This window comes from Bufo gargarizans, chromosome 2 (assembly GCF_014858855.1).
Source record: "Bufo gargarizans isolate SCDJY-AF-19 chromosome 2, ASM1485885v1, whole genome shotgun sequence".
NCBI lineage: Eukaryota > Metazoa > Chordata > Amphibia > Anura > Bufonidae > Bufo > Bufo gargarizans.
The window spans coordinates 292,458,432-292,602,610 of NC_058081.1; the positions used below are offsets into that span (position 1 = coordinate 292,458,432).

A 144,179-nucleotide genomic window follows, 5' to 3' on the forward strand; every position below is an offset into this window, starting at 1 on the left:
CATTTGCTGGCAAGCAGTAGATGCGATTTTTTTTAACCCTTGAAAGGTATATCAGACGCTGTTTTGTTAACAGCGTCTGATGTACCTGCTACCTGGTCCTCTGGTGGTCCCTTTTGCTTGGATCGACCACCAGAGGACACAGGCAGCTCTGTAATAAGTAGCACCAAGCACCACACTACACTACACTACAACCCCCCCGTCACTTATTAACGCCTTATTAACCCCTTATCACCCCCCTGTCATTGATCACCCCCCTGTAAGGCTCCATTCAGACGTCCGTATGTGTTTTGCGGATCCGTGGATCCACGCGCGGATCTGCAAACTATATAGAAAATGCTTTTTCTTGTCCGCAATTGCGCACACTTGCGTTCAGTCTGCCCCACCGCAGTTACAGTATTTATTTTTTATGGTCACTGCAAAAACATTGTAAAATCGCTGCGGCGCTTTTGAGGGGCATGGCAAGTTCATAGAAGATTTTTTTTTGGGCACAAGTTAGTGGAATTTTTTTTTTTCCTTACACTAACTTGTGACAAAAAATAAAATCTCACATGAACTCACCATACCCCTCACAGAATCCAAATGCGTAAAATTTTTTAGACATATATATTCCAGACTTCTTCTCACGCTTTAGGGCCCCTAAAATGCCAGGGCAGTATAAATACCCCATAAGTGACCTCATTTTGGAAAGAAGACACCCCAAGGTATTCCGTGAGGGGCATGGTGAGTTCCTAGAATATTATTTTTTGGGCACAAGTTAGCGGAAAATGTTTTTTTTTTTTTTTCTCTTACAAAATCATTTTCCGCCAACTTGTGGCAAAAAAAAAATATATTCCAGGAACTCGCCATGCCCCTCACAGAATACCTTGGGGGGTCTGCTTTCCAAAATTGGGTTTCATGTGGGGTATTTATACTGCCCTGGTATTTTAGGGGCCCTAAAGCGTGAGAAGAAGTTTGGAATCCAAATGCCTAAAAATGCCCTCCTAAAAGGTACTCATTGGAATTTGGGCCCCTTGCGCACCTAGGCTGCAAAAAAGTGTCACACATGGTATCTCCGTACTCAGGAGAAGTAGGGCAATGTGTTTTGGGGTATATTTTTACATATACCCATACTGTGTGTGAGAAATATATTTGTAAATGACAACTTTTTAATTTTTTTTATACAAAGTTGTCAATTTATAGAGATATTTCTCTCACCCAGCAAGGGTATATGTAAAAATACACCCCGAAACCCATTGCCCTACTTCTCCTGAATATGGCGATACCACATGTGTGACACTTTTTTGCAGACTAGGTGCGTAAAGGGGCCGAAAGTCCAACGAATACCTTTAGGCTTTACAGGGTTGCTCACAATTTAGCCCCGCCCAAAATGCCAGAACAGTAAACACACCCCACAAATGACCCCATTTCGGAAAGTAGACACCCCAAGATATTCGCTGAGGGGCATATTGAGTCCATGAAAGATTGAACTTTTTGTCACAAGTTAGCAGAAAGGGAGACTTTGTGAGAAAAAAACAAAAAAAGAATCAATTTCCGCTAACTTGTGCAAAAAAAAAAAAAATTCTATGAACTCGCCATGCCCCTCACGGAATACCTTCGGGTGTCTTCTTTCCAAAATGGGGTCACATGTGGGGTATTTATACTGCCCTGACATTTTAGGTGCCCTAAAGCGTGAGAATCCAAATGCCTAAAAATGCCCTCCTAAAAGATACTCATTGGAATTTGGGCCCCTTTGCGCACCTAGGCTGCAAAAAAGTGTCACGCATGTGGTATCGCCGTACTCAGGAGAAGTAGGGAAATTTGTTTTTGGGTGTATTTTTACATGTACCCATGCTGGGTGAGAGAAATATCTCTGTAAAATGACAACTTTGTATAAAAAAATGGGAAAAGTTGTCTTTTACAGAGATATTTATTTCACCCAGCATGGGTATATGTAAAAATACACCCCAAAACACATTACCCTGCTTCTTCTGAGTATGGCGATACCACATGTGTGACACTTTTTTTGCAGTCTAAGTGCGCAAAGGGGCCCAAATTCTAAAGAACACCTTTAGGATTTCACAGGGCATTTTTTACGCATTTGGATTCCAAACTACTTCTAACGCTTTAGGTCACCTAAAATGCCCGGGCAGTATAAATACCCCACAAGTGACTCCATTTTGGAAAGAAGACACCCCAAGGTATTCCGTGAGGGGTATGGTGAGTTCATGTAAAATTTTATTTTTTGTCACAAGTTAGTGGAATATGAGACTTTGTAAGAAAAAATAAATAAATAAATCATTTTCCGCTAACTTGTGACAAAAAATAAAAACTTCCATGAACTCACTATGCCCATCAGCGAATACCTTAGGGTGTCTACTTTCCGAAATGGGGTCATTTGTGGGGTGTTTCTACTGTCTGGGCATTGTAGAACCTCAGGAAACATGACAGGTGCTCAGAAAGTCAAAGTGCGTAAATTCACATTTTTGCACCATAGTTTTTAAACGCTATAACTTTTACCCAAACCAATAAATATACACTTATTGCATTTTTTTTATCAAAGACATGTAGAACAATAAATTTAGAGAAAAATGTATATAGAAATGTAGTTTTAATTGAAAAATTTTACAACAGAAAGTGAAAAATTTCATTTTTTTGCAAACATTTCGTTCAATTTTGATTAATATCAAAAAAAATTAAAATGTCAGCAGCAATGACATACCACCAAATGAAAGCTCTATTAGTGAGAAGAAAAGGAGGTAAAATTAATTTGGGTGGTAAGTTGTATGACCGAGCAATAAACCGTGAAAGTAGTGTAGTGCAGAATTGTAAAAAGTGGTCTGGTCATTAAGGGGGTTTAAGCTAGGGGAGCTGAGGTGGTTAAGTAAAGTATTTTATTTTTGTTCTTTTGGAGTCTTGTTTAAAAATACATTTTTAATCTAAATAGGTAAAACATTTGGTACTGATTAACATCAATAAATCTTAATGGCCGTCAACGCTCTATTTTACTATTACAAAGTTCCAAATTTCCTGCAGAGATCTTGATTTAAGATAACATATTGGCCATTAGCTCTCATCACTAGAGGTAAACGGGGGGCTGACTGCGTGCTGAACCCAATAATAAGGGCTCATGTGTGTGTGCCCTGTACCCATGCGGTGCAATGCATGGGCACTGTCCGTGTGGACATCGTTTGCGGGTGTGGACCTATTGACTTGAATGGGTCTGAGATCCACAAGAGATGGCCCACACCACAAAAAATTAGGACATGTTCAAGTCAGTGGGTCCACATCCGTGATATAGAAACATAGAAACATAGAATGTGTCGGCAGATAAGAACCATTTGGCCCATCTAGTCTGCCCAATATATCTGAATCCTATGAATAGTCCCTGGCCCTATCTTATATGAAGGATAGCCTTATGCCTATCCCATGCATGCTTAAACTCCTTCACTGTATTTGCCGCTACCACTTCTGCAGGAAGGCTATTCCATGCATCCACTACTCTCTCAGTAAAGTAATACTTCCTTATATTACTTTTAAACCTTTGCCCCTCTAATTTAAAACTGTGTCCTCTTGTGGTAGTTTTTCTTCTTTTAAATATGCTCTCCTCCTTTACCGAGTTGATTCCCTTTATGTATTTAAAAGTTTCTATCATATCCCCTCGGTCTCTTCTTTCTTCTGTATATTGCAGACCCACTGTTTGCCGTCCACAATATGGGCACGGGACACACACGCTCGTGTGTATGAGCCCTAAGACAGTATTCAGTAAACTCATAAACTGCCCCTGGCAACAATCAATCAATTAAATATATGAGGGTGCTGGGGATTTGGAGCTCTATATCAGAAGAATGGTGAACAAACAGTAGACATTTAAAGGGCTATTACATCAAAGTACATTTATGGCATATCCACAGAATAACAGAGATATCAAGCAGCGAGTGGCAGCAAAAATGGGAGAGGTCTTTTTGAGGGAGTGACATATAAATGTGAATGGCTAAACATATTCAGGCCCCCATGTAAATACCAGACCCCAGACAAGACCCCCAAATATATGTAGACCCTGAAAGGAACCCTAAGGTAATGTCAGCCTCCATACCGGACCTCTTTTTTAGTGTCCATTCACACGTCCGTGGTGTGTTGCGGATCCGCAACACACCCGGCCGGCACCCGCTATAGAAATGCCTATTCTTGTCCGCAGCTGCGGACAAGAATAGGACATGTTCTATCTTTTGCGGAGCTACGGACCGGAAGTCGGGGCCGAAACCCGGAAGTTCGGGGCCGCGCTCCGCAAATGCGGAAGCGGAGAGCACATAGTGTGCTCTTCGCTTCACGTCCGGGCCCTTAGAGAATGAATGGGTCCGCACCCATTCCGCAAAATTGCGGAACGGGTGAGGACCCTTTTGCCGACGTGTGAATGGACCCTTAATATCAGACACCAGACCAGAACCCCTTAATTTATTCAGACCCAAAACCAAACCCCTATATTAAAATTAGACACCAGACCAGAACTACTTAATATATTCAGAACCCAGGCCAGACCTCAGAAATATATTCAGACTAGGGTTGCACCGGGTATCGAAATATCGATACCCAATAGATACTTTTGTACCGGTATCAATTTGATTCCGGTATTTGCCTTTTACCGATACTAGGCTGCGCTACTGCGCAGCCTAGTATCACAGAACATGGAGCGCGCTGCTCTCAGCGTGCGCCATGTTCCCTCAGCAGCACAGGGGAGAACGAACCATTCCCTCCCTCCCCCTGTGCTGCTTCCAATGAGGAGAGATGGGGCGGAGGAGGGGAGGGACTGTGACCACTGCCCACCAATGATAATTAATGTTTAATACAGATACAGGAGGCGGGTGCCGGTGGCAGAAACACATAGCCGGCACCCGGCCTCTATGACAGGGAGCTGCGATCAGCGGCAGTTAACCCCTATGTAATTCTGTGGCCGGCACCCGCCTCCTGTATCTGTATTAAACGTTAATTATCATTGGTGGCGCAGTGCACCCCCAAGTATTAAAAACATTGGTGCCGCAGTGCTCTCCCCCCCCTCAATTCCCTCAGTATTAAAATCATTGGTGGCAGTGGCCACAGGGTCCCCTCCGCCCTCTTCATTGGTTGTACAGTGGCAGTTGTGATCGGTGCCCCAGCAGTGTAATCCTGGGGCTCCGATCAGTTACCATGGCAGCCAGGACTCTACTGAAGCCCTGGCTGCCATGGTAATCTCCCTGCTGCTGCGTGTACTATGCACAGAGCAGCAGGGAGAGTGTGAGGTCCTATTCACCCTGATAGAGATCTATTAGGGTGAATAGGACAAGGGATTAAAAGATCCCAGGTTTATAGCCCCTAAGTGTCACCGCCAGATCTCTGAGAAGTTCTGATAGACGTTCTTCAGTACCTCCTGCATGATGTTCTTTTGTTTTGCTTTCGCTTTGACATCTCTCCTCCCTCTCCCAGCTGTCATCTATTAGCAGTGATTGCCTCCCTATATTTCTCCTCCCATACTGCCTCACTATGCGGTTTATACTACTTCCTGGATTGTGTTCTCTGCTTGAAGTTGCTACAGCTGGTTCTTCAGATAAGTCTATTTCTGTATTTATTGTTTTCCTGTTGGCTTGATTCTAGGTGACCCTGACTCCCTCCGTATTAAGTGCAGGGAGCCGGTGGTCGTGTCCCCTCACTATTATAGGGTTTGCAGGTGTCACTCAGTCTAGGTACGTGGACATGCAACTTTCTATCATTGAGATCTTTTCATGGGCTAAGAAGACAGGGAGAGCTTCAGGGCTTTAATAGGGCTCACCCTTTTGTTCCTTAGTTTTGGATCAAGCCAGTCGGATCCTTATTTGTAACTTCTTGTTTTCTGCTAAACCATCCGTGACACTAAGGGGAGAAATTATTAAATAAAAAGTTTTAAAAGAAAGTTATACAAAAATATCAAAATATTAAGTATAAATCACCCCCTTTCCCAATTTTACATATAAAAATATATTAACAATAAATAAATAAACATATTACATATCGCCATGTCTGAAAAGTCCCAAACTATTAAAATATTTTAAAAAATCTACTATGTGGTGAACGCCGTAACAGAAAAATAAATAAAAACTGCGCGATTCGCCATTTTTTTTAGTCACCTTGCCCCCCCCAAAAATAAGAAAGGACTGTTCGATTATGGGCTGGTTTTATTTATTTTGTTGCGTGGTATTGAATGGTATCGCAATACTTTTTTTATGGTATTGAAATAGAATCAAAATGTTGGTATCGTGACAACCCTAATTCAGAGCACACTATATATTCAGATCATACTATATACAGTACCCTGTGAGCTAACTGTGAGTAACATCCAGAGACCAGGAGAAGCCAAATTTATCCTCAGCTAGTCAGTCCCCAACACAGCAGAAGATAGACAGAGCAGAAGATAGACAGAGCAGAAGATATAGATTCCTGCAACATATTACAGAGCCATAAGCAGACGACTAATCCTGCAAGAGAGCTCCAGGCACATGATAGAAGCAGAAGAGATATTGATCCCTGCAATATATTGCCAATACCTGCTGGGACCCAAGACTATTGCTGTATCTCGTATGGATTAATGCTGCATCCAGTAAAGACAAGTTGAATTATATTTCAAGTCTGGATCTCATTCATTACTACCAGGTTCCTCAATTACTCCTATTAGCAACCCTCATTTTATTGCAAGTGAGCCAGGATCCAGGAGTCCAGCCGTACCAAGGTAGGAGACACCGTTGACACTATACCTACTATACCTACTACTACACAGAGACATTACCCCACTCTGGCATTCCTAACCTGGTACATGAGTTACAACATCTTAAAGGGCCCTGTGTTAGTACCCTGCGCACGCTGCAATTGGCGTCACAAACAAAAACTATAGACTTATATACCCATATCCGGACCCACTGCATTATTTCGGCGTCTGCCTAACCGTACCACAGTCCGGCTCATTGCATTAGCATGTCAGCATTAAAAGGGTTTTCCTTTTTTTCCAAGATTTAAACACTGATAACCTATTATCTGATCGATGGGGGTCCAACACCCGGGACCCCTGCTAATCAGCTGTTTGGGAAGGCACCGGCGCTCCTGTGAGCTCTGTGGCCTTCTCCATGCTTACCAATCCCAGCACCGTACATTGTATAGCGACTGTGCTTGGCATTGTGCTCAGCTCCATTCACTTTTATGTGGTCGAACTGCGCCAAAGCCATGTGTCCAAGGAATGTGCTATCACTGGCCTAGGAAAAGCTGTGAGAGGGCAGTGGCACTACTGCGCATGCCACTGCCTTCTCAAACAGCTGATCAGTATTTAAGACTCAGAACACCCCTTGAACTGTCTTGTAGGTTGCACTCCCAACTCTGCGAGGGTGCAGTACAGGGAGGCTGGTCGTGACTGCAATTAGGGTGAAGGTCCCCACCTATCAAACACTTTTGATGCACAGATATACTATAAATAAATGTTTTAATTGAAAGAGGTTCTCCACTTTTTAAAAATATTTACTTAAAGCCCGTAAGCTATTTGCTGTGCCACATACATCTGTAAGCCTCATATACTTTACCCCTGCTGCTCAGTAGAATGGTTTCCCATCTATAGGCTACGTAAACGCTGCCACATCCATAGGGTACGGCCACACGGTCAAGTTTCCTGGTGCGGTTTTGGAAGCCAAAACCAGGAGCAAATTCAAAAAAGAGAAGTTGTATCACCCTCTTCCAAAACTGCACCAGGAAACCGGACCATGTGGCCGCACCGATAGGGTGCAAGATACCGGGGATCACGTGATCACTTACTCGGCTGGATCCTCTTCTGTGCACGCACTGAGCAGTCAATGAATGTATTTAGTGCATGCACAGATACATGCGCACATGTGCTGAGCTCATGCGGCGCCTCTGAAGAGTAGGGTGTGTCAAGGGACAGTCGAGCATTGCGGATCCATTTAAGTCAATGAGTCCACATCCGTGATATGGAGTGCACATGGTCGGTGCCATTATATTGCGGACCTGCTGTGGTCCGCAATACAGGCATGGGGCATACATGCTTGTGTATGAGCACTTATACTAAGCAGTAGGGGTAACATATCATGAGACTTACAGAGGTTAGTATGGGGTCTTTTACTAAATATTTTCTGAAAGTGGACAACCCCTTTAAAATACCCTATTGGTATCCAATGTAATGAATGTGTTTGGGTATGACATAAATAGCAATGGAGTCTGATATCAAATTTTCCATCCAAGTGTATTAACGTAGCACCAATGTGGGTGAGATTTACCCAAATCTCATTCTCACACTGCTGACAAAAATGTACAAAATCCACAGGACCTCAATGTATCTTCAGGTTTTTGAGCCAAAGCCAGTAGTGGACTCAAAAGGAGTAGAAAACATTAAGGAAGGATTTACGTCATCCTTTGCATCGGTAACGACATGTGTGAATCCCGTCTTATTGTCAGGGCTCATTCAGACGACCGTATCAATGGGTCCGCATCCGTTTTGCGGTAGGGTGTGGACCCATTCATTTCAATAGGGCTGCAAATGATGCAGACAGCACACCGCTTGTTGTCCGCATCCGTACTTCTGTTCAGCCACCCCGCAAAAAAGATAGAACAAGAATATGCATTTTCTACCATAGTGCCATACATGTGCGGTCCGCAAAAAGTGTTTTAAAGTTTCCTTCACAATTGCAGATTTTTTTTTTATGAGAAAAAAAACATGATATTCATGTTTTATATTTTTGCTTTTTTTTTTTTTAACAAACTTTATTGGTAGCTTTTGTTTCCTTTAGGGCTCATGAACACGAATGTATTTTTTATCCGTTTCTTTTGCAAACCGTATGCGTAATCATTCTTTTCAGTGGGTCCGCAAAAAAAAACCAGAAGGTTCTCCGTGTGTATTCTGTTTCTGTATGTCGGATCCACCAAAAAATTTAACATGTCCTATTATTGTCCGCATTACGGACAAGGATAGTACTGTTCTATTAGGGGCCGGCTGTTCCGTTACGCTAAATACGGAATGCACACGGAAGTCATCCGTATTTTTTGTGGATCCGTTTTTTGCGGACCGCAAAATAAATATGAACCTGTGCATGAGGCCTTACAATGGTTTCGCACATAGGGGGAGATTTATCAAAACTGGTGTAAGGAAAAACTGGCTCAGTTGCCCATAGCAACCAATTCGATTCAGCCTTCCAAAGGAGTGCTGAAAAATAAAAGGTGGAATCTGATTGGTTGCTATGGGCAACTGAACCAGTTTCCTTTACACTATTTGATAAATCTTTCCCCTTTTTAGCTGCATTTTGATGCATTTTTAAAGCTAAAATGATGTCGCTATTACCTGTAAGTCAATATGCATGCCATTTTTGGGGTCCATGTGTTTTTTTGTTTATTTTTTCAAAACCCGGAATGCTCTGGATTTTTTCAGAAGTTTTCCCATAGACATTTCTGTACAAAAAATTGTTACCGGCTTTCGCAAATAAAAAAAGTGCGACAAAATGCAGGGAAAATGCAATAAAGAATGCATCATTTTGCAAAAAACTTAATGCGACACCACCCTAAGGCTACATTCACATGAACGTATTTTGTTTCTGTGCCCATTCCGGTTTTTTTGCAGATCGGATGAGGAACCATTCATTACAATGAGCCCTCAAATAAAGCGTACAGAACACTGCGTGCTGTCCGCATCCGTATGTCTGTTTCGTAGCCCCGCAAAAAATATAGAGCATGTCCTATTCTTGTCCGTTCTGCGGACAAGGATAGACATTGTTACAATGGATCCGCAAAAAAAAAAAACGTCCGTCCGTATTTTTTGCGGATCCTCACTTTGCGGACAGCAAAATACATATGGTCATTTGAATGTAGCCTAAGATGGCTGGTGGATTTGGATGCATGTTGAGTCAGTTTTGTTTGGAATTGCGTTCAGTGTTTCAATTTTTTTTGTCAGTTTTGCATCCGTTTTTCATGCATGTGAAGAAAAACTGAAGAATAACACATGGCATCTAGCAACCTGAAAAAACACCTTGTATCCAGTTGCCATCAATGTGCTATGATTTTTTTTTCCCTGACCCAATGACTTGAATGGACCTGTCCTGCATAAAAAATGGTTGGACATGCTGCGATTTTTCCTGAACGGAAAAGTGGTCATTGAAAAACTATACCCGTTGAAATGAATAGGTCAGGATTCAGTGCAGGTAATGTTCGTTAGCAAAATGCGACACATCCGGACGGAAAACTCTTTCAGGTCAAATAAGCCTAAGGTCTCATGCACACGATCGCATTTTGCATCCGTGTCCCATCCATATTTTTTGCGGATAGCATGTGGACCCATTCATTTCTATGGGTCTGTAAAAAATAAAAATGGACAGCACATGGATGTTATCCGTACGACCATATTGCAAATTAGAAAACGTGTTCTATTATTGTCCATATTGCTTACAATAGTCATTTAGACTAATGGGTATGAAAAAGTATCTGTATTTTGTATTTATAACCGCAATACAGACACGGTCGTGTGCATGAGGTCTTACACAGGTAGCGGCCGTGTGCGGTCCACATTTTGCGGAACGCACACGGCCAGCCCTGTGATAGAAATGCGGAGAAGAATAGGACATGCTCTATCTTTTTTGCGGGGTCCTGGAATGGAAGTACACACGGTGAATACATGGGTCCGCATCCGTTCCCCAAAATTGTGGGACGGATGCAGACCCAGAAATACGGCCGTCTGAAGGAAACCTTATTAGGCCTCATGCACACGACAGTATTTTTTTGCAGTCTGCAAAAAGGGGTTCCGTTGTTCCGTGTCCATTTTTGTTTCCGTGCGTCTTCCTTTATTTTTGGAGGATCTCCAGATATGAAGGAAAGTTAAAAAAAATCTAAGTCAAGTTTGCCATGCAAGTGATAGGAAAAAAACGGACGCGGACGACAATCTTGTGTGCCTCTGTGTTTTTTCACTGACCCATTGACTTGAATGGGTCCGCGAACTGTTGTCCGTGAAAAAAAATAGGACAGGTCATATTTTTTTCACGGACGCGGATTACAAACGGTGCATTAGCCGAGTTTTCCACGGACCCATTGAAAGTCAATAGGTCCGCAGAAAATCACGGAAAACGGAACAATGGACACGGTACACAAAATTCACAACCAATGTAGCAATAATGAAGCATCTCAGATCCCCTCCCCCTATGTGACCAGGGTATATGATCTTCTATGGGTTAGGACCATCAGGAGATGCTTTATGTGTCAGGCAATTCCTCTAGTTCCAAAATGTTGCCTAATGTGAGACTATAAATCCTGGGCTACCTCACTAGGGGACCTCACCTCTTGCAGGAACATGCAGTATGGCTACCTAGAGCCCTGCAATAAACATGTACGGACCATGGAGCACGGTGACATGATGCCCCCAGACTGGCACCCCGGGGGCACATTCCACGTGAAGCGCAGCACCCGGGTCAGTTGCTGTCACCTGACGTCAGATGTGATGAGATGGATTCCTCCTCCTCTGGCAGAGCCGGTGCAGCACTAGCCCAGTCCACGCCTGTGCAGATAGCGGATCGTTACAGGTACGGCATTGGCAGCCGGATGGCGAGGGGATGCGTCCTCCTCCAGGTGAGGGAGTGAGGCAGAGATGACCGATGCCAGATCAGGCAGATCTCTGCTGCATTGGATCGCTCCCCTGGTAACAGGGCCAGGGATGGAGCACCCGTGTGTGAACGGCAGCAGTGACTGCTCCTCTGGCTCCCAGTCCCCGCTGGGCGCTGCGGAGGGCATCTCCCAGTACCTCGGACTGGTGCTCATGCTGCTGTTAGACGTGGTGGCCGTGACCGGGAACGTGGCTGTGGCGGCGGTCATCCTGAAGACGCCTCGGCTCCGCAAATTCCTCTTCGTGGTGCACCTGTGTATGATAGACACCCTGGCTGCCATCACGGTGATGCCGCTGGGCATAGTGGCCAGCTGGGGACGGGTGGCTTTCGGCGAGTCCCTCTGTCAAGCCTACATCTCCCTGGAGGTGTGCCTGAGCAGCGCGTCCATCCTCACCGTGTCTGCCATCAACATAGAGCGCTACTACTACATCGTCCACCCCATGAGATACGAAGTGAAGATGACCTTGGGTTTGGCCATCTCAGTGCTGGTGTTCATCTGGTTCCAGGCATCTCTAACCTCCACCGTGCCATTCCTGACCCACCATGCAGCCAGTGCGGAGTCCACCAATGCCAGCCTGGTGAATGCCACTGGCTGCTCGCTGCAGAGGAATGCAGGAGGGCACAAGAAAGTGTTTGTGACGTTCTTTGTCTTGGTCTATTTTGTGTTGCCTCTTGTGATCATACTGACAGTATATTGCAATGTATTTAAAGTGGCCAGAATAGCTGCCATGCAGCATGGACCTCTACCCTCCTGGGCAGCAAGTCCTCGCCAGAGGTCCAACTCTACTGGCAGCCAAACCAACATTGTGCCAGGAAACAGGTCCCACCGGGGATCACCGGACAGGACATTAGGAGGCGCAAAAGCCGCCTTCACTCTCATGATCATAGGTGGACAGTTTGTCATGTGCTGGTTCCCCTATTTTGTGTATCATGTTCACAATGCTCTTGGAAGTAGCTCCTATAAAGGTTCAAGCAGCAAATGGGAGAACATAGTGAAATGGCTGGCCTACACCTCGTTTACTGTCAACCCATTCTTTTATGGCTGTCTGAACAGGCAAATCAGAACAGAGCTGGCCAGGATCCCGAAATGTTTCTTAAAACAGTCCTTGGATGAGCAGCTAGGCCTGTCCAGTCATGAGGGATCTGTAGAGGAGAACTTTCTACAGTTTCTCCAAAGAACTAGCTGTGTGGTGGAGAGGAGAAACAGTTTTCCTACTTCCTCTACTTCTAGGCTGCTTGTTAATCAAAGTACTTTGAGTTTTAGAATCCCAGGGCAAATTTTAGAAGAAACCCCAGAGTTACTGGAACATGACTCCAGTGAAGGGTTTAAGAGTATGCAGATGTGTCCTAGACCAGGTAACAGTATAGGGACAACTAAATGAACGTTCTTTCTGAGGACAATCCAGAGTTAGGCCACTTTCACCCAGTCAGTGATTTCCATCAGTGATTGTGAGCCAAAACCAGGAGCAGAGGCCACACAGAAGTTGAACAGACGTTCACCTGTTCTGTGGTTTTGACTTGATCTCTGATGGAAATCACTGATCAAACACTGAATGTGAAAGCGGCTTTAGGCTTTTACATGGATACAGGCCTCGCATCTTGTAAAATATTGAATGATCTTGTCTTCTTTTGTTACCTGTGTAGGAGAAATAGTTTTACTGAGATGATTCCGGATTTGGGTCTTAAATGTTTACTGTAAAGGCACAAGCACTTTTCATGTGAAGTAGGGACAGTTGGCAGCATTTGCCACTTTACTGTAAGTCCTAGACGCAGCCATAGGAATATCTGCATTGGGGTTTTATCTTATAGACATACGTTTTATGACAAATTCTGTATCATTTCCTAATCCTGACATTCAGTATAACGACATCTTGTATGTTGCCAGGGTTTAATTTACCAAACGTATGTACAATTTGTTTGTATCGTGCATTTGGGCAGTGACGCTCCTTTGCAGACTCTGAATAGACACTAAGCACAAAACAGCAATAAAAGTTGCAACAAAATGTGATTCAGTGGAATGTGGTAAATGTCCTATCATTGCTTTTTACCAATGTCGTAGAGGGTTGTACTGTATGGCAAGCAGAGGGTTCACAAATTTAGCATTGCTGACTAGTGTTGGGAAGGGTTAATGTGCATATAGAAGATGGTGTCCTGTGGAGACACCTGTTAGATAATGTGGAAATAGGTCTACGGTGCACCTTCTATCACTAAGAGCATGTGAAGACAGGGTACTGAATGGAATAGTACTGGGAAGCCTTGCTTATAGAACTGCTATTTTAATCACCATTTATTTTTTTTACAGTTTCTTATTATTAAATTCATTGAAGCTTGAAGAGTTTCTCCACCTTAGGCCCCATGCACACGGCCGTTGTTCACAGCCGTGTGCGGGCCGTGGAACCGCGGCCTGGATCCCTCCTGAGAGCAGGAGCGCACGGCGTCACTGGTTGCTATGACGCCGTGCGCTCCCTGCTGCCGGCACAGTACAGTAATACACTGGTACGATCTATACCAGTGTATTACTGTACTGTGCCGGCAGCAGGGAGCGCACGGCGTCATAGCAACCAGTGACGCCGTGCGCTCCTGCTCTCAGGAGGGATCCAGGCCGCGGTTCCACGGCCCGCACACGGCTGTGAACAACGGCCGTGTGCATGGGGCCTTAGGCTAAATGAACACGAACGTTTGTCTCCGTGTCCGTTCCGTTTTTTTTGCGGATAGGATGCAGACCCATTCATTTTAATGGGTCCACAAAAAACGTGGATAGCACACCGTGTGCTGTCAGCATCAGTATGTCCGTTCCGTTGCCCCGCAAAAAAAATAGTGCATGTCCTATTTTTTTCTAGTTTACGGACAAGGATAGGCATTATTACAATGGATCCGCAAAAAAAAACGGATGCCATACGGAACGTCATTAGTTTTTTTTGCGGACCACAAAACACATACAGTTGTGTGCATGTAGCCTTATATATATATATATATATAAAAAATCTGATTAGTAGTAGCGCAGTTTGAATGTTCATGTACTGCCTTCCCCTAATCTTCTGTCAGTGCAAGTCACAAGCTGAATTAATTGAGGCAGACTGGTTGCTAGGGATAAGCTACCTAACAACCAGCCTTTTATATAGGCCTGTCAGACAACATGCTAGTAACCAGTCTTTAGGTTTAGAGCTCAAGGTCGAATTGGCAGAGAAGTTTGTCAGTCCTCTTATTTATCTCTTACTGCCATATTAATTGGATTTTTATATGAATACATTCATGTGAAAAACTGTAAAAAGCTTATTGTCTTGTTTGGAAAACTTTATCTATTGTACTACCATGTATCTACTGCATAGTTTTATGTTGAAGGCAATGGGGGATCATTTATTATGACCCCCTATGCCAGAAACTGCAAAATGTAGGCGAGGACGCAACGGAGACAGGGCAACTGGATGCTACTATTCTGCTTGTCAGAGGTGTGATCTCACACAGTCTTCGACGATTCGACTGTGTACAGACCCCCTCCCCCCAAACTGTTAATACAGTTGTCAATTTATTCATACATTTCTAGGAGTGACAGAAGAACAGCTCAGTGCAAGAACATATTCCCTCAAATAGCCATTTCACGTAGAAGTGTTTACTAAAATAGTCATATCAGGAGTGATGATGGGTCCTCTTCAAGCTTGTTTGCATAGGGGTTGTCTCACCTCAGCCGTTAGGATACGCTACCAATGTCAGATGGGGGTCCCACCTCTTGGACCCTCTCCATTCATCTCTATGGGACTGCCAGAAATAGCTCAGCCATTGCTCAGCTATTTTTAGAAACTCCCATAGCGGTGAATGAAGGGTGGCCACACTTGCATCGTGCACTGCCCTTCACTTTGGGAAGCCCATTCTGGACATATGAGCAGGTCCCAGAGGTGAGACTGGCACCTATGTGACATTGGTGCCATATTCTAGTGATATGCCACCAATATTGGAGAGGAGCCAAGCCCTTTAATGTTATGGTAATATATTTATTTGCATAACTTATATTTAATAATGTTTAAAATACGGAATGCAAGAATAGTAGAAAATTATGCAATGTTTAAAATAAGGAATACAAGAATAGTAGAAAAAAAAACTTGCATTTTATTCATAGGCAATGTCTGAGATCTAGCTATGGTAAAGAAGTTGAGGTTTGCAGACCATGCAGAGGACTGATTAGTCATCAATAGTTTGATAGAACGTTGACACCACACACAAAAAGTTGTTATGCAGAAGTGTTGAATTTTATTCACGCTACATTCAGATGGAGCCAGTATCCAGGTAGCGTCCAGGTTAGTATGTTAAAATGAAAAGAATTGACAGAAACCAGATGTTTTGGTTCTCAAGGACCTTCCTCAATGGCAAATCTGTAAGAAATTAAGATATAGTGGTGCCATCCTGGAGTGCTCCAGGATAGCATCAGGGTTTCTGTCGTCATAAGCATCACTAAGCTTTTAACAAACTGTGCTTCAGTAGTACAGTGTATGTACTTGAAAAATAATATTTCTGGCTATTAAATGACTTGTATTTGGCATTTTTTAGTGCATAGTGTCTAGTTTGGAGTTCTCTCAGACATAGTGGGTGGAGACGAGCTGCCATCCATTGCATACAGAAATAAGAGGATAATTTGCTTACTAACCTTCTCTTATTCACTTAGAAGTATGTTGATGGCTCATGGTTTGACATTACAGAGAAGTACTGACCTGTATGGTTGTAAATAAAGCACTTAGGCAGTATATATTTCAGCTCATGTAGCTCCTGCTCGTCTGTGACACATTACACAGATGTGTAATATGATCCTCCTGTGGAGCTGGTCCATCTTGGACAGGATTAAGGTACATATGAGCGAACTTCTTAAAATTCACCCGGTGTAGGGGGTACTCATTACAGAAAGAACCTAGTATGTGTGCAAAGTATCATAGGCCAGGCAATGCTTCTCTGGGTATCTGGGAAATATATTCAAATTAGCATTCCTTCGAATAAAGGAAAATAATTCTAAGCCTGTCTTATGCCAGCAGATACAAAAAAGATATGAAAAGTAATTCTTTCTGATGCCTTCTGAATAAGACATACTAGTTTGCATTTATTTTTCTCAGAAACCAAGAGGAGCATTGCCTAGCTTACAATAGTCATAACATATTTTAACTGGTCTCCATAACAGAAATAGTACCCACCGAGAGTTTCCCCCAAGGCCTCTCAGCTAGAAATTCTGTCTTCTTTGCTCTGATCCAGGGCTTTTGTCTGGAAAGAGTTACTTGCAGATGTGAGGCTGGCTTAGCTATTCTCCTAGTTATGCTGGGAAGCCTGTTTAAAATGCTGAGCAATGCCTGAATGGATATGTTGTATCTGCAGGTGTGAAATACTCCGCTTTTTAATACTTTTGGAAATAAAGCTGAATTGCACATTCTTCACATGCAGACTTCTCTCTTGATTCACTCAAAACAAATCACAAAAAAATACATTCCAAATGGAATTGATTTGCTCGTCTTTATTTTATGTTTATACTAGGGCTGCACGATATATCGAAAAAATAATCGAATCGCGATAATCGCCAAATGCGATATGGCCGACCCAAAAATGCGGCGATTATATATGAAGGGGCCCCGCGCACATAACTGGCTTTTTGTGTAAAGTATTTTACTACTGTGTGAAACAAGCTCTCTCCGACTCCTATTGATAAAATGGCCAGCCTCTGTACTCACTATTACGATGAATGCACTGCAGCGAGCGGGCCGGCCGGTGCGTGACTGACGTCACTTAGTAACGCTCCTGCTTCCTGAAGTGGGAGGAGCGTTACTAAGTGACGTCAGTCATGCGCGCCGGCCGGCCAGCTCGCTGCAGTGCATTCATGGTACTGTGACAGTGAGTACAGACTACAGAGGCTGGCCATTTTATCAATAGGAGAGAGCTTGTTTCACACAGTAGTAAAATACTTTACACACAAAGCCAGTTATGTGCGCAGTTTAGGACACATGAGGGGACACATAGGGCCATGAGGGGGACCAGCATAAGATGCTATATGTGTGTCTTATGCTGGCCCCCCTCATGGCCCTGTGTCTCATAGCACACATCCCCTATAACAGTGCCATCCACAAGTCCCCCATAAGTGTCCTCCACAGATCCCCCACATAACAGCGCCATCCACAGATCCCCCACATAACAGCGCCATCCACAGATCCCCCACATAACAGTGCGTCATCCACAGATCCCCCACATAACAGTGCGTCATCCACAGATCCCCCACATAACAGTGCGTCATCCACAGATCCCCCATAACTATGTCATACCCAGCCGCGTCAGCGGCTCATATGGGAAAATCCAAGCAAATTAGACCTCTAGCACAATTGCCTTAAAATATTGCATATCGTTATCGCAATTTTTAGGGCCCTAATCACAATCGCACAAAATTCCCATATCGTGCAGCCCTAGTTTATACATATCTCCTTGTGCTTCACAGATTAATTTTCCCCTATTTTTTATCTTTGGTGGTAGCCTCGAACTGTTAAATCAGTGCTTTTTCATAATTAGATTTTTTCCTTGTGGTAACCTCAAACTTTTCAGTGCTTTTTTATAATAAGATTTTTAATCTATTGCCATGCTTTTGCTTCATATATCAATTTTCTCCTATTTTTATGGAAGTTTTTTGTGTTAGTCTCAAACTGTAAAATTTGTGCTTTTTATCTATTGCTGTACTTGTGTCCCCACATTATGCTTTTCTGGAAAAAAGATTTGCAAGCCAGTCTCCTTTCCAAAAAAGAAAGAAAAACTGAATTTGCTTGGCTGCCAGAGATGCCTTGTTTGGGGTACTATTTCATAAACAGCGGCAGTATTTTAGGCCAGTCAAAGCTCCTCTGGGTTTCAGGAAAATATATGAAAATTGGCACATCTTACATCTGCTGTCATCAGATAGGCTTAGCTATCTTAAACTTTTTGAAGGAACACTAATTTGAATAGCTTTCCCAGAAACCCAGAGGAGCGTTGTATGGCACAATACTCCGCACACATACTAGGCACTCTGGGGGTATTCCTTCTCGTTACAGACAACAAATCTATATTACCCAGAAACCCAGAGTAGCATACTAGGCTTGCTCTGTCCCCTCTTAAATAAATGTGGGTAATCGGTAGAATCAATTCCTTAGCTTAAAGGGGTTCTACACTTTGTTTAAACTGATGATCTATCCTCTGGATAGATCAGCATCTGATTGGCAGGTGTCAGACACCCGGACCCCCGCCGATCAGCTGTTTAAGAAGGCAGTGGCGTTCCACCGCGGCCTTCTCACTGTTTACCGCAGGCCCAGTGACGTCACAACTAGTATCACTGGCCTGGCCGCAGCTAAGCTCCGTTCCCTTGACTGGAGCTTAGCCCTGCCCAGGCCAGTTGATACAAGTCGTGACGTCACTTGGCCAGCGGTAAACAGTGAGAAGGCCGCAGTGCTGCTGGAGCGCCGCTGCCTTCTTAAACAGCTAATTGGCAGGGGTCCCGGACCCCTGTCAATCAGATGCTGATGATCTATCCAGTTTAAACAAAGTGCAGAACCCCTTTAAGGCATTTTTCAAAGCAACTAGAAAGGGGGTTAGAGGTAAACCGCTGAGAAAATGAGAACTAGACATTTCTCCCTGATAAGGCATATTACAAAGTGGTCGCTTGTACTGTTGATTTATGCAAAGTTGTGTGAAAACTTAGTGACCATTCAAATGTTTGAAATGATTAAAAACAGAGAAAACAATGTCCCCAATTAAAAAATGTCATTATGTCAACCAAATCTAAAGATAACAAATATACATAACTGATATCATCACATCCATGATGACCTAGATTATTATTACTGTTATTTACCTAGCTGGGGAGACTGCCGTAACTGATGGTAAAAAAGTTGTATGTACTCTAAAATATGTATAAAGAGATTCCAGTGCCCACAGTCAGTAGAATAAAATTAAGACTTTTAGGACACCTTAAAACTAGAAACCGCAAAACGCATTGTGCCTACGCGTTTCGTATCAGGCAAAGATCCTTACTTATAGCAGGATATTGCCATGAGAAAGGATCTGATCAGAAGCGCATAGGAGGTGCTTGTTCTGCGATTTCTGGTTTTAGTTAGTCTGTGGACACTGGAATCCCTTTGACAAAACTGGCTCTCAGAATATAGACAATATATAAATTTGATATTGCTGTAATCGTACTGACCTGCAGGAAAAAGCCATGTTGATCAACACCATAAAAACTAAGCCCAAAAAACTAAAACCCAAACATTGCCTATTTCCTCTTCTCCCCCAGAAATAAAAAAAAGATACAAATTTTCCAATACATTACATGTACTCCAAAGTGGTGCCATTAAAAATACAGCTTATGCCACAATAAAGAACCCTCATATACACCGATGGAAAAATAAAAATGACCCTCAGAAGGCAGAGATGAAAAATTGGTATGTATCAGTAAGGTTACTTTCACACTAGCGGCAGGACGGATCCGACAGGCATGTCCACCCTGCCGGATCCGTCCTGCCGCTCCGTCCCAGCACGGCGAAAGGCCGCCGGACTCAAAGGTACTGCATGTCCGACTTTTTAGTCCGGCGCCCCCGTCCCCATTATAGTCAATGGGGACAGAGCGGCGGCATGGCGAAATAGCGGCAGGACCATTCCGACAGGGTGAACAGCCTGTGGGATCCGTCCTGCCGCTAGTGTGAAAGTAGCATAAAAGTAGCATTTATTGATGCCCCTCGGTAAGAAAGCTTTCTTGAAAACAATTTTGTTAACCTGTAGTGATGAAATTATTACAACGGAACAAAACTGGAAATCAATGTTCCCTCTGCAATTGATTTTATAGAGTGGGGCAATTACAGATCCGGGCAATGTTTCTACTAAGGCTCTGTTCCTATCACATTGGAGCCTTCCTATGGATGTATTCATGAGAAGGAATTTCCAGATATGCCACGGTATTGGCATATATTTGCATGTGTTGCTCCTACTAATGAGCCATACAGCATGCTGTCTGATGCACACTAGCACATAACATCCAGGTAAATAACGCTATACGGCGTCAAGATAGGTATAGTCTTAGCTGCATGCCAGCATCCCTGGTGGTTCTGGATCAAGAGGGAGTCAATGCCAACATCTAGAGTAGTAAATGGGTTTGTGAAAAAGGTTTTCTGGGATTTTAATATGGATGACCTGTCCTCAGGATAGGTCATCAATATCAGATCGGTGGGGGTCCGACATCTGGTTGAAGGCAGCCTACCCTTCATTGTTTACCTGCTCACCGTCAACATCGCAGTGGTGAGCAGGTGTAATTACAAGCTGTCCTTTTCACTTCAATGGGACGGCTCCTTCCTATATATGCGGGACGCCGCCTTCTCCTCAACCAGCTGATCGGCGGGGGTGTCGGATCGGATATTGATGATGGCTGCAAGGTCACATATGGATAAATGAAGGGAATAAGGGAACTGTATAATAATCTGTCTCCCTGGTGTTAAAGGACAGAAAAAGGGGGTAATGTCTGTATCCATGGTTGTAGGGTGAAAAAGGGGTCATTATTTCATACCTGGTATCCAGTGTTTTATTCACATTTTCAGGCTCCAGCATTGTACCTGTCACAGAAAGAAACGTCTGTTTGGTTGTTATTGAACAGCTGTACAGTTCTTTTCATGATCAGGCAGAGCGCTATGAGAGTTAGGCTTGATCATGATGGCGAGAGGTCAGGGACTCGTTTCCTCGAGGGTCTCGTGTTCTTAGACCTGTTTCACACTGCTGGGAGGCTGTTGGCATGCTGGAAATCGGCCAGAAAAATTGTATTTATTTCTCTGCATATTTGCCGGATCACTGTTGGACCCCATTCACCAAGCACAGCAACGTACATAGCGGTTGTGCTTGGTATCGCTCTCATCCCCATTCACTTCAATGGGGCTGAACTGCTCCTAGGCCACGTGACCGATGAATGTGTCGTCACTGGCCTAGAAAAAGCTGTGAAAAGGCAGTAGTGCTGGCAGGAGCGCCGGTGCCTTCACAAAAAGCTAGTACAAACATTAATGGTTACAGCAGCAGGTTTAAAACCATTTCTGCAGAATAGGAAAGATGGGGAAATGCCAGAAAAAATAAAAGCTTTCCTACTTGAATTACTTTCTAGGGAGTGATTCAGACCATGCTGTGTGTCAGGCAGGCCAAAAACACTATGTCCAGACCACTAGGACTATAGGAGATGCCCTTGTGCAGAGAAAGCTTTCAGTCACATGGCTTCCCAAGCTTTTTCTACCTGGGCTGGGTCTCACCATCACAATATAGGAAATAGCGCCTATGCACACTCCCATGGTCCCGGTCAACAGAGAGGCTGGCACCTTTTTCTATAGTGTGGAAGCACGACCACCACTGCTGGATTACAGGGTGGTCGTAACCATGGAAACGAGCAGTGTATAACACGACAGAAAAATTAATCCAGCCAGCAAAGGAGGCAATATGGACAATCACAATACATTAGTAAGTGCTCTGTATTAACTTTCTTCACAATGATTTGGCTTTCCATTTGTGAGATCCGTTCAGGGCTCTCACAAATGGTCCAAAACAGATCAGTTTTGCCCTAATGCAATCTGAATGGAAAAGGATCCGCTCAGAATGCATCAGTTTGCCTCCGTTCAGTCACTATTCCGCTCTGGAGGCGGACACCACTGCTTGCAGCGTTTTGGTGTCCGTCTGATGAAACTGAGAAAAACGCATCCGTCCTGGCACACAATGGGAGTCAGTGGGGACGGATACGTTTTCTATGACACAATCTGGCACAATAGAAAACAGATCCGTCCTCCATTGACTTTCAATGGTGTTCAAGACGGATCCGTCTTGGCTATGTTACAGATAATACAAACGGATCTGTTCTGAACGGATGCAGACGGTTGTATTATCTGAACGGATCCATCTGTGCAGATCCATGACGGATCCGCACCCAACGCGAGTGTGAAAGTAGCCTTATCAATGAGATCACCACAGACCCATTTGTACTTGGCTATCATCTACAAGCCTGGGTAGCTGGCTGGGAGGGATAAGGTGGATGTTTGATAATGGGAGAAACGTGTAAAAATTCTTTGCTATGCTTATTGTTTTTGCATTCAAAATATATTAGGCAAATATATAAATATCTAAAGAGCTTGGCAGCATAGGTCTGAAGAGTACCTCTCTTTTTGGAAGGGTAGGCTGCTATATCTCCTGACTCCACCAAAAACATGCATGCTTACCAGACACCACTGATGGTAGCTTATCTCCCTTGAGGTGATGAAATTCAACATGTCTGATCCTTCTCTCCTCTGACACCAACTGAGAGCTCCCCAAAAAAAAATGATGTGTATGGCTGACAATCATGTGTGGGGGCCTTTTGTGTCATTATCTACCCCCCCCCCCCTTGCCCTGTGCTGTATGTGACCCAATGAATTGTAAACTGAATGTTTTAATTTGGCTTGGAATAACCCTTTAAACGACATGCAGTATACTGACAAATTCAGAACAGTGTCTGAAGAGGATTCGACAACATAAAATACATTTTTGCCCTACAGACCTTTTAAAACACTTGAAAAAAACAAGAACGTAAAAATACAAACGAAAAATTTATTTTGTACATAATGTCAGTGAATTTGTTCAGGTAGCATGATAATAGTTTCTTCTTAACCCTGGACTGTTTCAAATGTCAATTTAATATATAGGTTTTCTTTCTGTACTATACTCAGACGCCATATTTCTTCTTTAGAGCTGCATAAGTTTCAGTTGTTTTCTTTGCTTTTTCTACATAGGCAAATAAAGCCCGGACATCTGTATAAAAAAAAAAAGAAAAAGACAAAAAAAAAAAAAGACAAAATCATTGTAAAAGAGGAATGAGTACTGTATGATAATCAATAACACAATCACCAAGGGGTACAGAATCAAGAAAATAATCAACGGTGATCCCTAATAAAACATAACTTTTAATAAGTGCAATTAATAAAAGGTCCCTAAGAATGTAACAGGTCAACAAGGAAAAAAATACAGTAGGAGTGCTCAATGACACTCAAACATGATGGTGCCCGGCGGCTCCTAAAAAAGTAGCCGGTAGTCCTACCATATCGTGGGAGTCCTCCGGACTTCGTGGATACACAACTGGTGGTATGATCCTGAAAAATCAAGGCAGGTAACGGATAAGTACGGAAAAGGGCTCTAGATCCCTAGACAGCCCTAAGGTACGGGTGCTATGCTGGCCCTATCGTCCTAGCCACGGAGCACCCGTCCTAAAAAGAATGACCCTGTCCAGAACCTTGTCCTCAAGCTACTTGGCCCTAAAGTGCCCTAGTGCAGCTAGTCCCTACATGCATGTTTCGATTTACGCTCATCAGGGGAAACATAACAAAGATTGGATAGGAACAAAGACCAAATCAAGAAGGGCATAAGAAGTATGGTCTAACAACATAATGTACATACAAATAGGTACTGATACATAGTGTGAACAATGCCTAAAAGATAATCAAGGCTATTATATTGGAAGGGGCAGCCCAAGATATAGGCTCCACTACACTAATATGCTGAGCCTATACAAGTGCTGTAAGATATGGGGCACTTGCCATAGTGTGGGGGAACCTGGTGATAGAAAGTCACCTCCAATCCGGTGGGCCTGAGCACATACCGAGGCAGTAAGATAACCTGTCTGCAGACGGCCACCCGCCCGGAATTTAAATCAAAGTCAGGTCTCAAAACGAGGCCTGGGACGCAGCGCGGTGACGTCGGAAAGATTGTCAGCGCTAACTGCGCATGCGCGACAAGCACTTGACATAGACAACGCTTCCCGAATGTGAAATTCCTTGATTACGCGTCAAGATGCATCGCGCGTCATCAAGTAAGGCCACATAATGCGACATTAACATGGAACGCTTTCTTAACATGCGACCAAGTTGAAGGATGTTGCCAGGCAACCGGGACATGTTCCCAGCAACCATCAACCGCGCGGACCTGGATATAGGACAGCACTGGACGTGAAGGGCATTGAGTGGCGATTTGATATAACAGGTAAACTGTTCAAGGTGACCCAGACCTAGAGTCGCTTTTGCACAGAAGAAAACATACAACAACCATAGCAGATTCATGTTGTAAAAGTGCATGGTCCCAGTTGCCCCCACGTGTGGGTGGTGGGACAACTTCAATGCCAATGGCTTTAACGCTTTTGGGGTCACCAGAGTGGTGGTCATGCACATGATGGGACACAGCCGTATCCCCTCCTGTTCATCAATATGTCTACGCAGTTCCCTCTTTGTTTTGCCTACATATTTAATAGGGCAGCCACACGTGATTTTGTGAATGACTCCCCAAGTGCGACAGTTTATAAAATCCTTAATTGGAAAGGACCGCTGCAGATTGATACTGTAAAACATTTTGCCTGTCTGTATTGTACTACAGGCAACACAGACACTACATCTAAAGCTACCCAAAGGGTTTTCGATGTAGCCAAGAACCACCATTTAGAGCTGGACTGGAATGGCTGTGTACCAGAATGTCCCGCAGACTATTTCTTCTCCTAAAGGTTATCTGTGGATAATCGTGGATGCTATCCCTAACATCTGGATCCATTAACAAAATAGGCCAGTGTTTTTGTAAGGGTACTTTCACACTAGTGTTATTTTTTTCCGGCATAGAGTTGTGACCTAGGGGCTCAATACCAAAAAAGAACTGTTCAGTTTTATCCCCATCCATTGTGAATGGAGAGCAATCAGTTCAGGATGTCTTCAGTTCAGTCTTTTTGACTGATCAGGACAGAGATGAAACCGTAGCATGCTACGGTTTTATCTCCGGACAAAAGAAACTGAAGACTTGCCTGAATGCCGGATCCAGCATTTTTTCCATAGGAATGTATTAGTGTTGGATCCGGCATTCAAAATACAGGAATTCCGGATCAGTCCTTCCGGTCTGCGCATGAAGGTAAAAAAGAAAGAAATGGCAGCTCCTTTTTTTCCGGATGACACCGGAAAGACGGGTCCGGCATTTCAATGCATTTTTCTGACTGATCAGGCCAACAAACTCGGATTTCTCAGAACAATTACGTCTCAAAGAGCAAATATTGACATTGTGGATTTTATAAATTGTCGCACTCGGGGAGTCATTTACAAAATCATGTGTGACTGCCCTATTGAATATGTAGGCAAAACAAAGAGGGAACTGCGTAGACGTATTGGTGAACACCTGGGGGACATTATGAACAGGAGGGGATACGGCTGTGTCCCATCATGTGCATGACCACCACTCTGGTGACCCCAAAAGTCTTAAAGCCATCGGACTTGAAGTTGTCCCACCACTCTCACGTGGGGGCGACCGGGACCGTACACTTTTACAACATGAAGCCCGGTGGATTCACACGTTACGTACAGTGTCCCCCCTAGGACTGAATGAACAGCTGTGCTTTAGCCGTTTCATTTGACATCATCATCACTTTCCCCCTTTTTCCCTGCCGGTCCCCTACATTAGTTATTTTTGCTGGAGGCCGCCTGCAGACAGGTTATCTTACTGTCTCGGTATGTGCTCAGGCCCACCGGATTGGAGGTGACTTTCTATCACAAGGTTCCCCCACACTATGGCAAGTGCCCCATATCTTACAGCACTTGTATAGGCTCAGCATATTAGTGTAGTGGAGCCTATATCTTAGGCTGCCACTTCCAATATAATAGCCTTGATTATCTTTTAGGCATTGTTCACACTATGTATCAGTACCTATTTGTATGTACATTATGTTGTTAGACCATACTTCTTATGCCCTTCTGGATTTTGTCTTTTTTCCTATCCAATCTTTGTTATGTTTCCCCTGATTAGAGTAAATCGAAACATGCATGTAGGGACTAGCTGCACTAGGGCACTTTAGGGCCAAGTAGCTTGAGGACAAGGTTCCGGACGGGGTCATTCTTTTTAGGACGGGTGCTCCGTGGCTAGGACGATAGGGCCAGCATAGCACCCGTACCTTAGGGCTGTCTAGGGATCTAGAGCCCCTTTCTGTACCTGTCCGTTACCTGCCTTGATTTTTCAGGATCATACCACCAGTTGTGTATCCATGAAGTCCAGAGGACTACCACGATATGGTAGGACTACTGACTACTTTTTTAGGTGCTGCTGTGCACCATCATGTTTGAGTGTCATTGAGCACTCCTATTGTATTTTTTCCTTGTTGACCTGTTACATTCTTAGGGACCTTTATTAATTGCACTGATTAAAAGTTTTATTAGGGATCACCGTTGATAATTTTCTTGATTCAGTAACTGTACTATCACACAACTTTACATAAATCAATAGTACAAGCAACAACAAGAAACTTTGTAATGTATTTTATGTCTAGTTCTCATGTTACCAGCCGTTTACCCCTCTCAACCCTCCTTGCTAATTGTTTTTCACTTGAAAAAATCCTTTACATTCCAACTCAAGACAGGAGCAGCTCTTCAAGAAGAACACATTACACATGCCAATAGAAGTCTACGAAGAGGGGAGGAGTGAGCAGGAGCATAAGCTATGATGGCACTCAAAGAGAGAGACTAAAGAGACTGCTCAGCTACATAGACTTCTATATCAGCATAGGTGCTAAATTCACAACCACAAGTCAGTAACTCTCTGTAATGTCCTCAATGATCTAGGACCATACTTCTGAGAGGGTAAAGATGGAGATTCTCTTCTACTTTGTGTGTTCAGTGGATGGCAGCTAGTCTCCACCCAACCCCACCATGTCTGAAAGAACTGCAAACTAGACATTTACTGCCCTATGCACAAATAAAAACTGCTGAAAAATGTGCCACCTGCACCTGACATTGATGGCATATCCTAGCAATATGCCATCAATGTCTGTGATGGGAATACCCCTTTATGCTACATTCAGAAATCCAGTGGGATTCAAGATTGAACAGGATTCCCACAAATAAAAAAGGTACCTTCTCTAAAGAAACATTGAGGGGTGGGTCTAGTAACATCATCTAAGTGGACTTCACTTACTACTGAGGAGCATAATAAACAGGTTTATGGCAAAATTAATAATCATGCTAATTTTCAGATCTTATTTTACAATATATTTATATAGTTTTATGATGAAATTGTAAAAACTCAAGCACGGATTTTAACTATATGAACGTACCTTCTTTTTCCGATTCTGACAAAAACATAACTGCCATATCAAATCTCCTAAGCTCAGAAAATATCTGTAAAATCTCCAACACAACTTCTGCGTCTTCATTCCTTAGAGGGGAAAAAAAAAAAAAAAAGTATAAAAAAATGTTTATAAGATACCAGTATTAAACTTACTGAAAATCCTGGTTATTAATTTATTTTCTGTTTTTCATTATTTACAGTGCTGAATCTTGAAACACTGGTGGATTTTTCTAATTTGGTAGCTAAAAAGAATGTCATGCTGGTCATTGGTATCCAACAAAGTTAATGGAAAATCGACTTATTCATATTTGTGTTCACCTAAACATGGAGACTGTATATGCTGCTATGCGGATCAATGACCATGACATCGGCACAGTCAAACTTCTCTTTTAACTGCACAGGGCATAGATAAATCTCCCGACTGCTTCTGATTTAGGCTAAACTTACAGGTTACGCTAATGGTTTAGCAGGTTTTCCAACAGTCTTAGGCCTCATGCACACGAATAGTGATGAGAGAAGCAAGCTTCAGATGCATCCAAAGTTGCTTGGTTCAAAACTTTGGATTAATACTGTACAGAGATCTATCTCCATACAGTATTAGTATGTGTGGGCTCCGATGAGTCGAGGTTAGTTAACGAAGTAGTGTGTGACTTTGTTGAACAACTTTGGTAATTGATTGTTACAGTGGAAAACCCCTTTAAAACTTGAAACCGAACTCTTCTTCGGTTAGGACTGGCACATGTCCCATGTCCACCAGGACCAACAGGTGTAATGGTGTAACCCTCAGACGTTTTGAAGATATCATGTCCCCCCTTCTGCAATGTTGCCATAAAGATTTTGTGTGGATCCAGATTACTGAAAACACTAATTGCATACATATTGAATAGGGATGTGAAAATCAATTTGTATTAATCAATTCATTCATCAAATACAGTTTATCAGCAGCAAGAGGGCCTTACGTGTAGCCGTGCATGCACAGTCTCTACTACAGTATCAGCAACAGAGCCTCTACGTGGAGCAAGCACAAGATTGCCAGGGCAAGGTGTTGCCAGGGCAAGGTGTCGGTCCCTGCCATTCAAGCAGTGGGGACAGCTATTTACAGCTGAAAAACTCTATTTAATAAACTAGTAAATTTGTACGAATCTATTTTCTCCTCCCTAATATTAGGCACTGTTCAAGCCAGGTAGTGCATCACAAAATACATCAAAATGATATATAATGACATATCTGCCTTAGGGCCCATTCACACTTCCGCAAAATTGGTCCGTTGGGCAACGTTGCGGAATGGTTTCGGACCCATTCATTTTCAATGGGGCCACAAAATTCCGTTCTGCAAAAATATAGAACATGTCCTATTCTTGTCCGCAGACATGGACAAGAAAAGGCATTTCTATTAAAAGTGCCGGCCATGTGCGGCCCGCAAAATGCAATTTGCGGACCGCAAAACACTTGTGGACATGTGAATGGAACCTTAATATAAGGAGAAGCTCAGAGCACAAACGATTGACTTGATCTTTACTTACTCAATGTATTTAAGTCGTAGAATTTTGATTATTTCATTGAAGACATCTGGATCTAAAGCTTTATGAAACAGATTCTTGTAGTGCAAGGGCTCAATTTGCTAAAAATCAGACATAAAGCAAATATTACATATGTTCAAAATCAGTAGATGTTACTATATATGTACACCATACATACACACATAAGAAATCATATCTATTGCTTTATTTGTTTTCTATAAAATTGGTAATATAGTATGTGTATATCTAAACATTATATTGCAAGTTTTTGGGAGGAGGAAGCTATCCTTTAGATTTTAAAAGTCTATAGCAGGGGAGGACTGGCCTTAGACACTACGGGGAAACTTCCCGGTGGGCCGATGCCCTGTGGGCCACCTGACCTTCCTCACAGCTGCCAGCCATGGCAAGTAGTGATTTGACGCTCCATTCCTGACATCTGAATTTAACTGTATTGCCATCCCTATGGCAACTGGAGTAGAAAAACAGAACGTGGCAGTTTGCCCTGGCCAACAGAGAGGGACAGGTTTTGGGGAGGTATTTTGTACTGCTGGGGCAGTGTTTTAAGAAGCACTGTGGTACTGGGCTCTGCTGGAGTGGTATAATGGTATTGCCCACTTGTGTTGACCCTGCCTATCAATTTGGTCCCCACTTAAAAATAGGGCTGTTTTGTCACACCAGGAGGTTGCTATCCACTCCGCAAGCATGCAAAAAGAAAATTAACATTACTGCTGTACTTACTATATGAGAATTAGAAGCTCTCTGCGCATATTTTTGATCAAGAATATGTTGGGCCCATCTACCAGCAACAAGGTGGCTTCTATCAGACAGGACCAACACTAACAGTCTTGCATTTGTCTGTGCAATATGAAGTGTTTGTTTTTGCTCTGCAGTCATGGTATTATGCACCTGAATTGCCTTTTATACGTAGTTTGGAGGTGCTGGTCTAACTCTCTTTTAGAAATTTATCAAACATGTGCCATTTGATAGATGTGGCATAAAGTACAGAAACACAGTCTCAAGCCAAACTGATTTTATATATTCCCTTCAAGATAAATTCCCTCCAATATGTCCAGATTTTGTTCTACTCAGCCAGTCATAAAGAAAAAGCTAAGACATTTAGTTAGTTCCTACCTTTAAGTACATATATAATATATCTGGGTTCCCTTTCAGTCTTCTTATATCTGACTCCAGCTGAAATGAATTTGCAGGAACTCCTGGAACGTCACCGTCCACTGATGGAGATAATGCAGGCCGATCCTTTTCCATTTGTGCTGGTCTGGTCAGAGTTGGAACGCTGCTATTGAGGTTATTCCTAAATAAAATCAAACATCACATTTTACACTGGACAAAGTTAATAATGTCTTTATATAGCAAGCTTTAATACATCCTGACTGTATGCATAATAACAGTATAATACATAATATTTGACAATAATCCTGTGTCATTATATAATCCTTCCACGGTCATTGATTTTTCATTTTTTTTTTATTTTTATAATTCTTTATTTAATACACTTAAACAATAAGCACCCACAGTTGTTTCATATAGAAATTCTGGCCTCTTGTTTCTGCCTGGTCTGGGTCCCCCCTTTTCTTGTCACCTGGTCTTTCCTAAGGCAATAGCCCTTTCCCCACCTCCTGATCCATTATGGAGTGTAATGTAGGCCATACACATTGAATAGCTGCCAGCTTAACAAGCGCCGTCTCCTGACCCCTCATACACATGTGGTTCAGTTGAGCACGTATGTGCTGCGCGTGGGGTGAGAGCAGAAAGCTGCCGGACACTTCTGGCAAAGGCTTATCTCCTGGGGGAACAAAAGTATCTGGCGAACGTATTCAGTACAGCCGATCCTTGTCTCCCCTGACATCTGGCGAAAAGAGTCGGGGCTCTTCATACATATTCGATTGTTCCCATCTTGTTTTTTGAGGTACGTCACAGGTGTACAGTCCATAAATTCCTTGACGTATACCTCTGTACAGGCATGTTGAGGCGTATGTTGACCATTGACTCCCATTGCAAAAAAATAACACGAATAAGCACTCCGCAGTACACTTTTTTTTCACTGTGTCCCTCTGCATTGAAAAGTGTGGGAGAGCATGCTTTTGCGGTATATACTGTATTTCTAGTTAAAAAAAAAGTAAAATAAAAATTGCTGATGCACCCCAGAGCAGCATATTCCAAAAGGGCACTCTTTCAGCATGTGGTCCTGGGGACAAGTCCGGTTATCTGCTGAGCAATAACGCTTGTCCATGGGCTGTGTCTGGTACTTCATCTCCTGCCTATTCAAGGGATTTGGGCTAAAATACAATCTCTGACAGTCCATGCTGAAGAATTTTACTAAACCCATGCAAACCCCACCCCATAAAGCACCCACTGACCCATGATTAAAATCAGCACAAAATATCCAGCTATCCTTGGGGAAGTTTTGTCAATTCATTTCACAGTGACATTAATAAATTGAAAAAGAAAGTGTAAGGACCAAATGCCATAAAGACATTGTAATATTTTAAGAAAGTGATGGGAAGCAGGGGTTAAAAGTAAGCGCCAGGTTAATGGGTACAGTGCACGATGCAATGCTTCCAAAAACTGATGTGTCTTCTGGACAAAGCACCAGTCATAACAAATACATCAATGCAATGGAAGACTATGTGCAGCCAAGTCAAAGCAAAAAAAGACAAATACACATTAAAAGGCCTTCAGATGGCAGAGAACAGCAAGTGACGGCTGTAGAGGTAGAATAGGACATCACAGGCGGTACAAAGGCTACAAGTGAGAATACAGAATTAGGTGAGATTTCTGGGATTTGGTAAACAGGTTCTGCTTTTCATGAGCTACATCTGGTTATGTAAAGCAATAATAAAATATTCATTTGGCATAACGTCTTCTATGGAAAATAATAATACACGTCTTAGATAAGATCTAAATGCAGCGCTCGGGCTTGCAATTTCTATAGCTTTTGTGCCTAATAAAAGCGCCGTCGTTTTCAGTACAAAAAGGGGCATTCCTGAACTTCAAAGCAAAATCACAGACTGCACCGCGGCATAAATGGATTTAATTAAATGGATGATCCATGTGAATGACTTTCAAGTTGTTCTATTGTGGCAATTATACAATACACTACAAATCCAATGCCAAAAACAGCATTCTAATAATATTCACGTTTAAGATATATATATAAAAAAATAATAATAATAATACACAAATTATAGTAATATTCCCTCTATGGCATGAACACAAAAATAAGCTGCTGTCCAGCATAATGGCTTATAATAGTCTAATAGGATCTATTACCTGAAAATATGTATAACTACTGGAATTAAGACAGAAGATAAGGCATGTACATAACTATCAAAAGTTATTTTAAAAGAAATGTCATGTCTAGGGAAAATCAGCTCCTCGGTTTTTAATTTATTATTCTAAGTAAATAAAGCATTAAGGGGGTTCTCTGGGCTTTTAATATTGATGACCTATCCACAGGATAGGTCATCAACATCATATCGGCAGGGGTCCGACACCCGAAACTCCCGATGATCAGCTGTATGAGGAGACGGAGCACACAGTGTACATGTGCCGTCTCCCTTGCTGCTATGTCTATGGCAAAGCGGCAGCGAATAGGAAGAGAGAAGGGAGACGGCACGTGCGCACCGTCTCCTCATACAGCTGATCCGAGTGCAGGTGCCGGACTCCTGCCGATCTGATATTGATGACCTATCCTGAGGATACCAAAGCCCAAAGAAACTCCTTTAGATATGGATAAGCTATTTTCAGGATATATCATCAATATCAGGTTGGTGAAAGCCTGACACCAGCTAATTCCTGCTGATCAGCTATTTGAAAGGGCCGCGGTGCTCAGGCAAGCGCCAAAGTTTCTTCCTCAGCCTGTGACATCCATCAGTCACATGGCCTTTCTGCAGTTCAGTCCCATTACAGTGAGTGGTATTGAGCTGCAATACCAAGCACAACCTGTATACAATGTACAGCCCTGTGCTTGGTAGGCTGTAGACCCCACCAATCTGGTATCAGGACAGATTATACAGTATGTACCAGTATCTGGAGGGCATTTGTATTTAAGTCTTAGAAATCCACTTTAATCAAATTCTATTATATACTATTGGAGGTGGCTCTTACTGTATTCTGTAGGGCAGGTATGGCCAACCTGCGGCTCTCCAGCTGTTGCAAAACTACAACTCCCAGCATGCCCAGAGCTATCAGCCTACAGCAGGGCATGGTGGGAGTTGTAGTTTTACAACAGCTGGAGAGCCGCAGGTTGGCCAGCCCTGCTGTAGGGGCATTACTCTATCAGCTCTGGTAAATATAGCAACACAAATCTCTTTCCTGATATGGATATGGTACATGGAATTAGTGTTGGAGTGCAGACTAGGTGTAACTGATGACCTATTTTATTTCATTTTATGCAGACATTACCATATGTCCCCAGTGGAGCTCACAATCTAAATTCCCTATCAGTATGACTTTGGAGTGTGGGAGGAAACCGGAGCACCAGGAGGAAACCCACACATACACGGGGAGAACATACAAACTTCATGCAGATGTCCTTGATTATTAGAACCTAGTGCCCCAGCGCTGCAAGGCACCACTATCCTCTTGATAGGTCATCAGCATCTGATCGGTGAGTGAATAGGGCTGAGCTGTGCCTAGACCTTCTCAAACCCCCACCATCAGATGCTGATCACCTATCCAGAGGATATTTGCAGGAATGATGGTTCTCTATCACTGCCCCATGTAAAATCCCCCGCGATCAAACAAAAGAATAAAGACCTGTTGTCCTCTGATCACATTTTTCATGCGGCAGTAAAAATGATTTTTTGTTGGCAGCACATGCTATGTGCTGCTGACAATGCTGAGGACAAACCGATGTGCGAATGATTAAAGGCTATGAACTATCGTCGGTGCAGCCGTTGACCCCCCGACAACTGCTCAGTGTAAAATCTGCTTTTAACATGGATTGACTGGCTTGCTGTTGTATTGATCTGTGCTTGTTATATGCAAATCTCTGCCCATGAAAGGGACCCTAGATACACACCGTTTTTACCAGATAGTTGAGACATGTATTTTTATGGAAAAACCCACACTTCTACAAGAGGATGCCTGCCAAGCAACCTGAGCAGGACTGGTTGCCTCCACTTGCAGATTTGCCTATGGAGGATGCTCTCCAGGGCATGGTGAGCGCTCTTGTCAGGCTGCTCAGCCATGAGTTCCAGCTCTACAATACATACATGTAGTAATGTAGCAATCTTGTGTGCAGTATAAGCCTAAGAAGAAAACTCACCAATGTGGAGAATAAGCAAGCGCTAGAGAGCAGTTTGCAGTGAGGCCCCCATCCCCTATACACACACAAGACTGTAAACATTTCCTTATATACTAGCTTTAAATTGCACTCAGTACCACTGTTCATCATAGTCCCTGCACTTACTTTTGTCATCAATGGGAAAAGATATGTCCAGTGCCAGAGGTTGCAATAACGCCTGTACAAGCGCTATTGACGCCTGTTCAGGCCATTTTACTCCCTGGAAAAAGTCTAAGGGGTACCAATTTGCCTTAGGCCCCATTCACACGTCCGCAATTCTATTCCGCATTTTGCGGAACGGAATTGCGGACCCATTCATTTCTATGGGGCTGCATTGCTGGTGTCCGTGTTTTGTGGATCTGCAAAACACACGGGTGTGTGAATGGACCCTTAGACTTTTCCACTACAGTCAGCACTGTGAACAGCACAGGCAGCGCAGTCTGTGCATGCAATAACCAATAGCAAAGCGCCTCACAGCACAGAGCTTTGCTATTGGTTAGTTTGGGAGGGTGCCGCAGCAATACAGACATCTGCAGCTGGGGAATCTGGCGGGAGATGAAAGGAGGAGGGGCCGGCTCCCGAGGATGGCTGTACCAACAAGAGCAGGGCGCGCTGCTCAAGGACCACAGCAGATATGTCCCAGACATCAAGAAGACTAGGACTATGTCCGGACATCAAGATAGAGGCACAGAAGGTGACAGCAGCAGCCTGTGATGTATGTAGTGCAGTGTGTGTAATGTATGTGGTGCAGTTTGTGATCATCACGCCCTGCCCCCCATGCATCACGCCCTGCCCCCCATCCATCACGCCCTGCCCCCCATCCATCACGCCCTGCCCCCCATCCATCACGCCCTGCCCCCCATCCATCACGCCCTGCCCCCCATCCATCACGCCCTGCCCCCCATCCATCACACCCTGCCCCCCATCCATCACACCCTGCCCCCCATCCATCACGCCCTGCCCCCCATCCATCACGCCCTGCCCCCCCATCCATCACGCCCTGCCCCCCCATCCATCACGCCCTGCCCCCCCATCCATCACGCCCTGCCCCCCCATCCATCACGCCCTGCCCCCCCATCCATCACGCCCTGCCCCCCACCCATCACGCCCTGCCCCCCATCCATCACGCCCTGCCCCCCATCCATCACGCCCTGCCCCCCATCCATCACGCCCTGCCCCCCATCCATCACGCCCTGCCCCCCATCCATCACGCCCTGCCCCCCATCCATCACGCCCTGCCCCCCATCCATCACGCCCTGCCCCCATCCATCACATCACAGCCTGCCCCCCATCCATCACAGCCTGCCCCCCATCCATCACAGCCTGCCCCCCATCCATCACAGCCTGCCCCCCATCCATCACAGCCTGCCCCCCATCCATCACAGCCTGCCCCCCATCCATCACAGCCTGCCCCCCATCCATCACAGCCTGCCCCCCATCCATCACACCCTGCCCCCCATCCATCACACCCTGCCCCCCATCCATCACAGCCTGCCCCCCATCCATCACACCCTGCCCCCCATCCATCACACCCTGCCCCCCATGCATCACACACTGGTGTATGTGGTGCAGTGTGTGATGTATGTAGTGAATGCAGGCAGGCTATTATAGCCAAGTGATAACGTACAGGGAAGATCCAGTATATTGGACTGTACTTTATCCCTTAGCTATGATTGCCTGCTGTTATTTAGATTAGTAATGGTTCCCCCACATAAATACCCACCTCTTAGGCCACGTTCACACCACCACTATATATTTCTGTTGTTTTGCTCCGTTAGATGAACAGAACAACAAATATAATGGAATTGCTGGATCAGGCATGTAAGGCTGGGTTTTTGTCATCAGTTCAACACAAAAAACGTATATGTTAACAGACATCTCAGACAGATGCCATACTGTTGAAAATAAAGATGTGTATGAATGTCTCATGTATTACCAGATGATTGCAATAACTCTACTTTCTTCTTATTCATTATGGATAAACCAGCCTTAGGCCTCATTCACATGTCAATGTTTGGCCAGTGGCTTCCATCAGTGACAGCCCAAACCATTGCAGGTCAAAAACACAGAACAGGTTCAGATCTTTCCATTATACCTTAAAACTTGTGTGAGATCTACTCTGGTTTTGGTTATAAATCACTATCCATCTTTATAAATCTATCTAATATCGATCTATGATCTGTCTACTGCACCACCCAAACAATAGCAACCGTATGCTTACCACCATCCATATGCTGGCTGAAGGGGCCCACCTCTACCTCCTAGATTTACAGAGTCCCCTGCCACCACCACACATACTAAGAGGGCCATCCATGACCCATCAGCCATAAACTGACTGAGGGCCCCTCACCCATAAATTTAGGCTTTGTTTACACAGCACCAGAGCCCTCTGTCAAAGGTTTGCATAACGTAGGCCACTGGGTAGGCGTATGGTGGCATGCATGGCAAGTAGCCTATTATTATTTAAAAAAGAAGTATACTTATATATACATATCTAAGTATGCCATATCATTTTTTTCTCTCACCCTTTCTGGATTAAATAGCATTGTCTAATGTGCTAATCTATACTTAAAAAAATTGGCTAGCTGACACATACAGGCCAGATGTATGCACAACGGTAAATCCCCTTGGCCTTCGCTGGGTGAAATGAGGACTATTGATACATTGAGTAAATCTGCTAGAGGCTTTCCCAGTGCATATACTTACCCTGTTTCCCCGAAAATAAGACTGTCATATTAATTTTTGCTCCCAAAGATGCGCTAGGTCTTATTTTCAGGGATGTCTTATTTTTCCATGACACAGGGAGATCAGAGGGGGGAATTAAAATGACACAGGAGAATCTGAGGGGGGATTACCATTTTAGTACCCCTTTCTTATCCTCCTGTGTCATTTTGATTCCCCCCTCTGATCATCCTGTGTCATTTTAATTACCGTTTTTAGTCCCGTCCCCCCCCCATCTTCACCAGACATCCCCCACCTTCCATCAGATATTCCCCCCCCCCCCCCACCTGTCACCCGGTCCCCTGTGTGTCCGTGCCAGCCAAGTTGCGAGACTCCATCAGGGCAGAGCGAGCAGCGGGCGGAAGAAGGCGGCAGCTTGTCCTGGCGGCGGCGCGGGCTCTCTGATTTAAAGAGACCTCACACCGCCTGCTCTGCGGCCAATCAGTGAGCTGCGTGGCAGCGCCTTACGGTACCGTAGCTGCGAGGTCCTTACATTCTGGGGTGGCTTGCTTTATAAATCGGGGAGGCCTTATTTTCGGGGGATGCTTTATAATCGGGGAGGCCTTATTTTCAGGGGGGATGCCTTATATTACAGCGATAGGCACAACTAGAGGTAGGTCTTATTTTCGGGGAAACACGGTATTAACGGAGATCTCTGTCATAATTGACTAAGGGTACCCGTCCATCACCACCCATTTGCCAACAGTGGTAGGAGATCCCTCTGTAGGTGAATGGATGGTGAGGAAGGTATGGGTGATATGAAATGCTTCTATTACCTTCATTCACCTTTCCTCCCATCCTTTGGTTGTATGCCTTTTTTCAACTGTACTAACTGTGTAACTATATAAAATGTACGGGTGATGGCGGTGCAGCAGAAACACCACACCTCATATACTGGTCTGGGGCAAAAACAAGCATAGTACTAATTGACTGAAGCTCAGCCAACCACTGTCAGGCTTAAATTCAGAACCATTTCCACAGGTTATTCAGTAATCCAGAAAGCAGTGCCAATGAGTGTAGACAGTACAGGCGGTGGTGCAGTGTGGCAGCAACTCCTGGGTCTGGCCAACACTGTTCCCAGTGAGAAGCAAGTTGCAGGCTGCAGTTTTATCGTCCACCAAAAGGGAACAACTATTGAATTTTAATTTTCCTACTACCCCTACTCTCAGAGCTGTGCTAAAATACACAGTCCGTTGTGCGGTGCTAACATAATGGAGAGGTCACAGAAAAACCTCCTCCTATCTCGCTAGAAGTTCTTAAGACCTTACAGAACCAGGTGGGGAAGGCGGAAAGGGACCAGTGGATGTAAAAAGGGGGGACTGCGAATGAGGAAGGCCTAATACAGTTCCAAGGGAAACTATGCCTTCCCAGGTCCCTCTAATCCACGATGGCACAGGCAACCCATGGGGTGACGCACCAGTCAGAAGCTGCTGTGTGTGATTTAGTACATAGCGCATGGTACGCCCCAGGGTATAGTACTGTAGCAGTTAGATATACTCAAGGATGTATGATTTTTGCCCAGAACAACGTGAGAAAAGGTGGTTAAGGTACCCCAGAAACACACGTCTTGCCCTTTGTATCTGTTTCAACACTTGCAGACTACCTTCAACTACCCAGGGTGGGCATGTAGGAGTATGCATTGGTCAGTGATGACTTGTTTTCAGGATGGCCCGAAGCATACCCGGTAGCTAAGACCACAGCAAAGAAGATTATGGCCGAAGTTGTATGCAGGTATGGGGTACCTGAGACCATTGAAAGTGACTCAGGTGTTCACTTCACAGGTGAAGTGATGCAGAAGATAATGAAGGTTTTGGGTGTAGAACACGCCTTACATGTTTCGTACCATCCCGACGCGTTTCTTCACAGGATGCCCCAGGATTCATCAGGGGACACGGGGCAGTTACTGCAGTCAGAGTATGGCTGAGTATTTTTGTTTGGCAGCGGTCGGCGTATGGCTCTGAGTCCACCATCAAGCTATAACCCAGGGTGGTGGCGTCCGCAGTGGTGGGGTGACCGGCCGCCAAACAAAAATACTCAGCCATACTCTGACTGCAGTAACTGCCCCGTGTCCCCTGATGAATCCTGGGGCATCCTGTGAAGAAACGCGTCGGGACACATGAGTATATCCCTCACCCTATCCCCCTCTTTAGTGGATATATTTGTTGGTGGGGTTACTCTTTCACTAATTGTGTGTTTTCCGTTCCTCTGGACGGTTTGTGTTCTCCCTGTGTCAGGGCCTCAATAGGGTCACTTATACAGGAAGAGAGTTCCAGTCGGGGCCACCCCTTGCGGGGCTTTTTTGGACCCCGTCCCATGGACACATTTTGTAGGGCGGACCAGGACAAGCAGGGAGGCAATAGGGCTAGCTGATCTGATTTGACACAGTTGTGCCCGGTTTGCCACCATTGGTCCAGCCCACCACCCACATCCTATTTGTTACTCAACTGGTCTTTCCATTGCACCAGTTTGTGTGTGTGTACATGTCTTACTTGTTGTTTGTCTGTAGGGGCCATTTTTTATCTCCTATTATTTAATAAAAGTGACATTTTATCTAGTATACTGCCCCCCATAATGTTTCTTGTTCCCCCTTGTGTGACTGCTGATCCTGACTAAAAGAATATGGATTCTTATTCAGATAGTAAAAATAGGTTTCTGGGCTGGGGAAGAGGTGTGTAAAAGGAAGAACAAAGCTGTTACAGTCCAATACTGCTAGCCCAGTGACCCATTAATAGTATAGCCCAAAGACTCCCAGTATTGATAGTTCTTATGTTCACACTAATCAATGACCAGGTCATGAATGCCCTAAAAGGACTTACTTCCTATTCCTGACTTTTATCTTTAATTCTGCTATTTGCATTAATTGTTTGATGTGTCCACTTAGCTCTGTTAGTCCCCCTTCCTGCTTACAACGCCACCTGGAGATCATCGACCATAGGGACTGACTTTCCCATGCTAAGTCATGCTAGGCTATACACTAGGCTAGGTTGTCATGGAAGCTGGCGAAGAGGATTCGAAGCACGGGGACAGCTGTGCTAGGCTTTCGTTAGGGAAAGAATGAGGTCCAAGGGGGGACTAAGATGTAGACCACATTCTTTGAATTCAGCTAAGAAAGCTCCTACATACTTTAGCTCTCAGACAACACCTTATCTTCTCCAGATGTGGTGCACAGCTAGACACTTCTCTTTAAGGCTACTTTCACACTTGCGTTTGATCGGATCCGTTCTGAACGGATCCGATCATATTAATGCAGACGGAGGCTCCGTTCAGTACGGATCCGTCTGCATTAATAACTTAGAAAAATTTCTAAGTGCGAAAGTAGCCTGAGCGGATCCGTTCAGACTTTCAATGTAAAGTCAATGGGGGACGGATCCGCTTGAAGATTGAGCCATATGGTGTCATCTTCAAGCGGATCCGTTCCCATTGACTTACATTGTAAGTCTGGACGGATCCGCACGCCTCCGCACGGCCAGCTGAACGCTGCAAGCAGCGTTCAGCTGTCCGCCTGGCCGTGCGGAGGCGAGCGGAGCGGAGGCTGAACGCCGCCAGACTGATGCAGTCTGAGCGGATCCGCATCCATTCAGACTGCATCAGGGCTGGACGGAAGCGTTCTGCTCCGCTCGTGAGCTCCTTCAAACGGAGCTCACGAACGGACCTATGAACGCTAGTGTGAAAGTAGCCTTACTCTATAACAACTATCAATTGGCTAAGGGCTTGTTCATATCTGCATTGAAGACTCCATTCATGATTTTTTTTTAAATGGAGCAAAACAATGGAAATACAAAGCGGTGATATGAGCTTACAATTTTTATGCCCTTTTCCCACTAAACGTTTTCCACTTCTCAAGCAAGTTGGAAAAAGTTGTGCCAATATGCTCTACTTTTTAGACAGATTCTAGGTGCAGACACTTAAATCTGGGCAAATATGTTTTCTAGTATACTGAACTTGTGGTTATAATTGTTCACGTGTTTATACGGTTGTTGATGTTCTGAGAAATAAGTGAATATTGTGTTCAGTGTGAGATTGTGAACCACATGCAAACAAGAGAGAATTTGATTGGCTGTCCATCTTTGGTTCTTTGGACATTGTGACATCAGACACATTATATAAGGAGCTGCAGAGCTAACATTCTCTTGAGGGTTGTAGTTGACAGTGGAGTATTTTCAGTGTTGGTGTGCAGTTTGTACGCATTGAATATGGACAGTGAGGACTACCTAGATGAGAAATGGAGGAAGAAAGTCGAGGAGGCAGAGCCAGCATTCTGGCCTTCTCAATTTGGAGAGGTCTTTTGGCCCAGTCTAGAGACCATTCCTGAAGAGGAAGAGAATGAGGAAGGAGAGTGGATACAGGATGGCGAGGAAGATAATGGAGATATGGACAAGCAAAACAACATCATTGGACTAAGAAGATTCCAAAATTGCTTTGACCTTGATAAAATCGGCGAGGAAGAGGAGGAAAGTGAAAAGATCCATAAGAGAAGAAAGTGGTGGATTCCAAAATGTCTCAGAAAGAACAGCAGCAGAGCAGCAAAAGCTCATAAATCGGGATTTCTTAGTGCAGTCTTCTGCTGTTGCAACATCAGGACATTGGAATAAAGGACTTAACATCAAAAACAGTTCCACCATGATAACATCAGACGTTTATAACAACATCAGTATTGAATAATAATCTTGGACTTACCATCAGTGACCAGGCACCTGACAGAAGACCTGCAGAGTTTCCAAGCATTCACGGATTTAATGTTCGTTATTTATTGTTATTATTTTTATTTAACTCTTAAAAAATAAAATGGTTTTCTCTCAGCTCATGTGCTTTCTGTCTGGTATATTATGGTCAAATCTTGTTAGTTGTGGAATGTGGGGAGGGTAGAAGATCTGGGTTACATCCTTTTGTGGGAGCTGTATTCATGGCGATATTAGCTGGTTAGAGAAAGTATTGACCATTAGAGAATCTGTCGCCAGTTTTATGGTGTCCTAAGGGAAACATAAACTAGTGACAGATCTCTACTTTCTTTATTTGACCCAGCCACTTTACTAAAACCTTGTATTGCATGCCGATGAGTCCTATATTCATAAGCTCCTGGCTTTTTCTGCCCACCTGCTGCTGATTCAGTTGGAAAAAAACTGTTAGTGGCAGGGGGCACAGAAAGCCAGGAGCGATTTTTATCGCATAATTTTAATGTGGACAGCCGCGCTGAAATGTTGCCGAAAATCCATAGGCAGCCGTGCCGACACCGGACACGTCCCTTTCAACAGTTAATGAAGACATACAGATGTCACAGGGTGGGGGGATCAGAACATAGAGCCGCTAACTAGATGTGGCACTAGTGGATTTTCTGCATGGTAAGGGAAAATGCTCAATTTTGCCTTCACAGGCAGTAATGTAAAAATAAATGTGAATGATATGATAATGTGGATCCTGAGAATAGGTCATCAATATTAAAATCCTGGAAAACCCCTTAAATTTTCTTTGTAGGAAGGTATATATAATGTACATTACATATATTTACATTTTCTTGCAATAATTGATAGCTGTACTAGGAATAAACTGTCTCAGATGGGAATCCTTTAGGCTAGATTCACACTAGTGCTTGTATTTTCAGCAGGATTCTAGACATATTTGCTGGGCTGTGGCCAGATTTCTTCTGGTCCCCATTATAGATAATGGGGCAGTTTGGCAACTGTGTAGCTTCTGGCAATGCAGGAATGCAGAGAGATCTGGCAGGTTATCCCCTGCCGGGAGTACAAGCGCTAGTGTGAAACTAGCTGTACTGTTTTAGATCAGGTAAGTATGGTTTAACATAGTAATGTCAAATTTGTACTTACCTTTCAAATCACTGGCTAAAGTGGTGCCATCATTGAGGTTGAAATGTCACCACTGTGGCCAATGATTGACAGTCATTAAGACAAGTCATTGCTGCAGTGGAGTAAAGAAAGACCAGTCGTGTCAGACTGGAGTATTTTGGCCAACCAGAAGGAATCATTCTTCGGACTTACTCCAGTATGTTCCTTCCCTTTTTCAGCCCTGGCAGCTATGGTCCGTCCTTATCTTTTTCTAATCCTAATAAGAAGCGGAGGCTGAGGAGAGACTTGGGGGCAAAGCATTCTCTTTGTATCTCTGTACTGAAGTCTATCCTGGTGTGCTCTACTTCTCTTATGCACTGCCGACCGGCTGCCCTCGTGCTGCTCCCAGGAATAAAATGTAGGAGTGTGCAAAAGACACAGTCAGTGATGGCTGTACCAACGAGAGCAGGGCTCAAGGACCACAGCAGATATGTCCCAGACATCAAGAAGACTATGACTATTTCCAGACATCAAGATGGAGGCACAGAACAAGGTGACAGCAGCAGCCTGTGATGCATGTACTGCAGTGTGTGTAATGTTTGTGATGTATGTAGTGTGTGATCATCACACCCTGCCCCGCATGCACCACACCCTGCCCCGCATGCACCAGGCATGGGTGTGATGCATGGGGGGGCAGGGGGTGATGCATGGGGGGGCAGGGGGTGATGCATGCGGGGCAGGGTGTGATGGATGCGGGGCAGGGTGTGGTGCATGTGGGGCAGGGTGTGGAGCATGCTCCACACCCTGCCCCACATGCACCACACCCTGCCCCACATCCATTTTTTTTTTCTGTTACGGCGCTCACCACATAGGATTATTTTTTTATATTTTAATAGTTTGGACTTTTCAGACGGGGCGATATGTAATATGTTTATGTTTATTTATTTATTGTTTATATATTTTATATGTAAAATTGGGAAATGGGCGATTTATACTTAATAATTTGGTGTTTTTTTAAACTTTTTATTTAATAACTATTTCCCCCCTTAGGGGTTAGAACCTGGGATCTATTAATCCCTTCTCCTATTCATCCTGATACAGCTCTATTAGGGTGAATAGGACTTCACACTGTCCCTGCTGCCCTGTGCATAGCACACACAGCAGCAGGGAGCTGACCATGGCAGCCAGGGCTTCAGTAGCGTCCTGGCTGACATGGTAACCGATGGGAGCCCCAGGATTACACTGCTGGGGCTCCGATGGGAACTGCCAATGTGGAGGAGGAGGGGATCACTAAATGATTTTAATACCGGGGGGGGGGGGGGGGGGGGGGGGGGGTGCACTGCGCCACCAATGTTTTTAATATTTTAATACTGGGGGGGCACTGTGCCACTAATGATAATTAACCTTTAATACAGATACAGGAGGCAGGGGCGGCAGAATCACATAGCCGACATCCGACCTGTGACAGGGAGCTGCGATCAGCGGCAGTTAACACCTCAGGTGTCACACCCGCCTCCTGTATCTGTAAGCGTACCTTTCATGGGTCCATACTTTAACTAAGTAGCAGGACATGTAGAGCGTCACCCAGGGATCTCCCTGCACTTACTATTATATCTGGGCGCCGCTCCGTTCGCCTGCTGTGGCACCCATTACCGTCTCCCGTGCTGTATGCAGTGATTGGACAGCTCTACAGCCAGGGAGAAGGAACGCCCAGGGAGAGAAGCTGATGTCTCCTCCCTGGTGTTCCGATAGTAGTCATTAGCATACAGCGTGGGAGAATGTAATGGGGTCCACAGCAGGCGAACGGAGCGGCACCCAGATATAATAGTAAGTGTAGGGAGATCTACATGTCCTGCTACTTAGTTAAAGTCCGGACCCATGAAAGGTCCTCTGGTTAATTATCATTGGTGGCACAGTCCCTCCCTTCCTCTGCCCCCTCTCTCCTCATTGGTGGCAGTGGCTGGCCGGGATCACAGTTGGAAGGAAGGAACGCTCTCCTTCCTTCCTGCTGTATGACCGCCCGCTGTGTGTGATGTGCGACTCGGGCACGCATACGCCTGACATCTCCGCTCCTCTGCATTGCCGCGGCCCGGCAAACAATCTTCCAGGGCCCGGTCCTGGGCCACGGCCCAGCGTCTGGGGACCGCTCTGCTAACATATACTTTTTCTTTTTTTTTTACAATGGAATTCTATGGTGACAGATGCCACAATATGGCGGCATCTGTTAACATAAATACGTTTTTTTGTGTGTATATTAAATGTATAGCAAAAACTTGATGTGAACCCAGCCTAGCTGACAGGGAAGAAGCTGAACAGACCCCCTCGACTATGATGGAGTCTGTTCAGTTTCCGTTTGGGATCCGTCTTTTTACCAGACAGAAAAATGCTACATATAAGGCTTTTTTCTCTGGTCTTTTTGACAGAATCTGCAACAGAGGTTCCAAACGCAGCCTGTGTAGGCCTTTATATTATGTATTTGAATTACTGCAAAGTTAATACTCCTCCTCGGGTAAAAATACTCCTCAAAAATGGTAAGAGGACTATTGTTATTATTCCGGAAAAAAATGTAGTGCAACCTCTGTCCAGTGCCATGGTATGTTACTGTCCGAAACGCATCCTTGTGATAAGCAGTGTTATAGCTGACACTGTGACTGGATTTATCCAACCTAAGATGTATTAACATTTTTGAAATGTGAATGACCACTTTTAAACCTGTTCCTTTTTTTTACTAGCATTGGATTAGTGATCCTGGTTAGGTTGATAACAGATAAGTAAACTTCAGAAAGAATTAAAGGGGGATTGCCACCTTTTAGATATTGATGACCTAACGTTAGGATAGGTCATCAATATGAGATCGGTGGGGGTCTGACACCCTAAACCCCCACTATCAGCTGTTCAAGTGAATGGGGGCCGAGCTGCAGTAGCCAGACACGGCCACCACCCAGAGAACAGAGTTTCTGGCTCCATCCACTGTGTTATTACCACTGGCTGCTGAAAACAGCTGATCGGTGGGACTGCTGGGTGTTGGGCTCTCACAGATTTGATATTGATCATCTATCCTAAAGATAGGTCATCAATATCTAGAACCCAGACAACCCCTTGGATACCATATACAGAAGGGTTTATGTGCAGGCTTACTCAGTCGTTGGCGTGTCACTGATTTCCTCGATTTTTAACATCTTTGCACTGGGGGCTTCTGGGTAAGTGGAAACTGGTTCTTTAGAATTCAGATCTTTACTTTTTGCAGGATCCTCAGGTTGGACCAAGACATCATAAGGTTCAGTCAAAACATTCACTCGAGTTAGTAATTCACCTCCAGTCTCTTCAATTTCCATCCTCCGCAAAGGTTTCTAAAATGATCAAAAATATAAGATACAATTACATACATACATACACACATATACATACACACACACACACACACACACAAGCAAATTAGAAAGCCAATGCCACAGGCAACTAGAAATGCTAACAAAGTCTCACCAACAAGCCAGTAAATGCAAAGCTTTACTTCCAGTATATCGTATTAGAGAATTGCAGAAGGTATTATTAGCCCAGAGCTGTATTCAGAATTCTGCTGGTGGCAATTTGATTTAATTAAATTTAACAAAAATTATTGATGGGCATTTATACCATGCATCAGTTTAAGATGCTCTCACTGTACAGCCCCTCCCCTGCTGGTTGCTACTTCTACAGTCCCTCTGATACATAAGGACTATGGATGGCACTTGTCAGTCAGCAGCTCTCCTCCAGTCAGCATTTTAGCAGGAACATCTAACAAAAAAAGGTGAAAAACATGGATCGAACCTCATGCTATGCATCACTGCTTCTCAGCACAACTGACATGGTTCTCTGCAAAAGTACACAACCCTCTAATATACATACTGTACATGAGGCATTGGTATACGTTATGATCAAAATGCATAAGCCCATTCACGATGCCAAGGTTGCCTCCACAAGTGGGTACTTACTCTAATTTGGTGCAGCACCACATGGTGACCATTGACGCTACAGCACGGCACCAGCAGGCGGTGGGACCCAGCAATCCAACACTACCACTGCTGCTAGAAAAAGCCACCAACCCACCGGCACAGCAACAATGGCAACCACGCAGTACTGCGGTATTACTAGTACTCCTACTAGGTCTCAGTTTGTAGTTCCTAAGACCAGATAGAAAGGTGAGCTATCTGTTCACATGCTGCAGTGGTGCTGTGCCTGTGGGTTGGTGCTGGCCAATGCCAAAGGGGCTTAGTCTGACAGCAGGGGGTGCGTGGTGAGTGGGCCTATGCATTTTGATCAAAACGTATACTACTGCCTCGGGTACAGCATGTAGATTGTGCTGAGAAGCAATAATAGATCAATACATAACAAAGGGATGTGCGATCCATGCTTTTTTTTTTTTCCGTAGGAACATTTAGCAATGTTAACTGTAGTAGTGCTCTGTATGACAGGGCACCCATTTTCAAGCAAACAGTACCCCAAAGCTGTGCATGCACTTGTCGATGCCTGTACTTTATACTTCCCGCAATGCAGTACAAGCTCTGTACACACTTAACCAGATGAGAAATTTCATGTCTAGACGCAGCTGTGCAGGAACATATGCTATAAGACATTGCGATTCAAAGATAATTAAAGTGAAGTATTTGTTTCTCGGATTTATAAAAACTGCATGCAAACTGTGTTCAGATGGTTCTCGTCTTCGTTTATATTATTTTAAACAATTCTTTTGTTAACATCCAATTAATTAATTAAAAAAACTCTGTCCACGTCTCGCCTCAGCCATTCGTTGGGACTATATATGTGCCACTGGAAACATTCATTTGAACATATACCACGGAGGAAGGAACAAGTCTGTTTCGAAACGCGTCTAGTGAATGCCGACAGAAAGCAAATCGGAACATCATCGGGCTGTACACGGCGCTTTGGCAGGATCTGAAGGAGCGCGCTAGCGTTCTAAGACGGCGGGGAGTGGATCCGCCAAGTTTATCACAAGCCGACTGGAAACCACCAAGACCCGACTTAGAGAGATACAGAGAGGAGAGACACGAATGGTGGGGAATCCCACAGAAAACATTGTGGTCGTGAGTAACCAAAAAAAATATATCCGGCTTAATGTGAATACATCCTAAACAACACGGGGACACAGCGCATGTACACTGCAAACTCTGCCACGTAGATCTACATTAACGCCGTAAGAGTGCCAGCCAGTGCAGCGATTAAAACCCCTACTGAATGTGCAAGATATAAATGCACGGATATGTGTAATATCAAGTACTGATACAATCAAAAATCAGACATATGGGACTATCTGCAATTAATCCGATGCTAATATTTACACATCTATCAAATGAATCACCGTCCAAAAACACAGTTACAATAAACTGTTCGGCTATTTTCTATTAATTTTTGTGCGCAGAATTAAACAAACAGGTCAGTATTACCGTATACAGAAAGCTGTAAAAACTAAACCCATAAAATTATGTCAGAATTGCCTTTCTCCCCACAATTCCCCCGCATTAGGAACTTTTTCCAGTTTCTCTCTGTATTAGACAGCACAACTTGCCCAGCAAAAAAACAAGACCTCATACGGCTATAAAAACGGGAAAAAAGTTATGGCTTTATAAAGGTGGAGTTTAAAAAACAAAAAAAAGGAAAAATCTCTTTGTGCTTAAGGGGTTAGTAGACAACCTGTTACTAGCACACAGTTTTTTTTGAAGAATAAAGCAGTTTTTGAGCCAAAGCCACAAGAGGAATAAAAAAAGAATAGAAACTAGGCCGATAGCTTCTCCTTCCTGTTTTGTTTTTTATTAATAAAGCTGTGTGTGAAATTCCCTGCATCAATTCTTTCATATTCAATTACTTTACGGGATGCATACTGACTCTCTTATCATAAAAGGTCAATGGTTCTGAGATCCAGCAAACTTCACCACATTTTTTTTTTTTTTTCTCGGATCAGCATTAAAAGGGTTTTTCAAGACTTAGGCCTGATGCACATGACCATAGCAGGTCTGTGCCCATATTGCGGCCGTGCTTGGTACCACGCTCAGCCCCTTTCACTTCTATGGGACTGAGCTGCGCCTAGACCACATGATAAACGTGATGTCACTGGCCTAGGGAAAGCTGAGAGAAGACCGCGACGCTACTGCGATTGCTGCTGCCTTCTCAAACAGCTGATCGGCGGAGGTCCTGGGTGTCAGACCCCCACCAATCATCCAATCCAAAGGATAGGTCATCAGTATTTAAGTCTTGGAAAAAGGTTCTTCTTAGGGGTGAGGTTTAAATTCCACACATGCACTAGAAGGACCCGCACAAAGATAAGAAGATACTAATATCTAACAGACAGCACAAGCAGATTTATTACAGATTCATCAACCAAACCCACATAATGATGACATCTATGGAGCAAAGATCATTCAGCAAGTTCTTATTGATTTCAGTCGATGAATCAGTTCTCGTATATATTATGATCAGAAGAGCACACGGAGATTAAAGACCTATGTATGGCATTTCGTTTTACAGAACAGGATGGCAGCCGCAAGAACATAGTGGGGGTCATTTACCGATGCTGGGGTTTCACATGCCAGTCTCAGTAAAAACCCTGCCAGAGGAACATCCAACCAATTTATTAGGAGGTTCTTAATAAATGTTAAATCTTCTTCTGCCCATCCACCAGAACGGAAATCAACTCCAGCCAGGAGCTGGTGTAGATTTCTGATGTACAGTGTGCCAGTTTTCTGGTACACATGTTGTTGAAGTCAGACCAGAGCGCCCACCCACAGTCTGCAGGACTGACTTGAATATGAGCAGCACTGTAGTAACACTCTTCCTCCACTACAGGTGGAGGTTAATGGTCCTGTTTAGTTCCAGCGCAAACTTTCGCAACAGAGTTGAACCCGAATCTGCTAGTAATGGATAGGCCATCATACAGTAAAAGGCTGGACAACCCCTTTAAGGTCCCACTGCAGCATCTTAATTAGGTTGAGGCCTGGACTTTGACTGGGCCATTTTAACATGTTGATTACTTTCTATTTCAGCCATTTTGTTGCAGATTTCCAGGTGTGCTTGGGAGCATTGTCCTGCTGCATGACTCCGTTTTCGGCAAGCTTTAGCTGTTGGATCCTCACTTTTAACTCTATAATACTTTGGTACAGAGAGGGGTTCACTGTCAACTTGGTGTCCTAGCCAGTGGCTGCAAAACAAGCCCAAATCATCACCCATCATGCTTAACAGTTGGTATGAAGTGTTTTTGCTGATATGCTGCTTGGTTTCCACCAAAGATTTCCACTTTGGACTTGTCTGTCCAAAACACATTGTTCCAGAAGTCTTGTGGTGTGTTCAGATGCAGCTTTGCAAATTTAAAGGGGTTTTCCGAGACTTTAAATGCTGATGATTATCAGTATCTGATCAGTGGGGCCCTGACACCCAGGATCTCCGCCGATCAGTTGTTTGAGAAGGCAGTGGCGCTCGCAGTAGCTCTGCAGCCTTCACACAGCTTTTCCCAGCCCAGTGACGACACGATCATCAGTTATGCGGCCTAGGTGCAGCTCAGCCCCATAGAAGTGAATGGGGCTGAGCGCGATACCAAGCATAGCCGCTATACAATGTACGACACTGTGCTCAGAAGGCAGCGGCACTCACATGAGAGCCGATACCTTCTCAAACAGCTGATCGGCAGGGGTCCTGTGTGTTGGACCCCCACCGATCAGATACTGATGACCTATCCTGAGGATAAGTCATCAGTTGTTAAGTCTTGAAAAATCGTTTTAAGCTGTGCTGCCACTTTTTAGAAAGTAGATGCTTTCTCCTGGCAACCCATACTTGTTCATTGTTTTTCTAATTGTACTGTCATGGGCTTGAACATTTAACATGCTGAGGCCTGTGGTGTCTTCGATGTAGCTCTTAGGTTCTGCGCATTGCATGGTCTGACCTCGGGATGAATTTGCCAGGACTTTAAATTGTTCTGCAATGGCCTTATAATCCTTCCCAGATTGATGGGCAGCAATAATGAATTCTCTAAGAGCATTGCTGATGTCTTTTCTCCTTGTTTTAACACAAGCCTGAGTGCTCCAGACCAGCAGACTGCCAAAACGTCTGCTTTTATAGAGGTGGTCACACTTAATCCTGGACATTTGATTAGCAGCACTTAGCTGCTACTTACCCTCAATTCCTTTTGAAGCAGTAAGGGTGTCCCTAATTTTGCACACACAGCTTCTGCACTTTGGCCTAGTGTTAGTTAAATCAATAAAGACACGGTACAATCCGTCATGTGTTGTTCATGCGAGATTGTATTTACTTCATTTTAAGGCCTTCTAAGGCCTCATGCACACGACTGTTGTTTCATTCCGTGTCCGTTGTTCCGTTTTTCTGCGGACCCATTGACTTTCAATGGGTCAGTTGAAAACTCGGCTAATGCACCGTTTGTCATCCGCGTCCGTGATCCATTGTTCCAGTCCATCAAAAAAATATAACCTGTCCTATTTTTTTCATCATTTGCATGGCAAACTTGACTTAGACTTTTTTTTATACTTTCCTTCATGTCTGGTGATCCTCCAAAAAAAAGGAAGACACACGGAAACAAAAACGGAAATGGATCACGGGACAACGGAACCCCATTTTGCGGAACGGAACACAACAACGGTCGTGTACATGAGGCCTGAGGATCACATTTTTTACGTCCTGATAAGTAAAAACCATAGAATTCAATGTTCCCGTTTTTCTCATGACTGTATACTATTAGATGCCTCGGAAAGACGCCGTACAGTAGCATACATTGCAAAAAACATAAAACATATGATTTCTTTACTGGATACTGTTATATGGGGTAGCTCAGTCTATTATCTTACTTCATACCTTTTTCTTTGTGGTATACGGATGTATACTGGAGAGACGCATGGCCAAAAAGAGGTTGCTGGGATTTCCGTATCCCCATCCACCGCTGGTCGCCACATTCCATGGGTATTCTGAACTTAGCCATGAATGGCTGAGATGAGAATACTCCTTAGGGCATTAACATATAATCTAAGTTAGACTTCATTTAAACCAGCTGTTTCAAAGAAACATTCAAGCAGGGGGCTAACTGAACAAGTGCAAGAACACTTCATCACAGAATTTCAGAAATCCATAGTACAGGGTGAAAACCTGGAATTCTGTGCTAAATTACCCATTACTGACCTCTAGTGGAGAGTTTATATGTGCAAAGGAAGTCAATCCTAGTCTATAGGTTTTTCTGTAATTCTGACTAGGAAAGTAATATAAGCTCACTTCTATGTTGCCAACTTGTTAACAGCATTATACAAGATCAAAAGCGGGTTTTTAACATGATAATGAAAGGTATTCTATAACCTACTTTTATTACCAGTTTCCTATTAACCCCTTGAGGAGAGAGTGACTTTCTGTTTTTGCTTTTGACTCCCTGTCTTTCTGAAGCCATAAGGTTTTTATTTTCCATTTTCACGTAGCCATATGAGGGCTTATTTTTTGTGAGACAAGTTGTACTTTCTAATGGCACCATTTAATATTGAATACAATGTGAAGTGGGAAGCTTGAAAAGTATTCCAAACGGAGTGGAGTGGAATTGGAAAAAAACATGATTCTGCCATGGTTTTATGGGTTTCGTCTTTACGTGGTAAAACTAACCTGATACCTTCATTCTGAAGGTCAGTATGATTACAGGGATACCACATTTGCACATTTTCTTGTGCTTTAATACTTAGAAAAAACATAGCCATATTCTGACCCCAATAACTTTTTATATTTACGCCTACGATGTTGAGTGAGGGCTCATGTTTTGCAGGGCAGTCTGTAGTTTTTAATAATATTTTGGAGAGTGAATAACTTTTCTCGCCCATTTTCCTTGGGGGACACAGACCTTGGGTATAGCTCAGCTCCCTAGGAGGCGTGACACTAAGTAAAACTGTTAAGCCCCTCCTCCATCAGCTATAGGAGATAGAGGCTACCAGTTTTAGCTTAGTGTCCAAGGAGGCAAGACACTCCCTGCTACTGCAGGGCTGTTTTCTCCTTGATATTTTATTTTTCTAATTTTGTTATTTTACTTTTTCCTAGGGATACCAGAGACGCATGGACCTCTCTGCTCTCCCGGGGTTGAGCTGCGCCAGTGCCAATTTATCTGCACTGCTGCCTCCCCCACAGAAGCAATAGGAGGATCTGGGCAGCAATGGCTCCCCTACATCCCGCCAGCTAGGGGGTCGCCCGCACGCCAAGCCCCTCTACCAGCTTCCTGCCACTGCGGTGCCAGTGGCTGAAGGGGCGACCCTGCTGGAAGGAACTGAGGGTGAAGACGTCGTTCGGTGAGATGGCTATTCCAGCCCATACCCCGTCCCTATTTGCACACCCGTGGTCGCTTATTCTGAGCGCTCAAGCAGACCCTCCCCAGCTCCCCTCAGGTTATCCTCAGCAGGGGGGCCGCCTTCCTCCACGCCGTTCCCCCCACGCTGCTTTCTTCAGCCCGGCATTCTCTCTCCCCCTCTCCCTTCCCGCCGCCGCCCGCTCCGTTCCGATCGGGGGGCGGGGCTTATGCCCGACATGGGCAGATCGCGGCGGAGCTTGTTTCTCGGCGAAACAGGGGACTTGGTGGCAGAGGGTCACCCACCTGGGCAAATCGCCACACTCCAGGGGCCTGCGGGCCCTTTATTTTCTGGCATCTGGCTTCTTCTTAGCCCTGAGAGCATTTTCGGCAGCAGGGGGCGTGGCTTACGCGCGCGTCCTGTTGGGGGCGGAGCAAGCGCTGGAGGGGGCGGAGCTTGTTTTCCCCGCGATTCTGCTGAGATTTCCCGCGCTTCCTCACTCCTGACAGGAAGCTGAGACATGGTGGGGGACTCTAAACTCCTGTGTACATCGCTCGGCTTCTGTGGGCGCTATCTGCTGGCTCACTGCTGTTGCTGCTCTCTGCTGCTGCTGATCTGCTCCATCTCTACTCCTGACGTTCTTCTGAGGCACTGGTAGGACAGTTAACCCTCTCCTAACCCTCCTGGTCATAGCTGCTATAACCCTTTGTGGTCTCTGTATTAGAGTACAACCACCTTTCAGCATGTCAGATCCCACGGGTGCCCCCAAACCCTGGTACCATGCCTGTAAGGAACTTTTTCCGCGTGGACAATCTGAGCCGCATTGCCTTGCATGTCAGGCCCCGATGCAGGGCCCGCTTCCCGCTGCGACCCCCGGTGCCTCTGAACCCCCTGACTGGGCTAGGTCTCTGTCTCAGGCAGTGGAAAGCCTTACACACGTAGTGGGCCGTCTCGTGGATAGACCGCCTCTCCCGCAGGCTGCCACAATCCCTGTCGCACCCGCTGGGACTACCGTTTCTGCCGCCCCCACTGGTTCCCTGCCTCCCAGCGAATCTTCCAGGGCCCGGCATACTCAGAAACGTTCAAGGGTTGAGCGCACATCTTCTCCAGATGCTTCGCTCTCTCCGCCATGCGTGCGAGCTCAGTCGAGTCTATCCTCTCAAAGGGATACGCTTTCTGAGGGAGAACTGGCGGATTCGGACGTGGACATGGACTCAGAGCTTCCGTCCAAATTGGCGTCCGCGGTGGGGCATCTTATCGCTAGCATCCGTGATACCTTTCAGATACACGATGACCCCCCCAGCTCCGAACAGGCCGGCGTGTCCTTTCTCCGCCCCAGACAGGCCTCCAAGGTTTTTCCCATACACGCTGATTTTTCTTCTGTGGTATTCAAGGCTTGGACCCGGCCTAACGTCCGCTTTATTACACCCAAAAAGCTGGACATTTGCTATCCCTTTCCAGCGGATTCTGTGACCACGTGGACATCCCCGCCTAAGGTTGATCCTCCCGTGGCTCGCCTGTCCAAAAGCACTACTATTCCGGTACAGGACGGATCTTCCCTCCAGTCTGTTGAGGACCGTCGTACGGAATCCCTCTCCAAGGCCATATTTACTGCCTCTGGTTCGGCCCTTAGACCGGTCTTTGCCTCCGCCTGGGTTGGTAAAGCGGTCTCTGAATGGGGTTTGCAACTGGAACGGGAGTTAGGGTCGGACGTCCCTGTTCAGGACCTCCGCTCCTTAGCCCAACTAATTGTTCAGGCCGGAAAATTCGTCTGTGAGGCCTCCCTTGATGCGGGTGCCCTCATTGCCCGTTCCTCTGCCCTGGCAGTTTCTGTCAGGAGGGAACTCTGGCTGAAGGTTTGGGCGGCGGACGCCGCTTCCAAACGCTCTTTGGCCGGCCTACCATTTACGGGTTCCCGCCTGTTCGGGACCCGTCTGGACGAACTTATATCAGAGGCCACGGGTGGGAAGAGTACTCTCCTCCCCCAGTCCAGGCCAAAGGGCGCCCCCCGTGGTCGCGCTGGTTCATCCCGGTTTCGGTCCTTTCGCAAGACCACCGGGTCTAGACCCGCGGCCAGTTCTTCTTCCTCTGGCCCAGCCCAAGATAGGCGCAAGAAGCCGTTTTTTCGGACGCAACCTACCTGGCGCAAGTCCCAGCCTGCACGGGCTCCCACAGGCCAGCAGCCCTCTGCCTGAAGGTGCGCCCCCACCCACCCGGGTGGGGGGCCGCCTTCTCCTGTTCAGGAACGTATGGCGGGCCCACATCTCAGACGCATGGGCGCTCGAGATTGTATCTTGCGGATACAAGATTGAATTTGCGTCCATTCCGCCAGACCGTTTCTTCCGATCCCGTCCTCCGCGGGATCCCGTACGAGCGGCCGCCTTCTTCGCGGCTATTCGCTCTCTAATGGACAAGGGTGTCGTCGCCCCCATGCCTCCGACGGAAAGGTTCAGGGGGTTCTACTCAAACCTCTTTGTGGTTCCCAAGAAGGAAGGCTCAGTGCGACCGATCTTGGACCTAAAACGCCTGAACCGTTTTCTCCGACTACAGAGATTCCGGATGGAGTCTCTCAGGTCCGCAGTGGCCTCCCTGGAAAGAGGGGATTTCATGGTTTCGATCGACATTCAGGATGCATACCTCCACGTTCCGGTTGCTCCATGTCATCACCGCTTCCTGCGCTTCGCGGTGGGGGACGATCACTTCCAATTCGTCGCCCTTCCCTTTGGTCTGGCGACGGCTCCTCGGGTGTTCACCAAGGTCCTGGCCCCTGTCTTGGCCCTTCTACGTTCAAGAAGTGTTTTTCTTCTCCCATACTTGGACGACATCCTGGTCAAGGCACCCTCCTTCTCTCAGGCATCCGGCAGTGTGGACCTCACCCTGGAGACCCTGACGCGGTTCGGTTGGGTTATCAACCACCCCAAGTCTTCCCTTATCCCCTCCAGACGGCTGATCTTCCTGGGGATGCTCCTGGATACAGAGTTGGCGGAGGTCCGCCTCCCGTCGGACAAGCGTCTGGCCCTTCGCGGGTCGGTTCACAGTCTCCTCCGTCATCGCCGCCCTTCCCTCAGATCCAGCATGCGGTTGTTGGGAAAGATGGTTGCCTGTTTCGAAGCGGTGCCGTTCGCACAATTCCGATCCCGCACCTTTCAGAGGGCAATTCTGTCGGCCTGGGACAAATCACCGGGGAGTCTGGACAGGACCTTTCTTCTGCCTCCCCTGGCTCGGGCTTCCCTCAGCTGGTGGTTGCATATCCCTCTAAGGGGGAAGTCCTTCCTCCCACTGAACTGGCTGGTGATTACCACCGATGCCAGCTTACGGGGGTGGGGGGGGGGTTTTCCCTCCCCGGTCCGTCCAGGGCGTTTGGTCTCTATCGGAGTCCAGACTTCCAATCAATATTCTGGAACTGAGGGCGATTTTTCTGTCCCTCAGACACTGGACCCATCTACTGAAGGGCCACCCTGTTCGGATCCAATCGGACAATGCCACGGCTGTGGCATACATAAACCATCAGGGAGGCACTCGCAGCGCTGCAAGAGGTGACCCTCATTCTCCTCTGGGCGGAGACGCACGTGCCGGCCTTATCTGCGATTTACATCCCGGGGGTGGACAACTGGGCGGCGGATTTCCTCAGCCGATCCACCATCGACCCGGGAGAATGGTCCCTGCACCCAGAGGTGTTCGAAGCCCTTTGTCTTCGCTGGGGTCGCCCCGACGTGGACCTCATGGCTTCCAAATTCAACCACAAGGTCCCCCTATACCTGGCCAGGGCACGGGACCCGAAGGCATACGGCGCCGACGCGCTCGTCCTTCCGTGGCGCGAATTCTCCCTTCTGTACGTCTTTCCTCCTTTTCCCCTCCTGCCACGGGTTCTTCGGAGGATCGCGGCAGAGGGCGTTCCCGCGATTTTAATCGCCCCGGATTGGCCCCGCCGGTCTTGGTACGCCGACCTAATGTTGCTGTTGGCAGACGCACCGTGGCCACTGCCCTCCAGGGAAGACCTTCTCTCTCAGGGACCGATCTTCCACGAGCATTTAGGCTCGCTACGTTTGACGGCGTGGCTATTGAGACCGCCGTCTTAACGCGACGGGGTTTCTCCGCGGACGTAATCCGCACCATGATCCGTGCTCGTAAGCCTGTATCCTCTAGGATCTACTATCGGGTTTGGAGGTCCTATCTGGGGGGGTTCTGTGAGTCCCGGAGCATCCCTCCTCTCCGATTCTCCCTTCCCACACTCCTGTCCTTCCTCCAGTCGGGTCTGGACCTGGGGCTGAGCCTCAGTTCTCTGAAGGGACAGATTTCGGCGCTGTCTATTCTTCTCCAGCGTCCCCTGGCCCCTCTAGGGCCCATTAAGACCTTCTTACAAGGGGTGGCTCACTCTGTTCCGCCGTACCGCCCTCCAGTTCCTTCCTGGGACCTGAATGTGGTGCTCTCGGCGCTCCAATCCGCCCCCTTCGAGCCTTTACGGGAAGTCTCCCTTCGTCTTCTGTCCTGCAAGGTCATCTTTCTTGTGGCCATCACGTCTCTCCGACGGGTGTCGGAGTTAGCGGCTCTTTCTTGCTCCGACCCTTTCCTGGTCTTCCACCAGGATAAGGTTGTGCTTCGGCCTGTCCCGACCTTCCTGCCAAAGGTGGTTTCCGCCTTTCACATCAATGAGGACATCGTCCTTCCGTCGCTCTGTCCCTCTCCTTCCCACCCCAGAGAACGGGAACTGCACCGTCTGGATGTGGTCAGGGCGTTGAGGATTTACTTGGAGGTCACCGGATCCTTTCGGCGCACGGACTCCCTGTTTTTGGTTCCGGAGGGTTTGCGCAAGGGTTTGGCGGTCTCCAAGGTGGCTATTGCCCGTTTCATTAAACTGGCGGTGTCTGAGGCTTATCGAGCCAAGGGCAGAGCTCCGCCTTTCGGCATCACTGCTCATTCCACCAGAGCAGTCGGTGCTTCCTGGGCGCAGAGGCATCGGGCCTCGGCTGAACAGTTGTGCAAGGCAGCCACTTGGTCCTCTCTGCACACTTTCACAAAGTTCTATAGAGTGCATACGCATGCATCAGCGGATGCTGCTTTGGGCCGCCTGGTTTTGCAGGCAGCGGTTTCCTGATGCTCTGGTGGTGTTCCGCCTTGGGTTTGTGGTCCCTCCCTTCTTGGACTGCTCTTGAACGTCCCAAGGTCTGTGTCCCCCAAGGAAAATGGGCGAGAAAAGGAGATTTTTGTATAACTTACCAGTTAAATCTCTTTCTCGCTCTTCCTTGGGGGACACAGCACCCACCCTTCTGTGTTTGGTTACAGGGTTATGGTTTGGCGCCCGTTGGGTTGCTGGTTGGTTGTTCCTGTTATTGGTTGTTTTCCTTTCACTACTTGGACACGCAACTGGTAGCCTCTATCTCCAGGCTGAGGGTATAGCTGATGGAGGAGGGGCTTAACAGTTTTACTTAGTGTCACGCCTCCTAGGGAGCTGAGCTATACCCAAGGTCTGTGTCCCCCAAGGAAGAGCGAGAAAGAGATTTAACTGGTAAGTTATACAAAAATCTCCTTTTTGATCACTTTTTATTCAGTTTTTTGGGGAGACGAAGTGATGGAAAAACGGAGAATCAGCCATTTTGATTTCTTTTCCCTTATGGTGTTCACCATATAGGATAAATACGTTTATATTTTAATAGTTCAGGCATCTTGGGACATGGTGATGCCTATGATCTTTATTTATGGGGAAGGGAATTTGAATTTATATTAATTAGATATATATATATATATATATATATATATATATATATATATATATATACACACACACACACCAGTGGTTTTTCCTAGTGTGTAAGCACGGCCACCACTGCTGGATGGCTGTAATCCCTGGATATGAGCCATGTATAATGTGATGAAAAAGTGAGCGAGTCGACTTCGGATGGTACATTCGAAGTCTATTCTCTAAAAACGTTGTTGTAATACTGTACGGAGTTCCCGCTCCATACAGTATTACAATGTATTGGCTCTGATGAGCCAAAGTTATTACTTTGCGAAGTCATGCGAGACTTTGTGTAATAACTGGGAATTTTTACTGTAAAAAACCTTGGTATTGAACTCTGGTTCGATTCCTAGTGGTACTTTGGAACTGAACCAGAGTTTGGTACCAAGGTTTTTTACAGTAATAATTAATTCCTGAAGTTATTACATGAAGTCTTGCGCAACTTCACGAAGTAATAACTTTGGCTCATTGGAGCAATACATTCTAATACTGTATGGAGCGGGAACTCCGTACAGTATTAGAACAAAGTTTTTAGCGAATTGCCTTCGGATGAAGTAGCCAAAGTCAATTCGCTAATCCCTACAAGCCAGCAAAGGAGGCAATATGCACAATCACAATACATTAGTAAGTGCCTTGTATCCACTTTGTCTACATGAAAAATGCCATTTGCTGAAGTGAGACAACCCTTTAACATAAAATCTTAATTAAAAGACACATTCCCTTTAATTGCAAGTGATTACCATAGAAAATGTACATAATAATTATACATGCACTTACAGGTGATCTTAGATGTGGAGGTTTATTTATTGCCATTATAATACGTCTCTTATGAGGTTCTTCACTTTCGTCTGCAGATTGTTCATTTGCATCTACAGTTTTTTCATTAAGTTCCTACACAAACATAAAAAGAAGCACATAAATATGTAGCTCCACACTTAATGATGGATTTTCAAGCAACAGGCAATATTTCTTTAATTATTACCATGTTATACCAAGTATCATTCTCTATAGTTCACTTAACATTTTTATAAAAATTCTATTAGCATTCCACTTAAAATTCCCATCCATCCACCAATAAAAGAGTGCTGGATCGGTCCTATGACAGACATCAATGGCACTCAATAGACTGTACTTATAATGGGTGTGTCAGGTTTCAGTAATGGTGATCATGATTTTGAAGGGACGAATAGTGCAAATATGATGGAATTTGCATGTGAACAGAGCCTAAAGCCTGTACTACACTGTCTGATTCCCACGAATGCTCGCTAGGGATGATCTGGCAGTGTAATACCGCCGAAGACAGCCTGATGAATAAGCAAACACTTTTGACATGTTGTCGCTCCTCCCCATGTTGCGGAGGAGATTGCTGCATGTAATAGCAGTGGTCTCCTCCACTAATGAGCAGGCGATTGCAGTTGTCTGCCATATCAAGCTGTGTAATACAGCATTAACATTTGCTACCTGTCACTGTTTTGGTCATTGTCATTTTAGTAACCTAAGTTCCCGTTCCTTTCTTACTACATAAACATAATCTGCTTTATGTCTAGCAAAGTACCATTTACATGTTTCAGAGGTTACATTGTATATCCACCCACAGTACTCATATTCCACATACATTATACATCCTTGAAGAACAATGACTAGCAACCAGATTGCAGTCTATGACTGTAAATACCTGAGAAATTCTGGACAGTTCTGATATTGCCTGCTTGTTTCCAGGTTCAAGTTTTAACACAGTCTCAAAATCTAGAAGAAAAGAAAAAAAATAGTCACTGGAAACACTGGAATTAGCCATCACTCATTTTTTTCATGTTTAGGTCCACATATCTGAAGCGCAACTTGTTTTTTCAATTTTTTTTTATAGTTTCATAAGATACACATTTCTGGACTAATTAGAGAGAAAATGAAAAGAAAAAAAATACTGTGTACTGTAAAAAAAAATACCTGTGTATTTTATGCCTAATTACCTAAATAAGCCTAATACGTTAACATGTTCCTTAACCTAATTCACTGATGTCAAGGTGGTACAATACAGACTATGGTGCTTTTCAGGGAAAATGGCACAATGCAGGGTTTTTCGATCTTTAGAAGCACGTGTTTTAGAAATTTTCTATAGCAAGTCCAATGAAACCTGTGGAGAAATCTTCTGAGCAAATCCACATCAAGCTGTCCGGGTTTTGCTGTGAATTCCCTTCTTGCATTATAATCCTCTGCTAATGCCATGGCACTCCCCTGGCGACGGTACCATAGTTCCCCATTGGTCTCTGTTTCCCAACTTACAGCGATTATGTGCCGTCCTATTTGTGTGCCAATCACAGCCTGCAGCAATCATGTGTTAACATGATACTTCACTGCAGAAGGAGAAACTGGTGGGGGCCATGGAAACATCAGTATGGCAGTGCCAGGAGATTGGCAGGCACATAAACTGAGTTTTTTTAACTTCTGTACCTGAGGATTTTGCTGCAGATCAGCAAATATTCTGCAGCAAAGTCCTCAACTATACAAATTCATTGCAAATGTAAAAACGTGCACCACAAGTCAATTTCCACGTGAACAGATTAGGCTACTTTCACACTTGTGTTTGATCGGATCCGTTCTGAACGGATCCGATCATATTAATGCAGACGGAGGCTCCGTTCAGTACGGATCCGTCTGCATTAATAACTTAGAAAAATTTCTAAGTGCGAAAGTAGCCTGAGCGGATCCGTTCAGACTTTCAATGTAAAGTCAATGGGGGACGGATCCGCTTGAAGATTGAGCCATACGGTGTCATCTTCAAGCGGATCCGTTCCCATTGACTTACATTGTAAGTCTGGACGGATCCGCACGGCCAGGCGGACAGCTGAACGCTGCAAGCAGCGTTCAGCTGTCCGCCTGGCCGTGCGGAGCGGAGGCTGAACGCCGCCAGACTGATGCAGTCTGAGCGGATCCGCATCCATTCAGACTGCATCAGGGCTGGACGGAAGCGTTCTGCTCCGCTCGTGAGCTCCTTCAAACGGAGCTCACGAGCGGACAGCAGAACGCTAGTGTGAAAGTAGCCTTATATAGTGCATGGATGAGATTTGTCTGCTGCAGATGTTCCACAGCATTTCTGGGGTGTGTGGATTTACCCGCACTTACCTAGAACTGCCCTTCCTGTCTGTTGCACAAGGATGAACCTGAAACTTCAGAGACTATAAACTCCGGAATATTTCTGGATTATCAGGTCCGGAGATTTACTGCAGTTGACTTTTCACACATGTAGCCATCACACCGGAGATGTTCCATGTCGGGTGCGTTCTCTCTACAAAGGAAATGTTCCAGGTCCCTAGACAAGGGGCAGGAACTTTAGGCAATGCCCACTGTGATTTTCTGGAACATTTACTGCTGTTTTCACACATGCGCTCACTTGACATAACCCGGAGTTAGTACTAGGGCTCTTGGGAGAAAAAGTCTGGGTTAAGTCCGGGACAGATACTGCGGGAATACTCCAGAAAATGTCTGGATTCCACTGTAATTGTGAATGGGGCTAAGGTGTATACATGTCCCCCATCACTGGGAAGAGGCTCATTGTAGGCGATATACAGTACAGACCAAAAGTTTGGACACACCTTCTCATTCAAAGAGTTTTCTTTATTTTCATGACTATGAAAATTGTAGATTCACACTAAAGGCATCAAAACTATGAATTAACACATGTGGAATTATATACTTATCAAAAAAGTATGAAACAACTGAAAATATGTCATATTCTAGGTTCTTCAAAGTAGCCACCTTTTGCTTTGATTACTGCTTTGCACACTCTTGGCATTCTCTTGATGAGCTTCAAGAGGTAGTCACCTGAAATGGTTTTCACTTCACAGGTGTGCCCTGTCAGGTTTAATAAGTGGGATTTCTTGCCTTATAAATGGGGTTGGGACCATCAGTTGCGTTGTGGAGAAGTCAGGTGGATACACAGCTGATAGTCCTACTGAATAGACTGTTAGAATTTGTATTATGGCAAGAAAAAAGCAGCTAAGTAAAGAAAAACGAGTGGCTATCATTACTTTAAGAAATGAAGGTCAGTCAGTCCGAAAAATTGGGAAAACTTTGAAAGTGTCCTCAAGTGCAGTCACAAAAACCATCAAGCGCTACAAAGAAACTGGCTCACATGCGGACCGCCCCAGGAAAGGAAGACCAAGAGTCACCTCTGCTGCGGAGGATAAGTTCATCCGAGTCACCAGCCTCAGAAATCGCAGGTTAACAGCAGCTCAGATTAGAGACCAGGTTAATGCCACACAGAGTTCTAGCAGCAGACACATCTCTAGAACAGCGTTTCCCAACCAGTGTGCCTCCAGCTGTTACAAAACTACAACTCCCAGCATGCCCGCACAGCCAAAGGCTGTCAAGGCATGCTGGGAGTTGTAGTTTTGCAACAGCTGGGGGCACGCTGGTTGGGAAACACTGCTCTAGAACAACTGTTAAGAGGAGACTGTGTGAATCAGGCCTTCATGGTAGAATATCTGCTAGGAAACTACTGCTAAGGACAGGCAACAAGCAGAAGAGACTTGTTTGGGCTAAAGAACACAAGGAATAGATATTAGACTAGTGGAAATCTGTGCTTTGGTCTGAGGAGTCCAAATTTGAGATCTTTGGTTCCAACCACCGTGTCTTTGTGCGACGCAGAAAAGGTGAACGGATGGACTCTACATGCCTGGTTCCCACCGTGAAGCATGGAGGAGGAGGTGTGATGGTGTGGGGGTGCTTTGCTGGTGACACTGTTGGGGATTTATTCAAAATTGAAGGCATACTGAACCAGCATGGCTACCACAGCATCTTGCAGCGGCATGCTATTCCATCCGGTTTGTGTTTAGTTGGACCATCATTTATTTTTCAACAGGACAATGACCCCAAACACACCTCCAGGCTGTGTAAGGGCTATTTGACCATGAAGGAGAGTGATGGGGTGCTGCACCAGATGACCTGGCCTCCACAGTGACCGGACCTGAACCCAATCAAGATGGTTTGGGGTGAGCTGGACCGCAGAGTGAAGGCAAAAGGACCAACAAGTGCTAAGCATCTCTGGGAACTCCTTCAAGACTGTTGGAAGACCATTTCAGGTGACTACCTCTTGAAGCTCATCAAGAGAGTGCCAAGAGTGTGCAAAGCAGTAATCAAAGCAAAACGTGGCTACTTTGAAGAACCTAGAATATGACATATTTTCAGTTGTTTCACACTTTTTTGTTATGTATATAATTCCACATGTGTTAATTCATAGTTTTGATGCCTTCAGTGTGAATCTACAATTTTCATAGTCATGAAAATAAAGAAAACTCTTTGAATGAGAAGGTGTGTCCAAACTTTTGGTCTGTACTGTATATACACTGAATATTCTATTATTAAAGACTGTGGCTTAAGTGTTAAGTGTTGTGTCAGAATCATTAAAGAGGCATAAAGCGCATCAGCAGGAAGTTCATGCTCCAGAAAAAGAAATCTAAGCAAACAAGGTAGTTGGCATCTGGTAAGCGTAGGGCTGTGGAGGTCCCAATGGCATCTCGCACCCTCTCACAGTTTGTAAATGTAGTAAGGTTGGTGGTCAAAACGTCACCAATTTTGGCGCAAACCTACACTTGCACCAATATCTGCAACTTTTGTATTCCAGAAAACCGGCACAGAAACTTGATACATTCCCCCCACTGACCACAACCTATATTCAGTCTATTTAAAGAGGACCTTTCACTAGAATAAAAAAAAAAAAAAAAAAATATCAAAACTAACTATACAGACATGGAGAGCGGCGCCCAGGGATCTCCCTGCACTTACTGTTATACCTGGGCGCCGCTCCGTTCTCCCGGTATAGCCTCCGGTATCTTCATAGTTAGGCTCCACCCAGGGGAACCTGCCGGCGTCTCATTCTCCCATGCTGTAGTGCTGGCCAATCGCAGGGCTCAGCTCATAGCCTGAGAGAGAAAAAAAGCCTCTCAGGCTATGAGCTGAGCCCTGCGATTGGCCAGCACTACAGCATGGGAGGAGACACCGGCAGGTTCCACTGGGTGGAGCCTAACATATGAAGATACCGGAGGCTATACCGGGAGAACGGAGCGGCGCCCAGGTATAACAGTAAGTGCAGGGAGATCCCTGGGCACCGCTCTACATGTCTGTATAGTTAGTTTCGATTTTTTATTCTAGTGAACGGTCCTCTTTAAGTGCACTAGATAAAATTAGGGTAGGCCATGAAAAACACAAGTTTGTTCTTGCACAAGAGAACCTTCGATACTCAGTATGGCTTTAGGTGAAGCAATTTCACTGCACACTGACATGTTCCAATATGTACCTGTTGGGATCATTTTTGTATAGAGAGCTTCTCATAATCCTCTCCTAGATATCTGCAACAATGACAGGTGCCTGATGATGTGGACGTCTACATTTTTTGGGCATCGGCCATGGATCCAGTTACGCCACTTCTGCACCAAACCTTGCATATTGCTTTTCGCTGGTACAGAAAGGTCTGACCAGCAAAACATTCCTGTGGATAAGCCTTTGGGTACATAGGCCTTTACTATCGCAAAACTTTGTTGGAAACATGCATACTACTGCCGTCCTCACAGAGTACCACTCAACTGGTATATGATGGGCCTTATTTCTTACACTGCTCGGGTAAAATGAAACCTGGGCTCTGATAGTTTTACTGCAAGACAGTTGGGTTCCATTCACACATGCAGACCCATTAAAATGAGGACAGCACACTGTGTGCTGTCCGCATCCGCATGTCCATCCCGAGGCCCTGCAAAAAAATTCTTGTCTGTTTTGCCGACAAAAAGAGGCATATCTATCTTTGGGCAGGACGTACCGATCCACAAAATGCAAAACAAACGGACGGTATCCGTGTTTTGAAAATTCGCAATTTACGGTCCACAAAAATGGATACGGTCGTGTGAATGCACCCTTATCATGAATGAGTGCTGTGTAGTTCTGGGCCGATTTCTGGAAACCGAGCTATACCCGAACAGCTGATCAGAAGGAGTGCGGGGTGCTAGCCCCCACCGATCAGTTAGTGATGGTCTATCCTGAGGACAGGCCATCACTCAGTAAAGGCTGGAAAATCCCTTTAATAAAGACTGCTGCTAACATGGTCAATATCAGAAATTCCACTTTGCCTGGAGTTGTATATCCAGACTTTAGATGAAATATGTTCCTCAGCAACTAGAACGATAAAATGAAATGTATCCAGAGTATTACGGAGTCTAATAATATTAATCGCAGTGATAAGAATGTTGAGTTTTGTAATATTTTTAACTACTGAATAACCACAGTAGTACAAGGTCAAGTCCACCTGCGACAGAAATGTTCTGCTATCGATCTCGCTTCAAATCCATGATGAATGTGTTGCAAAATCCCATATGTAAAATGCAGATTCACAGTGGATTTCACTCCTGTTACACTTAAAGGGAACCTGTCATGTGGATATTTGATTATAATCTAACTAATTATATACAATCATTAACTACTAAAAAGTGCCTTAGATGTATTCACTTACTGGTGTGACAGATGGTTACCTCATAATATACACACAAAGATGCCGCATGCTAATGAGCTGATTGGAGTCCAGTGTGATGTTATTGAGTCCAGCGTATATTTAATTCAGAGCTATAGCCGCTCCCCTGCCCACCTGCTGCTGATTCATATGGAAACAAACTGTCAATCAGCAGCAGGTAGGTGGAGAGAGTCAGGAGCTCGTGAATATTCATGACTCATCATGATAAGCTGGAGCTTTTTAATACAAGATGTGGCAGATTGACTGGGTCAATTAAAGAAAGTGACCCAGCATTTTGCTAAGAGAATCAGTCACTTATATATGTTGCCCTTAGTTAGGACACCATAAAACTAGTGACAGGTTCCCTTTAAAGGGGTGAAATGTGTGATGAAAATCTGCAACAGAAATTGATATGCAGTGGATTTTAAAATAGGTATGTCAACGTCCACACAGAAAAAGTCCCCAGCACATGGATGGGATTTGTAACACTTCATCCACCTGCCTGGTACTGTAATCCACGGCAGATTTTACCTGCACAAATCTGCATGTACAATCTGCAGGAAATATGTTCTGTGTGGACATGCTGGTCATTAAACACGACACGCTAAGAATTTCACCTTCTTTCGCCTCCCTCAGTTTGCCAAGCATTACTCTTGCAGTCCCTCTTCTGGCAAACGCTTTTCCATATGAAGTATCTAAAGCTATGGCCTGTGTGCAGTCTTCCTCTGCTTCCTGGTATCTGAAAGAAACACAACCACATGTGTACAATCAGTATAGCAAGGCTTACTCATAGGAGACCTGCCGCAGAGGAGAAATTATTTTTAGCACAAAATGAGAGCACTATTGATTCACAACCATTAACCTTCTTCTGACCTTTTTCTTGTACATTCACATTCTTAAATGTCACTCTGTTCGCACAAAGGTCTCTAAAGGAGTTACATAAAGAAGTGATTGGCAGGAAATGACCTTGACTTTAGACAACACAAGTTGGAAGACATCAAATGGCCATTCAGGATTATTCTCTCTCGAGCAAATTTTGATCCCTGTTACATTGATAGCCCATATTTATATAATAATAAATAACTCGTGAACATAGTGGGAGAAGAGCCTTAAAGGGGCCGTTTCCCCCACCGGGGTCTTTCTGGCTGGGTTCCCACCGCTACTGGTCATGGCTACTTCGCACCCTTCTCACCAATGCAGATCGCCAGACAATCCCTTTTAGTGAATGTTCTCTTTTTATAATGTAACTCTGAGCAGATACAGGTCTTGGTTAATCTATAAAGAGGCCACAGATAGGGAACTCCAAGTCTTCCAAATAGATACAGATAAATGATAACATTCTGGTTGCCTGCAGACACCACTAGAGGGAGCTTAGGAGCTTACACAACAGTCAGATATTTTTAGTGAATGCCTAGCATCAGACTCAAAGGAAGTACACATCAGCCCTTCCTCCTTCCCGACAGAAACACAGCAGTGATCATCTAACATGATCCAGCATCAAATCGAACAGTATATCACATGCAGCTGAAATATGATCCTTACTTTAGAATTTTCAGGTAGGCCATGGCTCGATTTGCTGGTAACAGTGCGTTTGTGCTATCTGCTGCAATTCCTTGTGTGTAGCATTCAATGGCAAATTCATACTTTCCTTCTTTAAAGTAAGCATTTCCCTGTAACACAGGAAATAGAATTTTGTTTACCATCCTGACGGGGTACACAGTCGTAGTATGTAGGAGAACCAATGGCTACAACTCACTATGCAATGGCAGTGTACTTCACAGTCACAAAGTTTAGTACTGGGTAAGTACACACTTAGATGTGCTGTGGCCCATCCACCTTGGTGCACAGTGTTCACATATGTCCTCACAAATTATACAAAAATATTCCAACTGAAACACTAAGGCCTCTATCACACGGGCGTCATGGTTTTGGGCCGGATAAGATGCGGGTGCGTTGCGGGAAAATGCGTGATTTTTCCGCGCAAGTGCAAAACATTTTAATGCGTTTTGCACGCGTGTGAGAAAAATCTGCATATTTGGTATCCAGACCCGAACTTCTTCATAGAAGTTCGGGTTTGGGTTAGATGTTGTGCAGATTGTATTATTTTCCCTTATAACATGTTTATAAGGGAAAATAATAGCATTCTTAATACAGAATGCTTAGTAAAATAGGGCTGGAGGGGTTAAAAAATATAAAAAAATAATTTAACTCACCTTAATCCACTTGTTCGCGCAGCCCGGCTTCTCTTCTGTCTTCTTTCTTCAGGACCTGGGTAAAGGACCTGTGGTGACGGACCATGTGATGAGCGCAGTGGCATCACCATAGGTCCTTTTCCTCACAGATGAAGGCAGAAGAGAAGCCGGGCTGCGCGAACAAGTGGATAAAGGCAAGTTAAATTATGATCTTTTACCATGGTGACGGACCATGTGATGAGCGTAGTGACGTCATCAAAGGTCCTATTCCTCACAGAACAAGACAGAAGAGATGCTGGCTGCGCGAACAAGTGGATTAAGGGGAGTTAAATAAAAAAAATTCCCCTCAAGCCCTATTGTACTATGCATTCTGTATTCAGAATGCTATTATTTTCCCTTATAACCATGTTATAAGGGAAATTAATAATGATTGGGTCCCCATCCTGATCGTCTCCTAGCAACCGTGCGTGAAAATCGCACCGCATCCACAGTTGCTTCCGATTTTCACGCAGCCCCATTCACTTCTATGGGGCCTGCGTTGCGTGAAAAACAAGCAAAATAGAGCATGCTGCGATTTTCACGCAACACACAAGTGATGCGTGAAAATCACCGCTCATGTGCACAGCCCCATAGAAATGAATGTGCGGGTGCAATGCGTTCACCTCATGCATTGCACCCGCGCGGAAATCTCGCCCATGTGAAAGAGGCCTAAGGGCTATTATTTGTGAAAATCTAAAATGGGCAGCAGTTCTGGGTGTTACCAACAGGTCCTCCATACAAAGTCACTAAGATCACATTTTCACATTTTGGTTGTTGTTTTAACATCTGAATGTTTTATTCATTATGATGAGATGATTAGGTATTTACTCATAATTTGGTCACTAAGTGGACTTTAGGCCTCATGCACACGACCATTGTTTTGGTCCGCCTCCGAGCCACAGTTTTTGCGGCTCGGATGCGGACTCATTCACTTCAATGGGGCCGCAAAAGATGCGGACAGCACTACGTGAGCTGTCCCTATCCGTTGCTCCGTTCCATGGTCCGCAAAAAAAACTGTCCTATTCTTGTCAGTTTTGCGGACAAGAATAGGCAGTTCTATCAATAGTTGTCCGTGCCGGCAGAACGCACGAGGACACCAACTGTGTTTTGCGGATCTGCAATTTGCGGACTGCAAAACACACAACGGTCGTGTGCATGAGGCCTTATAAAGAGGAGCTGTCACTGTGGAAGACCTAATATAAAGCACATTAAAATGACACCCTAATGCCCCTTTCACATGGGCGAGTATTCCGCGCGGATGCAATGTGTGAGGTGAACGCATTGCACCCGCACTGAATCCGGACCCATTCATTTCTATGGGGCTGTGCACATGAGCTGTGATTTTCACGCATCATTTGTGCGTTGCATGAAAATCGCAGCAAGCTCTATATTCTGCGTTTTTCATGCAACGCAGGCCCCATAGAAGTGTGAATGGGGCCGCGTGAAAATCGCAAGCATCCGCAAGCAAGTGCGGATGCGGTGTGATTTTAACTCATGGTTGATAGGAGACGATTGGGCTGGAGACCCGATCTGTATTATTTTCCCTTATAACATGGTTATAAGGGAAAATAATAGCATTCTGAATACAGACTGCAAAGTAAAATAGTGATGGAGGGGTTAAAAATAAAAAAATATTAAACTCACCGAGTCCACTTGATCGCGTAGTTGCAGATCTCTGTCGTTTTCTGTAATGTTAAGCTGCCGGCTAAGGACCTGTGGTGACGTCACATCACATGATCCAATCACATGGTCCCTCACCATGGTGATGAACTATGTGATTGGACCATGTGATGAGCACAGTGATGTCATCAAAGGCCCTATTCCTGTGCACAGCAAAGAAGAAGACAGAAGAGATGCCGGCTGCGCGATCAAGTGGATTAAGGTGAGTTAATATATATATTTTTTTAACCCCTCCAGCCCTATTTTACTAAGCATTCTGTATTAAGAATGCTATTATTTTCCCTTATAACCATGTTATAAGGGAAAATAATACAATCTATAGAACACCTAACCCAAACCCGAACTTCTGTGAAGAAGTTCGGGTTTGGGTACCAATTATGCCGATTTTTCTCACGCGCGTGCAAAACGCATTACAATGTTTTGCACTCGCGTGGAAAAATCGCGCATTTTCCCGCAACGCACCCGCATCTTATCCGGGCAAAAAACATGACGCCCGTGAGAAAGAGGCCTAATAGTTGCTTGGTTCAGTTATATCCTGTCCAAAGAGCCAAATAGTAGGGCGGAAAAGAAGCACTTCCTGGCAAATCTGAAAATCATCATATGACCCAATCTGATACACCATGCGACCACACAGAATCATTTTCTGTTCATCCCACAATTAGCGCTCTCAGAGGCGGCTTACTGGATGCAATTATATTTTCAGGGTTTAAAGGCATTTTTTATATTTTAAGGTATTAAAACATACCAGATCTTTCTGTACAATGGCTTTTTGTTTCAGCTGTTGCGCTTCTATATGTTTCTTTTCTTCTTCAGATATTTCTGAACTTTTCTCCTCAATGTTTTCCCTAATGTCTTCTTTTTCCTGTAATGTACTTGAGGATGACTGAAGCTCCTAAAATATACACACAAATAGTTGATTAAAGGGGTTGTTCAAGATATTAAAAGGGTTGTGCCACAAAAAATAGTCTACATTTTAGCCAGTGAGCTATTCAATAAAATGTATCTGTATAGCGCCTCCTGCTGTTTGTTCTTTTCCTTATTTCTCTGTCCACCTCGCTGAGGTGTTTGCACATGCTCAGTTAAGCTGTGGCAGTTACAGCAGAAAGAACACCACTCCTGAGTAAGGACACGTCCCTGAGCTGTTAGCTTGACATAAATCCGGCAGAACAATTGGAGCAATGAATAGGAGATCTGTGGATCCATATGAGGTACAGGGCTGGTTCTAGCTGTGTTAGATAGAGGCTGTCATGTACTATACGATGTATGATTTTCATTTTTTACATCTGTCATGGCATAACCCTTTTAAGAAACTTCACCTGGAGCAGGAGTTTGTATAACCTGAAAAATAAACATTACTCACCCTTTAAATGTGCTGCCCCCCCCCCCCCCCCCCCCTCTGGTGGTCTCTGCCGGTCATACAGTGATGACATCACACACAATTCATGTGACTGCTGCAGCCAAATGAATGAGGTACGTGATGTAACCGCTGCCGCACTGGAGCAGCATCTGTTTAATGGCTATTTTTTTTTATTATTATCCGTTTCCTGCTCTGAGACAACCCCTTTAAAGCAGGCATCTTTGCTGAACACAGAAAATAAAAAATGGTTAACGCATTGAGTGAATGTATCTACCAAGGTGGACTTTCTACAGGACCACATGATTCTTCACATATTTTTGGCTCTGAATGTGCGGGTGTGGTTGTGAGGCCTTCTTTCAGAACTGAATAAATAATATTCTCCCCTAAAGATGGGTTTACTGGTTAGAAGTCATTCCAACTGTTGCATGTAAAAACTTATTGTACAGTCAATCATAAATAATCAGATGATAAGTAGAAGGTAATTCCAATACTTGCACATAACTATTGTGTAATACTACATGCAACCGTGAAACAAAATACATTACAACCCTAATTCCCCCAAAAAGTTGGCTTGCTGTGTACAATGTAGGTAAAAACAATGCAATAATTAGCAAATCTCAGGCTCATATTTTATTCACAATAGATCATAGAACACATATAGTAAAATGTCTTCACTTCAACATCTGATTTCATGGAAAAAAATAACTCATGGCAGCAACGCATCTGAAAAGAGTTGGGACAGGGCCATGTCTCCCATTGTGTAGCCTCCCCTCTTAACAGTCAGTAAATGTCTCGGAAATTAGGAGAACTGCTGAAGTTTTGGAATGTTGTCCCATTCTTCTCTGATGTAGGATTCTGGCTGTTCAGTCCTAGGCCTTCTTTTCCCATATTTTTAGTTTCATGACATGCCAAATGTTTTCTATTGGAGAATGGTCTGGACTGCGGGTGGACCAGTTTAGCACCCGGAATCATCTTCTGTGAAGCCATGTTGTTGTAAAGGATATGTATGTGGTTAAGCATTGTCTTGCTGAAATATGCAAGGCCTTCCCTGAAGGAGACATTGTCTGGATGGGAGCATATGTTGTTCTTTAGTACCGATAGCTCCTTACCAGATGTGTAAGCTGGCCACACCGTAGGCACTTATGCAATCCCATACCATCAGAGATGCAGAGTCTTGAACTGTGTGCTGATAACAAGTTGAATGGTCCCTTTCCTCTTCAGTTCAAAGAATTTTTAGACACAGTCTTCTGCAGATTTGTGAACCTATCCCATCTTTGCTTCTGAAAGACTGTGCCTCTCTAACATGCTCCTTTTACATTCAGTCATGTGACTTGGTAGGAAATTGCTCCTCTAGCTGTTTTATTATTAGTACCCTGTAATACATTTTTTGAGATGCATTGCTGTCATTGAGATTAAGAGCAAACAAAACGGAGTTGATTGAGAAGGATATACTTACCAGGGCTATTTTCTTTAGCTCGTTGGTGGCTTCAAAATTGTTTGACTCCAGTTCTAAGACCTTTTCATAATCTATGCAGAAAACAGAACAATCAAATGAATGAAATATCTGCCAATAGATAGTTTTCAGAAGAAAATGATCCGGGACAGCACAACCGTAAAAATAAATGAATCCCAAGTGTTTAAGGCATTTATGTTTCTCTTTGAAATGAAAAGAAACTCGCTGGTAATGTCTATGAGTTTCTCTTCTCTCCAAAAAGTTTAAAATTTAACCTTTTTTATCTAAATCCTGGAAAGCTGGTGTTGCCATCTATTTTTCCAGTAATCTAAATGACAAATCTTATTGTGACAGTAAAGTGGAGAAGAATACCTAACTTCATACTTCGATATTGTATTCGGAAGTAAAGGACATCAAGGTAATGTTAGCATGGTTTTAAAAATGGCTAAACAAGAAAGGATATTTAAAGTGTTCCTATTGTCCGATTAAAGTTATGACGTCATATGGTTTGATCTTTGGGTCTGGTTGCGGAGATCTCAACTAGTTACTGACACAAAGGAGCAGAAGAATTTAGTTAAAGGATAACTGTCATATTTTCATCCAAAAAATACATTTTTAGCATATGTTACTGCTGCAGCAGCATTATGCATAAATCAATCGTTAGTTTCTTCACTTACTACTGTTTTCCTTGAGTTTTCCCTTTAGTTACGGCTGTTTTGAATCCTACATTATGAGGATCTTCTCAAGATGGCTCCTCTGCCAGTTCTCCGAGGCCAAAACTGCCTTCCCTCACTTCCCATACAAACTTGCTGAACCCAGCAGCTTCCTGCCAGCCAATCAGATTGGATTACTGAGACACGCCTCCTCACTCTGAAGCCTAATGCAGGCATGCAGTGTGAAGGACCGCCCCTCCGTCTTCCTAGTCGAAGACAGGTGAACCATAGCAACGGTCTTTTAAGGGAGCAGTGGAAAGGGACAGCAGACATTAATGTAAGCTGTTATTATAAGGTAATTAAAGATATTTTGGCAATCATTGACAGACTTACTCGCCTAACTCTAATAAGCTAGCAAATAAAACAAAATATGACAGTTATCGTTTAAGTACTGTGCCCCTTTGTTACTAATTGGCTATCCTTAGAGAGGCAAGTGTCCATACATTGCACACTGCTCTCCAAGGAGAATCGATAGTAGAGCACAGCACTCAGCTAGGCACTTCTGCTCCTTTTTTCAGCAACTGATTGAACTTTCTGGACAAGCACCACAACCATCAGAACTTCTGAGATGTCAAAAGTCTGACCACTTAACAGATATTAAATTGCTTTGATTTATTATCTAGCTGAGGTGGCTTGATAGCCTGCTTTTCATATATTGATTTTATATGGTTCTGTGGGTTAAACCCCATCAGTGCACTCTTTTCTTACCCAGTAGGGTTCTTCCCAAACCTTTCTTTGAACACTGAATCTATAATGTAACAGTTTGTCAGAGCAGGATGGTAGCTCAAAAAGTTATATATACACACTGACGAATGTTTTCTTTCTGTACAAAAATCATAAAAAATAAAATAAAAACTTATGACACACCTTCCTTTGCTCCTTGGAAATTCTTCAATGCCAGACGACAGGCTCCTCTGCGAGCGTAAGCTTTCCAGTAACTGCGGTTTAAAGCAATAGCCAGATTGCAGTCTGACTCAGCAACAGCGTACCTATAAAAATAAAAAAAAACATATGGAAAGAAAATGTTTTCAGCTTTAAATAAAACGGAAATCATCAAGTCAGCTTGTTCAGGAAAACCCCCAGCAGGACAGAACACTTACTTCTTTAGCCTAAAGAACGCAGATGCTCGGTTTGTAGGCAGAACAGCATTGTAGGGATCAGCATCCATGCCTCTTGTGTAGCACTGCACAGCTTCATCATACTTTCCAGCCTTAAAGTAATTATTTCCCTGAAGTAAAAATGAAAACTTTTTCAGCTTTGTCTGCATTAGTTTCTTTCCACAGATACCAAGTCATCAACAGACCATCACCCAAGACCCAATTCCATCAAAACGCTGATTTTTAGAACCACCAGATCAATATTGCTTCTATTCTTTTCATCTTTTTTTGCCATGAGGAGAGTAAGGCCTCTTTCACATGGGCGTCATGTTTTAGGACCGGATAAGATGCGGGTGCGTCGCAGGAAAATGCACGAGTGCAAAACATTGTAATGCGTTTTGCACGTGCGTGAGAAAAATCGGCATGTTTGGTACCCAAACCCGAACTTCTTCACAGAAGTTCGGGTTTTGGATCGGTGTTGTGTAGACTGTATTATTTTCCCTTATAACAAGGTTATAAGTGAAAATAATGGCATTCTTAATACAGAATGCATAGTACAATAGGGCTTGAGGGGTTAAAATAAATAAATAATTTAACTCACCTTAAACCACTTGTTCACGCAGCCGGAATCTCTTCTGTCTTCATCTTTGCTGCGCAGTAGGAATAGGACCTTTGATGACATCACTGCGCTCATCACATGGTCCATCACATGCTCTATTACCATGGTGGTGGATCATGTGACAGACCATGCGATGAGTGCAGTGACGTCACCACAGGTCCTTTTCCTGTGCAGAGCAAAGATGAAGACAGAAGAGAATTGGATGAGGTGAGTTAAATTATTTTATTTATTTTTAACCCCTCCAGCCCTATTGTACTTAGCATTCTGTATTGAGAATGCTATTATTTTCCCTTATAACCATGTTATAAGGGAAAATAATAAAGATCGGATCCCCATCCCAATCGTCACCTAGCAACCGTGCGTAAAAAATCGCACTGCATCCACAGTTGCTTGCGATTTTCACGCAGCCCTATTCACTTCTATGGGGCCTTTGTTGCGTGAAAAACACACAAAATATAGCATGCTGCGATTTTCACGCAACGCACAAGTGATGCGTTAAAATCACCGCTCATGTGCACAGCCCCATAGAAATGAAAGAGTCCGGATTCAGTGCGGGTGCAATGCGTTCACATCACGCATCGCACCCGCGCGGAAATCTCGCCCGTGTGAAAGAGGCCTAAGAGTTTCCTTTGCACTGATTTTCTGGTGAATTTGCGCTTTTAAACAGCAGCTGGTCTAAACAACTTAAACTGCAGTGTAAAGTATGGGCAAGAAACAGAGCAGCGGTCTACATGTCTGAATTCCTCAGAAATGCACATGGATTTCAGTATTCAATACATAAAATAGACATACTGAACAGCATTACAGCAAAAGAACAACTAAGCACAAAAATAGCAGACCCAAAAGTGCAGTAATGTAAAATAGTACCATTTTAGGAACACTACTAAACAAGTAAAATGTAAGTAAGGTATACCTTTTCTTTGTCTGCTAAAGCCTTTTCTGTATCAATTTTAATGCCATCTTCATCCCCGGAATCAGACTCTGCAGACACTGATTCATTAGTGTTGTCCTCTTTATCGAGCTCCTGCAAGGCTTTGTCCTAAAACATGTAAGATCCTGTATAAATTATGCAATCAAACCTAGCATGCATGTGATGGCAAATACAGCACATCGAAGGCTATTAGTTCACCAAAATGACACAAATCATTACCCCTTTTTAAACAAAGCCAGTATGGAGATTAGGTGATCACTGTTAGCGCCTGATGATTACACTTGATCACACTTGCCAGGGAATATATGGCAGTACATGGGATGTGGGCGGGGGGGCATTCAAATCTGAGGTGCACTTATAGAGCAGCTGTATGTTCTAGCTCATAGGGGGGGGGGGGGGCGGGGGGGGAGAGATGGGAAAAGTTTACACCCTGAGGGGCCACAGAAGCCATCTTCATGAAATAACGCCTTTAAATCATTTTGGTCCTTTTAGGCCCTTTTCACACGAGCGTGTCCGGATAAGGTCCGGATGCGTTGCGGCAAACCCGTGCGAGTAGGTACCCATTTGCAGTCAGTTTTGACTGCGATTGCGTTCCGTTGTTCAGTTCTTGTCGCGCGGGTGCAATGCGTTTTGCACGCGCGTGATAAACTGAATGTGGTACCCAGACCCGAACTTCTTCACTGAAGTTCAGGTTTGGGTTCAAGGTTGTATAAATGTAATTATTTCCCCTTATAACATGTTTATAAGGGAAAATAATAGCATTCTGAATACAGAATGCATAGTACAATAGGGCTTGAGGGGTTAAAAAAATAAAATAAAATTTAACTCACCTTAATCCACTTGTTCGAACAGCCGACATCTCTTCTGTCTTCTTCTGTGAGGAATAGGACCTTTGATGACGTCACTACGCTCATCACGTGGTCCGTCACATGATCCATTACTATGGTAAAAGATCATGTGACCGACCACGTGATGAGCGTAGTGACGTCATCAAAGGTCCTATTCCTCACAGAACAAGACAGAAGAGATGCTGGCTGCGCGAACAAGTGGATTAAGGGGAGTTAAATTATTTTTATTTTTTTTAACCCCTCAAGCCCTATTGTACTTTGCATTCTGTATTCAGAATGCTATTATTTTCCCTTATAACCATGTCATAAGGGAAAATATTATTGATCGGGTCCCCATCCCGATCGTCACCTAGAAACCGTGCGTGAAAATCGCACCGCATCCGCACTTGCTTGCAGATGCTTGCAATTTTCACGCAGCCCCATTCACTTCTATGGGGCCTGCATTGCGTGAAAAACGCACAAAATAGAGCTTGCTGCGATTTTCACGCAACGCACAAGTGATGCGTGAAAATCACCGCTCATGTGCACAGCCCCATAGAAATTAATGGGTCGGGATTCAGTGCGGGTGCAATGCGTTCCACTCACGCATTGCACCCGTGCGGAAAACTCGCCCGTGTGAAAGGGGCCTTAGTCTCAGGCTCTGTAACATTTATGATCTCCCCTCAGCATGTACAAAGGGTTCCATTAGCCAGAGCATCATTTTAGACTCTGTTGGGCCTGTTTATGTGAGTAAACCTCCAAAAAAAATAAAAATTTATGAAATACTGAAGTAGACTATGCTATTCTATACATAAAATGGAAGCCCATGGGTGACAGACACAAGCATCAATCAGGGGTACATGCTGGGAGATTTAACTGGCATATACATCAAACTGATGTCATTGCAGAACAGCTGATTGGCGGGATGTTGGACTCCATTGATCAGACATTGATGGCCTATCCTCAGGATAGGCTATCGATGCTAAAATCATGGAAAACCTCTAAGGGTGGGTTCACATCTGCATTCTGGATTCCATTATGGCTTTCCGTTATAACGGAATCCATAAGACGGAAGGACGGGTGCGTTATACTGCCCAAAGACTTGTATTAGGACGACGGAATGCAAAACGGAAGCCTTTAAAAAGGCATTCCGTCTTAATAGAAGTCTATGGGAATCATAACGGATCCGTCTGATTTCCGTTATGCAGAACTGAGAAAAAAGTCCTGTCGACAGTCTTTCATAACGGTTACCACGCGAATACGTCATGATTCACATAGACTTCTATTAAGATGGATCAAAATGGAATGCCTCTTAAAGGCTTCCGTTTTGCATTCCATCCTATCGATTCTGTTATTTTTTGTTATAACGGAAAGCCATAACGGAATCTAGAAGTAAGATGTGAACCCACCCTAACTCCTTCAGGGCCCTGTGATTTTCAGTTTTTGTTTTCACTTCGTGCTTTCCTAGAGCCATAACTTTTTTATTCTTCCTATTCACAAAGCTGTATGAGGCCATGTTTTTTGCAGGACAAGTACCTTTTAATGACATTTACTATTGTATGAGAAAATTAAACAATTGCCCCCAAAAGATGTACATAGCCTTTAACCACTTCCCGACATGACGTAATAGTACGTCATGGTGGCAGGTGACTTCCCCCATTTTTAAGTACTATTACGTCATGGTGATCGGGCGGGCACCTGAGCAGTGTGCGCCCGATCGCTACAGGGGCCCGGTAGTCCCTGATAGCCAGGCCCCTGCTGTAAAAGACGATGCCGGCGGATTAACCTCTTCCATGCCGCGGTCAGGATTGACCGCGACATAGAAGGGGTTTGCGGCAGGCGAGGTAGCCCATCAGGTTCCCGCGCTGCTGTGGCAGGGACCCGATGGGTGACAAGGCAGCCCGATGCCGTGCAGAGGCTGCCCAATGCCTTGCACGGCATGGGGACCTGCCTTCTACGGGGGCCAAGGAGATCCAGCCCCAGGTCCCTGGAAGATTGTTTGCCGAGCCGCGGCGATCAGGGCAGTCTTTAACGCGGTACTAATGAAGCGCTTCCATTATAGAAGCGCTTTATTAGTACAGGAGGACCAGGAAGCGGTGAAGGGTCCTCAGCTCGGCTATCGGCTGTGCACAGCGCGAGGTCGCTCTGTAACCTCACACAGTGTGCCGCGATACAAAGCCGACAGCAGGATGAAGTGAATCGCGATGGTGACCAGGAGCAGGAGAGTTAAGTGTTTTTTTAATTTATTTTTTATTTGCCCTGGGGGCTGACATAAGGGATGATGGCTGACATGGGGGCTGGGGTCTGATTAACATTGGGGGTCTGATTGCTGGTCTGACCTGAGGTGTAATGAAAAATATTTTTTCTGATTGTTCTACTCTAAAACCTAGGTTGAAAAATACGGTACAGTGCAGCAGAGACCCTAGTCAGTTTATATAGTGTTATATATTTTAATATGCACCTTGTGTTTTGTTATGCGCGTTAATCAGTCAGCGCCGACTAGCACCCCCTAAGCCCAGCCTACCCCTGCCCCAATAATAGCAAAATGCTATTATTGTGTAAGACTTAAATAAGAAAAAGTATACATATTAGGTATTCCCGAGTTCTTAAGGACCTACTCTATAAAAATATATTACATGACCTAACCCCTCAAGTGAACGCTGTAAAAATAAATAAAAACTGTGCCAAAACCAATTTTTTGGTCACCTTGCCCCATAAAGTGTAATATTGAATGATCAAAAAAACATAAGTACCCAAAAATTGTACCAATAAAAAAATGTAACTCTTCCTGCAAAAAATTAGCCTCTGCATTTTCTACTGAAGGGTGCATCAGGCGGTCTTCAAATGGGACATGGTGTCTAAAAACCAGTCCAGCAAACATCTGCCTTCTAAAAACCATACGGCGCTCCTTTTCTTCTGTGCCCTGCCATGCACCCATACAACAGTTTACCACCACATGTGGGGTGTTTCTGTAAACCACAGAATCAGGGTAATAGATATTAAGTTTTGTTTGGCTGTTAAACCTCGATGTGTTAAAGAACAAAATGGATTCAAATGGAAAATTTGCCAAAAAAGTAACATTTAGAAATGTCATCTCCATTTTCCTTTAATTCTTGTGGAACACCTAAAGGGTTAACAAAGTTTGTAAAATCCGTTTTGAGTAACTTGAGGGGTGTAGTTTCTACAATGGGGTCATTTATGGGGGGGTTCTACTATGTAAGCCCCACAAAGTGACTTCAGAACTGAACTGGTCCTTAAAAAGTGGCTTTTTGAAATTTTCTTAAAAATCGTAAAAATTGCTTTTAACATTCTAAGCCTTCTAACGTCCTAAAAAAATAAAATTACATTTACAAAATGATGCCAACATGAAGCAGACATATGGGGAATGTTAAGTAATAAATATTTTATGAGGTATCACTTTCTGTTTTAAAAGCGGAAAAATAAAAATTTTGAAAATTACGAATTTTTCAAAATGTTTGGAAAATTTGGGATTTTTTCATAAATAAAGGGAAAATATATTGACTTAAATTTATGACCGTCATGAAGTACAATGTGTCACAAGAAAACAATCTCAGAATGGCTTGGACAAATAAAAGTGTTCCAAAGTTATTACCACATAAAGTGACGCATCAGATTAGCAAAAAATGGCCTGGGCAGGAGGGCGAAAACTGGCCTGAGATAGAAGGGGTTGATGTTCTGTATATTTTATAATATATTACTGGTTTATGTGTCTCATACACAAAATTAATGCAACAAAGTGAATATTTATCAACAACAGTTACAATTCAAATAAATCTCACAAACTGCAATACTCCATAGAACATGGTTTCAGTATGTAGAAAGAAATGCCTGATACGACCTGTACTATTACGGCTTACCACATCCAGCTTGTCCCAGTAGTTGTAGTCATGTAATTTTCTTTTAGGGTTTTTGTTCTCCTCATTTTTCTTAGCTTCAGTCGACACTTTACTTCTGCTCTTTTTCTTTTTTCTATAGTCTTTGTTTCTAATTGGGGGTAGTGTCTAAAAGAAATGTATTTTAACATATTAATGCATGGTGTCAAATATTTCATTCTTACAGCAGCAATATATTGAGTGACAAGTGGGTTGAATAAACCACTTACTTTTAAAAAAAAATTGGGGAGGTGGAGCAACAAAAACTGCAAATTGGCCATTTTGATTTTAGTTTTCTTCTACATCGTTCATTGTACAGGATAAATATATTTATATTTTAATAGTATGGGTGCTTTGTGACGTGGAGATACAAATTATCTTTATATTCTAAATGTTTATTTTTATTACAAGGAAAGGGGGGCGATTTGAATTTGTTTTTTAGTATTTTTTAAAACTTGTTTTTACTTAAGTTTACACTTATATAAAGTCCCCTTAGGGGACTTGAACATGTGATAGTTTATGAATAAAGCAGTAATATGTATATTCGCTTTCTGAGCACATCTCAGTATGGTGAAGCTACAGTACATAGAATATATGATACGTAGATGCCAGGACACAGTTTTCTCCTTAGCATGCTGATGTCTAGCCCTGTCAATCAAGGGGAGGGGGGAGTGTGCAGAGCACAGGGGGGTATTACAAAGCAGTGCTCAAAGGATTCAGACCCGTCTCCTGGTGCTCCAACTTGCTTATTTGCATATGCATAAAATCGACATGATGAGCCCTACCAGGCAGTATGCCACGTTTAATAGGGTTGATCCTCGTGACAGAAGCGCCTTAAGGACTGTGTAGTACTGACAGATACAGCACCTGGTGATGGTTTAAGAATTCTGCCTAATGAGGACAGAAAAGTAACCAAATGTGCATCTGGCAATAGCACAATCCCACCATCAACTGAAAGGATAAATGCGCCCACCTGGTATAGACAGATACAGCATCCGGAAGTAGTGCCAATAATGTGCCTACTGTAGGGAGCAATGTGGCCACCTAGTAAATGACAGAACTGCATAGGTCTGTCACATACTGCATCTAATGATAGCAGCATTACCCCCAATAAATGAAAGTGGTGCGGTGGTTGGTAAAAACTAGTAGGACGTAGGTATGACAGAAACAGAATCTCATTCTAGTGCGGGCATTCCAACCTTGAAGGGTAAAGCAGCTGTCTGGTGCACATCAGTACTATGTAGGGCTGTTAAATACCTATAAAGTTATGAGGTGTCCCAGGCAACAGCATTACTTCATTTACTAAGAGGGAGACGTGCTACAGTTCCCTGCACTGCAAGTGGCTGATCCAGCAATGCAGCCCCATCATTCTCAGAAGCCATACATGTAAGAGATGGGAATATCCCTTTCCTCTGTGCTTGGAGATGTAGCCCCAATCTACCTTCCATCTGCAGATTTACAGCCAACACATAAGGACGGTAGCACATCTGTCATGGATGGGATTGACCAGTGTAGTAGGACTCTCCTGTTCTTATGTCACGTACTGCAGACATACCTACCTCTTCACCCACGATCGGCTGTTTGCTTAGCTTGGCATCCTTCTGTTTGATATCCTTTTCCCAGCTTTCTAGCTCTCGCATGAAGTCCTGCAACTCCTCAGCATTTTGCTTCATCTGTAACTGAAGCTCAAGTGCTTTGTTTGGAGACGACATGGTGACGATGTGCCTTAAAAATACAAACGTGCATGTTATACAGATTCATATCTGCAACCTGACAGGAACGGCTAGAATCCCAAACTATTGTACGACATGAGGACAGCTCTGCTATTACTCCGAACACCAAGTAAGAGCCCAACGTCTATAGCGTTAGATAGAGCGGCATCTGTTTAATATCCCCTTACTCATGTGGTGGGAGCCAACGCCACTCTGCTGCCTATGTTCACTCTAGTCAAGAATATGTCATCACCCATCCTGAGGATAGGACAGCAATATAAACTCCTGGATAACCCTTTTAAACTGTCCCATCTAGAGAAGACTAAAGAGGTTGTCCGGGTGTTTAATACTAATGACCTCCTCTCAGAATAGGTCCTCAATATCATATCAGCGGGTGTCTGCCTCCGGGCACTCCCGCCGATCAGCTTTTTCAGGAGGCCGCAGCCTAGTCCAAGCATAACGCCGTCCATTGGATAGTGGCTGTGGTTGGTATGACAGCTCATCTCCAGTCACTTGTATGGGACTGAGCTCAACCGTCTTTCAGGACTCCCTGAACTCAACCGTCTTCGGGACTCCCATAGACATGAATGGAGTGTCAGTTTGCATGCCCAACTTGCCACTGCGTTCATTTCTGTGCACTTCGAGGGTCATGGGGTACCCATTCTTGTGATGGTTGGGGGTCAAAGTGATCGGACCCCCATAGATCTGTTATTCCCTATCCTGTGCATAGGTGATAACTTTTTTTTTTTTAACTCGTTTTATTGAAGTTTAACAACAGACATGGTACATCACAGTCTGAAACAGTGACAGCCCACGCAGGGGAGCCACTTGTTTCACAGCACATCTTCAAATCACACAGTGTACTGGGCAGGTATCCATAGTATTGCACATTTGACCATAAAGACACTCTATATCCACAGTACAGTGATCATACACCCAGTGCAATGGGATCCTCCGACACGGAGTGCAAATGCACAGACTGCAAAGAGTGAGTAGAGGAGCACCACTCCCCCCATACCTTCTGGAATTTCTGAGGACATTTTCTATGCGTATACACCACTTTTTCCATTGCCATTGCATGGTTAATCAAGGTCTTCCATTGACCCACTGTGGGGGTCCTTTCCGCCATCCACCTCGAAGCAATTGCCTTCCTAGCCAGAAAGAGCGCCTCCCCCAAAAATACCCTTTGGTGATGTGTCCACCGTTCTTCCTCCAGCACTCCTAAGATACATATTTTGGGGCAGACCCCTATTGGTACCGGTACTATCGTGGAAAGGATTTCAACTACTTTGCCCCAAAACACCTGTAAATGCATAAATCCCCACATCAAGTAGGTGATAACTTTTAACAACCAGAATACCCCCTAAAGCATGAAATGAAGTCTGTAACTAATAGCTGGGCGTAAATCATGGACACTATATGACCACTATTTTCCTGCAGGGGGAAACCCTCCGGGGGTTAGATTTAGTGCTTTCAATTTCAAAGGTGACCACAATTTAACTGAGGTTCGCATGCAACTTTTAAGGTGCACATACACAGTAGAAAGAATTTGGCTAAACCCGCTTATTTCGGTGGGTCAGATGATTATTTAATGCAACCCTCCTGCTCAGGAAAAACAATAAATCACATTAAATAGGAACAAATAGAACACTAAAGCCTGTATTACACAGCCCGATGTGGCAGACGATTGTTGGGAGGGGAGCGTTCCCTCCCAACAATCACCTGCTCGCTAGAGGAGGAGACCGCTCCTATTACATGCAGTGATCTCCTCCACAGTATGGGGAGGAGCGATCGCTATGCCATCGCTCGTCCCCATGCTGTACCATGGTTTGTCGGTGGCAGATCGTGCCACACCACCACAATATGCCGCCTGCCAACGATAATTTTTTAACATGTCAAAAGACTTGGATTGCCCGATGATTGAGCGTTTGCTTATTTATCGGGCAATCGGCGGCAGATGAGTATTGTTGAGCAAACTCTGAGATTTGCAAGTTCGGTGTTCAGGTTATCTAAGAATTCTGTTTCCAAGGACCATAACGGATTTCTATGACGGCATGCACCACAGCAGCCTATATGAGGCATTCTGTATGGCTGAGCTGGCCAAAGACTTCTATTATGACGGAATACCTCTTATAGGCTTCCGTGGTGCATGCGGTCATAGAATTTTGTTATGGTCCGTGTTAGCAGAATCCATTACGGCGGGGATGCCCAACCTGCGGCCCTCCAGCTGTTGTAAAACTACAACTCCCTCAATGCCCTGCTGTAGACTGATAGCAGTAGGCATGCTGGGAGTTGTAGTTTAAACATCTGGAGGGCTGCAGGTTTGGCATGCCTGCATTACGGAATTATTTGATAAACCGAACGCCGAACTTGCAAATCGCAACACTACTAATCAGCATTTATGTGAACGCTTGTATTAGTGATTATATCTGCCGAAAAATCAGGCAGCGCTATACGGGCTTTACCTGGTGACCTCCTGTTTTAGCTGCAGCTCAGCCAATTACGAGGCGCCGCTTCTGCCCAATAGAACGGCCTGATGCACACTGTGAAATTGGCCGCATGAACCACTTCCTGTCGCCCTTGGATTGGCCATCACTGCTCATGTGAACGATGCTGGCCAATCCAAGAGCAGGTGTCTTGGGCTACCAATGGAGAAGTGGTGTGACCATCTTGGATGGTAGAAGATCTGCAACTAAAAGGATGAAAACGAGGTCACCAGGAAAGAGCTCTGTTCACTAATTCATTAGATTTAGTTTCTTTTTCTTGAACGGGAGGGCGACTTTAAAGGGAACCTGTCACCGGGATTTTGTGTATAGAGCTGAGGACATGGGTTGCTAGATGGCCGCTAGCACATCTGCAATACCCAGTCCCCATACCTCTGTGTGCTTTTATTGTGTAAAAAAAAAAACGATTTGATACATATGCAAATTACCCTGAGATGAGTCCTGTCCCTGACTCATCTCACACACAGGACTCATCACAGGATAGTTTGCATATGTATCAAATCGATTTTTTGACACAATAAAAGCACACAGAGCTATGGGGACTGGGTATTGCAGATGTGCTAGGGGTGATCTTGCAACCCATGTCCTCAGCTCTGTACACAAAATCTTGGTGACAGGTTCCCTTTAATATCCATGGAAGGCGGATGTCGGGGTTGTATTCCGTGGTGTACCTCACTGAACATAGTACACGTGGAGGGGTCAGGAGGAACAGATATGGCCTCATAGGCGTTTAATGTGCAATCACTGGGTAGTCCCAGACGAAAAACCAACTGCACACAATTAGCACATGGGTTTTCCATGATTTGGGGTGTTTGGGGGTTATTTATCATGCGGGGAACGCTGACATCAGCTTTTCCGCGTTTATGTAGCTGTAATTTGAGCAAAACGTTGCCTGTTTCTTTCATAAATTGGAAAATAATCCTTTTTGTCACAATTAGTTATTCCAGGTTACCCCCCACCCCCTTCAGCAGTGTTCTGTGCACACAGAGAAAAGCAGTGCCATGTAAAGCACCCAGGCTGGCATACTACAGCCGCCCACAAGCTAGGGCCATGTTAGTACACATGCCTGACACTTACCTCCTCACTCAGCCGCTGCTCTACTACCACTTCCCATTCACTGCCTCCCGGCATGCCCTGCGCCCACGCAGTAACCATAGAGACCAACGTGCCCGGAGTTATGATGGCACCTCCGAATTACACAACAGCGCACCCCAGCGTCCAGGCGAGGGTACTGTTGCCTATCCTATACATTCGCAGAGAAAATAGAAAACGTTCGATGCAATTTCTGGATTTTTGTTTTGCCCCAAATAAAAATGGCTGAAAGTGTTCCACCTGACAATGACGTCACGGCGTCACGTGGAAACGTCCCAAGATGGCAGCTTCCTGTGCAGGTTCAGACGGGATGGTAAGATAGCTGTAAAGGTGAGAGGGGGAGACAAATGGAGGAAGACGGATCGGCGCATGGCCAGCATGGCTACCCGCTGTTCCCGGACCGGCAGAGCTGGGAGACCACAAGGGACCCGATGGAATCGAAATCCTGCGGAGCGAACCACAAGTGCCAGAGAATGCTGCGGCTGACCATGGAAACCAGTAGGTGTGCTGCGGCTGTACTCACAGTGTATGGGCTCCCCTCCCCCTACACATATGACAGTACCTGCAGGCTGGCTTTTGTGGTGTTTTTACTGATGTCACAGGGAAAGCTTAAAGGGGTTGTCAGAGTTATGGAAAAAAAAAAAAAAATATAGCACTGTAAATCTGATGGTCAGCGATATATAACTGAGCTAAGCAAGTGTTAGGCAAAAAAAATGCATGACATCTGCTCCGTGAATGACAGCCAAGACCCGATGCGGACAGCAGAGACACGGAGCAGTAACATGACTGATAATGCTCCGTCCCTCTCTGTGATCTCTTTACTACGAAATCACAGTGACAACTTTATCTCACTGTGATTTCGTAGTAAAGAGATCACAGAGAGGCACAGAGCATTATCAATCATGTTACTGCTCCGTGCTCGTGCTTCTGCAGTCTGCAGCGGGTCTTGGCTGTCATTCACGCAGCGGATGTCACGCACGGCATCCGCTCGTGTGAAACAGCCCTTAGTGTACCTACATGCATTTTTTTTTTTTTGCCTTTGTGTCCACATATCACTGTACAGTCTATAGTAAATTATAAAATGCAGATTATTAATGTCCCTAACGTTAGACCGCTGAGGACGGTGATTGGCTGCAGCGGTCACGTAATGTATAACAGTCTATCACCACTGCAGTCTGTAAACAAACAGCGGGAGGACCGGAGAATAATATCATGATTTTCTTGATATAATGACCCCCCCACACCAATGCCCAGGCCCCTGATATAGGTTATACTTGCAAAAACACAAATGCAATCGCACTCTGCAACCAGCACTCTGCCCTGCCTTTATGCTGGATGTTGAATAAGGCATTGGTGTACATTTTGGCCAAAGCGTAATAAGCCACTCACCATGTCAAGGTCGCCTTCATGAGTGGTCCCTAACACTAGTTCCTACCTGTTATGGGCCACGACAGCCACATAAAGTCCAGGGAGCGCAGGTACAGCATGCACGCCAAGCACACTCTGCTTTTAACCCCGTCCGGTGCCATTACAGCTCCGTTCCGCTGCAACCACGTCGCTCCTGATGGCCGCTGCTGCATCTCATCTGGCAATTGTGGGGGAGGGGGGGGTAGCAGAAGCAGGCCACGGCGGGGACATGCCTACCTAGCATCTCCCGCTGGAGAGCAGGGTAAATATAACCTATATGAGGGGCCCGGGCATTGTTGGGTTATTATAGGAGTTGAATAACCCCATTAATAATAAACATTGGGATTTTATATGGCTATATGGTGCCTTGGGCTTTTTCCAGTTGAAGACCCCTAGAGGCATGTGATGTGAAGCCACCCTGCCACTTCTGCATCTTCAGAACCCATGGCCTCCACCCAACAACCCTAACCCCAAAAAACACAAGGGACCACACTGTCCCTTTCCTAATGGCTACTTTTCACGGCCTGCTGCTGTCTGGGCTTCATGATGTCATACTTCCCATACACACTCTTCATTTAACAGGTTTAATTAGCAATTATTATTTTTATTTTTTTATTCTCTTAATGAATTCCTCTGGGGAATCTGCAGATGGAGTCACTCCTCTCTAATGACTTACATGTATATACATCTGATTTCTAAGAATATTGAGCATCAGTGCCGACTATAACAGATTGCTCTTACTGCTTCTCAGGTCCATATGCCAAGCTACTGTTAGATGCCATGAAGCTGTCTGGTTGGTAAGTGTCTATTCTGAATCAATATAACTCCTTCATATTCCATTGCAGGTAGGTATCACCCAGGTGAGTGGCTAAATCACTAGAGGCTTGTGCTTCCTAATGGTGAATGCAGGGGGTTCTACTGGATTAGGCTACTTTCACATCTACATTTTATCTGGATCCGGCATGGTTCAGCGAAAACGCTTCTATCATGATAATACAACCATCTGCATCCGTTATGAACAGATCCGGTTGTGTTATCTGTAACATCACCATGACGGATCCGGCACTAAAACTATTGTACGTCAATGGGGGCCGGATCCGTTTTTAGTTTTGTGTCCAAAAAAACAGATCCGGCATTATTGACTTACATTGTGTTTCATGCCAGATTCGTCTTGCTCTGCATCCCAGGACGCCCTCCAAAACGCTGCTTGCAGCGGTATGGGAACGCAACCAAACGGAACGGAATGCATTCTGGTGTAGGGGCAGTTCCCCATTGACAATAAATGGAGACAATCCTGAAGCGTTTTCCTCCCGTATTTAGATCCTATGACGGATCTTAATACCGGAAAGGAGAAGCGCAGATGTGAAAGTAGCCTTTCATGCAAATATAAGAAAAAACACTTGAGTGTGTCATGGACCCATCTCTGCTTTGACCGAGAGGGTTCACAGGGATAAGGGGTATACAGTATGGACTCTGATTATCGCTTTCTACAGAATCACAGCATCATTTCAATGCCTAAAAGATGTGATAACGCCTTGGTGACAGGTTCACTTAAAGGAATTCTGTCATGTAGAGCCGTGTATAGGATCTGCCAGATACCGCAATATACCTTTGCCATAGATATGAATGCTTTCGTTTATTCCGAAAATTGATTTGATCAATATGCAAATTACCTCTGAAAAGAGCCACATGCGCAGTCTGTTCTCTGAGGCTGACACCAGTACAGGGATGGTAGACCAGGCGGGCACTTACATCAGGAGTACAGGCGCTCACACCGAGTCCTCTGAGCGATGTCGGGGGAGCTGAGGGGGCGCGGGGCGTTGCTGGGCTCCTTCAGAATGGGTGCACCTGGTCTCCAGAGACGTTAGGAACAGCCTATTGGGCTCTTTTAAGAGCTAATTTGCATATTGATAAAATCTTTTTATTTTTTTTAAATAAACTAAAGCATTCATATCTATGGCAAAGGTATATCGCCTTGGTAACCGATCGGAGCCCCACAATTTCACTGCGGGGGCTCCTATTGGGAGGCAGAGGGAGCTGCATCCCACTGCCTTGCTTCACAGATGCCACAATCTGTGTTGATCGCAGCATCTGAGGTATTAAATAATGGGGTTCGGCGTGATTGCCATTCCTCGTCAGTGCGGCTGAGTGCCTGCTGTATTATACAGCCGGCATCCGCTGCGTATGGAGCGGGCTCACTGCAGCAGCCCACTCCATACATTCCCTTGACCCCCGTGACATACCAGTACATCACGGTGGTTGAAGGGGTTAAATCATTCTTTGAGTTCATATTATTTGGAAATCTGGTATCTAGGGTATGTATCCAAAAGGCTTCTCACATATACAGCATAGGCTGCCAATCTCTGCTTCTCTTGGAATGTTCTACAAATAAAGGGGGTCATTTATCAAACTGGTGTAAAGTAGAACTGGCTTAGTCGCCCATAGCAACCAATCAGATTTCACCTTTCATTTTCCAAAGGAGCTGTCCAAATTGAAAGGTTGCTAAGGGCAACTAAGCCTGTTCTACTTTACACCAGTTTGATAAATGACCCCCAAAGTCTTCAAGGAGCTTAATGCTAACATTACACTAGCAGATCACACAGGCAATTATCAGGAGGGAGGCATTCCTTCCCAGCAATCGCCTGCTCGTCAGCGGAGGAGACCGCTGCTATTACATGGAGGAGTTATCCCTAATGCCATCACTTGTCCCCATACTGAATCACTGATTGCCGGCAACAGATCAGGATTCCACAGCACGATCTGCCACCAGCAAGGGATGATTTATAAACCTGCTGCGTTTGCTCATTCATCGGGTAGTCGGCGCCAGTATTACACTGCCAGATCATCGCCAACAAGCGTTACTACAAACGCTTGTTAGCGATACACTAGCAGAAAATTATAAGCTTTAGACTTTTTCACTTGCTGGGAGTTGTAGTTTCCCCACAGCTGGGGGCAGGAGGTTGCTGACCCCTGGTCTGAATAAATAACAGTACATGCCACCAAAGTGCAGTGGATATGATTGTGTTCCGGTCCTGCAGAAATAACTTTGACGTGAGTGTATTGCCTTTTTAGCACAGTTTCCAGAGACCGCCATTTTTCGTGCGAGGATTGTGACGGATCAGTAAGTGGAGGCTTTGACGCGGATACGTCTGAAGTAAGTGAGGGGTGACGCCATATGATTATGTCAGATGTATTTCCTAGTCTGGAGGGGCTTGATAATGAAAAGCCAGAAAGGTTTAAAGAAAATAGGCATTGCTCACCTCACTGACTCCCCATCATTCCATTCCATTATTTTTTTTCCTTCCTCCAGATTGTGCTGTGTCAGAATAACATTCACAATCAGTCCCACATGAACCGCGTGGTGACACATGAGCTGATTCATGCATTTGACCACTGCCGTGCACATGTCGATTGGTTTAATAACGTTCGCCATTTAGCGTGCTCTGAGGTAAGCATGACATTTACATTTATGAAGATAGTGTGGGAGCTTTATCAAACTGGTGTAAAGTAGAACTGGCTTAGTTGCCCATAGCAACCAATCAGATTCCACCTTTCTTTTTTCACAGCTCCCTTGGAAAATGAAAGGTGGAATCTGATTGGTTGCTATGGACAACTAAGCCAGTTCTACTTTACACCAGTTTGATAAATCTCCCCCAAATGAGTTTATACTGATCGATGGTTAAGCAGTGTCTACTGCATGTCCACAGCAGATATTTGTGAACATGCATCTGCGTTACACCAGTCATACTGGGAGAGCTGTGGTGGCTGCGACATGTTGTAAAGGCCTCATGCACACGGCCGTTGTTTTGGTCCGCATCCGAGCCGCCGTTCCGTTCCGCAAATTGTGGAAGGCACACGGGCGGCTTCCACGTTTGGCGGACCACAAAAAACGGAACGGTCGTGTGCATGAGGCCTAATACTCATATTAATGTAGGACTGGAAGGCAGAGCAATGTGGAATATTAAGAGACCCTACAGTGATACTGTACTGGGGACATTGTGAAGCTTTGACGCTCCTCTTGTTAAGGCCTCATGCAAACGGCTGTTGCATCCGCAATCCACATCTGATGGTACACACCGCAAAAAAGTAATGCATGCGCTACTTTTTTGCTGTGCAGAGGTACGGGCAGAAAACCCACAGGAGCACTACCCCGTTCCACACCTCACCACCTTCCGAATTGCAGACCAGTACAAGTGAATGGGTCCGCCTCAGTGATGCTGTGCACAAATGGCCAGTGCCTGTATATTGCGGACTCGCTGTTTGCGGGCTGCAATACGGGCACCGGCCAACAACGGCCGTGTGCATGAGACCTTAAGCAGTTTTCCAGGAGTACAATATTGATGCCCTATCCTCAATTTACATTTAGTGTTTTCCTGTAGATCAGAGCTGCCAATCTCAGCGGAGACTGCTCGCTTAGTAATGAAATTAGCCGGTTTAATTTTGGCTTGAAACAACATCATCAGGTATGTCCTGAAAAGTTACTGGTATATGTAGTGTTTGTCTAACAGTATGTGAATGGACCCCTCCTATTAAAGCAACAGTGCCTGTCTTCTGGCATAGGAAATTTGTGAGTGATGGCTCAATTTTGAACAAAGAAAAGTATGATTTACACACACACACACACACACACCACAACACAATGCTTGTTCTAGAAACTGGCGTTAATTACAGTAGAGATCTCGATCAGATATTTGCTGTGGTAGATTTCATTTTCTAATGCATGAGATGCATCGAAATTATTAGAGGTTATCCAGGAAAATATATTTATGACCTATCCTCAGTATAGATCATCAGGATCAGATCTGCGGGGGTGCGACACCCAGGACCCTGCCGATCAGCTGTTAGAGTAGGCCCTGAGCGTTGCAGCCTCTTCCTATGCCAGTGACATAATGTGGCCTAGTTGCAGCTCAGCCATGTTCAAGTCAATGGGACTGAGCTGCAATACCAAGCACTGCCACTATACAGTGTATGGCGCTATCCTTGGAAAGCTGCAGGGAGCCTACATTGCTCCGGTGAGCGCAGCGGCGTCCTGAAACAGCTGATCGGCGGGAGTGCAGGGACTTGGACCCCCACTGATGTGCTAATGATGTCCTATCCTGAGGATAAGTCAGCATTATCTTTTCCAGGATAACCCATATAAGACGCCCCTCTTAAAGGCATTCTGACACCAGTTTTATGCTGCTAGGTTCTAACAGCTCCAGTGCACGCCATAAGCTTTCTCCTCCTCCCTGACACTGTGACAATTTTTCCCAACTGAATTAGCAGCGAGGGGAAATCAGGAGCTGATGAACTGAATATTCCAGACTCTTCCGTTTTGCAGACAAGAATAGGCATTTCTACAATGGGCCTTCCGTTCCACAAATTGCGGAAGGTACACGGGCGACTTCTGTTTTTTTTGGGATCCGCGGTTTGCGGACCGCAAACAACGGAACGGTCGTGTGCATGAGGCCTTACTAAGAGGATCTGTCACTAATTTATGTTGCCCTTAGGGCTGTTTCACACGAGCGGATGCCGTGCGTGACATCCGCTGCATGAATGACAGCCAAGACCCGATGCGGACAGCAGAGACACGGAGCAGTAACATGACTGATAATGCTCCGTGCCTCTCTGTGATCTCTTTACTACGAAATCACAGTGAGATAAAGTTGTCACTGTGATTTCGTAGTAAAGAGATCACAGAGAGGCACGGAGCATTATCAGTCATGTTACTGCTCCGTGTCTCTGCTGTCCGCAGCGGGTCTTGGCTGTCATTCACGGAGCGGATGTCACGCACGGCATCTGCTCGTGTGAAACAGCCCTTAGTTTGGACACCAAAAAACTGGTGACAGATTCACTCCAATAATTATGACGTATTGTAGGCCAGCATGTTTTTATTAAGACTTCCGTAAAAACCAGTTGGAATCTGTGAGCAGGACATACTGTTAAGCCTGGTACAATGCCTTGGGGCTATCTCAGCTGAATATAATGATACCTTCCACTTAGTTATCCATTGCTTCTTTCTGGAGAAGATGTACTTTTAATCCATATGCAGATTCGCCGTTAAGTGCACAGAGGGCGGACCCAAGTTTCCCTGTGTACCCTTGTTCTCCTGCTTCCTCCCTCTCCTCCTTTTAAAGGGTTTCTGTCACCAGAATTAACCCTATTAAGCTAGCTGACATTAGCGATGTGCTAATGTCAGCTAAACCTAACTAGCCTATTCCTACTTTTATCTGTGTGCCCGTTACGCCAGAAATCGAACTTATATAATATGCTAATTAGCCTCTAGGCGGGGGGGGTTGTTCCTGCTCCCAGAGGCTCCGTTCTCCCACCTTTGTCGCCTCCCTCCAAGTCCTGATTGACAGGGCCAGGCAACGCTCGCATCTGTCTGTCAGCCCTGTGCTCTGGTGAATTCTCGCACCGTTCAGCATTCGGCGCAGTGAGGGAAAGACGCTCTCAGGCTGACAGCTCCCTCACCGCGCCTGCGCCGAATGCTGAACGGTGCGAGAATTCACCAGAGCACAGGGCTGACAGACAGATGCGAGCGTTGCCTGGCCCTGTCAATCAGGACTTGGAGGGAGGCGACGAAGGTGGGAGAACGGAGCCTCTGGGAGCAGGAACAACATTTTCTCCCCCCCCCCCACCCCTCCACATTCACTTCAATGGGGCCGCAAAACATGCGGACAGCATCCGTGGCTCCGTTCCCCGGCCCCACTAAAAAAATATAACGTGTCCTATTCTTGTCTGCGCTTTGCGAACAAGAATAGGCATTTATATTGCCGGCTTTCGTTCCGCAAATTGCGGAAGGCACCACGGGCGGCTTCCGTTTTTTGCAGACCGCAAAAAACGGCATGGCCGTGTGCATGAGGCCATAGGCTGTGTTTAGCAGACACATGAGCCTATGACTCCTTGCTATTGGCTTCTATTTGTATGTTAGTGTATCTGTTAAATAGATCTACTAAGTGGATGATAGAAACATGATGTGAACACAGCCTTAGATGTTTATCCATAGCCACAGGATATTGTGTTAGGGCTCATGCACACGACCAGTGTGAAGTGGATGATAGAAACATGATGTGAACACAGCCTTAGATGTTTATCCATAGCCACAGGATATTGTGTTAGGGCTCATGCACACGACCAGTACCTCGCCGTGGCTGTATTGCGCCCTGCATACGGCGGGTCCGTAATACACGAGGGACCAGCTGGGCTGTGTGCACCCTGCATCACAGATGTGGACCCATTCACATGAATGGGTCCGCAAACCCTGAAGATGCGGTGCGGAAGCACGGATGAGCACCCCACAGAAGCACTACGGAGTGCTTCCGTGGTGTTTCTGGCCGTGCCCTCACACCGCAAAAAAGTAGTGCATGCGCTACTTTTTTGCGGTGTGGACCGTCGGATTCAAGTGAATGGGTCCGCGATCCGGATGCTGCTGCCGCCCCACAGTCGGTGCCCGTGCATTGCGGACTGCAATTTGTGGTCCGCAGCATGGGGCCTGGCCAGCACACTGTCGTGTGAATGAGCCCTTAGAAGCAGGCATTATTGCACTTCTGAGGAATGCATTGAGATATTTTGAAAGTAAAAAAAGGAGATTTCTTGTAGAAACAGTAGGTATAATTCAGGAAATATGGCGGTGATTTTTGATGAAAGCTGATCTTCCCTTATCTCCCTCCCAGGCCTGTGTAAGAGACCGCTCTCTCCGCTCTATATTGGCCGTCAGGCAGATCAGTCGGGAGGCAGCAGAAAAGGCCGTAGACGACGTGTTTCAATCATGTTTTAATGACTATGAACCGTTTGGTCGAATCCCTCACTGTAAAAGGGACGCGGACATGGCATACAGAGATTTTAAAAAGCAAGGAAGATATTATGCAAACCTTTAAGCTACTCAAAAATGACACCGAAATAAATTCTTACGATGATCTAGTAATCGTGAATCGGAATCGCACACCTCAAACAGAAAAGCCTCCGTGCTTATGATGGAAGTTGTTTGCGTCTTTATTGTATGACTTTTTAATTGTATATATATTTAGTTCTGTGATTTATACAACTGATTAATGTTTTGCTGGTTATATACAACACAGAGTTTATTTCTGTACTTGTCAATGTGGGGCATGGAAATGGGTTAGAAATACCTGCGCAGGGGCTCTGTTCTCCCCCAGTCTGTGGATTCATTTGCTTCTAGGGGTGATCTGCCCTTGGAGCTGTAGCTGCTGTGACGCAAGGCCTATTATGGAGCTTAGCGGTCATAGGACCGGATGGGAATGAAACCATTGTGGTATCGCGGACAGGTGAGTGAGTCTTATGTTCAGGGGCACAGGTTTAGGACCAGGGGTTGCTGGACAACACCTTTTAAAGCCATGCGAGCCAAGTCCTGAATTTGGGACCTAAAGAGAGAGAATATTACACTAAATTACGTATATGATCTGTCCACAGAATAGTTTAACAATGTATGATTGCTGGTGGTCTGAAGGTAGGGACCCCACCTATCATGTGAAGGGGATCCCAGAGTCCCGTGTGTGTTAATGGAGTCGTAGTGTATGACCACCCTTTCATTCACTTCTATTGAAATGGTGAGTAAAGTGCTCGGCTATCTCCATTTGTCCCACAGACGGTGCATGGAGCAGTGGCCATACATGCAAGCTACTGCACATTAGGGACCCTATACTTGTAATCCCAGTGATCAGACCCCCAGCCATGACAGATTTATCACCTATCTTCAGAATACATGTTTATGGGAAAAAACCTTTTATTTGCTGGCTTTATTGATTATTTAATTTTTATTAATTTTTTTACATGACATTACATAACTACTCAAAATAAAGAAACTTGGTTTTGAGGATACAATCCAGCATGGCAGCATGCTCTCCGCTTCCACCAGCTGTCAGTCTTCTGTGTCACAATAGATATATCTTACTACAAGAAGATGTAGACTGGCACATTCTTATTCATAGTCATAGGTGCATATCCATGAAGCAAACATGGTTGATAAAAATAAAAAAAATAATGGCTGCACACACATATAAGCAGTAAAGCTGAGAAATGGGGCTCATTCTAAATTCAAGTGGTGTGAGCAAATGCCTGGGGCTTCTGAGCAAAGTACAAATGTAGCTGGTTCCTGCACTGCCCTGAAAATGTGGACTTGGATAAGTCCAAGAGAGACGGTATATTAGTGACAGGGACCCGTCTGCGGAAGCCACCTTGGCGCCTGTTAGATGGGCCCGACATGTATGTGCGCTAAGAGCTTCCATTGATCCATTTATAGTAGGTATAATACCACTTGAATTTAGAATGATCCCCATTTCTCGCTTTACTGCTTATGTGTGTGCAGCCATTATTATTATTATATTTTTTTTTTTTTATCAACACTAGATATATCAGCATGGATACACATAAGGCCACCTTCACATTTGTCTTGGCTACTTTTGAGAAATGCATGTTTTTTTATTATTATTTAAAGGGCTCTTCTGAGGTCTCCTCTGGATAGGTCATCAGTATATGATAGGTGGTGGTCTGACACCCTGGACCCCTGCCGATCAGCTGTTTGAGAAGGCACTGGCACAGCCTTCTCACAGCTTTCCCTAGCCCTTGTGACATCATTTGCATTGGTCATATGGCCTAGACGCAGCTCAGGCCTATAGAAGTGAATAGCGCTGAGCTGCGATACCAAGTACACGCTGCTCCATATGTGGGACAATAGCCTATACTTCTGGAAGGTCTGCCCCTTTTGCCTGGGTGTCTCCTGCTCTTTCTTAGGCAGCATTACTATTAAAGGGTTGTCTCACCACAGATAGCCCCTTTAAAGGGGTTCTACCACCAGAAATACTGTTATGTAGCTGACTGATATAGCGATGCGCTAATGTCAGCACTACATAACAGTATGTTTTTTACCTTTCTCCCTGCAGACGTTTTGGTAAAAAATAAATAAAAAAAACTTTAGCAATATGCTAATGAGCCTCTATTTGCTATGTGGGCGTAAAATCAGCACCTAGAGGCTCCGTCCACTCACCCTTTATCCCACCCAGGTCCTTTGTTCTGCCCGCCTCGCTCCTCTTCATTTATGGCACGGTCCACTGCATCGCTGCCGAAATCCTGCGCCGTTCACTTCTGTATTCGGCGCAAGCGCAGTGAGTGAAGGCCGCTCTCCTGATGCCAGCTTCCTCACTGTGACGTAGTCGGTGCAGGCAGGAATCCGGCACATGGGGCGCATCATTCACTCACTGCACCTGCGCCTAATACAGAAGTGAACGGTGCAGGCGCGGGATTTCGGCAGTGATGCGGCGGACCGTGCAATCATTCAAGAGGAGCGGGGTGGGCAGAACAGAGGACCTGGGCGGGATAAAGGGTGAGTGGACAGAGCCTCTAGGTGCTGATTTTACGCCCACATAGCACCAAGAGGCTCATTAGCATATTATAAAAGTGCTTATTTTACCAAAACGGCTGCAGGGAGAAAGGTAAAAAACACTGTTATGTGGTGCTGACATTAGCGCATCGCTAATGTCAGTCAGCTGCATAACAGTATTTCTGGTGGTAGAAACCCTTTAAAGGCTGTGGACACCTTCGGAGGAATTTTTCGATAATTACAGTCCTGATCAAAAGTTTAAGACCACTTAAAAAATGCAAAAAAATCATATTTTACAGTGTTGGATCTTAACAAGGTTCCAAGTAGAGCTTCAACATGCAACAAGAAGAAATGGGAGTGAGACAAAACATTTTTTGAGCATTCAATTTAATGAAAACAACGAATAAACTGAAACAGGCTGTTTTTCAACTGATCCAAAGTTTAGGCCCACATGCCTTTAAAAGGCCAAATCTGTGCAAAGATGTGGATTCATTGTCATTTTCTGTCAGATAGTCACATGTTGTGATGGCAAAGGCAAAAAAAACTCTCCCTTTTTGAACGTGGTCAGGTTGTTGAACTGCATAAGCAGGGTCTCTCACAGCGCGCCATCACTGCTGAAGTGGGACGCAGTAAGGCTGGTTTCACACGAGCGTGACGGATTAGGTCAGCGTGCGTTCAGTGAAACTCACACTGACTAGTTCAGTCAGTTTTGTCTGCGATTGCGTTTAGTTGTTCAGTTTTTTCCGCACGGGTGCAATATGTTTGGATGCATTTTTCACGCGCGTGATAAAAAAACTGAAGGTTTACAAACAACATCCCTTAGCAACCATGAGTGAAAAACGTATCGCACCTGCTTGCAGATGCAATGTGTTTTTCACGCAGCCCCATTCACTTCTATGGGGCCAGGGCTGCGAGAAAAACGCAGAATATAGAAAATGCTGCGATTTTCACGCAACACAGAACTGATGCGTGAAAAACAACGCTCATGTGCACAGACCCATTGAAATGAATGGGTCAGGATTTAGTGCGGGTGCTATGCGTTCACGTCATGCATTGCACCCGCGTGGAAATCACGCTCTTGTGAAAGGGACCTAAGACAGTCATTTGGAATTTCTTAAAAGATCCTGAGGCTTATGGAACAAAAAAGTCAAGTGGAAGACCCTAAAAAAATATCAGCACTGAGCTGGAGGATCCAATAGGCTGTCCGTCAAGACACTGGACGATCCTCGACCCAAATTAAGGCCCTTACTGGTGCTGACTGCAGCCCCATAACCATCAGACGGCATCTGAGACTGAAGGGCTTCAAAAACAAAAAACGTCTTCAAAGACCTAGTCTCCTTGAACGCCACAGAACGGCTCGTTTGGACTTTGCAAGAGAGCACCAAATATGGGACATTCAAAGGTGGAAGAAAGTTTTATTCTCTGATGAGAAAAAATGTAACCTTGATGGTCCTGATGGTTTCCAACGTTACTGGCATGACAAGCAGATCCCACTGAGATGTTTTCTACGCGCCACAGCGGAGGGGGGGCCATAATGGTCTGGGGTGCTTTTTCCTTCAGTGGAACAATGGAGCTTCAGGAAGTGCAGGGGCGTCAAACGGCTGCTGGCTATGTCCAGATGTTGCAGATGACTGAGGGCCCTCGTCTGTGTGCTAACGACTGGGTTTTTCAACAGGACAACGCTACAGTACACAATGCCTGCAGGACAAGGGACTTCTTCCAGGAGAATAACATCACTCTTTTGGCCCATCCTGCGTGTTCCCCTGATCTAAATCCAATTGAGAACCTTTGGAGATGAATGGCAAGGGAAGTTTACAAAAATGGACAACAGTTCCAGACAGTAGATGGCCTTCATGCGGCCGTCTTCACCACTTGGAGAAATGTTCCCACTCACCTCATGGAAACGCTTGCATCAAGCATGCCGAAACAAATTTTGGAAGTGATAAACAATAACGGCAGAGCTACTCATTACTGAGTTCATGTTTGGAAGTTGGATTTCTGTTTTGGGGGGGGGGGGGTTAGGTTTTTTTTGGAGGTGTGGTCCTAAACTTTTGATCAGCTGAAAAACAGCCTGTTTCAGTTTATTCGTTGTTTTCATTAAATTGAATGCTCAAAAAATGTTTTGTCTCACTCCCATTTCTTCTTGTTGCATGTTGAAGCTCTAATTGGAACCTTGTTAAGATCCAGCCATGCTAAATATGATTTTTTGCCATTTTTCAAGTGGTCTTAAACTTTTGATCAGGACTGTATAATGGGTCTTTATTTAAATTGTTCAGCCCTTTTTTGTCTATACAGATGTCGGAGCCCCGATGGCTCCCTTATCTCTGAACTCCTGACAGAGTAGCAAAAAGACACCAAGACTGACATCTGTACAGTACAAAGAAAAGGACTGATTTAAAAAAAAAAAAATGACCAATTGAAAAAAATTATCAGCTGCCTAATTTGAGTAGAATGCAACTCTAATTTTTTTTTTTTTTTTTTTTATAATTGTCCCCCAAAGACGTCCCTAGCCTTTCCCTGTCCCCACACTGTGCCATTACAGTATGATGTGATTGGTTCCCTGCACCATCCTGTACTATTATGGTGCAGGCTCATGAGCTGTGCCATCTGCACGGGGTGTAAGTTGTGACCCGCTGCCGCTACTGATGAAATAAGAATAGGGTTTTCTGGGAGTTTTATATGGATGGCCTATTCTCAGGATAGGTCATCACTATTAGATCTGCGGGCTTTCCACTCTCAGAACCTGATGAACTGTTTGAGGAGGCTGTGGCACTTCGGTAAGCGCACAGTGCCGTCTATTGGATAGTGGCCATGCTTGGTATTGCAGACACACTGAAAGGGAACTTAGATTGTGAGCCCCATTGGGGACAATGAGATGCTAATGTCTGTAAAGCGCTGTGGAATATAAGTGAGTCACATAATAATGATAAATACTTGCAGCCCAGACCCATTCACTTGAATGAGATTGAGCTGCACCTAGGCCATCTGACCGATAAACGTGATGTCACATGGCCTAGGAAGTTTGCAGCGCTCGGCGGAGTGCCGCGGCCGCTTGAAAGTGCGGCGCTGACAGTCAGATGTGCCCTTGGTTAGGCCACCAATAAGAAAACCTCGACAACCCCTTACAGAAAAGTTCAGCAAGTATTTCTAAATGGTACCCTGAAAAATATGCCATGAAAAACAATCCCTCAAACTGTGATGTTGATAGAAACTTTATTTTTATTTTTTATTCTTTGGACCTCGGTTTGATTGCTTCTATAATACCCCACAGTACTCCTATTTCAGTGTATTCATGCCAGTCAGTGGGCAGTGCCCAATACGCGCTGTGCGCCTGGTTGCTATGGAAACTAGTCTGCGCTTTGCCGCGGTCAGTGTTTTCATCTCCTGGCCTCTGACCACATGAAAGATGGCCGCCAGCAGTCCTCGGCGCTGACGTCATATACCTGCGCCTGAAGGTCAGCGCTGCCTGCTGTGACAACCGCATGTGGCTGTACGCTGCTCAGGGTCAGTGACAGAAAGTGGTCCCCATGGAGGAAGATAAATCAGGAAAGGACGACTACGGCTACCATCTGTTCCCCGAGAGAGACCCCCGCGGTCGTAAGCCTGAGCCCTTTCTGTCCAAGCTGTACGGGCTGAAGCTCAGGTGCAAGGCGAGGATGAAGATCGCAATGGAGACGAGTAGGTGATGGATGCGGGGCCTTCACGTGTCTTCTATGTCATACCATGGGGGGTATGGCCTCCTCCTATACACCCTGCTGCTGTACATGGTATTACATGTGCACAAGGGGATCTGTAATGTTTCAGCTGCTGCAGAACCTCATTCTGATGATTAATGGGAGATTCCTGTCTACAGTACTTTCATACTATGAAATCCCTTTCCCCATTTTCCAGAAGAAGTTCTGCAGCAGCTGAGTTGTGTATTATGCTGTTTTGCAGCAATCTGAGCACTGCAGCTGCTGCAGAAACTCTTCATTAAAGGGACTGGCCCATAAACAACAATTCTCTCCCCCCATCTACAGGATATGATCATTCAAACGCTGGGACCCCCACCTATTGCCCTGTGTAAATGAAGCAGTTGTGTGGATACGTTACCACCACTCCATTCAAGGGACAGAGAATCCATCACCAGCATTAGGCCTCATGCACACGACCATGGATCACAAAATACGGATACTGGCCATGTGCATGCTGTCATTGTCTCACTCCCAGTACTGACAAGGACATCTTATAATAGGGCTCATTCATGTCTAAGTTTAGCTTTCCGTTCTACTGATCCGTCAGAAAAATGAAAAAGAACTGGTCCATCGTATTTTGAGCATCACTTCTGTCAGACATCAATATTTTTCATGCAGGACTTTTTCTCCCATCTAACATAACTAATGTCTGACTGAAGTGACACAAACTGATCACAACTGATGCTCAAAATAAGGCCCCATGCACACGGCCGTTGTTCACGGCCGTGTGCGGGCCGTGGAACCGCGGCCTGGATCCCTTCCTGTGAGCTGGAGCGCACGGCGTCACTGGTTGCTATGACGCCGTGCGCCCCCTGCTGCCGGCACAGTACAGTAATACACTGGTATAGATCATACCAGTGTAGTACTGTATTGCGGCGGCAGCAGGGAGCGCACGGCGTCATAGCAACCAGTGACGCCGTGCGCTCCAGCTCACAGGAAGGGATCCAGGCCGCGGTTCCACGGCCCGCACACGGCCGTGAACAACGGCCGTGTGCATGGGGCCTAAGGCGGATCAGTTGTTTTTCATTTTCTGTTCAAAGGGTACTTTCACACTAGCGTTTATCTTTTCCGGCGCTGAGTTCCGTCACAGGAGCTCAATACCGGGAAAAAAACTGATCAGTTTTATCCTAATGCATTCTGAATGGAGAGCAATCCGTTCAGGATGCATCAGTTCAGTCCCTCTTACGTTTTTTGGCCTGAGAAAATACCGCAGCATGCTGCAGTTTTCTCTCCGGCCAAAAATACTGAACACATGCCGGATTCGGCATTCATTTCCATTGAAATGTATTAGTGCCGGATCCGTCCCCAAGTGTTCCAGCAAAACGGATCCGTTCTTCTGGTCCGCGCATGTACAGACCTTTTAAATCTGTGAAAAAAATAAATACCGGATCAGTTTTTCCAGATGACACTGGAGAGACGCATCCGGTATTGCAATACATTTGTCAGACTGATCTGCATCCGGATCCGTCTGACAAATGCCATCCGTTTGCGTCCCGATTGCTGGAATCCTCTGCTGCAAGTGTGAACGTTTCTGACAGATCAGTAGAATGGAAAGCTCAAAGCAGAAGTGATCTGAGCCTTATGTTTTATTCACACCTCAGTGATTGTGAGCCCAAACCAGGTGCAGATCTTTCCCTTATACCTTATGTCTGTGGAGGCTCCAGTCCTGGTTTTGGCTCACAATCACTGACCGAACACTGACGTGTGAGGCTTTAGGCTAGTTTCACACTAGCACTGAACTGTTGTTTGCATCTGGCATAGCCAGAAATGGCCGGAGCACCACCAGGCCCCATTTGCTTTGCGCAAGCATGAAAATGGCTTTAGATGCATCTCACTGTGAGCCAGGAGTCGGACTTCTCCTGCTGACAGGAAATGGATTCCGCCTGCAGCATTGCGCTTTTATACTGGTCATTAAACTTCTTGGTGGTTACTAATATTCTTAGTTTACATTACCCCTTATGTATATATATATTTTTTCTCTACGTCTAGTCATCAGCTCCATAGTCATATTGATGGCCCGTCCTCAGGATAGATCATCAATGCCAGATCCTCCTTGATCAGCTGTTTTTGACAGTTGTTGGTTTAGAAAATTATACAGGGGATGGACATTCACTGTGTAGTTTTCCAGTATGGTGCAGCTCCGCTACCAGTCACGTGAATGGGAGCTGAGCTGCAGTATCCCGGCATGGCCACTACACAGTGGACAGAACCTTATGCTTCCGCTTTCATCCACTGTATAGTAAGGGTACATTCACACTAGCGTTATTCTTTTCCGGCATTGAGTTCCGTCCTAGGGGCTCAATACTGGAAAATAACTGATCAGTTTTATCCCCATGCATTCTGAATTGAAGAGCAATCAGTTCAGGATGCATCAGGATGTCTTCAGTTCAGTCTGTTTGACTGATCAGGCAAAAGATAAAACCGCAGCATGCTACGGTATTATCTCCGTCCAAAATTCTAGAACACTTGCCGGATCCGGTATTAATTTACATTGAAGTGTATTAGTGCTGGATCTGACTGGAAAAAAAAATGCAAAATTTTTTTATACCGGATCCGCTTTTCTGGATGACACCGGAAAGACAGATCCGGCATTTCAATGTATTTGTCAGAATGATCCGGATCCGTCTGACAAATGCCATCAGTTTGCATACGTTCTGCCACAAGTGTGAAAGTACCCTTACTGGTGCTGGCAGCTACGTAAGACAGCTGATCGGCGGGGTGCCAGGTGTCGGATCCCCACCGATCTGACATTAATAACCTATCCTAAGGACAGGCCACCAGCGTCTGGAACAACGACGGTTCACATAAATATGTTAGAAATGTGCATAGATTGGTATAATACAATTTCTAATCTATATTTACTGGAAATCAGACATTTTAGCTCGGCGTATATTATAGGTTGTGTCATTAATTCCAATGTAATGCATTTCTGTGTTTCTCTTAGGTCCACATGTCAAATTACTTTTAGATGCCATGAGTCGGGCTGGTTGGTAAGTTTCTTAACCTTAGTGAAGTAATGTTAGAGGTGCTAGTGCATACAGGAGACCACCAACTCTACCAATTTGTTATTCATAGCCCTCCATAGTACAGTGAAGTTACTGTATAGGGGTCCCTTTGGGAATAGGGCCCACCGCCACCTACTGGCTACTAGGTTTCATGTAACTGGCAGAGTCCATGAATTTCAAAGGGCCCATATCCTGATCGTGCATGAAAGCTTTATGCTGTCCGTGTCAAACCCTGGTTACAGTTCAGATAGTTAACCCCTTCTGGAGGTCTGCTGTACAGGTACAGCGGAAGTAAGGTATTTAAACACGGCACCCGCTTAGAAGCTGTCTCTGATGAACGATGGGGAAGATAAAAGGAAAAAAGGGGAGGAAGAGGGGGTTAAACAGATTCTTTTGGTTAGAAGGTGTGAAACCCCAGAGGTGCCACCAGTGACGGTTTCTACAAAATAGTGGTGAGGATACTAGTGATCGTATAAAGTACGTTTTTTCTGAAAAATAGCATTAGTGAATACCATACGCTTATATAATCAGGATAGATAAAAAAAAGGAGGATATGTATATCTGCCTATATATTCCTGTAGCAGACTATAGCGCCACGCCCCAAATAAAATAATAAGTATATGAATATATAAAATTCCAGTGGAATGGCTATATAGACAGAGAATAAAAGTTGATCACATTGGTTAAATAGAAACAGCATTCTGTTGTGATAGAATATAGCTGCGAGGTGCAAATAGAAATAATAGTATGGTGTTACAGTCCGTAACAACAAATTAAATGTTCCACTCACTTCACTGGGGGGTTGTCCACAGGTTAAACTCAAGACGCCCGTGACAATAACCATTCCACCCCCCCCCCCCCCGACCAGGACCGCTTAATAGGTCTAAGAGGTTGTAGTCAGCAGGTAAACCAGAGCTTCAGTTCAATCTCTTTAATGGTGACACAGGCTCAACGCGTTTCGGGGTTCAAGTACCGGTGACCCCTTCCTCAGGAGCAGACAACAATATTGATGAACGATAACAGCAATCACAGGCGTTTAACCTCTCAGATGCCACGGTCAATTGTAACCATGGCATCTGAAAGGCGCTTCCGTGGGAACGCTGTGCTCCAACACCCTGAACAGCTCCCCAGCTCTGAGATCAGGGGAGCCTTTTGATCACTGTGGTAGCCTTGAGCCTGCTAGTGGGTCAATTACCTGCCACAGAGATGTTCCTATGGAGCACACACTGAATCTCCCATAGGCTGCAATGGTAATTCATTGCAGTCTATGTGAGACACGATCAGACGATCCTGTGTTCAAGGGGGAATTTATTTTTATTTTTTTAAATATTAAGACACAAGAAAACTATACAAACTTGATATTGCTGTAATCATACTTACTGGGAGAAAGACGGTAATAGGCCAGTCTTACTGCATAGTAAACGCTGTAAAAACGAAACCTATAGAACCCATAGAGGTTCCCACTATATGGTGCCATTAGCAAGTACAACTTGTCCCTCCTTTGTCTATGTGAACTGGAAAAAATAAATACAAATTATCGCTTCGGGAAGGCAGTGAGTAAAAAAACGAAAACAGAAAATGTCTGTGTCAGTAAAGGGTTGACCTGTATGTCTGTGTTCCAATATAGCAGGACAAGACGTGATGTAAATGGGGATCTCGCCTTTATTCTCTTTCAGCACCGCATACAGGGACAGACATTTCGCGTGTGAAGAATGTGATGAACGAGTGGGAGGAGGTTTTGATTCTTCTACCTCTGAGGTAATTTTCTAAATGTCATCACCTGTTATAAGGAGACGCACCGCAAACTCCATTAGTAAGTCCTAAAGCAGTACATAGCGCATGTTTAAAGAGAATCTGGTACTGGAAGAGTTAAATCTACAGCTCAGCACGCTACCCAATCAGACAAGCGGTTTCTAATATTTGTTATTTTGGACTGTGACATTTGGGATCATTTTCTCTAGGAAATGCAATTCCTATCGTTAAAATGAACCATTTTTTACATGGACCCATATGCACAGTTTAAATGCCCTAAAAAGGTCAGTTGTCCACGTGCACTGCTAGCCGGCATCTTCTAGCTGCGGTCCATGAAATAGATGGCACCATTGTTCTGTCCGTGGTTTTCATGGACCCATAGACTTATATGTGCATTTTTATTCTGCAAAACAGACTAAAGTAGTGCATGTCTTCTCTGCAAGGATGCAGAACACGCTAAGATCAATGGATACGTGTGCTGTCCGTGGAGAACATGGAGAGCACACGTCGGCTATGAAACGATAATTCAGATAACGCCCGTTTAAATGATTTTGAAAGGAGTCGATTTCATGATTAAACTTGTATAATATATTAGAGCTTCGACAGGCTGCCTGCTCTTCTTAAGCGACTTTCACCCTCGCGTTTGGTGCGGATCCGTCATGGATCTGCACAGACAGATCTGTTCGGATAATACAACCGTCTGCATCCGTTCAGAACGGATCCGTTTGTATTATCTGTAACATAGCCAAGACGGATGAACAACATTGAAAGTCAATGGAGGACGGATCCGTTTTCTATTGTGCCAGATTGTGTCAGAGAAAACGGATCCATCCCCATTGACTTACATTGTGTGTCAGGACGGATCTGTTTGGCTCAGTTTCGTCAGACGGACACAAAAACGCTTCAGGCAGAGTTTTGGTGTCCGCCTCCAGAGCAGAATGGAGACTGAACGGAGGCAAACTGATGCATTCTGAGCGAATCCTTTTCCATTCAGAATGCATTAAGGAAAAACTGATTCAGTTTTGGACCGCTTGTGAGAGCTCTGAACGGATCTCCCAAACGGAAAGCCAAAACGCCTGTGTGAAAATAGCCTTAAAAAGACTGTCTAGGTATGGAGACTTATTGGCACCAGCAGAGGACAGCGAGCCACGGCATTAACCGGCACATGTCTGTGCCTCTGCCCATAGAGGGTGACGCAAAATCATTGCAGGGCGGACCAAAGGACGCCATGGGGAGGGGTTAGGCGTGCAGATCACAGAGAGGCCTGGGTACCTGCGTGCCCTAATTTACATAACTTCATAAACTCGTTTCAGCCTTACTAGATGAGACAAAGACCACAAAAGTACTGTTATAAACGTGTGTACAAGAACGCTATAGAAGCAGTCCAGAATATGAAAGCCTGGTGACACAGGCCTTATTATATCCATACAGTAGCCTCTCCCTAACAGAAAATTGTCCTGTAAAAAACGCATCCGTAGGTGAGCTGGATAGGACTGAACTGTCAGTCATGTGACCCGGCTAGTTGTGAACTGCCCAGGTGAGTAGTAGTGTACTGAGGAGCATATATAGTATTACTACATGTCTGTGTGTACATTAATATCGCCACTAGTCCGATTTCCTTGGACTAGTCTCCAATGTGCTGACCCAGCGTATATATGTCATGTAACACTGCTGCTTACTGCAAGTCAGACATGATGTGAAGAGTCACATTACTGGTGTCATGTTTCAGTTAGGCCGTAGATACCTGACATAGGACTGGTCCATGGGCTGGACTACGGACTGCCTATACAGTAGGGGCCGAATGTCTGATATAACAGATGGTAGCTGGTGGTAAAAAAAAATATAAAATTGCTTCTTTAAAAACCAACTGCACTGTACGACTTTTTACCTTTAGCCCTTTAAAGGGGAAGGGTTCAATTTGAACTTTCTAAAAGCACCATATAATATTGCATTCAATGTAGTGGGAAGCTGCTAAAAATTCAACGTTCCCATTATTATACCCCAATGGTATGACGCAAAACATTGCAGGGAAAATCACAATATGTTGCCTGCAACCACCATACATACAGAGTAATAAAAATACACCAGCCCAAAGGATCCTGTATCGTCACCCCGATGTACGTTTCACCCAAAGCTGTTTGCAGGGGGAGAAATATACGTCGGAAGAAGCTTTAGGCAAAATGTACGTCGGGGTGACAATATTGTGGTCTTTTGGATCATTTGGTCTGGTATATTTTTATTACTTTGTATGGTGGTTGCGAGCAACACAATGGGGGTGATAGTCAGGTCCATAAATATTGGGACATGGACACAATTCTAACATTTTTGGCTCTATACTATATATCACCACGATGGATTTGAAATGAACCGAACAAGATGTGCTTTAACTGCAGACTGTCAGCTTTTATTTTAGGGTATTTACATCCAAATCAGCTGAACGGTGTAGGAATTACAACAGTTTGCATTTGTGCCTCCCACTTGTTAAGGGGCCAAAAGTAATGGGACAGAATAATAATCATAAATCAAACTTAAAAATACTTGGTTGAAAATCCTTTGCAGTCAATTACAGCCTGAAGTCTGGAACGCATAGACATCACCAGTCGCTGGGTTTCATCCCTGGTGATGCTCTGCCAGGCCTCTACTGCAACTGTCTTCAGTTCCTGCTTGTTCTTGGGGCATTTTCCCTTCAGTTTTGTCTTCAGCAAGTGAAATGCATGCTCAATCGGATTCAGGTCAGGTGATTGACTTGGCCATTGCATAACATTCCACTTCTTTCCCTTAAAAAACTCTTTGGTTGCTTTTGCAGTATGCTTTGGGTCATTGTCCATCTGCACTGTGAAGCGCCGTCCAATGAGTTCTGAAGCATTTGGCTGAATATGAGCAGATAATATTGCCGAAACACTTCAGAATTCATCCTGCTGCTTCTGTCACATCATCAATAAATACAAGAGAACAAGTTCCATTGGCAGCCATACATGTACACGCCATGACACTACCACCACCATGCTTCACTGATGAGGTGGTATGCTTAGGATCATGAGCAGTTCCTTTACTTCTCCATACTCTTCTCTCCCCATTACTCTGATACAAGTTGATCTTGGTCTCATCTGTCCATAGGATGTTGTTCGAGAACTGTGAAGGCTTTTTTTAGATGTCATTTGGCAAACTGTAATCTGGCCTTCCTGTTTTTGAGGCTCACCAATGGTTTACATCTTGTGGTTGACTTTGACACACATACACCTACCTCCTGGAGAGTGTTATTGATCTGGCCAACTGTTGTGAAGGGTGTTTTCTTCACCAGGGAAATAAGTCTTCGGTCATCCACCACAGTTGTTTTCCGTGGTCTTCCGGGTCTTTTGGTGTTGCTGAGTTCACTGGCGCGTTCCTTCTTTTTAAGAATGTTCCATACAGTTGTTTTGGCCATGCCTAATGGTTTTGCTATCTCTCTGATGGGTTTGTTTTGTTTTTTCAGGCTAATGATGGCTTGCTTCACTGATAGTGACAGCTCTTTGGATCTTATCTTGAGAGTTGACAGCAACAGATTCCAAATGCAAATAGCACACTTGAAATGAACGTTGGACCTTTTTATCTGCTCATTGTAAATGGGATAATGAGGGAATAACACACACCGGGCCATGGAACAGCTGAGAAGCCAATTGTCCCATTACTTTTGGCCCCTTAACAAGTGGGAGGCACATATGCAAACTTTTGTAATTCTTACACCGTTCACCTGATTTGGATGTAAATACCCTCAAATTAAGGCCTCATGCACACAACCGTTTTGGCGGCTCGGATGCGGACCCATTCACTTCCATGGGGCCGCCAAAAGATGCGGATAGCACTCCGTGGCTCCGTTCCGCGGCCCCGCTAAAAAAATAGAACATGTCCTATTCTTGTCCGCGCTTTGCGAACAAGAATAGGCCTTTATATTGCCGGCGCCCGTTCCGCAAATTGCGGAAGGCAACATGGACGTTCTTAGGGTTAGTACTTCCACCATTTGAGTATTTATGCATTAGACCATTATTCAGGGGCCGAAGGCCTTTTGGTGACTTCTCACTCTATTGTATCAAGTAATATTTTTTATGTTTCATTTGTTTTTTATTTCATGTATTTATTTATATTTTTTCTTTCAACCTTTCTTGTAGATTGTTATATGTCAGAATAATATTAACGATCAAGCAACTATGAACAGAATGCTGACACATGAGTTGATTCATGCTTATGACCACTGCCGTGCACAAGTTGACTTTTTAGGCAACATTCGACACTTAGCCTGTACTGAGGTATGTACGGTATTTCTTTTCATTTTAGGGACTTTTTAGGATAGAGTTGCCATTTCTTTGCTTATATATAAGCTAAAGACCCAAATCCGCAGTGTTTACAGTAATGGTGAAATAGATGAGAGGTTAAAGAAATCTCATCCAAATGCTGCCGGAAAGTTCCACAACAAATCTGCATATAACTTGACCTGCAGTGCGGATTTAAAGGGGTTTGGGGGTATTCAGATATCGATGGCATATCCTCAGGCCGGCAGCTACCCGTAACAGTTGAGGGTGCCAGGTGTCGGCCCGCCACCAATCTGATATTGGTGACCTATCCTAAGGATAGGCCATCAGTGCAGAACTCTCAGAAAGCCTCTTTAAATCCACAGGAATTTCAATTTCTGCTGCTGATTTGCAATGCCTAAATCTGTTATCCATCTGAAAGTATGTGCCATTCAACATATTTTTCATGTCTGAGCCCTTATAAGTTAATATTTGTATTGTGTTTAAATGTATGTTTCTGAACTGTGCTGTAGATCCGAGCTGCCAGTCTCAGTGGAGATTGCTCCCTTGCCAATGAAATGTCTCGGTTCAAGTTTGGTGTTAAGCAGCATCATCAGGTATGGAAACATGGCTTCTCATGATCATTCCTCTTCTACCTAATCCTTTTAGATTAATTTCACTCGTTACTATGCAGCCTTTTTTACTCCCTGCCTTCCTGGAGCCATACCTAGCAGTATGAAGGCATGTTTTTGCGGGACAAGTTGTACTTTCTAATGATTGCATACAACGTAGTGGGAACCTGAAAAATGGGGTATAATTTGAAAAAATATCGTCCCAGTAATTGACAGCTCTGATGCTGTGGTCACAATTGAACACAGCACCTGGGGGTTAACAGTCTGTGAGTGGTGTTATTGCCGATCATGGCACCTGGCAGCCCACTCCATTTGGTGGAGTCATGCCAAACACTCGAGTAGCATTTCTAGACAAATGCTGTTTTTTAAAGATGCGCCAAATTCATCAAACAGAGTATGCTTTTTGATAAATTTGCCATAAAGTATGCTAATGCAGACTCAAGCAAAACTAACTGCAAATATTATGTTTGTGATAAATTCCCCCCTATGCCTTTACCATGCACTACTCTCATGGTTATTATGTTACTGGTGATGCACACCAGTCTTACTGTAGGTTGCCTGAACATACTGCTCTTTGAATAGTACGTGTGACCACTCTGCCCCTTTTAATTATATGGCACTTTGCTATTTACACACTTTTACCCATTCTGTTTGACGCAGGTCATATGACCGCCACAGCTTGTCATCCAAGTCACATAAAACGTGGGTAACACTTTACCTCTGCGGTGTTCACATGACCTTGTCCAAAAAGATGTTGACGCAAGGAGACCTGGAACCTGTGCACCCAAGGGGGAGAGGTGGAGTTAATGGGTGCCTTTTAAAGTTAGATTGTGAGAGATCATCTTTGTTTATGCCTACTAGTATCAATGCCAAGAAGGTAGGTTGGGTCTTAACCACTTCCCTGCCAGCCACCATAAATATACAATGGACGTCAGGTCGTTAAAGATGGCTCCTGCTCAGTAGCTGAGCAGGTGCCATAGCTGCTGAGTGCCTGCTGTTTTACACGGCAGACACTTGGTAGCAAAGTCTGTGATTGGCCCTATCTGTAGCAGCGCTTGATAGGAACATAGTTAATCTTTTATAGGCTGCAATTTGAAATCAATGCAGTCTATGGGAGAATCAATCACATGATTGCATGTTAAAGTCCCCTTGGGGACTAAAAACAAACGTGTAGAAAGCGAAAAAGGGTTTTAAAAATAAAATCATATTATAAAATATTTAAGTATTTATCCCATGTGGTGAATGGTGTAATGGAATAATTTTTTTATTTTTTTTTAAACTTCACTTTTTGGTCTTCACATCAAAAATTTATCAAAAAGACATCCAAACTACAGATTGCCTTGCAAAAAACACACAGAAAAAATACATTCCTTTTAAAAGTTATTTATATATATATTTTTTTTTTTTTTACGTATTATAACACCGCCAAAACTTTACAAAAAAATGTGGTATAGCTATGATCTTACTGACCCTTAGAAAAAAGTAATTTTTACCTTTTTATGGAATGCTGTTTAAAAATACATTGTATGCAATATTAATTGGTGCCATAAGAAAGTACAACTTGTCCACGGGGGAAAAAAAAGCCTGCACACATCTATTTGAATAGAAAAATAAAAAGTTATGGCTCTGAGAAGGCAGGGTGAAAAAAAAGAAAAACTGAAAAATTGCTTGATAAGGAAGTGGTTCTGCTTGTAGTAGTCTACAATCAGAAGGGTGTGCGAAGCTGTTATGAAGGCACGGGGTGGATACTTTAAATAATCTGAAATATATGTGCTGGATCCGTCTCACTATGAGCACCAGCTGAGTGTGACGAACCCTATTGACTTTTAGGCCCCTTTCACACGGGTGTCACGTTTTGGCTCCGGAGGCGTCCTGGGTGCAATGCGGCAAACCCATGCGAGTAGGTACCCAATTGCAGTCCATTTTGACTGCGATTTTGCATTCCGTTGTTCAGTTTTTAGATTGCGTTCCGTTGTTCAGACCGTGGTACCCAGACCCGAACTTCTTCACAGACGTTCAGGTTTGGGTTCAAGGTTGTGTAGATTGTATTATTTTCCCTTATAACATAGTTCTAAGGGAAAATAATAGCATTCTGAATACAGAATGCATAGTACAATAGGGCCGGAGGGGTTAAATGTTTTTTTTTTATTTATTTATTTTTACTCGCCTTAATCTACTTGTTCGCGCAGCCGGCATCTCTTCTGTCTTCATCTGTGAGGAAAAGGACCTGTGGTGATGTCACTACGCTCATCACATGGTCCGTCACATGATCCATCACCAAATCTGGCCCTGTGACTTTTAGTTTTTTGTGTAAAATGTCTAAGGCTACTTTCACACTAGCGTTCGTCGGTCCGCTCGTGAGCTCCGTTTGAAGGAGCTCACGAGCGGACCCGAACGCAGCCGTCCAGCCCTGATGCAGTCTGAATGGAGCGGATCCGCTCAGACTGCATCAGTCTGGCGGCGTTCAGCCTCCGCTCCGCTCGCCTCCGCACGGACAGGCGGACAGCTGAACGCTGCTTGCAGCGTTCGGGTGTCCGCCTGGCCGTGCGGATCCGTTCAGACTTACAATGTAAGTCAATGGGAACGGATCCGCTTGAAGATGTCACCATATGGCTCAATCTTCAAGCGGATCCGTCCCCCATTGACTTTACATTGAAAGTCTGAACGGATCCACGCAGGCTACTTGCGCACTTGCGAATTTTTTTAAAGTTATTAATGCAGACGGATCCGTACTGAACGGAGCCTCCGTCTGCATTAATATGAGCGGATCCGTTCAGAACGGATCCGCCCGAACGCTAGTGTGAAAGTAGCCTAACCTGAGAGGTGCAGTCCTTACTGCTGTGGTTTGTATCTGCTATTCCTAAGGCTTGGGCTACATGGCTACTTTGGTCACAATATATGTCGCACTAACAAAGTTCTCTGTATAGCACTGTCTGTGTCGCAGATATGTACGTTAATGGGGGTCGCATTGCAACCGACAAGTTGCCGCTTCCCAACAGTAGCCAAAAAATCCAGCAGTGTCCGTCGCCTTTCATTTACAGTATTTGCAATCCAGGCAGTGCTGCACAGTGATAAATGGCGATAAAGCCTAACACTGAGTATTGATATGATATCGCAGAGTACAAGGATATTTATTTGTATAGTTTTATTAGTTTCTAACATTACACATTGTTGGTGCATGCAGTAGGGAATTGTTACTCTGTGTATTTATTTCGTTAATAGACTTGTGTCCGAGATCGAGCAGTTGGCTCCATTATGGCTGCAAGGAAATTCAGTCAAGAGGAAGCGGAAAAGGCTGTGGATGAAGTTTTTGAATCGTGTTTCCATGACAGAGAACCTTTTGGTCGCATTCCTCATAACACAGCTGAAGCAAATATGGCGTACAAAGAGTTTAGAAATCGTGGGAGATATTATGCGAATATATGAAATAAATAACGTATTAACCCCTTCCCGACATTGGTCGGGATGTCGGATCTCTAAAGATGGCACTCGCTCATCTCTGTGACAGCAGACACACGGGCTAATGTTTGCGATCAGCAATAATGCCAATCTAAGACACTTAACCCCTCAGATCCAGAGGTCCAATGTAAGCACGAACTTTTGAGACCAGTGTGATCCCAGGGTCAGAATGCCTTGGGAAATGCGTTCCTTAGTAGTAATAGGCCTGAGCCTGTACAAGGCTACCAGGTGTGTTACAAGTATATTCCAATGCAGGCCTGCAGGTGGCAGCACTGCGTTGGACTATGCAGATTTTTCTATTCAGTAAGCAGTAAAATCTCATTACTGAATTGAAACAGCAATCTAATGCATGCATGTTTTAAATTTTTTTGAAAAAGTCACCCTCCTTCCTCCAAAATTTTAAATAAAATATAAATAGGCATTATTGTGTCTAAAAATGCTTGTACTACTAAAATATAAAAATATTGCAAACTGAATGGTGTAACAGACAAAAAAGATATCAAAATGGACGATTCGCTGTTTTTTGGTCACTTCACCTACTGTAAAAAAAAATGATCAAAAATGAGCCCTCAACCAGCGGTAACTGTAAAAAAGTTATGGGGTTCAGAATATGTCAATGAAGATACATTTTTTAAAAAAAATTCCCAAAAGTTTTTTTTTCCCAGCATTAAAACACAAGAAAAACTAGATACATGTGGTATCCTTATCGTACTGACCCGGAGACAGAAAGTAACAGGTCAATTTTACCACATGGCGAACGACATAAAAACAAAACCCATAAAACTGCCGAAAATTGTTTTTTTTCCAATTCCACCCCATTTCTGATTCTTTTTCCAGCTTACCAAACAACATTGCATGCAATATTAAATGGTGCTATTAGAAAGTACAACTTGTCCCTCAAAAAAAAACAAGCCCTCATATGGCTATGTGAATGGAAAAATTTTAAAGTTTCCGGCAAGGCAGGTAGTAAAACGGAAAAAACGCCATGTCAGGAAAGGGTTAAAAGTACAGAAGGCTGGTGCTACATAGCAGAGCCTGTAGTGCCTACACTGCCCTCACATGTAGTGATTATCCATTGTGTGATATGATAGGCCAGTACAATGACATCGCAGTTTTCTACGTAGTCTGTCTTTGTGACACATCCTACAAAATTGTGACACAAGTTGTCGCAGGGGAGTTCTATCGTAAGTGGCATTCATTTCTCTGAGAGTTCTGCAGATAGCCGCGTGCATGCCCGACTGACCGCTCATTTCGAGGGCTCCATGTGGTATAGAGCCCCAGTTCTTGAGATCGGTGGGGTTTGACCACCTGTGGCTAGGGGACAACAATATAACCGGAATGCCCTTTTAAAGCCTATTGACATGTTTTTTGGGGGTTTTTTTTAGAATATTTTTTGTTGTTGTTTTTACTATTGCTTTGTATTTTGGGTAAAAAAAAAAACAACAATTTTTTTTTCAAGTGGGCCTTTAATAAAAATGTTCTATCGTTGGCTTTCTGCTGCCTTCATGTTTTCACATACAGTAAGTGAAATTCATCCGGGAAAGTTGTCTGGCAGCTTGATCTGTAGCCCGTATCACTGCACTCCTGAGGGTGCATAACACTAATTTAAGCTGAATTCTAATTAGTTTGCTAAGAATTTAGCTTAAAATGGTTATCCCACGATTAATGTAAAACATGAAAATCAGACGTCCTATAGGACATGACATTCTCTTTCTAACAAAGCTAGAACCAGCCCTGTACCTCACATGGGTCCAGAGATCTCCCTATTAATTGCTCCAATTGTTCTGCTAGATTTATTTCAAGATGTCAGATCTGTGTCCTGGTTTGGAAAATGTAGAATATGTTTTTATGAGACATCCCCGTTAAGGGTCCTTTTACACAGCCTGGTTCTGGGCCTTAATGAGCACCGATCAATGATAATATCAGGCGATTGGCATTCATTTATATAGTTCCATATAAATTGCACAGGATCTTTACTACGATCATTCATCCCTCGTACTTTTTACATAAAGTCTCCTAAATGATTAGATCAGCTGACAAACGGTTGCTTGGCCAGTTATAGGGAACCAGTGTCATTCCTGATAGTACAATGGGCCAATAATAAAAAACGTCTATAGCCTCTTTAATATTGAATACTTTTTTGATCCCCACAGCATGTTGCTTCCCCTTCCACTATAGATATGTGGACCAGCAAGTAGAGGAACAGCGGGAAAGGTAGTCTGAGACGGCAAGGGTGAGTTTAGTGTGGATTCCGAGTGTGCAGTACAACACATCTGGATTGGTCTTTGTAGTGGAAAAGATCCATGTGGAATTCAGGTCCCTCAACCACACCTACGGGGTTGTGTCCTCATGAGTCAGGAAGAATGCACATCGCTTCCGGTGTTACATGACTGCGGGCTGTAGCGGCGCAATAGGGGTCCGAAACAATAATGGCACTAATATGAGTGACCACCGCTTGTATTATAAGCAGATCAAAGGAATTTCTAGTCCCTGGATAACCCTGTTAAATATATTCTAATTTTATTTTCCTGTACAGGACTCGGTAAACAAGTTATTTTTTTAATTTTAATAAGGTAACATAGTACATAAGGCTGAAAAGAGACACCTGTCCATCCAGTTCAGCCTGTTATCCTGCAAGTTGATCCAGAGGAAGGCAAAAAAATACTGTGAGGTAGAAGCCAATTTTCCCCACTTAAGGGGAAAAAAATTCCTTCCCGAATCCATTCAATATAACAAAACTAATTCAGCAATGCACACTTTGCACTGAAAATGTAAAAGAAAAATGTGTTTTTGTTCCTGTGTTTGTAATTTTTAATAAAAAAAATATTCTCTGGGTGTATTATTTGAACTAGTCATGTTCTAATAACCGTACCGAGAGGACCCAGAAGCTACCGTGTGTGACTGCAATATTGATGTCTATGGTTTTAGTGGTGGCTGGGCGTATACCATGGTGCTGTGTCCCCCAATGAATTGAACGAGAAACTGATTTTACGGTGAGTACAAAAATTCTATTTTTTGCAGACAGTGCTTTTATCTGTGGACTGTGTCTGATATTGCAGCACACATCCATTCACATGAGTCAAGTTGAGCCATCCCAGATACCACCCATGGACAAGAGAAGACCTCTTTCACATGAACGATATGAATCATGTCAGGATGCTTTCAGTGAAACTCGCACCATTTCTCAAGCAAGTTCAGTCAGATTTGTCTGAATTTATGTTCAGTGTTTCGTTTTTGTTTTTTTTTCAGTGCAAGTGCAACCAGTTTTTGATGCGTGGGAAAAAAAACGGAAGACTTACAAACAACATCTCCTAGCAACCATCAGTGAAAAACGCATTGCGTCGGCACTTGCATCTGGATGCAATGCGTTTTTCACTGAAGCCCCGTTGACTTCTATGGGGCCAGAGCTGCGCGAAAAACGCTAAATATAGGACATGATGCGATTCACATGCAACGCAGAAATGATGCTTGAAAAAAAAACACATGTACACAGCCCCATTGAAATGAATGGGTCAGGATTCAGTGCGGGTGCTATGCGTTCACTTCACGAATTTCACCCGCGTGGAAAACTCGCTCGTGTGAAAGGGGTCTAAAGCAGACATGTTTTCCTAAGCTTGCAAACCTTAGAAAGAAAACTCTGTATTCGTAGAGAACATTTTATATCGATTATTTTATTTAGGCAGTATTACACCATTGAATATGAAACGGAAAATATTGTCCTCCTGTAGCAGTCAACACATAAAAGGCATTGTATCTGGATGAGTAATCCGCTGTCAGTTTACTGCTGCTGTGAAGGGAAGCTGTTATCTATAAGGCAGTCATCATTATAATAGTAGGGGTTGAATTGAGATTACTATATGACGGCTCTCTTGATGGCTTGGATAAAGATGCCCACCGAGCATTGCACTCATCGCTGTAATGTGTGGTGCACTAATTGTGTCACTCATCTCCTTCCCTTTCTGGCCGCAGTGAATGGTTTGAGTGAGAAAATTAAGTGTTTGCTGTGGTAACTTCCTTTATTTAGTCTTTTAAGAGACAGGAAGGAGAATGCATTGAGTGACTTCAAAAATGATATCCAGAAAACCATTGACCTGCTTTATTGAATATATTATGTAGAATATTCACATATAAGCTGTAAATATGGGATTAAAAATGAGGGGAATGTCCCTTTTAATGGCCTGTATAACCGCTAAACATACAGTGGCATGTAGGCTAGATGGTGACGAACGTCAGCCAACCTGTTGTGACATAGAAAGTCAGTACTGCCGTTGGATCAGGTGTTCAGTATAATAGATCATTGCAGCTGCATTACATCTATATGTGCTTTCAAATAGATTTATAATCAGTCCACTCATATTTAGAGCCCAAATGGTTGTAACAGTGTAAATATAACCACTATATATGTATGTCATTAGCGGAATGTAGTACCCGCAGTAATGCCGCACATGTAGGTCATTAGCGGAATGTAGTACCCGCAGTAATGCCGCACATGTATGTCATTAGCGGAATGTAGTTCCTGCAGTATGCCGCACATGTGTGTCATTAGCGGAATGTAGTACCCGCAGTAATGCCGTACATGTAGGTCATTAGCAGAATGTAGTTCCTGCAGTCTGCCGCACATGTATGTCATTAGCGGAATGTATTTCCGGCAGTATCCCGCACATGTATGTCATTAGCGGAATGTAGTTCCTGCAGTCTGCCGCACATGTGTGTCATTAGTGGAATGTAGTTCCTGCAGTACGCCGCACATGTATGTCATTAGCGGAATGTAGTACCTGCAGTCTGCCGCACATGTGTGTCGTTAGCGGAATGTAGTTCCTGCAGTCTGCCGCACATGTATGTCATTAGCGGAATGTAGTTCCTGCAGTATCCCGCACATGTGTGTCATTAGCGGAATGTAGTTCCTGCAGTACGCCGCACATGTGTGTCATTAGCAGAATGTAGTTCCTGCAGTATCCCGCACATGTGTGTCATTAGCGGAATGTAGTACCCGCAGTAATGCCGCACATGTAGGTCATTAGCAGAATGTAGTTCCTGCAGTCTGCCGCACATGTATGTCATTAGCGGAATGTAGTTCCTGCAGTATGCCGCACATGTGTGTCATTAGCGGAATGTAGTACCCGCAGTAATGCCGCACATGTAGGTCATTAGCAGAATGTAGTTCCTGCAGTCTGCCGCACATGTATGTCATTAGCGGAATGTATTTCCGGCAGTATCCCGCACATGTATGTCATTAGCGGAATGTAGTTCCTGCAGTATGCCGCACATGTATGTCATTAGCGGAATGTAGTTCTTGCAGTATCCCGACATGTGTGTCATTAGCGGAATGTAGATCCTGCAGTCGGCCGCACATGTATGTCATTAGCGGAATGTAGATCCTGCAGTCTTCCGCACATGTGTGTCATTAGCGGAATGTAGTTCCTGCAGTATCCCGCACATGTATGTCATTAGCGGAATGTAGTTCCTGCAGTATGCCGCACATGTGTGTCATTAGTGGAATGTAGTTCCTGCAGTACGCCGCACATGTATGTCATTAGCGGAATGTAGTTCCTGCAGTATGCTGCACATGTGTGTCATTAGTGGAATGTAGTTCCTGCAGTATGCCGCACATGTATGTCATTAGCGGAATGTAGTTCCTGCAGTACGCCGCACATGTATGTCATTAGCGGAATGTAGTTCCTGCAGTATGCCGCACATGTGTGTCATTAGTGGAATGTAGTTCCTGCAGTACGCCGCACATGTATGTCATTAGCGGAATGTAGTTCCTGCAGTATCCCGCACATGTGTGTCATTAGCGGAATGTAGTTCCTGCAGTACGCCGCACATGTATGTCATTAGCAGAATGTAGTTCCTGCAGTATCCCGCACATGTGTGTCATTAGCGGAATGTAGTACCCGCAGTAATGCCGCACATGTAGGTCATTAGCAGAATGTAGTTCCTGCAGTCTGCCGCACATGTATGTCATTAGTGGAATGTAGTTCCGGCAGTATCCCGCACTTGTATGTAATTAGCGGAATGTAGTTCCTGCAGTATGCTGCACATGTATGTCATTAGCGGAATGTAGTACCTGCAGTCTGCTGCACATGTGTGTCATTAGCGGAATGTAATTCCTGCAGTCTGCAGAGTGCCAGGGAGGCTAGCCCTGATCTGACACACCCCACCAAGTTTGCACGTTTGGCAGATGAGGGGGATGTCAGTCCGGGGATGGCACTGCTGCAGCCGGACACTTCCTCTGCCAGTCATTAGAATGTCAGCTCCAGTAAGCAGGGAACCAGGAGAGCAGGGGCAGGCCAGACAGGTGCTGGTAGTGGGCGACTCCATTATTAGGCGAACAGATAGGGAAATCTGTCACAAAGACCGTGATCGCCGAACAGTGTGCTGTCTTCCTGGCGCTAGAGTTCGACACATCGCGGATCGGGTTGACAGATTACTGGGAGGGGCTGGAGAAGATCCAGCGGTCATGGTCCATATCGGAACCAATGACAAAGTTAGAGGTAGGTGGAGAGTCCTTAAAAATGATTTCAGGGATTTAGGTCAAAAGCTGAGGGCAAGGACCTCAAAGGTAGTATTTTCCGAAATACTGCCTGTACCACGAGCCACACAAGAAAGGCAATGGGAGATTAACAAGTGGCTCAAGAACTGGTGTAGGAAGGAGGGGTTTGGGTTCCTGGAGAACTGGGCCGATTTTTCTATCGGCTACAGGCTCTATCGTAGGGACGGGCTGCACCTCAATGGGGAAGGGGCAGCTGTGCTGGGGAGAAAGATGGCTAGAAGGTTGGAGGAGTGTTTAAACTAGGGACTGGGGGAGGGTAATTACGTTATAGGACGGGAAGATAGCGCAGATAGAGACCGGGGGCAACGTAATGGGACTGGGGGAGGAATGGAAGGAGGGACTAGAACAGTTCAGAAGGAAAGGTGTAGGGTAAAAAAATATACATAAACCTCTCAAATGTATGTATACTAATGCCAGAAGTCTGACTAATAAAACTGGTGAACTGGAATTAGTGATGTGTGAGGAGAACTATGACATAGTGGGAATAACAGACATGGCTGGATGATGGCTATGACTAGGCAGTTAATGTCCAGGGTTACAGTCTGTTTAGAAAGGATCGTCAAAACCGGAGAGGGGGAGGGGTCTGCCTTTATGTAAAGTCCGGTCTAAAGCCCACACTCCGCGAAGATATAAGTGAGGGACATGAACATGTGGAGTCAGTGTGGGTAAAGATACATGGAGCTAAAAACAACAATAAATTACTAATAGGAGTTTACTATAAGCCACCTAATATACCAGAGTCCACAGAAAATCTATTACTAAACGAGATAGACGAGGCGGCAAATCAAAATGAGGTGGTTATTATGGGGGACTTCAACTACCCAGATATAGACTGGGAAACTGAAACTTGTATATCTCATAAAGGAAACAGGTTCTTGGCAATAACCAAAGACAATTACCTCTCCCAACTGGTTCAGGACCCGACTAGAGGGACGGCCATACTGGACTTAGTATTAACCAATAGGCCGGACAGAACAACAGACGTGCATGTTGGGGGACACCTGGGAAATAGTGACCACAAAGTAATAACCTTCCAATTATCATTCAAAAGAGCGTTTCTACAGGGAGGAACAAAAATACCAAACTTCAAAAAAGCTAAATTTAGCCAACTAAGAGAGGCCATAGGCCAAACTAACTGGGACAAAGTCCTCAAAAATAAAAATACAGCCACAAAATGGGATATCTTTAAAAACATCCTAAAATCTAATTGTGAGAGGTACATACCGTATGGGAATAAAAGGTTAAGGAACAAAAAGAAACCAATGTGGATAAATAGAACTGTAACAAAAGCAATAAATAACAAAAAGAAAGCATATCATTCACTGAAACAGGAGGGGAGCACGGAAGCACTGAAAAACTATAAGGAAAAAAATAGAACATGTAAAAAACAAATAAAAGCGGCCAAACTAGAGACCGAGAGATTAATTGCCAAAGAGAGTAAAACTAACCCTAAAATGTTCTTCAATTATATAAATGTTAAAAAGTATAAATCTGAAGGTGTCGGCCCTTTAAAGAGTAATGAGGGGGAAGTCGCAGAGAGCGACGAGGAGAAAGCAAAGCTGTTAAATATTTTTTTTCTCCAATGTATTCACTGAGGAAAATAAATTGTCAGATGACATGCAGAATGCAAAAATAAATTCCCCATTAAAAGTGTACTGTCTGACCCAGGAAGAAGTACAACAGCGACTTAAAAAGATTAAAATAGACAAATCGCCAGGACCGGATGGCATACACCCCCGTATCCTAAGTAATGTCATAGCCAGACCCTTATTTCTGATATTTGCAGACTCTATACTGACAGGGAATGTCCCACAGGATTGGCGCATGGCATATGTGGTGCCAATATTCAAAAAGGGGCCAAAAACAGAGCCTGGAAACTATAGGCCGGTAAGTTTAACATCTGTTGTGGGTAAACTGTTTGAAGGTTTTCTGAGAGATGCTATATTAGAGCATCTCAACAGAAATAAGCAAATAATGCCATATCAGCATGGCTTCGTGAGGGATCGGTCATGTCAGACTAATTTAATCAGTTTCTATGAGGAGGTAAGTTCTAGACTTGACAGTGGCGAATCAATGGATGTCGTGTTTCTGGACTTCTCCAAAGCATTTGACACTGTACCACATAAAAGGTTAGTATATAAAATGAGAATGCTCGGACTGGGAGAAAACGTCTGTATGTGGGTAAGTAACTGGCTCAGTGATAGAAAACAGAGGGCGGTTATTAATGGTACATACTCAGATTGGGTCACTGTCACTAGTGGGGTACCTCAGGGGTCAGTATTGGGCCCTATTCTCTTCAATATATTTATTAATGATCTTGTAGAAGGCTTGCATAGTAAAATATCAATTTTCGCAGATGACACTAAACTGTGTAAAGTAATTAACACTGAAGAGGACAGTATACTACTACAGAGGGATCTGGATAGATTGGAGGCTTGGGCAGATAAGTGGCAGATGAGGTTTAACACTGACAAATGTAAAGTTATGCACATGGGAAGGAATAATGCAAGTCACCCGTACTTATTAAATGGTAAAACACTCGGTAACACTGACATGGAAAAAGATCTAGGAATTTTAATAAACAGCAAACTAAGCTGCAAAAACCAGTGTCAGGCAGCTGCTGCCAAGGCCAATAAGATAATGGGTTGCATCAAAAGGGGCATAGATGCCCGTGATGAGAACATAGTCCTACCACTTTACAAATCATTAGTCAGACCACACATGGAGTACTGTGTACAGTTCTGGGCTCCAGTGAACAAAGCAGACATAGCAGAGCTGGAGAGGGTTCAGAGGAGGGCAACTAAAGTAATAACTGGAATGGGGCAACTACAGTACCCTGAAAGATTATCAAAATTAGGGTTATTCACTTTAGAAAAAAGACGACTGAGAGGAGATCTAATTAATATGTATAAATATATCAGGGGTCAGTACAGAGATCTATCCCATCAGCTATTTATCCCCAGGACTGTGACTGTGATGAGGGGACATCCTCTGCGTCTGGAGGAAAGAAGGTTTGTACACAAACACAGAAGAGGATTCTTTACGGTAAGAGCAGTGAGACTATGGAACTCTCTGCCTGAGGAGGTGGTGATGGTGAGTACAATAAAGGAATTCAAGAGGGGCCTGGATGTATTTCTGGAGCGTAATAATATTACAGGCTATAGCTACTAGAGAGGGGTCGTTGATCCAGGGAGTTATTCTGATGGCCTGATTGGAGTCGGGAAGGAAGTGTATAGTCCCCTAAAGTGGAGAAAATTGGCTTCTACCTCACAGGGTTTTTTGTTTTTTTTGCCTTCCTCTGGATCAACTTGCAGGATGACAGGCCGAACTGGATGGACAAATGTCTTTTTTCGGCCTTATGTACTATGTTACTATATTAGTGGAATGTAGTTCCTGCAGTATGCCGCACATGTGTGTCATTAGCGGAATGTAGTTCCTGCAGTATGCCGCACATGTATGTCATTAGCGGAATGTAGTTCCTGCAGTATGCCGCACATGTATGTCATTAGCGGAATGTAGTTCCTGCAGTACGCCGCACATGTGTGTCATTAGCGGAATGTAGTTCCTGCAGTATGCCGCACATGTGTGTCATTAGCGGAATGTAGTTCCTGCAGTATGCCGCACATGTAGGTCATTAGCGGAATGTAGTTCCTGCAGTCTGCCGCACATGTGTGTCATTAGCGGAATGTAGTTCCTGCAGTCTTCCGCACATATGTGTCATTAGCGGAATGTAGTACCTGCAGTCTGCCGCACATGTGTGTCATTAGCGGAATGTAGTACCTGCAGTCTGCCGCATATGTATGTCATTAGCGGAATGTAGTTCCTGCAGTATGCCGCACATGTATGTCATTAGCAGAATGTAGTTCCTGCAGTATGCTGCACATGTATGTCATTAGCGGAATGTAGTACCTGCAGTCTGCCGCACATGTATGTCATTAGCAGAATGTAGTTCCTGCAGTATGCCGCATATGTATGTCATTAGCAGAATGTAGTACCCGCAGTAATGCCGCACATGTATGTCATTAGCAGAATGTAGTACCTGCAGTCTGCCGCACATGTATGTCATTAGCAGAATGTAGTACCTGCAGTCTGCCGCACATGTATGTCATTAGCAGAATGTAGTTCCTGCAGTCTGCCGCACATGTATGTCATTAGCAGAATGTAGTACCTGCAGTCTGCCGCACATGTATGTCATTAGCAGAATGTAGTACCTGCAGTCTGCCGCACATGTATGTCATTAGCAGAATGTAGTACCCGCAGTAATGCCGCACATGTATGTCATTAGCAGAATGTAGTACCTGCAGTCTGCCGCACATGTATGTCATTAGCGGAATGTAGTTCCTGCAGTCTGCCGCACATGTATGTCATTAGCAGAATGTAGTTCCTGCAGTATGCCGCACATGTATGTCATTAGCAGAATGTAGTACCCGCAGTAATGCCGCACATGTATGTCATTAGCAGAATGTAGTTCCTGCAGTCTGCCGCACATGTATGTCATTAGCGGAATGTAGTTCCTGCAGTCTGCCGCACATGTATGTCATTAGCAGAATGTAGTTCCTGCAGTATGCCGCACATGTATGTCATTAGCAGAATGTAGTACCTGCAGTCTGCCGCACATGTATGTCATTAGCGGAATGTAGTTCCTGCAGTATGCCGCACATGTATGTCATTAGCGGAATGTAGTTCCTGCGGTATGCCGCACATGTATGTCATTGCTGGTCACATAGGCAATACAGCTTTATTGACAGTCACACACCTTGACCAGTACAATAACATTATATCCTGTATTCATTTAAAAGGGTTTTCTGAGATCTTTTTACTGCCTTCTCAAACAGCTGATCGGCAGGTGTCAGACCCCCGCCGATCAGAAACTGATGACCTGTCCAGAGGATAGGTCATCAGTAGCGTTGAGTGAACTTGTGTTTTCAGGTTCAGGGTACAAGGTTTGGATTATCTAAGAATTCCGTTATGGATTCCGCTACCACGGACCATAAGTTATCCATAACGGAATTCTTAGATAACCCGACCCTTGTACGCCGAACCTGAGAACAGAAGTTCGCTCATCAGTAAAAAGATCTTGGAAAACCCCTTTAAACTGTGAACTTTTAAAGGCTTTATATCAGTTGGATAGAATTTTTACTTAGAATGACTTCAAGCAAAGCAGTTGCTACGCGGAGTATACAGTATACTAAAACTGGAACCCTCCTTTTAATACAGCTCATCATGATGAGAAAATGCAATGGTGTCTCCTTCAGGACTTGGAGTCTGCCATTGTACCGCCGTCCTGACTGAAGCATTGAGGTATCCTTTACATGCCAAACAGCAGAGGGAGCCACAAGCCAAAAAATCCCATTCTAGTAGTGACTCCATAATACGGTTCCACACCTAGGAAATCTGCTTGTGCTGTATGTTTTCATTCAGATCCTGATAAAGGCGACTAGTGTCCTTCATACCGGATTGATTTACTGTGGACAATTAGGGCATGCTTCATGGTGAAATGGAGATTTCTTCTAAAGGAAACCACCCTACATGATAGAGTTCTCTGCACGACTCTCAACCTCACACTATAGCTGCCTCCATAACCGTAGGCAATAGTGCTGCAACCTCCCACAGTCTCTGGAGTAGTAGAGGATTGATGATAGATTCACTTGTCATTTTCATGACATTTCCAGGTTATGACTGTTTGAGACTAACCTACTGGTTTCTTGTAGCTTCCAGCACCGTGTTATTTCAGAATTGTTAATTACGGCGCCCCCACCTTAATTGCCAGTAGTGGTAATAGTAGGCTGTGAAAGCAAGCTGACTCCAACTTCTCCTTTGTAATTTGTCTCTGCGTGTAAAAAGCTAGATCCTGGACAGCCCCTTTAAGCTTGTCATTTGATCTTCTGACTTTCTGGGCTTTGTATTTGTTTGCTTCTCAATCTCTTAACTACCACACAAACCGTAATCCTGGACACTAATTTCCTGCCTTAGGCTGGATTCACACTACCGCCAGAGGCTAAAAACAGCACTGCAAAATGGTGTACACCACAATGGAACCTTGACGGACCCCATTTTAAGTCAGTAGGGTCCCTCTGGTGTAGTTTGCATCCATCGTGTGATGGATCTGGCACTGGCCTTCCTGTGTGTTAAGAAAAGCCTTTTTCATAGCAAGTAGAAGCATATACAGATCTTGCATAGCTTTAAAGACTAGGGGGAGATTTATCAAACTGGTGTAAAGTAGAGCTGTCTTAGTTGCCCATAGCAACCAATCAGATTCCTCCTTTTATTTTGGACAGCTCCTCTGGAAAATGAATGGTGAAATCTGACTGGTTGCTATGGGCAACGAAGACAGCTCTACTTTACACCAGTTTAATAAATCTCCCCCTAAGGCTATTAAATGAAAGGATCTAAATAAAAAATATCAGAGCTCTGTGTGTGCGATATCACGTCTATGACATTACTATATTATTACTATAGTCCCACTGAATGATTGGGGGCCACTGCAAAATACTAGTCTGTGTACTTATTCTACAGTTTATCTTAGGGTTGTGTGGCTGTCAAACTTTAAACGGGTTGGCTCATCTCACACATTAGTGGCATACTGTTAGGATATGCCTCCAATGTCCGATAGGTGCGGGTCCTACCTCTGTCTCCAGAACTGGGCCCCCAAAGTGAAGGAGAGTGTGCCGCGCATACACTGCGCGCTCTCCATTCAACTCTATCGGCATTCCGAAAGGAGGCAACGAGTGGTCTCGTCGGTTTCCGGAACTCCCATAGAAGTGAATGGAGAGTGCACTGTGCAAACGCAGCCACCTCTCCATTCACCTCTATTGGAGTTCCGGTGCTTGACTATTTTTGGCAGTCCCATAGAAGTGAATGGAGGGTGGCTTCACTTGCGCAGTGTGCACTTATTCACTTTGGCAGCCCCATTCTACAGTAGAGATAGATGTGGGTGTAGATGGCATATGAGGGCTTGTTCTTTTGCAGGACAAATTGTACTTTCTAATTGCACCATTTAATATTGCATATGATGTAGTGGCAAGCTGGAAAAAAAAATCCAAATGGGGTGAAATTGGAAAATGCCTTAGTTTTATGGGTTTCATTTTTACAGCGTTCCCTATGCGGTAAAACTGACATGTTATCTTCATTCTCTGGGTTAGTGCAATTACAGCAATACCACATATATGTAGTTTTTCTTGTGTGTATCAGTACTTAAAGAGGTTATCTCATGATTAATATAAAATATAAAAATCGGACACCATGTCGTACTTGACAGCCTCTTTCTAACAAAGCTAGAACCAGTCCTCTACCTCACATGGATCCAAAGATCTCCCCAGTCATTGCTCTGCTAGATTTTTTATCAAGCTGACAGCTCAAGGGGAGGGTCTTTTCCAAGGGGGCGTGTCCATTCTGATGCCGCTATCACAACTCAGGAGGCAGAATGAAACTGAGCATGTGCGACCTTCTCAGTGAGCAGGACAAAGAAATAAGAGAGAAAACAAACAGCAGGTGGCGCTATACAGATACATTTTATTGAATAACTCAGTGGCTATGCTAAAATTTTAATTACATGCAATTACAAAAGTATTTAGATCCAGGGGCTGGTTTGAAAACTAGGATATTTTTCATGGGACAAACCCTTTAAAAAAAAAAAAAAAAAAACTTTGTAAAAAAAAAAAAAATTTTTGATTTGCATCATCATATTCTGATTCCCATACATTTTTCTTTTTATGTGTATGAGGTCCCCTTTTTTAGCAGGGTGAGCTGTAGATTTTATTGATACCATTTTGAAATGTGTATGACTGATCATTTTTTATAAAAAAATTTGGGGGAGTGGAGGTGCCATTTGATTTACACAGCAGTCCTATCAATTTGAAGGTGCAAAATATTCTTCACTGTGACACAAACAATAATTAAGATGAAAAAGCGGAGACCTTTAATGTGCATAAGTATTCATCCTTATTAAGGCTACTTTAACACTTGCGTTTGGGGCTCCGCTTGTGAGTTCCGTTTAAAGGCTCTCACAAGTGGCCCCGAACGCATCCGTACTGCCCTAATGCATTCTGAGTGAATGCGGATCCGCTCAGAATGCATCAGTCTGGCAGCGTTTGGGCTCCGCTCCGCTCAGCAGGCGGACACCTGAACGCTGCTTGCAGCGTTCGGGTGTCCGCCTGGCCGTGCGGAGGCAAACGGATCTGTCCAGACTTAGGGCTCTTTCACACTTGCGTTCTTTTCTTCCGGCATAGAGTTCCGTCGTCGGGGCTCTATGCCGGAAGAATCCTGATCAGTTTTATCCTAATGCATTCTGAATGGAGTGAAATCCGTACAGGATGCATCAGGATGTCATCAGTTCCGGAACGGAACGTTTTTTGGCCGGAGAAAATACCGCAGCATGCTGCGCTTTTTGCTCCGGCCAAAAATCCTGAAGACTTGCCGCAAGGCCGGATCCGGAATTAATGTCCATTGAAAGGCATTGATCCGGATCCGGCCTTAAGCTAAACGTCGTTTCAGCGCATTGCCGGATCCGACGTTTAGCTTTTTTAGAGTGGTTACCATGGCTGCCGGGACGCTAAAGTCCCGGCAGCCATGGTAAAGTGTAGCGGGGAGCGGGGGAGCAGCATACTTACCTTCCGTGCGGCTCCCGGGGCGCTCCAGAGTGACGTCAGGGCGCCCCAGGCACATGGATAACGTGATCGCATGGCAACCTACTACTACTATGGCAACCAGGACTTTAATAGCGTCCTGGGTGCCATAGTAACACTGAAAGCATTTTGAAGACGGATCCGTCTTCAAATGCTTTCAGTACACTTGCGTTTTTCCGGATCCGGCGTGTAATTCCGGCAAGTGGAGTACACGCCGGATCCGGACAACGCAAGTGTGAAAGAGGCCTTACAATGGAAGTCAATGGGGACGGATCCGTTTGAATTTGACACACTATGGCTCAATTTTCAAACGGATCCGACCCCCATTGACTTTCAATGTAAAGTCAAAACAGATTTTTATTTTTTTTTCATGTTAATGCAAACGGATCTGTTCTGAACGGATCTAAGCGTTTGCATTATAGGTGCGGATCCGTCTGTGCAGATACCAGACGGATCCGCCCTGAACGCAAGTGTGAAAGTAGCCTTAGTTTGTGGAGCCACCTTTTGCTGAAATTACAGACTCGAGTCTCTTCAGCCATGTCTTTATTAGCTTAGCACATCTAGACACTAGGATTTTCTTCCATTGTTCGTGGCAAAACTACTTCAACTCCTTCAAGTGACATATAATCTGTGACATGACTTAAAGACTGCACCATACAACCTAAGTTGGATTGAGGTGTTGACTTTGACAAGGCCATTCCAAGACATGCAAAATATTTCCCCTTAAACCACTCCAGTGTAGCTTTAGCAGTAGGTATAGGGCCATTGTCCTACTAGAAGGTGAACCTACATCCCAGTCTCAAATCTCTGGCAGACTTAAAAGGATTTTCCTCAATAATTGCCCTATGTTTAATGCCATCAATTGTTCCTTCAGTCCTGACCAGTTTTCCAGTCTCTTCTTATGAAAAGCCTCCACAACATGAAGCCGCCACCACCATGCTTCACTGCGGGAATGGTGCTGTTGGAGTGTTGGGAAGCATTGAGTTTGTTCCACATACAGTTCTTCCCATGATAGCCAAAAAGTTACATTTTAGGCTACTTTCACACTAGCGTTTTTTGCGGGTCTGTCATGAATCTGCAAAAGCGCTTCCGTTACAATATCACAACCGCATGCATCCGTCATGAACGGATCCGGTTGTATTATGTCTTCTATAGCCATGACGGCTCCGTCTCGAACACCATTGAAAGTCAATGGGGGACGGATCTGTTTTCTATTGTGTCAGAGAAAATGGATCCGTCCCCATTGACTTACATTGTGTGTCTTGACGAATCAGTCTTGCTCCGCACCACATCGCGGACAGAAAAACACTGCTTGCAGCGTTATTCCTTCCGCGATGGGGACGCAACCAAATGAAATGGAATGCATTTTGGAGCATTCTGTTTCGTTCAGTTTAGTTTTGTCACCATTGACAATGAATGGGGACAAAACTGAAGCATTTTCCTATGACTGATCATAATAGCAGAATTGAAAACGCTAATGTGAAAGTAGCCTTAGTCTTATTTGATCAGAGAACATTCTTCCATGTATCTTATTTGTGACTGTTGAATCTCTAACGAATGCCCTCCTTGTCTGATCTGTGAGTTTAGGTGGGCAGTCTTCTCTTGTCAGATTTGTAGTTATGCCATATACTTTCCATTTTTTATTTTGTTTTAATGGATTTAAAGGGAACCTGTCACCGGGATTTTGTGTATAGAGCTGAGGACATGGGTTGCTAGATGGCCGCTAGCACATCCACAATACCCAGTCCCCATAGCTCTGTGTGCTTTTATTGTGTAAAAAAAAACGATTTGATACATTTGAAAATTAACCTGAGATGAGTCAGAGCTAGAAAACATGACTCTTCTCTGGTCACACAAGTAAGATATGACTTTTATGTTAATTTGCATAAAAGGCAGGAAGTACAAAAATGCATAATACTTATTGAATTAGTCTGCAAATGAAATTAAAAGTGTAATTTATATGTTTAGGGTAACACAATGAACATTTAGAAATGCTCAGTGAGGGTAGCATAGTAGAGGTGACAGGTTCCCTTTATACATTTTTTTTTAAATACTTTGTATATATTTTATACTTTGATCTGTTTGGAGAGCTCCTTAGTCTTCATGTTGCTTGTATGTGCTGCATCTCCTCCCATCTTCTGTGTTTTTTTTCTCAAGCTGCTCACCCTCACCTTCCAGTCACGAGAAAGAGGTGGAGAGGACAGACACTAGGCATGCAAAGGACACTTTTACATGACCGATGTGTCAAGCAATTATCAGGAATGAACTAGATGTTCCTGATAATTGCCTGATTGTCAGCAGTGATCAAGGCTGTATTTACATACAGCAAGCACCTCCAATATACAGAGCGATCGATTGTCCCCTTAGAAAATCATTGTTCCTGGACAGCAGATGTTTAGAAAACACGGTCTGCTGCACAGGATCGATGATTGTTGGTGCCAGCAGAACGACACAATCATTGGCACATTTTACAAAGGCTAATTATCGGGAAAGGGCGTTTATACAAACATCCCTGATGATCTGCCTGATTATCTGTCCAGGTAAATTGACCTTAATGTAAAACAACAAGCTCCCAGGGTAGCAGCTGTAGGGAGCAGGAGGCGAGCATCCCACCTTGGCCGACCAAAGTTGTGCAATCATCCACTCTCGGTAGAGTCCATACAATAATAAAAGAAATATAGTGGCACTATAGTGTGTCTTCTGTTCTGGTCGGCCACATGCCATAGTGTAAATGTCCTGATAAACCCTGTGCTATAGTGTAAATTTGATGGTAGACCACATGCTATATTAGCATTTTTGTGAAGACATGTAGATGTTCACCTGAATATGCAATGCTGAAATACCACACTTCCTTCTGTACACCTACTGTTAAATCATTCTCAACCTTGGAAATATCTGCTGCTGATCCCTGTTGGGACATTTCTTGCTAGCACTTCTTGTCTTCCGTGGACACTGAACCTCTGCTGGGTTTTAGTTTATGATTCTCTGCAGCTTTCAGTTTAGCCGATTTCATATTTCCATTAACATTGCTATTCACCTGGACTCACATCATCACCACTTTCCAGGAATATAGAGTAGTCTTTCAGCTACCCTGTCAGCTATTTCTCCTGCTGTCTTCATGGTAAATTTTTCTGTAATCAGTGCATTTCCCAGAGCATAACATTATCCAAACTTCTGCACAGGCCAGAATCATGTTCTATTTTACTCTGATACTGGAACTATTGTGGATTTTCTTTCCATATTACTTACCTATTTTTATCCTTCAAGTCAAGGTTCTTTTATTTTGGCCTTTGTGTCAGGTGTCCATGAGATCTCATAAATATGGTTTAAATAGTTAAGCATTAAATCTGCTTCAGTTTCCTAATATACTCTATCCAAAAATAAAAAAAAAACACTTTGTTCATGTATGCCTTAGCGTGTTCTTAAATTATTTTTTTTCATTACTGAAAAGTATGTAGAAAGCAACAAAAAAACTCAAAAATAAAGCATCCATATAGAAATGTTGGATTGCTTCAAAACTTGGCATGCAGTTACATCTCGGTCAGATATGTACATGATTACAGATGTGGTCCTATTGGACTCCATGTCTTGCCACAATAGTATTACGAATACACACCTAATTCTCTAAAACGGGATACACATCAACAGGAAAATCATAAAAGCATCCCTACTACATTACAACACCCCTAATAGAAAATACCTCCACGTACCTTATGGGAAAAAAAAAAGAATTTGTACGTGGTGACGCGCCTTTTGGGCCTCATTTTGACCTGGCACATGCGCCCCAACATCTTCCGGTCTATGCACCATTACTATCCAGCCTGTCGACTGCCCTATGATGCCACGACAATAGGTAACAGCCTTGGAGTTCTAATTAACTCATCAATTTAGGTATAAAAAGAGGAGGGTTTGATTGTGGTTCTCCATCCCTGAAAGAAGCCTAAGGACGCGGCAGTGTCGGTCGGCAATCCACATGTGTTTGCTTTTTGCTTTGTAACAATTTTGCCTTTCTAACACTATGCTATAGCTTCTAAATTAGGCTCCCGCTGGAGCTTTTTGTATGATTATTGCTAGTGCTGGGTTTATAGTAATATATTTGGATTTGGGATATGTGGATTTAAGGCGACTGACACTGCAGCGCCCTCCATGTCCTCTCTTGGAATATTGATTGCTGCTATATTGATTCCTATGTATTTATTTGTATTTTTATCCAATCAAGTTCATTTTTTCTCATAAGCTACATGGAGGTATTTTTCTATTAGGGGGGTTGCCACAATAGTATGCAAAAGTGCTTCCCCAGCTGGCCTATGAAAGGTCTTTTAGAGGCTACTTTTGGGTAATGTATCTATTGGTGAGAGTCCACTGACTTTTCTAGACATGCCTCTACGATGCACTCTAAGATATTTTGCCCAGTTGACTGACTTTGAGAGGTGGCATGTCATTGGACTGAGAGAAGCAGGATCTGGGATCTTGTTAGAAGGTTTCTGGAGCAGTGGTTATCTGTGGGCACACACACATGGTAAATGGGCTCTGGAAGACCACAAGTAGAGAGATTTTATCTGTTGATGAGCACAAGTAGCACCTTTATTACCTTTACTCTGCCCAAACCATTTCCAGGCTCTTAGCAGAAGAAAATTTGGCATCACTGCGCCCTTTACATGTCCTGCAATTACAAACCGGATTCCAAAAAAGTTGGGACACTAAATAAATTGTGAATAAAAACTGAATGCAATGATGAAGAGATGGCAAATGTCAATATTTTATTTGTAATAGAACGTAGATGACAGATCAAACGTGTAATCCGAGTAAATGTATCATTTTAAAGGAAAAATACGTTGATTTAAATTTTCACGGTGTCAACAAATCCCCAAAAAGTTGGGACAAGTAGCAATAAGAGGCTGGAAAAAGTAAATTTGAGCATAACAAAGAGCTGGAAGACCAATTAACACTAATTAGGTCAATTGGCAACATGATTGGGTATAAAAAGAGCTTCTCAGAGTGGCAGTGTCTCTCAGAAGCCAAGATGGGTAGAGGATCACCAATTGCCACAATGTTGCGCAGAAAGATAGTGGAGCAATATCAGAAAGGTGTTACCCAGCGAAAAATTGCAAAGACTTTGCATCTATCATCATCAACTGTGCATAACATCATCCGAAGATTCAGAGAATCTGGAATAATCTCTGTGCGTAAGGGTCAAGGCCGTAAAACCATACTGGATGTCCGTGATCTCCGGGCCCTTAAACGACACTGCACCACAAACAGGAATGCTACTGTAAAGGAAATCACAGAATGGGCTCAGGAATACTTCCAAAAACCATTGTCAGTGAACACAATCCACTGTGCCATCCGCCGTTGCCAGCTGAAACTCTACAGTGCAAAGAAGAAGCCATTTCTAAGCAAGATCCACAAGCTCAGGCGTTTTCACTGGGCCAGGGATCATTTAAAATGGAGTGTGGCAAAATGGAAGACTGTTCTTGAGTCACGATTCGAAGTTCTCTTTGGAAATCTGGGACGCCATGTCATCCGGACCAAAGAGGACAAGGACAACCCAAGTTGTTATCAACGCTCAGTTCAGAAGACTGCATCTCTGATGGTATGGGGTTGCATGAGTGCGTGTGGCATGGGCAGCTTGCATGTCTGGAAAGGCACCATCAATGCAGAAAAATATATTCAGGTTCTAGAACAACATATGCTCCCATACAGACGTCATCTCTTTCAGGGAAGACCCTGCATTTTTTAACAAGATAATGCCAGACCACATTCTGCATCAATCACAACATCATGGCTGCGTAGGAGAAGGATCCGGGTACTGAAATGGCCAGTCTGCAGTCCAGATCTTTCACCTATAGAGAACATTTGGCGCATCATAAAGAGGAAGGTACAACAAAGAAGGCCCAAGACGATTGAACAGTTAGAGGCCTGTATTAGACAAGAATGGGAGAGCATTCCTATTTCTAAACTTGAGAAACTGGTCTCCTCGGTCCCCAGACATCTGTTGAGTGTTGTAAGAAGAAGGGGAGATGCCACACAGTGGTGAAAATGGCCTTGTCCCAACTTTTTGGGGATTTGTTGACACCATGAAATTCTGATTCAACATATTTTTCCCTTAAAATGGTACATTTTCTCAGTTTAAACTTTTGTTCCGTGATTTATGTTCTATTCTGAATAAAATATTAGAAGTTGGCACCTCCACATCATTGCATTCAGTTTTTAGTCACGATTTGTATAGTGTCCCAACTTTTTTGGAATCCGGTTTGTAACAGCCAGCCACTATCACCTTCTTTCGCAGTGGTGATCGTGAACGAGAGACCTGGAACTGTCTTTACCAACAAATGCATGTTCTGTATGGGATCAGACAAGGGTAAAATTCCTGTATGGAGGCCTCATGGTGAGTGCTTCAATCATGCCCCAACTGCTGGTGTGATGATCTGGGGAGCCATTATATATGCCAGTCAGTCACCCCTAGTAGTGATATAAGGGGCACTAACAACTCAGTGATATGTGCAGGACACACTGCAGGCACATGTGTTGCCTCTCATGGAAGGGCTTCTAACTGGTATTTTTGAGCAGGATAAAGCTCTCCCACACACTGGAATGTCTCCACTAGATTGGAACACTTCCTTGGCCTGCCAGATTTATTACCAATTGAGCATTTATGGGCCCAACTAGGACTCCAGCACCTGCAGCCTATGAGTGTGCAGGATCTAAAGGCCCAACTGCAACATCTGTGGGTAACTGTTCCACATGCTACCATACAGAACCAGTATTGCTCCATGCCCAACCATATCTTATCTTGAATCTAGGCTAAAGGCAGCCCAGCAGCGGACTAGAGCCTCCTATCAGTTTTACAGTTTTCCCCAATAAATGTGCCCTTTCACTCTAATATTGTAATCACTTGCATATATCATTGTTATATTCACACATATAAAGATTTATTCAATTCCAACAACTCCTTCTTCATGCATATATTTTTTTGTCATTCAGTGAATATATACTGTAAATTACCATGTTTTGTTTTAAATACAGCTAAAGGCAGACATAAGATATAGGAATATTTTTCCATACTTTTTGACAGCACGCTTTTTGAAAATACGTTTTTACACACTGTTACCATAACCAATCCTGTAATTAGTTTTAAAAACAAAACAATTAAAAAGTAATATGTACCCTAAAATGGTACCAATAAAACGTCAACTCATCCCAAAACAAAGCCTTCATACAGCTCTGTCGAAAGAAATATAAAAGCGTTATGGCTCTCTGAATGTTAGGTCTCTGTCCTATAGAGATCGCCTTGACACTAGTGGACAGGCACAAATAATTTTGTGCAAAATGTATTTGGTAAGAATCCCATATTTATAAAATGAGCATAGCATTTTCTATAATTATGGCATTATTGTATTTTGTGTGTGCAAAATGCTGTTGCGTTGTTTTTTGTCTCTCTGAGCTGCGGCAAAACAAAATTATTTTTTAAGAGTTTTTTGTTATTGTGGAATAGTAGTAGATCATACCTATACATATCTATCTATGAAATATTTTTTTCATTTTTTTTTTGTCTAAAAGCTGGTCACGTCCTATAGTCAGGGGCCTTCTATAGTTCAAAAATATATGTTATTACTTCATTCTCATCATTTTTACATGTGCATGTGTACTTAGAAGGTGCTTGGCTGCCGCTGTGACCTATAGGCTGTTAGATAGCATGCCGTTTTACATGTAAATGTGTGATTATCACTTCATAGAAGACTAATATGTGTGCATTTGGAATGCAAGGCTTCCATCCCTTCATGGATAGGGCTGTGTGAGTGGGTGGTCACCAGTGTTTTGCACATGTGAGCAGCCTCCATCATACAACATTATGCAATGAACTGGTGTTTTAACCTGCCCTTGTGTCAGAAAGTATAGTCTTTTACAATTATATTTTGAAAATTGCTTATGTCTCAAACATGGTTTGAACTTAGCCTAAGGTTGAGTTCCAACAAAATGTTAATAACCTGATTCTTAAAGGAGTTGTCCGGCCAGGAAAAATAATAGTAAAACAGGAGGAGAAATGGCATAAAAAAGTAATACTCACCTAACTGATTCCTGTTGCTCCTGCTCAGATACTTCCTGCGTCACCTGCTGGTTTCTGCTTCCTGGTCTCTTTCGATAAGGAAATGTGGCCACTCAGCCAGTTAGTGGCTGAGGCAGGTCATTGCTATGGCCAGTGATCTTCCAGTGTCAAGAAACACCAGGAAGTAGAGACCAGCTGGTTACCCAGAAAATGTTGAAATGGATAACAAATATTACTCTTAAGTCATTCTGCTACTTTTTCTATTTTTTTTTCGCAGCCAGACAATCCCTTCAACTGCATCACTGTTGCACCACAAATTAAAGCAAATAAAATAAAAACATGAAGTCAAGTGACATTAAAGGAGTATTTTGGCTAGAATGTATTCTCTATACATAGGATAAGAGATAACTGTAAAACAAGTAGGGGTCCGACTGCTGGGACCCACACCGATCACGAGAACAGGGGGCTCTACGCCCCTAAATGAATGGAGTAGCTATTTAAGCATGGGCAATCTAATAGTTATTCTCTATCCTGTGGATAGGGGATAACTTCTAATCCGTATATCCCTTGTGAATGTTTGCATTTATACAAAATATTTATAGCACCTAGCATGAATATTTTAGAATACGGAGATTAAAACATCTGATTTAGGTTGTGCATTTTATATTCTGAATATTTTAATATTCTTCTATACAGCAATACCCTGCACCCCTGGCGATCAGCTGTTTTAGCTCTAGCGCCAGAAACACACAGCTCTATTTGCTGTGTAGTGGACAGAGTTGGTAACTGCAGCACTGCCCCCATTTACTTCAGTGACCTCTGGTGCAGCTACTTTGAAACAATATAAGGGGCTATTCACATCTCATTTTTGTTATACGTCAACATGTTTATACATACAGTAAAAAAACGTAAAAGCAAGCGTATGCAATTTTGTGATTATATATCATTTAACGTATAGATGCAATGGATGTGCATACATTTCAATACATTTGTGTCTGTTTTTTTTATACGCCGGTCTTAATAAAGCCCTGCACTAGAGGTTGATCCGCAGCAGTTATGTAGAGGCGCCAGTGTTTACATAACTTCAGCAGATCCACCACCGCTTCTAAATGTACATTGAGACAATTTTCTACGCCTAAAACAAGCAAAGAAAATGGTAAATGAGGTGGTCCCGTCTCCTTCCCCGCTCACATTTTTAGATCTGGTGTGAGTGGGGAGAGGTCGCAGATATCCCTTACATAGCCTGGAGGTGTGTTTGGGGTCAGTGTCCTGTTGGAAAACAAATGATGGCCCACTAAGCACAAACTAGGTGGGGTGGCATGTTGTTGCAGAATGCTGTGGTAGCCATGCTGGATAAGTGAGTCTGGAATTTTGATTAAATCACCAGCACCAACTTTGTCACCTGCAAAGCACCCCAACACAATCATACCTCCTCCTCCATCCGTTATGTAGAAACCATCTGCTTATCTTGTCTGCATCTCACAAAGGCATGGAAATCTCAAATTTTGACTTATCAGACTAAGGCCCCATGCACACGGCCGTGTTTCACAGCCGTGTGCGGGCCGTGGAACCGCGGCCTGGATCCCTCCTGAGAGCAGGAGCGCACGGCGTCACTGGTTGCTATGACGCCGTGCGCTCCCTGCTGCCGCCGCAATACAGTAATGCACTGGTATAGATCATACCAGTGTATTACTGTACTGTGCCGGCAGCAGGGGGCGCACGGCGTCATAGCAACCAGTGACGCCGTGCGCTCCTGCTATCAGGAAGGATCCAGGCCGCGGTTCCACGGCCCGCACACGGCCGTGTGCATGGGGCCTAAAGAACAGATTTCCACTGGTCTACTATCCATTCCTTATGTTTCTTGGCCCAAGCAATTCTCTTCTTGTTGTTAAATGCCTGATTCTCGCAGTCTCCTCTGAACAGTTGATGTTGAGATGTGCCTGGTATTTGATCTTTCTAATATTTTTATCTAGGCTCTAATTTGAGGTGCTGATCATTTGTCATTTCTGAGGCTGGTAACTCTAATGAACTTATCCTCGGCAGCAGAGGCAACTCTTGCTTTTCCTTCCCTCGGGCAGCACGAATCATAATGTTTGAGGATAACTTCAAAGTTTTGGAAATTTTCCAGATTGACCGACCCTCATATCTTAAAGTATTAATGAACTGTTGTTTTTCTTTACTTTCTTTACTAGTAGAGTGGCTAAACACTGTAAGGAACTGTACCAATCCTTCCTCTGCACAACACAACTGGTGATCTCAAACACATTATTAAGGCGAGAATTCCCACAAATTAACTCCTGACGAGACATACCTGTTTTTGAAAATCATTCCAGGCAACTAAAATTTCAGCTGGAAATTAGAGTTGAGCGAACACCTGGATGTTCGGGTTCGAGAAGATCGGCCGAACTTCCCAAAAATGTTCGGGTTCGGGATCCGAACCCGATCCGAACTTCGTCCCGATCCCGAACCCCATTGAAGTCAATGGGGACCCGAACTTTTCGGCACTAAAAAGGCTGTAAAACAGCCCAGGAAAGGGCTAGAGGGCTGCAAAAGGCAGCAACATGTAGGTAAATCCCCTGCAAACAAATGTGGATAGGGAAATGAATTAAAATAAAAATTTAATAAATAAAAATTAACCAAAATCAATTGGAGAGAGGTCCCATAGCAGAGAATCTGGCTTCCCGTCACCCACCACTGGAACAGTCCATTCTCAGATATTTAGGCCCCGGAACCCAGGCAGAGGAGAGAGGTCCCGTAACAGAGAATCTGGCTTCATGTCAGCAGAGAATTAGTCTGCATGTCATAGCAGAGAATCAGGCTTCACGTCACCCAACATTGGAACAGTCCATTGGCATATATTTAGGCCCAGCACCCAGGCAGAGGAGAGAGGTCCCGTAACAGACAATCTGGCTTCATGTCAGCAGAGAATCAGTCTTCATGTCATAGCAGAGAATCAGGCTTCACGTCACCCACCACTGTAAGAGTCCATTTTCATAAATTTAGGCCCAGCACCCAGGCAGAGGAGAGAGGTCCCTAAACAGACAATCTGGCTTCATGTCAGCAGAGAATCAGTCTTCATATCATAGCAGAGAATCAGGCTTAACGTCAGCCACCAATGCAACAGTCCATTGTCAGATATTTAGGCCCAGCACCCAGGCAGAGGAGAGAGGTCCCGTAACAGACAATCTGGCTTCATGTCAGCAGAGAATCAGTCTTCATATCATAGCAGAGAATCAGGCTTCACGTCAGCCACCAATGCAACAGTCCATTTTCATAAATTTAGGCCCAACACACAGGCAGAGGAGAGAGGTCCCGTAACAGACAATCTGGCTTCATGTCAGCAGAGAATTAGTCTGCATGTCATAGCAGAGAATGAGGCTTCACGTCACCCACCACTGTAAGAGTCCATTTTCATAAGTTTAGGCCCAGCACCCAGGCAGAGGAGAGAGGTCCCGTAACAGAGGATCTGGCTTCATGTCAGCAGAGAATCAGTCTTCATGTCATAGCAGAGAATCAGGCTTCACGTCAGCCACCACTGTAAGAGTCCATTTTCATAAGTTTAGGCCCAGCACCCAGGCAGAGGAGAGAGGTCCCGTAACAGAGGATCTGACTTCATGTCAGCAGAGAATTAGTCTGCATGTCATAGCAGAGAATGAGGCTTCACGTCAGCCACCACTGCAACAGTCCATTGGCATATATTTAGGCCCAGCACACAGGCAGAGGAGAGAGGTCCCGTAACAGACAATCTGGCTTCATGTCAGTAGAGAATCAGTCTGCATGTCATAGCAGAGAATCAGGCTTCACGTCACCCACCACTGCAACAGTCCATTGTCATAAATTTAGGCCCAGCACCCAGGCAGAGGAGAGAGGTCCCGTAACAGACAATCTGGCTTCATGTCAGCAGAGAATTAGTCTGCATGTCATAGCAGAAAATGAGGCTTCACGTCACCCACCACTGTAAGAGTCAATTTTCATAAGTTTAGGCCCAGCACCCAGACAGAGGAGAGAGGTCCCGTAACAGAGGATCTGACTTCATGTCAGCAGAGAATTAGTCTGCATGTCATAGCAGAGAATGAGGCTTCACGTCAGCCACCACTGCAACAGTCCATTGGCATATATTTAGGCCCAGCACCCAGGCAGAGGAGAGAGGTCCCGTAACAGACAATCTGGCTTCATGTCAGCAGAGAATCAGTCTTCATATCATAGCAGAGAATCAGGCTTCACGTCACCCACCACTGTAAGAGTCTATTTTCATAAATTTAGGCCCAGCACCCAGGCAGAGGAGAGAGGTCCCGTAACAGAGGATCTGGCTTCATGTCAGCAGAGAATCATTCTGCATGTCATAGCAGAGAATCAGGCTTCACGTCACCCAACATTGGAACAGTCCATTGGCATATATTTAGGCCCCGGCACCCAGATAGAGGAGAGGTTCATTCAACTTTGGGTAGCCTCGCAATATAATGGTAAAATGAAAATAAAAATAGGATTGAATGAGGAAGTGCCCTGGAGTCCAATAATATATGGTTAAGGGGAGGTAGTTAATGTCTAATCTGGACAAGGGACGGACAGATCCTGTGGGATCCATGCCTGGTTCATTTTTATGAACGTCAGCTTGTCCACATTGGCTGTAGACAGGCGGCTGCGTTTGTCTGTAATGACGCCCCCTGCCGTGCTGAATACACGTTCAGACAAAACGCTGGCCGCCGGGCAGGCCAGCACCTCCAAGGCATAAAAGGCTAGCTCTGGCCACGTGGACAATTTAGAGACCCAGAAGTTGAATGGGGCCGAACCATCAGTCAGTACGTGGAGGGGTGTGCACATGTACTGTTCCACCATGTTAGTGAAATGTTGCCTCCTGCTAACACGTTGCGTATCAGGTGGTGGTGCAATTAGCTGTGGCGTGTTGACAAAAGTTTTCCACATCTCTGCCATGCTAACCCTGCCCTCAAAGGAGCTGGCATTGGCACAGCTGCCTTGGCGACCTCTTGCTCCTCCTCTGCCTTGGCCTTGGGCTTCCACTTGTTCCCCTGTGACATTTGGGAATGCTCTCAGTAGCGCGTCTACCAACGTGCGCTTGTACTCGCGCATCTTCCTATCACGCTCCAGTGCAGGAAGTAAGGTGGGCACATTGTCTTTGTAGCGTGGATCCAGCAGGGTGGCAACCCAGTAGTCCGCACAGGTTAAAATGTGGGCAACTCTGCTGTCGTTGCGCAGGCACTGCAGCATGTAGTCGCTCATGTGTGCCAGGCTGCCCAGGGGTAAGGACAAGCTGTCCTCTGTGGGAGGCGTATCGTCATCGTCCTGCCTTTCCCCCCAGCCACGCACCAGTGATGGACCCGAGCTGCGTTGGGTGCCACCCCGCTGTGACCATGCTTCATCCTCATCCTCATCCTCCTCCACCTCCTCCTCATCCTCATCCTCCTTGTCCTCCAGTAGTGGGCCCTGGCTGGCCACATTTGTACCTGGCCTCTGCTGTTGCCAAAAACCTCCCTCTGAGTCACTTCGAAGAGACTGGCCTGAAAGTGCTAAAAATGACCCCTCTTCCTCCTCCTCCTCCTCCTCCTCCTCCTCCTCCTGGGCCATCTCCTCTTCCATCATCGCCCTAAGTGTTTTCTCAAGGAGACATAGAAGTAGTATTGTAACGCTGATAACGGCGTCATCGCCACTGGCCATGTTGGTGG

General features: G+C 44.4%; 4 protein-coding genes across 6 annotated transcripts; 3 read left to right on the forward strand and 1 right to left on the reverse strand.

Annotated features, from left to right (window-relative positions):
• Positions 1-11,668: 11,668 nt before the first annotated feature.
• Positions 11,669-13,000, forward strand: LOC122925847 (G-protein coupled receptor 61-like). The gene has a single exon (XM_044277199.1). It carries the CDS (start codon positions 11,669-11,671, stop codon positions 12,998-13,000), a length of 1,332 nt encoding a protein of 443 aa, XP_044133134.1.
• A 10,181-nt stretch (positions 13,001-23,181) lies between these two features.
• RPAP3 (RNA polymerase II associated protein 3) lies at positions 23,182-86,775 on the reverse strand. The gene is made up of 17 exons (XM_044277082.1): positions 86,688-86,775; positions 82,954-83,119; positions 81,380-81,523; positions 76,657-76,782; positions 75,128-75,255; positions 74,895-75,016; positions 73,318-73,388; positions 71,250-71,396; positions 68,136-68,263; positions 67,211-67,332; positions 60,777-60,847; positions 59,879-59,992; positions 46,199-46,410; positions 30,383-30,563; positions 29,255-29,352; positions 27,718-27,818; positions 23,182-23,402 (listed from the first exon to the last, which is right to left on the reverse strand). The coding sequence occupies exons 2-17, from the start codon at positions 83,104-83,106 to the stop codon at positions 23,317-23,319; spliced, it is 2,004 nt and encodes a 667-aa protein (XP_044133017.1). The 5' UTR covers positions 83,107-83,119; positions 86,688-86,775; the 3' UTR covers positions 23,182-23,316.
• A 174-nt stretch (positions 86,776-86,949) lies between these two features.
• LOC122925735 (mitochondrial inner membrane protease ATP23 homolog) lies at positions 86,950-96,164 on the forward strand. Of its 3 annotated transcripts, none has more exons than XM_044277083.1 (6): positions 86,950-87,200; positions 88,861-88,906; positions 91,182-91,263; positions 91,420-91,557; positions 92,489-92,572; positions 95,765-96,164. In XM_044277083.1, the coding sequence occupies exons 1-6, from the start codon at positions 87,050-87,052 to the stop codon at positions 95,966-95,968; spliced, it is 705 nt and encodes a 234-aa protein (XP_044133018.1). In that variant the 5' UTR covers positions 86,950-87,049; the 3' UTR covers positions 95,969-96,164. The 3 variants fall into 3 exon arrangements, with proteins under 3 accessions (XP_044133018.1, XP_044133019.1, XP_044133020.1); XM_044277085.1 differs by having other exon boundaries at positions 87,069-87,204; XM_044277084.1 differs by lacking the exon at positions 92,489-92,572.
• Positions 96,165-101,723: 5,559 nt separating this feature from the next.
• LOC122925736 (mitochondrial inner membrane protease ATP23 homolog) lies at positions 101,724-115,911 on the forward strand. Its single transcript, XM_044277086.1, has 6 exons — positions 101,724-102,105; positions 105,106-105,151; positions 106,843-106,924; positions 111,064-111,201; positions 111,717-111,800; positions 115,038-115,911. The coding sequence occupies exons 1-6, from the start codon at positions 101,955-101,957 to the stop codon at positions 115,239-115,241; spliced, it is 705 nt and encodes a 234-aa protein (XP_044133021.1). The 5' UTR covers positions 101,724-101,954; the 3' UTR covers positions 115,242-115,911.
• The last annotated feature ends 28,268 nt before the right edge of the window (positions 115,912-144,179 follow it).

Coding starts and splice junctions, on each gene's coding strand:
- LOC122925847 (XM_044277199.1), top strand. CDS start 11,669: ATGGAGCACCCGTGTGTGAACGGCAGCAGTGACTGCTCCTCTGGCTCC.
- RPAP3 (XM_044277082.1), bottom strand. CDS start 83,106: ATGTCGTCTCCAAACAAAGCACTTGAGCTTCAGTTACAGATGAAGCAA. Junction 76,783..81,379: donor ACTGGGACAAGCTGGATGTG/GTAAGCCGTAAT, acceptor TACATGTTTTAG/GACAAAGCCTTGCAGGAGCT. Junction 67,333..68,135: donor GCCTACCTGAAAATTCTAAA/GTAAGGATCATA, acceptor TGTTTCTTTCAG/ATACCAGGAAGCAGAGGAAG.
- LOC122925735 (XM_044277083.1), top strand. CDS start 87,050: ATGGAGGAAGACGGATCGGCGCATGGCCAGCATGGCTACCCGCTGTTC. Junction 88,907..91,181: donor GCCATGAAGCTGTCTGGTTG/GTAAGTGTCTAT, acceptor TTGCCTTTTTAG/CACAGTTTCCAGAGACCGCC. Junction 91,264..91,419: donor TTGACGCGGATACGTCTGAA/GTAAGTGAGGGG, acceptor TCCTTCCTCCAG/ATTGTGCTGTGTCAGAATAA.
- LOC122925736 (XM_044277086.1), top strand. CDS start 101,955: ATGGAGGAAGATAAATCAGGAAAGGACGACTACGGCTACCATCTGTTC. Junction 102,106..105,105: donor GAAGATCGCAATGGAGACGA/GTAGGTGATGGA, acceptor TGTTTCTCTTAG/GTCCACATGTCAAATTACTT. Junction 105,152..106,842: donor GCCATGAGTCGGGCTGGTTG/GTAAGTTTCTTA, acceptor ATTCTCTTTCAG/CACCGCATACAGGGACAGAC.